This window comes from Zingiber officinale, chromosome 1A (genome assembly GCF_018446385.1).
Source record: "Zingiber officinale cultivar Zhangliang chromosome 1A, Zo_v1.1, whole genome shotgun sequence".
Classification (NCBI taxonomy): Eukaryota; Viridiplantae; Streptophyta; class Magnoliopsida; order Zingiberales; family Zingiberaceae; genus Zingiber; species Zingiber officinale.
In genome coordinates, this window is record NC_055987.1 from 131,205,304 (window position 1) to 131,349,482 (window position 144,179).

Sequence of the window (144,179 nt, forward strand, 5' to 3'; positions counted from 1 at the left end):
CACGGTTTTCTATCCTTTGGTCAATTGCGTGAAGGTCGTTTAGGAGGTCCTGGATGCGCGCGTGAAGCTGACTCACCGTCTCACCTTCCTGCATTTTGATGTTATATAATTTATTTAAAATTAAATCACGCTTACTTACTTTAGCATCGGAGGTGCCCTCGTGCATCTCGATTAGTTTGTTTCATAACTCTTTTGCACTTGAGAATGGTCCAACTCTGTTGAGTTCTTCTTTTGAAAGGCCGCATTGTAGCATACAGGTTGCTTTGGCATCAGCTTCCACCTTCTTCATGATACTGGTGTCCCGGTTGATGCAAGAAACCAGTTTTCCGGTGTTGTCGCGTGGAAGTTCGAGACCGGTCTGGATGATAATCCATATCTCGACTTGCGTCTTGAGGTGGTATTCCATCCGGTTCTTCCAATAAGCAAAATCCTCGCCGGAGAAGAGTGGCGGGTGGACTGTGCTAAAGCCTTCTTGGAGGGTCATTTTAAACCTTGCACACAGAGAATACGAAAACAGAATATCCCAGGACTTGATCCTGGATTAGCAATGCGGTATGGAATTAAAAAAAACGAGCTCGAGTGGTGTTGCATCGACTTCGAGCAAAAATCAATTCGAATGAAAAACTAGATCTCCGATCGACTCTGAAAAATTTGAAAACACCACGAAAAATTTGCTTGACTGGTGGTTGCACCAAATCGAAGCGACTTCGCTCTGATACCAATTGTTGGATTGAGAAGCACTAGAAGGGGGTGAATAGCGCTTGTGGCTTTCACTCGTTTTGGATTCGTAAAACACTCGAGAAGTAGCAGCGGAAATAGATAAAATAACAAACACACAGAAGACTCTAAGATTTATTTGGTTCGGAACCTAGGGCGACTCTTACTCCAAGGCCCACAATCATTGATCGATTTCAGTGGGCAACAACTATAATATCGCAAATCTTTTATAAGCAAATAAGTACAGGTATTAAACTTTAAAAGATTATACCGACAAATACAAAGATGAACGAAGTGGTCGTCGATTGTCGGAGTAGTAGAGTCTGGTTGAAGCTTTCGGAGCAGCGTACAAGATCACAAGTTCTTCTGTTCGAGCTCTGTCCTGAAGCTGCACCCCAAGGCTTCTTTTTATAGCCTCTGCAAGACTGATCCAGATCCTTGAACCTCGGGATCAGATGTGACCCGAAGCGGACCAGTCGACCGATCCCCGGTTCGGTCGACCTATCAGATGACCTCCACCTCATCCGATCCGCTCGCTCCGCTTCGATCTGGTCAACTTCTATCCCATATTCGGTCGACCGATAAACAGGTTCGATCGACCGATCAGCTACTCTGACTCAGTCCAGCCGGCCTGATCCAGTCGACGCCCAACCTTGGTCCGGTCAACCGATCCCTAGGTCCGGTCGATCGATCCCCTGGTCGAGCCCGGTCCAACCTCTGGAAATATGTTCTGCTGGCTTAGGGGTTCAATCTACCGATCCCAAGGTTCGGTCGACCGATCCCGGTCAGTCCTAACCCTGCATAAAAATATTAGTTTCCTGTAACACAGAGTTAGAACACAAACGATAATATATAGAAATAAATTTGACAGTTTCTAGACTGTCCGGTTCTGACTTCAGATTTCCTCCCGGAAACCCTAGGTTGAACCGACGCCTATTATTCCCTCTTTCGGGGAATGCGTCCTTACCTACTCCACTCAGGAGACTTTACCTTTGCTCAGCGTCTGGTCCGATGCTTCCAGTCTTCATGTTGGACGTCCGGTCCACGACCCGTCCAGACTTCTACCCGGTTCGCGTCACCGGGATTTCAACCTAGGGTTACCACCCCCTAGGATTTTTGCCCGAAGCTCCGACCCGCCAAGACTTTCTGCATAGGGTTATCAATCCCTATGACCTAGGGTTACCACCCCCTAGAATTTTTCCCTTGCCTAACCGCAGCTAGGACTTTTCTGAAACACTCAATCATACACATTAGATAACAATTAAGCTTAACTTTGAATCCCTTTGCCATTATCAAAACTAAGGTTCGATCGTCGGATGCTTTCTGCACCAACAGAACTCTATCAATGCTGTCCTCCAGTTGCACGAGTTGATCCTTCTAATCCAGTGCATATAATGTCTTTTTCGGGAGCTAGAGGAAATGCATCTCAGATACATCAATTAGTGGGTATGAGAGGATTAATGTCGGATCCCCAAGGACAAATGATTGATTTACCTATTCAAAGCCCCTTCTCTCCTGTCGATGTGCGCCACCAATGAGATTTGCTCGATCGATTGCTCTATCACGATCGGTGATAATGAATTGGCTAACTTAGCCAATTCATTCATAGCCTGATTTTCTGACTGGGGAATCCTTTGGATCGCCACCTCTTGAAAATTGACTTTTAACTTCTCAAAAGCTTCTACATATAATCTGAGTTGAGAGCTCCTTATTTCGAACGTGTTTAATAGCTACTGAGTGGCCAATTGAGAGTTCGAGTGGATGAGAACTTTTGTAACTCCGACATATCGAGCTGCCTGTAAGTCGACTATCAAGGCTTCATATTCAGCTTCATTATTTATCGCCCGATAATCCAGCCGAACGGACAGTTACATCCTGTCCTCCCGGGTGAAATCATAAGAATGTTGATCTCGTTGCCTTACCGAGTGGATGAGTCGTCCATATATATCTTCCACGTTGCGTCTGGCTCAGTGTTCTGGACCTTGGTAACAAAATCAGCTAAAGTCTGGGCCTTGATCATTGTTTAGGTTGATACTGTATATCAAAGTCGCTTAGCTTGGTTGCCCATTTGATTAGCCACCCAAAAGCTTCTGGGTTGATAAGGACCCTTCCCAAGGCGCTGTTGGTCATCACGATATAGGATGTGAAAGAAAGTAAGGATGGAGTCTCTGAGCATGAGCACTAGTGTGTACGCCAACTTTTCAAGACAGGTATAGCGGGACTTTGCATCTTTTAATATATGGCTTAGAAAACACACAGGCTGTTGCTCATTGCCATTCTGTCTTACTAATGCTGAGCCAACTACATACTCGGTGGATGACAAGTAGATCAAGAGCGGCTTCGGTGGATGACAAGTAGATCCAGAGTGGCTCGCTAGCGCTCGTCTTGGCCGGTACAGGCAAGGAGTTAAGGTACTCCTTGAGCTTATCTAGCGCCTTGCCGCATTTTGCGTCCCATTCAAATTTTATCGCTGGCGTAGCACCTTGAAGAACGGATGACTCTGGTCGGATGACTTGGAGATGAACCTTGACAGCACAGTGATCCGTCCGGTTAGCCGTTGGGCCTCCTTCAAATTATGAGGCCGAGGCATGTCCTGTAGTGCCTTCACCTTACTCGGATTCACCTCGATGCCCCGTTCGGTGATGATATTGTTAGGGTTGTAAGGTTACAAACATAGTTCCACATTGAAAACACATAGGAAAGCTCATGGATTTATAAGAAAAAAATATCTCCATTAACATGAGGTCTTTTGGGTAGAGTCCAAGAGCAAAATCATGAGGGCTTAGACCCAAAGTAGACAATATCATACCATTGTGAAGATATCTAAATTCTTTTTGATCCTTCAATTGGTATTAGAGCAAGGTCGCTCTTCAATGGACTAACGGCTAGAAGAAGCACAAGCCAGAGCCATGATTCAAGATCGAACAATGTGGGTGAAACCTTGAATAAAGTAGGGGAGACCTTGAGCAGGTCAAGAGTGGCCCGATACTTAAGGGGAGGTCCTAAGCAGGTCAAGAGTGACCCCAATACTCGAGAAGAGGCCCTGAGTAGGTCAAGAGTGACCCGATACTTGAGGGGGATCCTGTGGTCCTTTGTTTGAGGGGAGGATTGTTAGGGTTGCAAGGTTGCAAACATAGTCCCACATTGAAAACACATAAAAATATCATGGGTTTATAAGAAAAAGATATCTCCATTGACATGAGGCCTTTTGGGTAAAGTCCAACAATAAAATCATGAGGGCTTAGGCCCAAAGTGGACAATATCTTACCATTGTGGAGATATCTAACTTCTTTTTGATCCTTCAAATGTATCCGAGGAAGCGACCACTCTTTGAGCCGAACAGGCAATTGTTTGGATTCAGCTTTATTCTGTAGGCCCTTAAGGTTTAGCAAGTTTTCTCGATGTCTGCACAAAGGTTAACAGCTCAGAGGAATTTTATTAATATGTCATCAATGTATACATCCATGTTGCAGTCGATCTACCATTGAAACACCTTGTTCATTAGCCTCTGGTAGGTGGCACTGACGTTCTTCAATCAAACGACATGATATTGTAGCAATAGGTTTAGTTGGTCATTATGAAGGTGACCTTCTCTTGATCCTCTTGGGTGAGCGGGACTTGGTGGTATGCTTGGTACCCGTCGAGAATGCAGATTAGCTCGCAACCCACCATAGAATCCATTATCTGATCTATCATGGGCAGCGAATAAAAATCCTTCAGGCAGGCCTTATTCAGATCGTAGAAGTCTATGCATACCCGCCACTTGTTGCATGATTTGGATACTAGCACGACATTGGCCAGCCAACTCGGGAATTAGACTTTATAAATTAATATGGTCAGCCTCTAGTAATTTTTCTATCTCCACCAGGATGATTTGATTTTACTCCGCGCTGAAGTATCTCTTCTTCTGTTTCACAGGCCGAGCGTCTGGTTGGACATGGAGCTCATGCTGAGCCACACTCAACGAGATCCCCGGGAGCTTGTGCGTTGACCAGGCGAACATATCATGGTTTCTCCTAAGGCAGGCGACCAACTTTGCCTTCTTCTCGCTTTGCTGGCCAGCAATGATAATAGTAGTTGCCTCCGACTGGCTAGAGTGGATCTTAACCTTCTCCTTTTCTTCATAGACTAGCGAAGGAGATTCATTCCTGATAGCATTCACCTCCAAGCGCGAGTTCTTCCGAGCGACCCTTGCTTCTGACTTGACCATCTCGACGTAGCATTACTGAGTGACCAACTGGTCGCCTTTGAGTTCGCCCACAACGTTGTCCATCGAAAACTTAATCTTTTGGCAAAAGGTGAACACCACCGCTCGGAACTCATTGAGGGTCGGTCGGCCCAGTATGACGTTGCAGGCGGATGACGCATCCACCATAATGAAGTTTGTGGTCCTAGTGCTTTTGAGCGGCTCCTTTCTGAGCGAAATGGTCAGCTGTGCTTGGCCGATCGGCAACACTTTGTTACCTGTGAAGTCGTAGAGTGGGGTCGTCATTTGCTGCAACTCGCTCTGGTCGATTTGTAGCTGGTCGAACGTTTTCTTAAATATAATATTCACCGAGCTCCCTGTATCAACAAATGTTCAGTGAATAGTATAATTAGCGATTATCACTCAGATGATCAGGATGTCATCGTGAGGGATCTCCACTGCCTCTAAGTCTCCGGGGCTGAAGCTTATTTCATGTCCTTCAACCTTCTCCTTGCTACATCCCACAGCGTGGATCTCCAGTCGCCGAGTGTGCGATTTCCTCGCTCGATTGGAATCACCGTCGATCGGCCCACCGACAATCATTCCAATTTCTCCCTGAGCAGCGTTGCTCCTATTTTCTTTCTCCCGAGCCGAGGGTCTATTCTGCTCAACAAAAGCTCGGGCGAGACTTGTGTTGTTCCTTCGCTGGGGCTGATGATGGCGCCGCTCAGATGCCCCTCTCTCTTCGTCCTTCCGGTCGGTTGATCGGCATCTATGATGTCGATCGGGTGATGGTGATCGATGACAATATCCTCGTGGTGCTGGTCGGCTTGCAATCTGAGTCAGATCATAGCAGTCGTGCGTTTGTGCGTCGCCGACTGATGGAAGAAGCAGAATAATGATGTCCATGCCTTGCCTTTTGTAGCCTTTGGGTGACCGGCTGCTACATGTTGCACGACATGTGTCCTTGGCTCTTGGTGTTGCTGGGCTCCTCTCGATTGAGGCCCCTTTCAGAGTTGATGGCTACTCGATGGTCGTCGCTTAGGCACTACTATGGGCTCGGCAGACGTCTCCTTTCTTCTGGCTGCTTGGGTTTTTTTCACGTTTATGTATTTCGTGACCCTTCTGAGCAAATGGTCGAAATCCCTCGGCGGCTTCCGGATGAGTGACCAGAAGAATTCCCCTTCGCTGAGACCCTGGGCGAAGGCGTTCACCCATACCTTTAAGGAGATCAATGGAATATTCATGACTACCTAGTTGAAGCGCTGTATGTAGGGCCTCAATACTTCCTTGGGCCCTTGCTTCAATGAGAACAAATTGATGCTTGTCTTCTGGTGATGACGACTACTGGTGAAGTAGTGTAGGAATGCTACTCGGAAGTCTTTGAAACTAAGGATTGATCTACTCGGCAATCGCTTGAACCATCATTGCGCGGATTCGGAGAGGATAGTGAGGAAGACCCGACACTTCATCCCGTTAGTGTACTGATGAAGTGTGGCCGCGTTGTCAAACTTGATAAAGTGGTCGTCCGGATCGGTAGTTCCGTTGTATTCGCTGATCGCCAACAGGGTGTAATGCCTGGGCAGAGGGTCATCCAGAATCCCTTGCGAGAATTGTTAATTGATCCGCTCAAGTGAATCATCGCCCCTTGGTACCTTCCCTTTTTGCACCTACCGAATGGGTGCGTCATCCGGGAAGACCCCCGGTCCTTGTCCACTCAACCCCGTTCCTTTGATGGAGTCCGGAACAACGCTCGACGAAAGGGGATCAGCGCATTGGGTGCCTCCCCATATCCCCATACGTGCCAGTCGACTTCTTGTTCTGTCCCTGAACGAATGCATGCTTCGCTCGGTCTCTATATCCTGCTTGATGCCCTGCCGCTGATGTCGCGGGCTCATGCGCTTGGTGCTCGGACAACACTTGTTGTTATTGTTGCTCCACTATCCTTGCCGCTCGGGCTTATATAAGCATATCGAACTCCTCGTTTGTCAGCATCACCGTGGTGAGTCGTCTAGCGTCCTCCATTTTTTTTATTTCGGATGCAGGTTATGATCCCACAGATGGCGCCAAAATGATCCTATCCGAAAATGGCAAGGTGGCTAGCTGGGGATATGGCTGCTACACTGGCTGGCTGTAAATCGTGCTTCTCTCTACAAAACAAGCATCGTCAGTGATGAACTAGGGAAGAGGTCCTCAGCGTTGGCCCTCCGATGCTCAAGTCAGTTACTAGAACTGTAGAGGAAAGTGGAACAACAGTAGCACTAGTGCAAACAATGAATAACGCGAACCTCCGTTGGTGCATAGACTCCCCTTTATATAGAGCCCTAGTGGGCGACGTGCATGCTCCTCGAGGCATGGATACGTTCTCCAATGTATCCTATGAAGGACTTGTCAGGAAAGTGCCTCTGACACCATATCTTAACAGGGCATGCATATCCCTGACAAGATAGTAGAAGCTTCCGTCGTACGATTCGTCTCTTGGCCATGCCTCGTGTCAACGACACTATCTCCCAAAAGGATATCGAGAGATATGACAATGGTTCCACTGTTTAGCCGAGCGGGATAGCTGCTCGGCTAGGACTCCTCGGCTCCATCGACCTCAACTGCTCTTCTTTGCGATGACTGGGTGTAGTAGCTTGTCCCTCCCAATCGGACAAGCTCTTTGGTCTCCTTAGCATCCTGTCGTCTCACATTAAGCGTCTGGCGATCTTACCGTATTATCCGAGCTAGACGGTTGACCTGCTCGGACAAGTCTCTTGCTGATCAGACACTGATTGCTCCGACCGACCGTTGTAGTCAACCTTTGCTCGGACACTATAGGCGAGCCTTTTGACATCCTGGTATTGACTACCTTAATTTTAACCTCCACCTCATTATTTGACCCGTGCCGTGCGAACCTCCGTTTATCAATATATCATATTATTTTTAACTCATAAAATTATACCATATATCTAATATATATATAAAAAAAATCTTTTCTATTTTTCATTCTCTTTTCCATGTGCTAGATTTATTTCATTCTCTTTTAAGCATACGTAATGCCTTTAACGCGTGAACACATTAATATTTGTTTTTCATTTTTTTTTTAAATATGTAGACATTAATATGTTTAAAAGTTTGAACGCGTTAATATCATAGTACAATAAAAAAATATCCATGTCAATATTAACCTTCTAAGTTTAACACGAATGGACATGGGCATGCTCTTATGTAAACAGAATATTAATCGCACTATTTGCAAGCGCATCGTTACATGTATTTATTTCCATATAATAAATTATTTAAATTTCTGTGCACATTGCATGTGTGGAATATTATTGTTTACATATATAATTCTGAGTGACGCAGTGGTGGGAGTCTACAGTGGCTGAATACTTTTACAAGTCCTTATAAAATCATAATTGTACTGATTCTAAACTCCATAAAATGATATATATAATTATTAAAAAAACTCCAAATATGTTTACAAATTAAACTTAAAAAAATAAACAATATTCTAACATAAAATGAGAATCATATATTTTATTTTTCATTAATATATATTATTTTTTATTTATCTGCTTTTAGCTTTTATAAAGAGTGAACAATTAAAAAGAACAAAATGGGTGTCTAAATTGCAGGTTTCCTGTACCAAATCCTCCCTTCTAATCTGCCATCTGCTATAGCTATAATACCAGTAGAGTTTCCCTCTTCTGCTCCTCTCAAACGTCACTTGGAGCCGGAGACGACGAACCACTCCATCGATCGGCCGAAGACATAGACGGCATCCCTCTCCGTCGATCTCATACATCCCTCATAGATAATCACTAGTAGATCTCTCCGGATTCCGGTACTTGTTCCTACTCCGCCTCCATGGGATGGGATGGGGTGGGATTGGGATGGGATGGGAGGAACTGATGACCTCGCGACCATGAGGTGAGTTTCATCTCCAGTCGCAAGATGAAGGACGCCGCGAACGCCGTCGCGACCGAGAACTCGAATCTGTGCGAACGTGAGTACGCTTGCGATCTCAATGGGTGTTTGAATTTGGGGTTTGAGTTGCGGAGCGAGCTCACACTTGCTGGAATGATAATCGGTTGCAGGACAGACACGCGAGATAAATCAGGAGCTTTGGTACGCATGCGCCGGCCCTTTGGTGTGGCTTCCGCCTGTGGGGAGCCTCGCCGTCTACTTCCCCCAAGGCCACAGCGAGCAGGTAACGCAAACAGACGGGCTTGACGCCTAATTTGTTCCTTGTTGCCTCTGCTTTGCCTCTTTTTTTTTTCTATTATATTTTTTTTTTCTCTTTTTGGCTAAAGTTTGTGAGTTGTTCGTTTAAGCCATGGATGGGTTATCGCTCTTGTCGATTACTCGGTGCTGGTGATACAAGGATAACGGGGACTTTCTAGTTTTGTATTAGCTCAGAGCTTTATTTCTAACTCGGTGAAAGCTAGGAAAGATGGGGGAAACGAATTCATTCGTTTCTTATTTTAGCTTTCTTTCCTCTTTGAAACATCACTTTCTGCAGTGTGTTCCGCAACAAGACTCTCTTTCAGCCGAACTTTTACAGAACATCTCTTTCTTTTTTCTTTTGAAAAGATTGTGGATTGCAACATATTAGATACAAACGAAGTATAAGAAGCATGTGTTGCAGCTGCTTGGTGTACGCGTAAACACTATATAATAATACAATGACAAAGTAGTGGTCAATCTTCACTAATTCTTTCCAAGTCCCTTTCACCTGTAGTGCTTTCTCATCACTTTACATAATTTACTTATAATTTCATGTAAAACTTCAATTCATCTTTTGATGCCCATTTTCTTTTCAAACCTACAGTTGTATGCCTTATAAATAATTTATCTAAGACAAGCAGCATATAGCTTGAGTGTTCATAAAATCTATTTGGTGTGCTATAACTTTCTGATAGTCAGAGGTTGATTTCGGTTTCTGTTTCTATTTGATCAGAAAGGAGACACAACACACCTAGGAAATCTGTCCACCAATGGTTTTATTTTCAAAAGAAAATGTGGTTTAAATATTTGTGGGGTAGTTACTCTGGTTTAGAAATTTATTTTTGTTAAGGAGAATCAAGATGATCACTATAGCTGACTTTTGATGTACCTGTTTTAGTGTTTTATGGCCAGATAGTGAAATGCTTCTCGAGGTTCAAATTGTGCCTAGTTGTTTTATGTTGACAACATAATGTTGTGTTTCTCCTAATGCTTCTTGTATTTTTTTTCTATAACATACACCGGTTGGATACTTCTAGCTGCTCGAAATGCCCATTCCATGATTACATTCTCTACACTGTGATATAAAAATAACTTATAAAAAAAAATAGTGCTTATTTCTTCAGTTTCGAAGGATGAAAAATAATTTATCGTAAAAAATTTCTGAGATAAATAACTCATATTATAGTTTACAGAATTTTCCTAGTGATAATTGGATTGGTTTGCCTAGTATTTATAAAATATTTAATATTATTTCTATAAAAACAAAATACAAAAAATACCAACAAGTTTGAATTCACTTATTTCATTTAATTAATTGTAATACAATGAATAGAATAAACCAAGTTAAAACTTAACACAGCTTAATTGCAGTCTTTTTTAGCAATGTAATCTTCTTAACACTGTGATTTATTCTCTATAAAATATTTATCCTGTTAGGGAATGAAAGCATAATTGACTAGGCTAATTTGTACCCATTGTTGGTTTGAGAAATTTTTAGCTTTCTGTATTGGAAATTGGTAAGTCTTCAGAAAATGAAAGATTCCTTGCACTTTTAATTCTTTGAAATAAAGTGTTAAGAAGTTCAAATTCTGATTAGGATTAGAATTTCTGATATTGTTAAAATCCTTGTGAGGATTAGAATTGTAATCTCCCTATGCTTTCATGGGGCCCAAATCTTGAAAATGACACAATGTTGCTTGAGGGACTATCCCACATTAGGAAAAAAAAAATACACTGATGATCATGATTCTCACTGAAATGATGGAGCATACTGAATAATTGGAAATTTATTGTGTTTTTGAGCACACTGATAACTTCATTCTTAAAATTCAGGTTGCAACTTCTATGGCGAAGGATATTGATGCTCACGTTCCAAACTATCCAAATCTTCCATCAAAGTTGATATGTCTTCTTCGCAATGTAACTCTGCATGTATGAGTTCCTCTTCGCTTTTTCTCTGTGGATGCTATCACTGGATCGCATTGTCATGTTGATTTTAACTGAGATCACGATGCTGTAAAATGTTTAGGCAGATTCAGATACGGATGAGGTCTATGCCCAAATGACTCTCCAGCCAGTTAATACAGTGAGTTTAATAATCATTGTCTTATTATAAGGAAACGTTCCAGTTGTGCTCTTAGGAAAAGCTTCAACAAGGTTTTCAGCCTGGTGTTGTTAGCAGGCCCCTTCATCATATGGCATTAGGTGCTTGCCTTAGGCCTTTGATGGTGATGGATATAAACTTAGAAACTAAATTATAATATGTATTCCTGTTTTAGCAATGCATACTAATTACAAGTTAATGGGTGTACTGAGACTGATTATTGTTCTTTCCAGTATGACAAGGAGGCATTGCTGGCTTCAGACCTTTCTTTGAAAAAAACTAGGCCACAAACTGATTTCTTCTGTAAAACACTTACTGCAAGTGATACAAGCACGCATGGAGGATTCTCGGTTCCTCGTCGTGCTGCAGAAAAGATTTTTCCTCCGCTTGTAGATAACCAATAACCATCCCTATTGCATGATTCAAGTTGGTGTTCTTTGCTTTGTGTGACTATAAACAACATCATCTGGATTATACAGGACTTCTCGATGCAGCCACCTGCTCAAGAACTACTGGCTAGAGATCTTCATGGCAATCTGTGGTCCTTTCGCCATATCTACCGAGGCAAGATATTTGAGTCACTAGAAACTGCAGAAAAAATTATTGATAATTTAAAATGACTTTTTGGTCTTTTGGCTTGTCATTCTTGTTATAACTTATAAGTAGAGATGATAATAAACAACTGAGATCGCTTCTATTTTTCTCTCTTTTATAAAATATTTATATCTTATGTTCCAACAGTGAGTTCTGCCAAGAAATATAAACTTGTCTATTTGTTATGGCAGGTCAGCCCAAACGACATTTACTTACTACTGGTTGGAGCTTATTTGTGAGTGGAAAGAGGCTCTTTGCTGGAGATTCTGTCTTATTTATTAGGTATAAGTCCTTTTTATTTCTTCCTTTGGTGAAACTTGAAAGTAAGCCAGAGACATACCCAGATCATTTATCAAGGGAAGTACTGCTTTGTTTGAGAACAAACAAACAACAATATTCTTTTCCCTTAAATGGTGTAATGATTTTATTGAGGTCGAAGATAAGACCTTATTAAGAAGTCTGAACATGTGATATTTGACGTACACTTGTGCACTTCTTTGTCCATGTTACCAGGGATGAGAAACAACAATTACTCGTGGGCATCCGACGTGCTAAGAGGCAACCTAACAACCTATCATCATCAGTACTTTCGAGTGACAGTATGCATATTGGAATTCTTGCAGCAGCAGCTCATGCTGCCACCAACAGTAGTCCCTTCACTATATTTTATAATCCAAGGTATCCTATGCTCAAGGCTAGCTTATCATCGACAAACTTCGCGACTCTTTTGCCCATATCCCTTTCTATTGTACTAATTTTAGTTTACCTATTTCCATCAGAACTAGTCCTTCAGAATTTGTTGTTCCATTCGCAAAGTACCAGAAAGCAATATACAGTATGCGAGTGTCTCTGGGCATGCGTTTCCGAATGATGTTTGAAACTGAGGAATCTGGTTCGAGAAGGTAATGTCTTTCTATCTAATCATGCCATGTCCAACTGGTTTGTTCAGATTTTTTTTTTTCAGTTGAGGCTTTAGAAGGTAGGTAGTTACTTGTTATCATTAAACCTGCAGTTGTATGGGAACAATCACAGAGATAAGCGATCTAGATCCTGTGAGGTGGAAAAACTCACAATGGCGTAACTTGAAGGTTGGTGTTTCAGTGTCAGTATATGGTTTTACATTATGACTCATTTAAGTACCTTTCTTCAATTCTGATCCTTTAATGATGCTTCATTGATACAACAGGTGAGATGGGATGAGCCTGCAGCTGGCGAGAGGCGTAATAGGGTATCAATATGGGAGATTGAGGCAATAACAACACCATTCTTCATCTGCCCTCCGCCATTTTTCAGAAAGCGTCTCAGACAACAAGGGATTCTAGGTAATAAATAGTACAGAGAATAGCTCTTACAAAAAATACTCTGCATGAAAAATAATTATATGTGAATTAAGTAAAACAAAACATGTTTCATATCATTACTTTAGGTTTTAGAATGAATCTCCCTGAATCTTTAAATTTCTTTCATAATTATATTCCTAAATAAGGACTCAAAATATATTGGATCCCCGCCTGCATAAGCAAATTGTTAATTCTGATTTTTTAACTGTTAATTTTGCAGATGGTGAGACATCAGACATGGCAATCCCCTGGCTCAGTGAGCAGATCTGTTTCAGGGATACTCAATATCAGACTACCATGATGCCTGGATTTAGTCTAGCTCAATGGATGAGCATGCAGCAGAATTCTTCGACTTTTAATTCAGCAATGCAGACTGAAGGCCTTCAACCTGTAATACAGAAAATTGGTTCAGGCGAGCAGGCCCAAATTTTGCAACAGAATAAGGGTGTTCTTGGATTGCCTCAACATACCCCCCAAGTTGATCAACTGTCAAAAGTTATCCTCAATCAAACTGTTCTTGACACCATACCTCATCGGCAACTGCAAGATTTACACGTGCAGCAAGAGCAACAAAAAGTTGATCAAGTATCTTCCTTGAGCCAAAGCTTGGAAAGTCTTACTCAACCTCTTCTGCAGCAGCAAAGATCGGTGATTCAAAACCATCAGGTATTACAAACCACTATCCAGCAAAACCAACCACAAGATCTTGACCAGACAGTTCATCTCCAGCCATGTCAAGAGCAACAGCAGCAGCTAAAACAACAACGAAATAGGATCCCTATTGATTACCGCAATCCACAAAATAAACAGTTCCATGTGTCTGATCTTCACCAGCAGCAGCAGCATTCATTATTGCAAAAAACAGCAGTTCAGGCTCCTGAATTACATCCATCGCAAGAGCAAATCAAAACACTTCAAGTGCCACCACAGCAGTTCCTAAATTCGCATGATGCAATAATGTCTCAGCAACCTTTTATTCTTCAACAATGTGCAAAAACCACTTCTGCTACGCAGAGCCTGCCGCAGCAAAAGCTTCAGCAACACCAGCAAGTTGTGCTAGCCGAGCTTCCTGGGGTTTTTGCACCTGCAAATCCGACAACCCATCCAATTGCAGCAGCGCACACCTCTTTATTAGCTTGTGGAGGAGCACAATCTGTGGTGACAGATGAAGCGCCAACTTGCTCCACGTCACCTTCTGCAAACACCAGCATTATCATTCATCAATCGATTCTAAGTAGAACACATCAAGGCAACCCTCTGATGACAGAACAACATCTGGTTACCACGCCCAGTCCAAGCTCCTTCAAAGCTTCAGCTGAAAACCTCAACGTGGTTAACAAGCTGTCAAAAGCCATGCAGAATGCCAAGGCCTCGGTTCCAGTTTCTAGGTCGCAAACTCAAGATTTCATGGATCCTCAAGCTTATATAAATAATGCAATGGACACTACATCATCTATTTCAGTGTCTCTCTCTGAGGCCGAAGAAACTTTGCAACAAAACTTCTTGTTCACCTCTTTCAACCAGCCATTGATGTTTAGAGACAACCCTCAAGATAGTTATGTGCATGGAATAGATCCCAGAAATAATGTTATTTTTGGGGTAAACATTGAGAGTCTATTGGGCATACCTCTGACTGCCGATGCATCATTGGCAACTAATATTGGTTCTGAAAATTACCAAAACCATAACTCTGAAAATATGGTTCAGAATTATGACATCATAAAAGATGGTCGTCAAGAGCTATCCTCTTCTTTAGTTTCACATTCATTTGAGATTGTCCCAGACATGGCATTTAATTCTATTGACTCCAGAATTAATGACGACGGCTTAACAAATACAGCAGGTTCTCAGCCACCTGCACCACTCCTTCAGCGCATGAGAACATACACCAAGGTTTGTACTTTCAACTACACAGAATTGATGTCGTTGCTGTTTTAAGTGTCAAGCTATTATCTTTCCATCGTTGAATGCACAAGATCTGATTAATTCACAAGATTCATGATATATAAAACTAGATTGAACTGTGTTATAAGGTTCACAAACGTGGAGCGGTTGGAAGATCCATCGATATCACTCGCTACTCAGGCTATGATGAACTCGAGCATGATATTTCTCGAATGTTCAGCATAGAAGGACAGCTCGAAGCTCAGCAGAATATTGGCTGGAAACTTGTCTATATAGATCATGAAAATGATGTTCTGCTAGTTGGTGACGACCCCTGGGAGTAAGTCATCTGATATTTCACTTCCTTTTCATTGCCATGACACCTTTGTCAAATTCTAATTGGGTATAAATTTATTCACTTATACTTTTGAGATTCATAAAAAGTGATATGAAGTTACTTGCATATCAAAATGCAGAATGAATGTGAACTTTTGCCATGCAATGACTTCTAAATTGATACATCATTTTGATTTGCAGGGAGTTTGTGAATTGCGTACAATGCATCAAAGTATTATCTCCTCAAGAAGTTCAACAGATGAGCTTGGCCGGAGATCTTACCAACAACGTTCTTCCAAATCAAGTTAGCATCAGTTCAGATGGTGGAAATACCAGGAGGGTCCAATGTTATCATAACTCTGCATAGTATATGATCATCTCGAGTAACTATCCATGTCGATATGTGACTTGGCCAATGGCTGCTGGTCAATAGCACCAGATCTTTGCCACCGAAGACCAAGGTATGCAGATACCTAAGTTATTTCGGTAGTCACGATGAAGAGATGGCTGAATTATTATATAGATTAGAGGCCTGTGATTAATTTGATTATGAGCAGTTTTACAAAAAATTGTAGAGAATTAGTATAAAAAAATAACTAGGAGGATCAGTGGGAAGATGCTAATTACCAAGCACTTGTAATTCATCCTTCAGCTAAGCTTTGAAGAGGGAAGTTAAATTAAAAGAACTAGCTTTGAGGTTCTTGCTTAATCTACCATAGCACCTAGTTAGTAATTTAATTGGATCGAATGAAACAAGAATACGTACGCTTTCATTTAATTTGCTCGTGAATAAAAAAGTTGATTGACTTCCTTTTCAATCTTTTAGTTTTAGGAATGTTTTGCCTGATAATCTTTATATCTCTAGAAGAAATACTTTGCCTAGCTTGCTAGATCCTTCTAGTTGGCTCACCCCATCATCCATGTGACTCACCGAGTGTGCTAGGCCTTCTGGGTTTGACCGGTTTATTCAACTTTGCTCGAGTAGGCCCAACCAAGTGATATTGAGATGGATGTTGGCCCAGTAAGTAAATTGGCTGAAATGTGGCTTTAGTGAAGTCAAATTCGGCTGCATATGTCGGCCCAGCTAAGCCAAATTGGACCGAAATGACAGACCACAAAGCTAGACCAAGGCCGAAGCCGACAAAGTTGATCCAGTCAAGCCAAACTAGGCTGATTAAAGTCAGCTAGCGTCCTGTTTCTCGGCTCAGTAAAACTAGGGTGAAAGTCGAAACCCCAGTTATTCCCAGACTATTAAAGTCGAGCAGGTTGTGTCAGTTGACACTTGAGTAGAAGCTTCGAGCCCATTTAAATCGATGCCCCGGTCAAGTTAACATGGGCCTAAGTAGATTTACGATCAGCAGGCAAAAGACTTAACGTCTGTTTGGATCCATCTGGGCAACTTTAGTCGAGAAATTGACCCATTGTTGTACTAAAGAGACCAGGCATTGTTAGGATGCAAAGCGAAAATTTCTGTTTAATAAAATACTACTTGTTTTATAATAAGAAAACAAATAAATACAAAGTCAACTTACATTATAGTATGGAACTTGATACTCTTGCTTAACAGGTAATGTTAAAGGTGAAACAAAGATCCAATGAACACAGACGGAATGCATCGGCAAATAAATCAAATTTCAAAATTTTCTCAATGATTTTTTCTTCCAATGACTCCCTATTTCACGCTACAACCTACAAGTCTGCAAAGAAATCAGTAACAGAAGAGCTTGATGTTTGTCCCTTGCCGGATTTCTTCCTCGTCGTACCTGCACAAACAATTTGGAGTCACGAATTATAAACTGCCAAACACAGATAACAGTTCAAACCGCATGTCTGCACCTTTAGTAGATTTCAGGGGTTTTACGTCGACATCCATCTCTTCATCATCACTATCAGTTTCAACCATTTGATTTTCTGGTGCACCGTTATGGTTATCCAAAAGCTCTGGCAGATCCCAAAGCTATGAAAGAAAAAACATAGCAGACAGGTTCATAAGTCGCGTAATCTCAAAAAGATGGGACCGTACCACCTAAACGTAACGGGCGCGAGCGTCATGGTATTGTGTAAGAAGTAAAGATGAAAAAGCAGTCCATCACTAAGAGTTGACGTTACAGGTAAATTAATCCGTAAATCAAATAGTGGATTATAATTTCACCTTCAACATTTGATCATGTGAAATGCTGCCAAGAAACTGTTTATCTTTTGAGAATGCTGCACGGCCAACAACATGGGATGTTAAAACAGGCAAAAAACCAAACTTTAAAGTATTAACAACAATAACACACACATACCAAGGCGCTCTATTGGGTATTCTGAATGCTCTGCAAGTGGCTGAATTATCCTATTTGGTAAAATGCCTACCAACCTGCGCAAAAATTTCTGATGATAAAGAATCAAGAAGTTTGGAATTCACAGAGCTGGAGAGGTTAGTCCAAAAACCTGATCACTCCATCTTCTGATCCAGAAATGAGAGTGTCTTCGTCAAGCTACAAAACTATAATAAGTTAATTCATAAATAACTGAAGAGTTGATTTATCTATGTATAACAAAACTACTCGCCTTCAATAGTGTATCAACAGACATAGGATGCCCAAGGAAACGATCACTGATGATACAAAAATATAAGGGTTAGATGTAACCACTAATTTGGAAAAAAAAAACAACCAAAAGATAATGACATCATGAACCATAAACATAATAAACATTATCTACTTTTTGATAAAGATACCTGCAATCCTTGAAATGGCCCCAAGAATATAATAATAATGCTCCTGATTGAGTTCCGCAGATAACTTTTCGACCATTCTAGGTAAAATAACATATTTTTATACTAAAAACCAATACTCCAAGAAATAAAAATAAAGAATAAGCAATATTTTGTAGCCGACACAAATCTTCTTGCAATTTCTGTACTGAATGATATTTTTCTAGTGATATTAAGCATAGTTTAAAGCTCATTTTCCTGAAGTATCATAATACTCTTATGGCGTATGATGTGCAACACATACATAAGACAACAAATAAGATATCATAAGACAAGTAATGCAGCATATTAGGGATCACAACAAATATTGTGTAGGGCGCAAAAAATGATAATAGATTAAAGCAACAAGAAGAGTCTACCACATTATACAGATTATGAAAAACAAATGCACCACCCCTACATGTGAAATAGATGTCCAGTCCCATAAGGTCTTCCAATCCACGACTGTTAGAAATTGTCAGTAATGACGATGAGCACTGAAGCCCCAAAGGAGCATGAATATAACACACAGGGGTGTTACTAATCTCAATCTAACCTTAATCCATCAGGATAAACTTGATATGTCAAAAGAGCTAGGTCCCTCGATCAAATAAAGAAGCTCATAGTCTTCAAGATCGTACCAAATTTTGTGAGAAAATATTCCAATGGATCGAGTTTCCAAGGGCAATTGGCTGGATCTTAACAAGCATTACACTTGAATCCAATCCAAAAATCAAACACAGACAACACAAGAGAAAGGAATAATAAACTTAAGTAAGAAGAAACATTCCCAAATTCTTATTCCTCAAAAGTTCATCTAAGCATCATGATTGCCAACATGACACAATTTAGTAAACCTATTTTCTTTACTGCCACCTTCAAATTTTAACTCAAAACTTTCTCCCTGCTTTTTGAACAAACTAGTGTACACACATGACCATTATCTTGCTAACTTCCATTGAGTAGATCCTAAATATTTCCACATCCATACATTTGTACAATTTGAATGATGAGATCCAATCAATTGATAGGAGTAGCAAGCTTTAGTTGATTCTTATGAAAAAGCACCACTATAATATGAGAATTGAGAACCACTAGCAATGAATACATGGAGACACACAAGATGACACAGACACGTTGAGTTAAACCCACCTCCAATGGATGTGCCAAATATATTGGAAATATGATATGTTAGGGACCTAGATTGATGTCAATGTCAGAAACATGCACTCGACCAAGTAATACTCAATCAAGTAGCTTGGCCAAAAATCTCTGTTAAATTGAATCTTTATTGAATACAAAATCAGTATACCGAACTTCTAAAACATGAATAACTGTGTCAGGAAAATAATGTTTTTCCTTATGCAAGTCTAGAAAGAACATCAAATAATTAGCTGAAAGGCAGTAGTTAAGTACCTTCATTACCACCAAGGACAGTAACTCATCTTCTGAAAATTCAGACTGGGATTGTATCTACAATGATGTTGAAATACTATCAGCCTTCACTTCAAGGCAGAATCCTTGAAAATAGTAAGGACATTCTACATTTGCATAATTCTTGGAGAGCAAAAAAAAAAAATGCTAACAAATACCTTATTTTTTCGAAGATTCAAAACTGATAGAGTGCCATCTCCACTGTGATGAACAAAGCTAAATTATTAAGGAAGCAAATGCAAAACTAGCTTGTCATGAAAAAAATAAAGAAAAAAAAACAAAAGGACAGTTCACACAACCACTACACAATTGAGAAGAAAAAAAGGATAAAATTTCAGTTTCATTTCACTGCTCAAGAACAACACTAACAAGCTTTGCATAGTTATTACTATGGATAATATACTAATTGTAGCCAACTATTGTTATGGCGAAATACTGTGCTGATGCAAGTTAGTTGTGTCAACCTAGTACATGAGAAAAAAGAGGAAGATGCTGATCTGAAGCAGGAAGAGGAAGAGGAAGAAGTGAGGAACAACCAACAGTCATCAGTGTTAATGCAAACAAAGGTGTGTTAAGAAAGATTAATGCTTTTAGTGGGCTGTGAATTTGAATTTGGATTGATTGACTATATATCCTGCATTATGAAACCTTACAGAATGCTTCACCATGAGCATCTCAAGAAAATACCTTGGAAGCGTAGTCTACATCCTACGCAGTCCATCCGAGGCAATCAAGACCGATTTTTTTTAAGTGGCTTATCCACTAAACCACTAACATTAGATGGCGATGAATAAGTTGAAATTGAAATTAAGAAAAAGAAGAAATATAAAAGATGAAATGATGTAAAATTAGAAAGAAATTAAATACTGTATATAACATATACCTTGTTCCCAAAAGTTGCATAGTATCAGAGACAAAAAAGAGATCAGAAACATAATCTTCATGAGCTGAAAATGTATTGCAACAAGTACGTTGTCTCGTGTCCCAAACCTGGAATTTTTCAGAATTATGTGACGTATTACACTTGGGCATCAAATTTTCACCCCAAAAATACAAAAAAAAAATATTTTTCAATGAATTAGCCATACAATTTCTTAAGAAGATTATGTATCATATTCAGTAGCATGAGAAATATCAAATGTGTCAAACCACAAGGAGAATAACTTTTGAACAACATGGTAAAGGTAAGGCAGGAGGAAAAAAAGAACCTTTATGCATCCTTCATCATCACCAGATGCAACTGTTGTCTCTGTTAAGTTGACAAGTCGGTTGATGGCATCCCTTTATTCACGATGTATGAAGAACCACATATAATTGCATAATGTGAAACACTGGGAAAAAAGTCAATTGAATAAAAATAAAAAACCGAGTTAACTATAACTAACCCATGAGCCTCATCTAGACGAGCAATGGCTTTTCCAGTTTCCACATCCGACGCAAGCATAGAGCAATCCGGAGAACCCGTCAGGATTACTGCAAATGCAATAAATGGATGGCATGGGAACTGAAAAAAATAACTGGTGCATGTAAAACATTACACCTATGAGATCAATTGAACAAATACCTCGCCCTGAATCAGCAAATCGTAAAGCTCTGCAAGATTCATTGTGAGCACGAATTTCCAGCAACCTAGAAAACACCAAAATAAGATCAAAACAGGCAATCTATAAAAATTGATTTGAAATCGAGGCCACAATGATAAAACAAACGTCAAAATGAGCTAACAGAGAATGATGTGTTTTTTTTTTTTGGATAAAAAGCAAAAAAAAAAAACTGGGATCTCGTTCTCCAAATCATCCAAAACGAAAGCATCAAATAGGAAGCACAACAAGAACGACTTACTTTTTGGGCTGTGCATCGGAAGCATAGTGGTACCTATTGTGGGCATTGAGTGACAAATAGTCAACAGATTGCTCCTTCTACTTGATAAAGTAAGAAATTGAATGGGATATAGTAACGACTCACAGGTGGAAATCGCCGCTGATAAGGCCCACCGCCACGAGAGGGGAAGTAGGATGGAAATCCAGATCGAAAGGAATCTTCCCGAGATTGATCTCCATCTCCTAGGCGGAAGTCGAGAATACGATCTAGGAAGAGAGCCGTGAGAAATAGGGCGGTCAAACTTCGATGTTGGGTACCGTCGAAGGCCGGCGGCGGGGCGTCGAGACCAACTGATACATTAGGGATTTTGATTATTCAGGTTCATGGTAAAGGAAAGAAATCCTTTCACTAATGAAGGAGTGTAAGATCAAACCACTAAATTGATTATCTAAAACAAACGAAAGAAAGCTAAATTATTTATTATCCAAAATACCTTGTTATAAGGAACACTGAATCTGAATCTGTCTGCAAGAAGATGATGAGGCCGAAAGATGCAGGTCGATGGCTGAAGAGGCTGTCGAATATAGAAAGACGAAGACCTTTCCGGCTGAAATTTAGGGTTTCGGCGCTGAATAGAGGGAGAGGAAGGTTTTCGGCATGAAATGGATTTAGGGGTTTCGGCGTCGCGCTGAGTAGCGCACAGTTGTTAGGGGTTACAAGAAAATAAAATTAAGGAAAATTAAAATGGAGAAAGAAAATGGTATAAAAAATAAAGGAAAAAAAGAAAATAATATAAATAAAAAAACTTTATTATTTGTTTTATCACAGCTTAATCATTATAACTGAAATATTAATTTTTATTTATTATAATTACTGATCGATTATTTGTGTTGATAATTTTGTCAAATCTTATTGTGTTTTTTATTTTTTTAAAAAATGAACATGGAGATAAAATTTACAAAAAAAAAAAAATCGTCAAAATAAATTTAGATGATATTTTTTATTTTTAGAAATAAAAAATAATATAATTATTGGTTATATTTTAGATGAAAAGAAAGAAAAAAAATAAAAGGAAAAATATTAGCAGCAAGCTAAAAAAGAAAAAATCATGACAAATTTATTTAAACTTTTACTAAGTAAAATTTAATTACTAATAAATTATTATTAATAATATTTAATTTTATTTATTAAAATTGTCAATTAAAAATTTTATAATGTCTTTATCAGACTTTATTAATAAAATTTTAACAATAAAAAAGATTCTACAAGACTTTCAAATATAACTTATTTAAAAAATAATATATTTGACTAATAAATATTTTAAATTAAATAAATAAAAATAAATTTGACTACTAAACTGTAAGAAATATTAATTAAATTTGACAATTATAAATTATCATAATACTAGTTAGTATACACATTTAACCGTTATTTTTTAAAAAATTATTGATAAATTTTGATTTTGATAAATTATCAGTTAAGTTATTTGGACAAGAAATATTGAACTAGTAATTAATCCTTTTTTGACATTGATAGTGAATTATAATAAAAGAGAAGATGCTTATAACAAAACTCAACTTTAGCTATAAAAAATTATAAATTAAAATTCAACTTTACCTAATAAAAAATTTAAATTTACCAATAAAAAAGTTAATATTAATAACAAAATTTAAATTCAGCTAATAATAAAAAAATTATATAAAAATTTTTAACTTTGACTAGTAAAACAATTTAATATTAGTAATAAAACTTAACTTTAGTTAGTAAAAAAAATTAATATTATTGGTCAAATTTAATTTTAACCAATAAAAAAATTAAAATTAATTAATTTAGACTTATAATTATAATATTTACTGAATAAAATTCAGTATTAAACATAGTTTTTATGAATTTAAAATTAAATAAATCTTATTGGAGATACTTCAAGCAAGAAGCTATTTTAACGCAAAATCAGTAACAAATAATGTAATTTGAACAGTTTGTAATTAATACGAATATTAATATATGAATTATTACAAAGAATTAATTAATTTAAAAGACACTGTAAAATATTTGTTAATTTAGATAGTGGTAGCATCCAATAACCTAATATATAGTATATATATATATATATATATATAGAGAGAGAGAGAGAGAGAGAATTCCTATCCTATGGTTTTGGCGCGACGAATTGATGTGACAAGTTCCACGTTGTCATCTGTTGCGGTGAGAAGTCGCTAACAACTTTTGACGAGCAGAAGTTTGTTCCTTACGTTTTCCTCTTTGCAGAACTCTAACTGTCGCTCCTCCCTCTCTGAATCACCTCTCTTGCCGAAGCATTCCTCTCCTCGCGAACTATAGCCGAAGCGCCACTTCCTCCTTCCTCTCCTCGCGTTCCCTAGCCAAAGCATGTCCACCTCCCTCTCTCCCGCCTCTACCTCCCTCTCGAGCAACGACGCTTCTGTGCTCTCTCTCGCCGAAGCTAGGACACGAGCTCCACTGCGGTTAGTTTGCTATGGAAACGCCGAAGCTACTCCCCAACCCCCATCCCTTTCTCGTGTCTCGCTGCTTGCGCACAGAAGCTCCGTGGTTCTAGATTAGGGTTTCACCTCACTCTCTACTAGTGACGCGATACGGAATCCAATCTCTTCAATCTCTTACAAAGTCATTCCTGTAAAGGTTCGTGTGATTCTGGATCTTAAGGTTTGTTTTGTTTATGAACGTGATTGAAGCATTCTCTTAATTTCATTCTAGTGATTTTATGATTTGTGTTTATTGTAGTTCATTGTTCATTTCAAATTGGAAAATATGAAGCGAAACAAATTTTGAAGTTGACAATGAATCTAGTCACTCCCAGCCTCTCCTTCATTCTTGTGCTTGAAGAAAAGTTCATTGTTCTAGAACTTGCGGTATGTTTTGTTTATGAACGTGCTTGAAGTATTCTGTTAACTTCATTCCTATGCTTTTATGATAAAAGTGAAACAAAATTTGAAGCTTACAGTGATTTAACATTTCAGAGAAGTTGACAAAAGTTGCATGAGTTGAAACAAAATTCTTGTGCTTTTGTTATTTTCCTTTTAGAAATTGCATGATTTGTGTTGCTTTAGAAATTGCATGATTTGTTTAATTAAGTTTAGAGTTTAGAAATTGCATGTTTAGTTAATTGTAACAGTTGATGTTTATTCTAAAATAAGTTAAAGTTTTTATTTATTTATCTACTTATTTATTGTCAAATATAATGCGAGAGCGTCTAGAAATGAAAGAAAATAGAGTTGATGATCAGAATTTCATTCCCCAAGTTGCAGATGATCGAAAGTTAAGAACTGGAATGGAATTCCCATCACTGGAAGATGCATATTCGTTTTATAACCAATATGCATGAAAAGTCGGATTTAGTTCACGGAATAGCACGAGTAGGAAAAATAAGATGACAAATGAAGTGACATGGAAACAAATTGTATGTTTTAAAGAAGATCATATAGATCGAATGCGGAACAATAAAAATCCAAATCCTAATCAACTAACAAGGGAAAGAACATGTGTCATAATTAGAACGGGTTGTAAGTCAAATATTGCATTTGTCAAGAAGTAGACGGGACCTAATTGAGCTGTTTGTAACTTCATAGAAATCCATAATTATCAACTTGTCAATAAATGTGTTTATTAAAGATAGAGTATAGAGGCACTGAATAGGTAGGTTGCATAGAAATTGATATTAGAAACTTTAAGAGAAATTTAAGGGACGAACAAAAGGGTATTGATGCTGAAATACTAATCGAGTTTTTACATCTGAACAAGAGAAGAATTTAACTTTTTTCTTTGACTACGAGACTGATTCAAATAACAAATTTAGTAGATGATTTGGGTTGATCGTGTATCAAGAAGGGTATACAGTGTAGGAGTTAATCATCATCATCAGACAATTCGTTTTAGTTGTGGGTTTCTTAATGATAAGAAAACTGAGTCTTTTATTTGGTTGCTTACAAAGTTCTTAAAACTCATGCCTAAAGGTGCACCAAACATTATAATTATTGATCAGGATCCGACTATGACAAAAGTTATTACATAGGTTTTTCCTCAAATAATGCATCGATATTGTTTGTGTTACATATTGAACAAATTTCTAGATAAATTAGATCCTTTGACTTTTCAAAACCATAATCACAGCATAAAGAGCATCATTGCAAATTCTATAACACCTGATAATTTTGAGAAGTCATGGGAAGAGACTATCAAATATGCTAACTTAAAGAAAAATGATTGGTTATCTTTAATGTATAAATTACGACATAGATGGGTGCCAGCAAAGTTTAGTCATGTATTTTCTATAGGAATGTCAAGTACCCAAAGATCTAAAGGCATACATGCATTTTTCAAAAAATATATCTCAAATAAAAACTTATTAATAGATTTTTATTACACGTTTTAATAGAGCATTAAGACATCAAAGACACAATGAGTTAGTTATGGACCATATTGATATGAATGAGCATTCCAAGGTTAATATAACCTGGTCAATGAAAACTCAAATGATTAAGCTGTAAATAAAAAAGAAATGATTGGACTTTCAAAGTAAAATGACTGAGAATCATAATTATTATGTGCAACAGACATTTACAGGAGTTGCCTCAGCAGTTTACCATGTGATGAAATTTAAAAGTACTTCTTCTTCAAAATCAAGAGTGCTCACACATGACAAACAAAGGGTCTATATATCATGTAACTACATAAAATTTGAGTTTGAGGGCATTTCATGCAAGCATATGTTAGCTTTTTTCGTATCAACCAAGTGTTTCATTTACCTGATACGTATATACTCAAACGATGGACACGAGATGCAAAAGTTGGAGCAATATGCTTTAGGGGAGCAAAATATCATTGATTATCAAGATTCAGAAAGGTATTTGATGTCGAGACACTCAAGGTTATCTTATAAAGATTCAATATTAGTTGATGATGCATCTTTGAGTAATGAGAGGACAACCTTCTTGGATGAACAATTCAATTGCATCTACAATAAAATTCAAAAGATATTCATTAGTAGACCATGTAGTGATAGAAGTCAAAGAAAAAAAATCCATTGATGAGGCCCTTGATATTATTGATCCTTCTACGGTAATAACTAAGGAATGTGGGAAGAGATTAAAATCATCAAAAGAGAAATCAACCTTAAATTCCAAACTTTGTCATGGATGTGGACATCGAGGAGTGTTACATGACAAACATAACTGTCCCAATTTATAGTAAGGATATATGTCGATTAATTTTATATTTTTGTCATATCTTTTCTTGTAAACACTAATTTATTTTATTATATTTTGTATATGACAGATCAATTGAAGATAATAGTCATATCAATCTTGACAGCACATATGAACATGATTTGGGATCTATAGCTGGTACTATCAAAGATTTAATTTGTTAAATTATAGTGGTTTATTGTTTATTGAGTAAATGATATTAATAAATTATTTTTATTGTTGCAGGTTCTAACAACATGTGCTAGGATGTTGTAATTATCTATGATTGGTATTCATCTATATCCTTTGTTTGTATGTTTGATTGGTTTAGTGTGTTTCTTTTATTGAGATGTTTGCATACAGTATGTTTCTTATTTATTTGAGCGCATGCTATTAAATCATGATTATGACCCAATAGTCCATAAGCATACACTTTCAGAAGATACCAAGAAATAAAATAATATTAGAATAACATAAGATGTATTTTCTGTTGGAATCCTAAGGTTGTTTTGGTGTAATCAACAAGTTAAGTTAGATCCTGTGTTGGTTTAATCTTGTGTCTAAGTGTGCAGGAGCTTAGGAGCACAGGTACTCGAGCGAAAGACGCAGCTAGCGAGAAGGACGGCACGCGGTGCGTCCGAGGGACGAGGCGCTGTGGAAGAGTACACCGGCGGACGAGAAGGAAGCGTGCAGTGGTTCCGAGGGATGAGAAGCCGGAGCCGAAGATTGCTCGGGGAGCACGAAACGCAGCTAGCGAGAAGGTCGGTACGGGGTGCGACCGAGGGATGAAGACTGCGGATGAGTACGCTGGTGGACGAGAATGAAGCACGCGGCGATTCCGAGGGACGAGAAGTCGGAAGGAAGCCTGCTCGAGAAGACCGAAAGTTGGGTTCGGGTGAGCCCTATTCCGGATGGAAGAGATCACCCAAGCGAGCGGATCCGGAGCGGAAGACCCGAACCGAAGCGGGACTGAACCAGAGAAGAGGTCCTGGACAAAAAGTCAACAGCGGTTATCCCAGACCCGACTTTTGATCAGGATCGAGATTTGACCCGATCTGATCGTTGGGGGATAAAGTTTGTCCCCCTAGGGCGCCCGGAACCCTTCGGGGCGCCCCGACCAAGGCTATAAATATAGCCTTGGTCCAGAAGCTTTTCAACGAACTCATTACTTGTAATTCCAACGCTTGTGCACTTCTAGCTGTAGTTGAACTTCTGTTTTCTGTGCTTCAACGCTGTAAGAGGCTTCTCCGCCTGAAGGAGTTTTAGTGCGTAATCTTCCTTGGATTAACAACCTCATCAGTTGTAACCAAGTAAATATCTTGTGCTCGTCTTTTAATGTTTTATTTATTTGCTATGTTCATTATGCAAGTGTTAGCTTAAAGAGTTCGAGAAGGGGTTGTCTTTCTTTTTATTGTTGCAGGATATCCAACCCCCTTCTAAGCCGGTCGCAATGGTCCCACATTTTCTTCTTTACTGAGCATAATCACAATAAAACTATTTTCAATAACTTTATTCTAATCTAAAGTAGTATTGTCTTTAAGGATTTTTCCCTTGATGTATAAGCATTTGTTGCTAAGCTTTGTAAACATCTTTCCCTTAAGATGTCTCAATAAACTATTTTACCTCAGCAACATGAAAGACAACAATAGGACAATAGTGAAAGTGAGTATTCCACTTGATGCTTACTTTTCACATTTTCATAATTTCAGTAAATGATGACTTCAAGTTTTAGTTAACTTTAGAAAGTTGAAAATTGGGGCTTCTATTTAAATGGTTCCAGTTGAAAGTTATTTTAAATTCAGTTGAAAGTTGTTTTAAATAACATATTTTTACTTGAATCTACGTCATACATGTCTCTCCGTCGTGATGAGTCTCACAAATTGAGTTATCTACATTTTTTGAAATCATAGCTGCATGTATGAATGATCTGAGGTGATAAGCACAAGTTTTTGTTTATAGAAATGGAAAGGATCTCCCTCCTTATAAGGCATTTTTTTATTGGAGTTTATGGTTAAACAAAACTACTTTTTGTTTGATTATTTTGTAATCCAAGAATTGTAGTTTGGACTATAAAACCTGTTTGATTTCAGCTTGAAGGCAGATACCAGCAGTACTTTCATAGGATGGAGCAAGTGATATCATGTTTTGAAATGTTTGTAGGTAGTGGAGCTGTTGTATCTTATACTGCTCTCATAATCCAACTATGTCACGACATTTTTCTAACCTCATAGATACGATCATCATTCTCCAGAAAAACTACTTTTTTATTATTATTTTGTAATCCAAGAATTGTGATGGGGACTTATTGTTTGATGTCATAAGAACATTTGGGTCCACTGGTCTATATTGTTGTATGTAAATTAAATGATGCACATTTCAACATAACTGATTTCATGTATTTCATGTGTTAGAGGGTTTACAGTATGGTTTCTTATGTATCATATTTCTTGCTACAAAGTTACTAAAAAGTTTTGGTATGGAAGGAACTGAGTCATGAATATATTCATTGAGTTGTTTATATTCTTTTCTGCAATTGTGTGGACATCAAGTTTTTTTTAATGTTGGTGTTTTTGCTTCAATTTATGATGTTGTCACTTTCTACATTGTACCAATAAATAAAATTTTGAGGCTGGAAAGCAATTATAGTTATTTGGAATGTATATATGCATGTAAGCTTAGATTGACAAAGGCTGACTTTAAATTCTCCAAGGGTGAATCCAACACGAAAGAATGACAGGTGATTATCTCTTTTAGGTTGGAGTGAGGATGGAGTCCTTGGAGAATACTCTCATTCCTTTTAATCTTCTCTGATGGGTCTTCAAGAGTCAATCGAGATTCATGGCGAAACAAGTACTCAGCAGGAGTAAGGAATTATAGCAGTATACAGGTTGAAATTACAACACCAATATTATTCAATAGTGTTTAACGATATAAACTAACAAACCAAGTTTGCATCCAGAATTATAAATATTTAATTAGTTATATTACAACACTAACATTACTTAACACTAACTAACCAGATGCACTAACAACCAAATTAGAATTATCGTTAAGAGAATCAAGTCTACCATCACTAATATCCAAATGAATTTTAGTATTTTGCTTATTCCCGGATTATGTACATGAGAAGTATTGTGTTCACTTTCAATTTTATAGGATGAACTAGTATAGGTAGTTATCCATTTTTGTCATCCATGTTGCCCATATATGTAATACTATCTTCTAGTATTCTTGGTTGATTTAGAAACACCCACAAATGTTCTTTGTCTGCAGTCCCTACATATTATAGGTTGAAATCTCGTATTATAGATGTTCCTATAACTTGATGATGCCATGAAATAACAATCTAATAATCAAATTTTCATTACTTAGATTATTTTTTTTTTACAACATTCATAGATTAAAATTTACAACATTCAAACGAAAAAAGGGAGTTGTGTTCATGTTCAATCTCTCTTAACTATCACATTCATTATTGGTTGAACATACATTTTCAAGTCTAATCAATTCTAAATCAAGGATAGAATCAAGTGAGACATCTAAACTTGCAGCGTCAAAGTTAATTTTAGAATTTCAACATTCATAGAGCTTCAAAGTATTATATCTGATCCGGTGGTAAGAACGGGGGACCCTCGTTGGCGGAAGGTCAACGACACGTGGAGGTCAATGGTCAAGAGGGTCAACCCCAATGTCGTGTCGAGCGGACAGAGGTCATGCCGAGCGGACTGGCGGGCCGACCGAGCATCCGGCCGACCGAACATCCGGCCAGGGGTCTCCCAGGCCGGACGAAAGACAGCCCGACCAGGGGTCGGGTTTCCGATGCTCAAGTTAAAAGAGTCTCTGGCCGAGCGGACAGGCCGCTCGGCCGAGCCACAGGACAATAAGGCGCAATCCCATCCGAGTACATGAGCAGGGCTTCCCCGTCTGGTCCGAGGTATGCACATTCCCGGAGGCCATGAGCGCCGAGCGATCGGTTCGCTCGGCCCGGGAACAGGCAAGAGGCGCAAAGGGACAAAAGGGACAGCTGGTAACATCATCCTCGAGACACCTACCGCCGACAAACAGCATGGTCGGCGGCTGGAGCGGACAGAGTATCGTATGGTGGAAGTTTCCACCGTTACGTCAGGGATATGCTCGGACGATTACAGAATGACGTCAGACATGTTTTTCTGACACAACCCTACTGAGGTATGTTTGGGGAAGTGTGCACACATCGGGAAGCGTGCCCGTGCCTCCTCGAGGTCCTATATAAGGACCCCCATACTTCAACGAAGGTATGCGATTCTCATCACTGTAGCCACAGTAGCGTTACTTTGCTCCTCTTCTTCTTCACTGCCTGACTTGAGCGTCGGAGGGTCGTCGCCGGGAAACCCCTCACGGCTCGGCTTCTTTGCAGGTTCGCCGGAGGTCTACACCATCATCAGAGGATAGCGGAGAGCTCCACGTCCCCAGCGTCCATCGACTCAGCGCTTGGACAGGATCAAATTGGCGCCGTCTGTTGGAACGCACCCGAATCCGAGCAGAGAAGATGGAAGAAGTTGGACACCAACTCATGGTGACACTCCCCCGAAGAGCTTGACGCACTCATCCAAGCGTGAGCAGCGTCTTAAGATTGTGGAGAAACAGCAGAAAGCTCAAGCCGAGCGAATGGCACAGCAGGCGACTTCCGCGTCGGGCGGCAATGCAGCCCTAGAGGACCGACCGGAACAACTCTCGATATGGGGGCAAAACAAAAGTCTGACTGGCACTCAGATGGAAGCACCGCCCGCCCCTATACCTTTCCATAGGGATATGTTCCAAACGCCTTCGGAAGTCGTGCAAGCCAACCTCGACCGGGGCTCTTCGTCCGATGAGGCGCCCCTCTCCGACGCAAGGAAGGGCAAGGTGCCACGGACAGACTCGTCCCCCGAGCGGATCAATAGGTAGTTCTCCGAGGCCATCCTGCGCGACCCACTACCAAGGCATTACGCGCCCCCGCGATCGGGGAATACAACGGGACCATCGACCCGGACGACCATCTGGGTAAGTTCGACAACACAGCCACTTTGCATCAATATACATATGGTGTGAAGTGTCGGGTGTTCCTCACCACCCTTTCTGGATCGGCACAACGATGGTTCCGGAGGCTACCGAACGGATCCATCACGAGCTTCAAAGAGTTCCGCACGGCTTTCCTCCATCACTTCGCAAGCAACAGGCGCAACCAGAAGACCAGCGTCAGTCTGTTCGCCATCAAACAAGGCTCGAAGGAATCACTCCGAGCCTACATCCAGCGTTTCAACCAGGTGGCCATGGATATCCCGACGGTCATTTCAGAAACTATGATGAACGCGTTTACACAGGGGCTTGTGGACGGTGATTTCTTCCGTTCGCTCATCAGAAAGCCGCCTCGCAGCTACGACCACATGTTGAACAAGGCCAACGAGTACATCAACGTGGAGGAAGCTCAGATGGCGAGGAAAAAGGAAGCACCATCCGAGCTACCAGCTCATGCCGAGCGGAAGCCGCCTTCCAATTATCAACCACCGAGAGGACCCCGCACAGAGGTAGCCCGTCCTCATCAGAGGTCGAACGCCGTCCAACAAGTAGCGGCCGATCGGCCTAAGCCCAGGGGGAAGGTATGGACTCCCATGTTTTGTTCACTCCATCAGTCAGCAACCCACAACACGCGCGATTGTCGGAGCCTCCCCCCAATTGCTCATCCTGCTCCAAGGAACTACCGTCGCCGATCGCCTTCGCCGGACTGGCGACATCGACACCAGAGCCCTGGTCGGCGTGTAGAAAGAAGATCCCCTGAGCGACAACATCATCAGCAGCCCATGACTCAACCTCGGGCATCGCACGAGTGTCCAAGGCCGTCAGCTCGGGAGGAAGAGAATAGAAGCAACGTGTCCCGAGGAGAAATTAACATCATCGCTGGTGGACCAACCGGAGGTGACTCCAACAGGGCAAGGAAGGCGCATGCAAGGCAGCTTATGATCCATACGGTGGGCTGCAGTCAAGAGCGGGCGAACAGGCCCGAGATCAGCTTTGGGCCTAGGGACCTCGAGGGAGTCGAAGTCCCGCATGATGACGCCCTCATCATCCGAGCGGTAATAGCTAACTACACTATTCACCACATCTTTATTGATATAGGCAGCTTGGTCAACATAATTTTCCGGAAGGCCTTCGACCAATTGCAAATCGACCGAGCCGAGTTGCTGCCGATGACAACCCCCCTGTTAGAGTGTATACTAAAAGCCTAGCTTTTGGTATAAACATTTATCTAGAAATAAGAATCACATTGGTCAAATGTCTACATTTATGATAAATGTAGTTGCTCAATTAATTTATATTGTAGATAACATGGTGTGTGGTGTCACACACAGAAGATCATGTTATCGGTTCCTTATAAATTATAAACAGTAGCTCACGACCAAGATGGAAAGGAACAAACCATTGGAAGGCCGTAGTGTAATTAGGTATTAGTTTATCTTAACTATATAATTACACTAGTACACTTAGAGTGTATTGAGTAGGACCATTTGAGGTCGTTCCTTTTATACTGACTTTATGAAGGAACAAAGACCTCAGTTATTATGGAAGTGTGTGCTCTTAATCCTAATATAATAACAAGCACATATATTTGATATTTATTTCTTTAATTTATCAATGGGTGAGATTTAGTTCGATAAATCAATAAGCCCGATAAGTTGGGAAATGATATCACTTATAGTGTGTGTTGTTGATTATAGAAGGAAACTGTGTCCTAGTGATCTAGGTTGAGAATGTCCCCAATAGGAGCTCATAAGAATTGTCATGTTAAACCCTGCAGGTGGACTTAGTCCGACATGACGATGAAGTTGAGTGGTACTACTCTTGGAGCTAGATATTAATTAAGTGAGTTGTCAGTAACTTACTTAATTAGTGGACATTTGTTATCTTAAACACAGGGAGACTAACACACTCATAATAAGAAGGAGCCCAAAATGTAATTTGGGATTGGTGCGGTAGTTCAATAATAGTTCTTTAGTGGAATGAATTATTATTGATGAAATTAAGTTGTGTGTTCGGGGCGAACACGGGATGCTTAATTTCATCGGGAGACCAAAACCAATTCCTCCTCTCGGTCCCTATCGTAGCCTTAATATATAGAGATTTATACCCACCTTCTTACCCATCCAATGGGGCCGGCCAAGCTAGCTTGGAACCCAAGCTAGGGCCGGCCAAGATCAAGTGGATGAGTCATGTAGGTGGTCGGCCAAAGCTTGGGTCCCAAGCTTAGGTGGCCGACCACTAGAATATTAAAAGGGATTTTTATTAAAATTATTTCTTATGTGGATATCATGATTTTAAAAGAGAGTTTAAAAATTAAAAATTTCCTTTTATAAATTTCTACAAAAGATTAAGAGAAGAGATTAATCTCTTTCCTTATTTGTAGTTTAAAAGGATAGTTTTAATTTTTGGTAAAAACTTTTCTTATTTGTAAATCATCTACATGTTTAAAAGAGAGTTTAAAATTTAAAATCTTTCCTTATTTGTTGATTAAAGGAGGATTTTAAATTTTAAGAAAACTTTCCTTTTTAACCATGTTCATGATTTAAAAGAGAGTTTAAAATTAAAATATTCTCTTTTATAAGTTTCTACAAAAGATTAAGAAAAGATTTGATATCTTTCCTTATTTGTAGATTAAAAGAGATTTTAATTTTTAGAGATAACTTTCTTTTTATCCACATGTTTAAAAGAAAGATTTTAATTTATTAAATTTCCTTTTTATAAACCAATCATGAAGGGATAAAAATTATTGGAGAAATTTTATAAATTTCTGGAAGCAAATAAGGAAGTTTTAATTTGTGTTTAAAATTTTATTTGCTTGGAAATTTTATGGTGTGGCCGGCCAAATAAATTGGAGAAGAAAAATTATTTTTAATTAAATAATTTTTTTCCTTTTCATGGCAAAAGAATTAAGAAAGTTTTTATTAAATTTTCCTTATTTGCCAAGACCAAGGATTATAAAAGAGGGGGTAGAGGAGGCTTCAAGGCTAAGGACTCTATTCTATTTTTCTCCCTCTTTTCCTTGGTGGTGTGGACGGCCCTTTCTTCTTCTCTTCTTCTTCTCTTTGTGGCCGAACCTCTTCATGCTCATGGAGTTTTAATTTGTGGCCAGATCTAGCTTGAGGAAGAAGGAGAGAAAGCTTACATCCCTTGGAGCTTGGTTGGTGGAAAAGATCTTCATCTTTTGGAAGCTTTGTGCTTGGCCGAAATTTGAAGAAAGGAAAAGAAGGTGCTTTGGTGGTTTCTCATCTTGGAAGATCGTTGCCCACACAACGTCCGAGGTTAGAAGAGGAATACGGTAGAAGATCAAGAGGTCTTTCTAAAAGGTATAACTAGTAATTTTTTCTTTCCGCATCATACTAGTTATTTTTGGAAATAATACCAAATACAAGAGGCATGCGATTCTAGTATTTCGAATATGTTTTTCGATGTTGTGTTCTTTTGTTTTTTTTTTCCTTGTGATTTGATTGTTCTTTTCGGTTAACCTAAAGTTATTTTAGGAAATTAAATATTAGCTTTCCATAAAAGGTTTTGTTTAGTCGGTGGTGGTTGCTCCCATATCCAAGAAGGTCATGTGCCTCACCACGTCAGTACTGGGAACCAATTATGGAAATTAATATTTAATGGAATTAATAACTTAAGGTGATTTGGGTCAAACGTGTTAAGTTCCGCAGTGGACCCAAGTCAAAACCTAAAAGAACGAATAGATTAAGTTTTGGATCAAACGTGTTAAGTTCCGCAGGCGATCCAAAATTTAATTTAAAAGAACACATGGTAGCTAGAAAAAGGTTCAGACCTTTGTACAAAATTTTTGTATAGTGGAACCTCTAGGTTTTCCGAGTAGCAACCAACACCCCCTCTACGGGTTCACCGATAATGAAGTTTTGCCGGTCGGACAGGTCCGGCTGGCTATCTCGCTGGGAGAGGAGCTGCTCAGAAGAATGCGGACCGCTAACTTCATTGTAGTCGACGCTCCCTCCGCGTACAATGTGATCTTGGGGCAACCGGCTCTCAACGAGTTCCGAGCGGTCGTCTCCACCTTTTGCCAAAAGGTAAAATTCCCCGTGGAAGATCAGGTGGGAGAAGTTCGAGGTGATCATCTAGCGGCTTGGCGTTGTTATGTAGAGATGGTCCGATCCGAGGCCAAGGCCGCCCAGAAGGCACCACGTGTCGAGGTAAATGCTATAACCGAAAAGCCACCTTCTTTAGTTTACGAAGAAAAGGAGGAGGTAAAGATCCACCCTGTCCGACCAGATGCCACTACGTTCGTCGCATCCGACCTGGAGCCGAGCCAGAAGGAGAAGCTGATCAGATGTCTCCAACAAAACTGCGACGTCTTCGCCTGGTCGACCCACGAGCTGCCAGGGGTCTCGCCGAGCGTAGTGCAGCATGAACTCAACGTCCGACCGGACGCTCGGCCGGTGAAGAAGAGGAAGAGAGACTTCAACGCCGAACAGAATGTCATCATCTGAGCTGAAGTTGAGAAACCTCTAGAGGTCGGCCACATACGGGAGGTGCAATTCCCAAGCTGGCTCACCAATGTGGTGCTGGTCTCCAAGCTAGGCAACAAATGGAGAGTTTGCATCGATTTCCGGGATCTAATTTAGGCATGCCCGAAGGATTTTTACCCTCTACCCCGGATCGACCAACTGGTAGACTCTACTGCTGGATGCTAGTTGATATGCATGCTGGATGCATATCACGGCTACCACCAAGTGCCACTCGCCCCGGAAGATCAAGACAAAGTGAGCTTCGTTACTGCGGACGACACTTACTGTTACAACGTGATGCTGTTCGGACTAAAAAACGTCGGAGCCACATACCAGCGGCTAATGAACAAAGTGTTCCGGGAGCAGATCGGGCGCAACCTGGAAGTCTACGTGGATGATATACTAATCAAGTCACTCCGAGGGGCGGATCTTTGTACAGACATAGAGGAAACCTTCCGAACACTGAGGAGGTATGGAGTCAAGCTGAACCCCTAAAAATGTTTGTTCGTGACCGAGCGGGGCATAGAGACGAACCCTAGCAAGGTGAAAGCACTGCAAGACATGCCGCCTCCCAGGAATCTGAGGGAAGTGTAACGCCTCACCGGCCGGATAATGACATTGTCGAGATTCATCTCTAAGACAGCCGACCGAAGCTTGCCATTTTTCAAGATCTTGCGCCGAGCAACCAAATTCCAATGGGATCAGGAGTGCGACCGGGCGTTCGAGGAGCTGAAAGCCTATCTGAATTCATTGCCCATACTAGCTAAACTGAATGTAGGCGAGCCGCTCCGTATATACCTGTCATCAACTGAGCATGTTGTCAGCTCGGCGCTGGTGAGGGGAGGCGGAGAAGAGCAGCCTGTGTATTTCTTAAGCCACATCTTAAAAGACGCTGAGTCCCGCTATACCGGTCTCGAGAAGCTCGCGTTCGCCCTAGTCCTGGCCGCACGGAGGCTCCGTCCTTATTTCTTGGCGCATACTATCATCGTTATGACAAACAGCCCGCTGGGAAGAGTACTCCTGAACCCTGAGGCATCCGGGTGGCTCATTAAGTGGACAACGGAGCTTAGTGAATTCGACATCCAGTATCAACCCTGCTCGACGATCAAGGCGCAGTCCTTGGCGGATTTCATAACAGAGGTACAAAATCCTGAACCCGAAGCTTTGTGGAAGGTATTTGTGGACGGGTCGTCCACTCGGCTTGGGAGTGGGATCGACATCTTGCTGCTCTCTCCTCAAGAAGAACGGATGCTTCTGTCCGTCCGGCTGGATTACCAGGCAACAAATAACGAGGCGGAATATGAGGCCCTCATAGACGACCCACAGGTCGCGCGGCATGTGGGAGCCCACCAGGTGATACTGTACTCTGACTCCCAATTGGTCGCTCAGCAACTCTCGGGGTCCTTCGAGATAAACAGCGCAAGGCTCCGGCTCTACGCGGAGGCCTTTGAAAAGCTTAGAACTAACTTCATCGAGGTTGTCATACAGAAGATCCCTCGAGCCTAGAACCAGTCGGCGGATGAGTTAGCCAAACTCGCTAGCTCAATGTCGCCGATCGTCATCCAACAACCAATTGAGCATGTGTCCTTGGTGGCGCACATCGGCCGGATGGAAGGCCTCACATTCCCGAACGATTGGAGAACATCCATAATAGAATTTTTACGTTCGGAGGCCACGCCGTTCAATCGGGAGGAAGCCCAGCTATTGAGGAGAAGAGCCGGCCGGTTCACACTCATTGGGGACCAGCTTTACAAAAACGCGTTCTCCCGCCCGCTGCTGAAGTGTGTCAGCTCGGAAGATGCAGAATATATTCTCTATGAAGTACATCAAGGATCTTGCAGAGGTCATCCGGGCGAGCGATCGTTGGCTAGGAAGATACTGCTGGCCGGATACTTCTGGCCAACTCTACAGGAAGACGTCGCTCCGACCGTCGCTACCTCCCTTTCTTGTCAGAAGTTCCACAGCTTCTCCCATAGGCCAACGGAGAAGATGAAGACGTCTACTGTGTCCCGCCTGTTCGACCAGTGGGGTATGGATATAGTGGGGCCTTTCCCTATGGCGACCGGGCAACAGAAGCTTTTATTGGTGGCGGTCGACTATTTCTTTAAGTGGGTTGAAGCCGAACCACTAGCCAAAATAACCAAGCAGATGGTCAAAAAGTTCATCTGGCAGCATATAATTTGTCGGTTTGGCATTCCTCGTCGACTCATTTCGGATAACGGGCGACAATTCATTGGTCAGGAGCTCGGAGAATGGTACAAGGGATACGACATCGAACAACACTTCACTTCCGTGGCGTATCCTCAGAGCAATGATCAAGCCGAAGTAGCCAATCGGGAGATCCTGCAAATGCTTCGGGTTCGGCTCGATCACATGGGAGGAAGTTGGGTGGACGAGCTGCCCGGCGTGCTATGGGCCATTCGTACAATCCCAAAGGAAGGAACGGGGGTAACACCGTTCCACTTGGTATATGGGGACGAAGCGGTCGTCCCAGTCGAGATCAGAGTCGAGTCCGATCGGATCCAAAACTACGATGGGGACAACGCCGAGTGGAGATAGCTGGAGTTGAACCAAGTTGATGAAGCACGAGCTAAAGCAGTCGTCTGGCTGATGGCGTACCGGCAAAGAATGCAGCAGAATTACAACAGGCGTGTAATTCCCAGAGCATTCCAGGTCGGCGACCTAGTATGGAAGAAGGTGAAGCCGGTCGGCGATGTGAGTAAGATGGCAGCTCCCTGGGTGGGGCCCTTCAGAGTAGTCGAGAAGCTCCGATCGGGTGCATACTATTTGGAAGATGAGGACGGACGACGGCTAGAACAACCATGGACCGCAAACTATCTCTAGCCGTACCGAGCGGGGTAAAAGGTGCGCTAGTGTAATTTATCTCATGTATGCCTTGTTCGTCTGTATCCATTAGCTGTAGGAGTAAAAATTAAAAAAGACAAAGGATATGAGCATTTGTTGCTGAACAACAAAACTCCATGAAGACCGTCGAGCGGCGACGTTAAACTCTAGAGTCGGACCGGCGACTATAAACCCCCCGGCATGAAGACCGTCGAGCGGTGACGTTAAACTCTAGAGTCAGACTGGCGACTATAAACCCCCCGGTCGGAAGACCGTCGAGCGGTGACGTTAAACTCTAGAATCGGATCGGCGACTATAAATCCCCCGGCTCGAAGACCGTCGAGCGGCGACGTTAAACTCTAGAGTCGGATCGACGACTATAAATCCCCCGGCTCGAAGACCGTCGAGCGGCGACGTTAAACTCTAGAGTCGGACCGACGACTATAAACCCCCCCCCCCCCCGACGGTGACGTTAAACTCTAGAGTCGGACTGGCGACTGTAAACCTCCCGGCTCGAAGACCGTCGAGCGGCGACGTTAAACTCTTGAGTCGGACCGGCGACTATAAACCCCCGGCTCGAAGACCGTTGAGCGGCGACGTTAAACTCTAGAGTCGGACCGACAACTATAAACCCCCCGGTCTGAAGACCGTCGAGCGGCGACGTTAAACTCTAGAGTCGAACCGGCGACTATAAACCCCCCGACTCAAAGACCGTCGAGCGGCGACGTTAAACTCTAGAGTCGGACCAGCGACTATAAACCCCCCGGCTCGAAAACTGTCGAGTGGCGACGTTAAACTCTAGAGTCGGACCGACAACTATAAACCTGTTGGTTAATCCTAGGAAAACGTACCGGTTCCACTGTACAAAATTTTTGTATAAGTGTCGAACCTTTCCTTAAATAACCTATTGTGTTCTTTAGAAGTTAAATTAGGAATCGCAGACGGAACTTAACATCATTGATTCCAAATTTAACTTATCTGTTCTTAATGGTTTAGATTTGAATCGCAAGCGGAACTTAACACTATTGATTCAAACCTACCTAGATTATTAATTCTATAAATATTAATTTTCAAAATTGGCTTCCAGGACTGCATGGCGAGGCACATGGCCTTCTTGGATATGGGAGCAACCACCACCGCCTAGGCAAAGCCTTTTAAGGAAAGCTAATATTTATTTCCTTAAATAACTCTAGGTCAACCAAAAGGAACAATCGAAACACAAGTTCGAAAAAGAAGAAAACACAAATTCGAAAAACTATTTCGAAAAACTAGATTTAATTGCCTCTTGTATTTAGAATTCTTACAAAAAGAAAAACTAGCATGATGCGGAAAACAATTGCTAATTATACCTTCTTTTTGTATGCTAATGACCTCAAGATCTTCTGCCGTATTCCTCGCCTCGCCTTGGACGTCGTGTGGGCGACGATCTTCCAAGATGAACACCACCCTAGAGAGTCCTTCTCCTCCTTGCAATATTCGGCCACCACCACCTCTAATAGAAAAGAGAGCAAAGGGAGAAGAGAAGGGAGAGGGCCGGCCACCAAAAGATCACCCAAGCAAAAGAATAAGAGTTGTATCTCATGAAACCCCCTTACCCCTTCGTTTATATTACTTGCCTAAGGCAAATAAGGAAAGATTTTAATAATTTTCCTTTTCCCTTTTTATTTTCCTTTTCCTTCCTATTGATTGAATTAATCATCAATCAATGGTTGAGATCAATCCTATTTGGTTTAGGTTTGGGATTGATTTAATCCTATTGGTCGGCCCTTGCTTGGGCACCAAGCAAGGTGGCCGGCCACATTAAAAGGAAAAGAAAAATTTTTTTATATAAAATTTTACAAGATAAACTCTTACCTAGCCAACGGAGAGGATTCCCCCTTTTATACCACTTCATATAACCTCCGTAGTCATGAAGTGGACCCCGGTTTGTTAGAGTTCGTTATGACATCAGCTGCGTACTTGGGGAAGATGATTTTTAAGGAATCTTTTTTGTACCCCAGATGTACCTTCTTTGTCGTTTAGCGCCTGCAAGACAAGCTGAAAGCATATTTCCCGCCAAAATATATATTCTCTATCATGAATTATTCTATTCGGTATATTCATGTATGATTCTCCTTCATGTGCCTTCTGTTTGTATTTTTGTTATGTTAAAAAATAACATTTTATTCAACATGTTTCTAAGGTATTCATTGAAGGAACTATGCGGGTTCTTTGCTCGAAAGAATCCTCTTGACCGATATTGGTCTATTTTTACTTCAGAGTATGCAGCAGTCGTTATTGGCTTACCTTCATACGGCAAGCATGTGTCGACCGATATTGGCCTACCTTCGTTCGGCAGGCATGTATCGACCGATATTGGCCTACCTTCGTTCGGCAGGCATGTATCGACCAATATTAACCTACCTTTGTTCTGAAAGTATGTTTCGGCCGTTATTAACTTATCTTCATACGGCAAGTATGTATCGACCGATATTGGCCTACCTTCGTTCGGCAAGCAGGTATCGACCGATATTGGCCTACCTTCGTTCGGCAGGCATGTATCGACCGATATTGGTCTATCTTTGCTTTGGAGTGTGCATCGGTCGTTATTAACTTACCTTCATACGGCAAGCATGTATCGACCGATATTGGCCTACCTTCGTTCGGCAAGCATTTATCGACCGATATTGGCCTACCTTCGTTCGACAAGCATGTATCGACCGATATTGGCCTACCTTCGTTCGGCAGGCATGTATCGACCGATATTGGTCTATCTTTGCTTCAGAGTATGTAGCGGTCGTTATTGGCTTACCTTCATACGGCAAGCATGTGTCGACCGATATTGGCCTACCTTCGTTCGGCAGGCATGTATCGACCGATATTGGCTTACCTTTGTTCTGAAAGTATGTTTCAGCCGTTATTGGCTTTCCTCCTTTGACTCTTTTCTTCCTTTTCTTTCCTTATCTGAAGACCCACAAACCCTAACCCATATCATCTATTCTGTGACTTTTGTGGAGAGGTTACTCCACCGAGAAGGAGCAATACTTAGCCGGAATATTGTCCGGGGTGTGATCTACCGAAAGATCAAGGGATCGTCCACCTTACAGACACGCCGAGGAGTAGGGGCAAGTTATCCCCGAACCTCGTATATACTTGTGTAAGCTGTGGGTTGGTTTTCTTTCCTTGCATCATTTTTTGTTTTGTTTACTTCCGCTGTGCTAACAAAGTTTTGTGAGGAAATTGATTGAGTTTTTAGTGGAGGCTATTCACACCCCCCCTCTCTAGCCATCCGAAGGTCCTAACAAGTGGTATCAGAGCAAGGCGCTTTTCATCCGGATTAACACCTTAAAGAGCAAGAAGATGGCTATGAAAGAAGGTTTTAGTACCAATTGCCCACCCTACTTCGATGGAGCGGACTTCCAATATTGGAAGAGCCGTATGGAGTATTATCTCAATACCGACATCTCCATGTGGTTCTCGGTCAAGGAAGGTTTCACACCTCCGAAGGATGAAGAAGGTAAGGAACTAGAGTCGTCAAGGTGGTCTGCCAAGCAAACTCGCAAAGGACAAGCCGATGCCAAGGCAGTGGTCACTCTACAATGTGGGATAGCCAAAGATCAACTTGTCAAGGTAGATCCATTTGTGAGTGCAAAGGATTTGTGGAACAAGCTCATCGAGCTCCAAGAAGGAACTCGAGACTCTCGGATCACCAAGAGAGACTTGTTCCTAAACCAACTATAAAATCTCACCATGAAGGAGAGCGAAACGGTAAGTGAACTACACGGAAGGTTCAAAGAGATCATCAATGGTCTTCATTTCGTAGATGAACGCGTAGAAAATCGCGATCTCGTAAGGTACGCTCTCAAAGCCTTTCCAAGGAATGCCTTGTGGTCATCTATGATAGATGCCTACAAGGTCTCCAAGGACCTTTCAATTGTTAAGTTAGATGAATTATTTTGTGAAATGGAACTTCATGAACTCGCTAACAAGGGTCAAAAAGAGAAAGGTATTGCTTTAGTTGCAGGAGAAAAGAGCAAGGATGGAAGAAGGAAGAAAGAAAAGAAGAAGGAGAAAGAGATTCCTACATCCTCATCCTCTTCCGAGTCCGATGATGAAGGAGGATCATCATCAAGCGAGATGGCCAACTTCGTGAGAAGAATCATGAGAAGGAGCTGGAGATACAAAGGGAAAGGTAAGTCTATTGATCAAAATATTGATAAGACTAACGTTACATGTTATGAGTGTAGCAAGAAAGGACACTATCGGAGCGAGTGTCCAAAACTCAAGAAGAAGGAAGAAAGGACCAAGAAGAAGAAGACTCTCAAAGCTTTTTGGGATGAATCCTCCTCAAGCTCATCGAAGGAAGAGAAGGAGAAAACCACTCGTCAATTAGCACTCATGGCAAGGGAAGAATCGGAGTCCGGAAGTGATACATCAGTCGCGGCTTCATCATCTTCGGATGATGAAGAGGTAACTTCTCCACATTTAGAAAAATGCTATAAAACTATTGCACATTTATCAACTTTGCTTAAGAAATCAAAAACTGAAATCAAATTATTAAAAGAAGAAGTAGAACACTTGAAGACTCTTAGGGAAGATGAGGTTGATGACCTTCATCAAGAGCTTCTTGAGGATGAAAACAAAGCTCTAAAGAGTGAAGTTGAGAAACTCAAGAAAATGCTTGAGAAATTCTCAACTAGCTCTAAGACCTTAGATATGATTCTAAATGCCCAAAGGGCAGTCTACAACAAGGCTGGATTAGGATATCAACCTAAGGAGTCTAGTTTCATTTCCTTAGTGTCTAGAACCCAATTTCATAAATCACATGCTTCTAGGGTTCATGAGACTAGGAAGGGTGTGACCAAGGCATGGGTTCCTAGGTCTTTCATTGTAGATGCATTAGGTCCCAAGATTTGGGTACCTAAAACATCTATCTTTCGTGTCTTGTAGGCATTTGTCAAGGGGGAGCATCTATCAACTTGGTTTGTTGATAGTGGATGCTCTAAGCACATGACCGGGGACAAGTCACTCTTTACTACCCTTCAAAACAAAAATAGAGGTAATGTGTCCTTTGGTAATAATGGTAGCCTTAAGGTTATAGGAGTTGGAGATATTCAAATATCCGAATGTCTCCAAATCAAAAATGTCCTTCTAGTCAAGGGGATGACTTTTAATCTCCTAAGTGTCAGCCAATTGTGTGATACGAGTTACACAATTGAATTTCATTCAAGTCAATGTCTGGTCAAACACATTGACACACTTGACACGGTACTAGTAGGCACAAGGGTAGATAACATTTATCAAGTATCTTTTAAAAGTGCTACTGATGCCTCTGCTAAGTGTTTTATGTCAAAAGAAGAAGAATCATGGCTGTGGCATAGAAGGTTGGCCCACGTAAACATGAAGAACATTCGAAAACTGGCCAACAAAGGATTAGTGCGAGACTTACCAAGCATCAAGTACCAAAAGACAAAATTATGTGATGCATGTCAAAAGGGTAAGCAAACAAAAGCGGCTCATAAAGGTAAAAGCGCTGTAAGTACATCTACCGCTTTAGATTTATTGCATATGGATTTGTTTGATTACAGTAATGTTATTTCATTGAATGGTAGTAGATACTGCTTAGTGATCATTGATGATTTTACTAGATATACATGAACTTTCTTTTTAAAAAATAAGGATCAAACCATAGATGTTTTTGTTTCTTTTTGTAGAAGAACTGAAAATGAAAAATCAACAACAATTAAAACAATTAGAAGTGATCATGGTGGAGAATTTCAAAACCATAGATTTACTGTTCATCTTCTTTCTTCTTCTTTCCTCGGCATCAAGAGAGATCACTAACTTGAGCGTCGGAGGACCTAGCCAGGGATTCCCACCCCGGTCTTAGGTCACTGACGATAGTGTTGGTTGGTCTCTTGTGCGCAGGGAGCCTCGGGAGCTTGAAGGTTCGGCTTTCTCCTATTTGGACGGGGATTTCTTCCTACTTATCAGATTTCCTTCGGTGACTCGGGTTTTCTTCCGATCCGCTTTGTGTTTCTCGGGTCGAGGTTTCACCGGCATTATTCTTCGTCATTGAAGTGGGTCTCCTTCTTCCGGATCTCCTTCACGGTCAGCTTCTCAGACAGGATCAAATTTTGCGCCGTCTGTGGGAAACTTCGCCTGAATCTGAGACTACGTGATGGAAGAGGCTGGGAAGTCGAACCTACTTACTATTAGTCGCGAAGATTTGGATCTCCTCATTAATTCTCATGTTCAGAAAGCCCTACAACAACAGCAACAACAACTGCAAGCTCATACTGGGGTCACTTTGCCGACGGCTCATCATCCGGCGATATCAACTACTGAGCATCGGAAAGGAAAGGAGATGGAAGAAGAAGAACCTTTGTATTTTCCTCCAGCTACTGTTTCTCCAACCAGGCGTCCACGAGCTTTCCTTCGCACTCCCTTGGATCCAGGGGGTAAGAGGCCTATGTTCCAAGAGTCCTCTGGTGAGTAGGAGTTAAAAAAAGGAAAGTTTCTAAAAATTAAAACCATGTTTTAAAATTTAAAAACTCTCTTATAAAATTTCCCTTTTTAACATGATGATAGAAAATTTTAATTTTAAAACTTATCTCCCTTTTTTTCTTAAACCATGAGGATGGTTAAAAAGGAAAGTTTTAAAACTTTTAAAACTCTCTATTAAAACATGTGGCCAAATTCAAATTAGGAAAATTTTAAAAATTAAAATATCTCTTTTAAAACTTATAGTTTTCTACAAAGAGAAGATTTTAAAAATTCAAAACAACCCTCCCTTTTTGAATTATTGTGGCCGGCCCCTACAAGCTTGGTCACCAAGCTATAGGGCCGGCCCCTTGAAGAGGATATGGCCGGTCATTGCTTGGTCACCAAGCAATGGTCCGGCTCCCTTCTTGGACACCAAGAAGAGCCTTTCATTTGGATGGACTTGAGGCTATAATGAGGCTACGACAGGGATCTAGAGGAGAAATTGGTTTTGGCCTTCCGATGAGCTTGAGTATCCCGTGTTCGCCCCGAACACACAACTCAAGTTCATCGATAACAACTCATTCCACTAAAGAGTTATTACCGCACTACCACACCAATCCCAAATTACATTATGGGCTCCTTCATATCATGAGTGTGTTAGTCTCCCTGTGTTTAAGATTATGAATGTCCACTAATTAAGTAAATTACTGACAACTCACTTAATTAATATCTAGCTCCAAGAGTAGTATCACTCAACTTTATTGTCATGTCGGACTAAGTCCACCTGCAGGGTTTAACATGACAATCCTTATGAGCTCCTCTTGGGGACATTCTCAACCTAGATAACTAGGACACAGATTCCTTCTATAATCAACAACACACACTATAAGTAATATCATTTCCCAACTTATCGGGCATATTGATTTATCGAGCTAAACCTCACCCTTTGATAAATCAAAGAAATAAATATTAAATATATGTGATTGTTATTATATTAGGATTAAGAGCACACACTTCCATAATAACTAAGGTTTAGTTCTTTTACTAAGTCAGTACAAAAAGAACTTACCTAAATGATCCTACTCAATACACTTAAAGTGTATCTGTGTAATTTATTAGTTAAGATAAACTAATACTTAATTACACTACGACTATACTGATAGTTTGTTCCTTTCTATCTTAGTCGCGAGCAACTGTTTATAATTTATAAAGAACTGACAACATGATCTTCTAAGTGTGACACCACACTTCATGTTGTCTACTATATAAATTAATTGAACAATTACATTTAATAAATAAATGTAGATATTGACCAATATGATTCTTTTATTTTAGCAAATAAATGTTTACAAAAGCTAGGCTTTTAGTATACACTCTAACAATCTCCCACTTATACTAAAAGACTAAGCTGCCATATTTGTTGCCTTACATCTGATTCTCATCCCCTCCACATGCCGATCAAAAGCTTTTGCCAGAAGGGCCTTTGTGAAAGGATCTGCTAGGTTATCTTCCGATGCAATCTTGGCGACGACAACTTCTCCTCGCTTGACGATGTCTCGTATCAGGTGGTACTTGCGCTTTATGTGTTTACTTGCCTTATGAGCTCGTGGTTCCTTCGAGTTTGCAACTGCACCGCTATTATCACAATAAATTATGATGATCTTGGGCAGACCAGGAATCACATCTAAATCCATTAGAAAGTTCCTGAGCCATACAGCTTCTTTGGCTGCCTCAGAGGCTGCCACATACTCAACTTCCATGGTCGAGTCCGAGACACATTTCTGCTTAACACTCCTCCATGCAATGGCTCCACCTCCTAGAGTAAACACATAGCCTGACGTAGACTTACTATTATCCCTATCTGATTGGAAATCTGAATCCGTGTAACCCACAGGGAGCAAATCGTCTGCTTGGTAAACTAGCATATAATCTCTAGTCATTCTCAGGTACTTTAATATATGCTTTACAGCAGTCCAATGTCCTTGTCCAGGGTTACTCTGATATCTGCTAACCATGCCCACGGCAAAATAGATATCAGGTCTCGTACACAGCATTGCATACATAAGGCTTCCTACGGCCGATGCATATGGAACTGTCTTCATGTCCTCAATCTCCTTTGACGTCTTTGGAGACATCTCTTTAGATAAGGCTACTCCATGCCTGAAAGGTAAGAAACCTTTCTTGGAGTTCTGCATGCTAAAACGAGCAAGGATCGTATCTATATATGAAGCTTGGGATAGACACAACATTCTTTTCTTGCGATCCCTTATTACTTTAATCCCAAGAATGTGTGCACATTCTCCTAAGTCCTTCATATCAAATTGTTTGGACAACCATACCCTTACGTCTGATAATACCTTGACATTGTTGCCAATTAACAAAATATCATCTACGTATAGTACAAGAAATACCACTACGTTTTCGTTACACTTTTTGTATACACAAGACTCATCCGGACACTGTATAAATCCATATGACTGGATTACTTCGTTAAACCGGATGTTCCAAGATCTTGAAGCTTGCTTCAATCCGTAAATGGACCGATTAAGCTTGCATACTAGATGCTCTTTGCCTTTTTCAATGAACCCTTCTGGTTGCTTCATATGGATGTTTTCTTCAAGACTTCCGTTAAGGAAAGCAGTCTTGACATCCATTTGTCAAATCTCATAATCCATATGAGCAGCAATGGATAAGAGTATCCGGATAGACTTAAGCATGGCAATCGGCGAAAAAGTCTCCTCATAGTCGATTCCCTCTTTCTGAGTATACCCTTTCGCAACAAGCCTTGCTTTGAAGGTTTCTACCTTCCCATCTGTCCCTCTTTTCCTTTTGTAGATCCACTTGCATCCAACGGCTTTTACACCATCAGGTGGTTCTACTAGCTCCCAGACCTTATTAGAATACATAGATTCTATTTCAGAATTCATTGCCTTTTGCCAAGATACTGCATCTATATCTTGGAGTGCTTCATCATATGTCTGGGGATCATGTTCATGTTTACCTGGGATGAAGTCTGAAGACTCACCCAAAAACATGAATCTCTCAGGTTGCCTCACAACCCTTTCACTACGACGAGGCACCGTCTGTGGTTGTGTATCATGTGTGACACGTGTTGCAATCTCTTGTGGTACTTCATCTTGAACTGTTGGTACTGAAGTTGACGTGTCCTCTCTAATTTCTTCTAGAACTATTTCACTCATGGGCTTATGGTTCATTACATAATCTTCTTCTAAAAATCGAGCATTGGTGCTAACAATGATCTTCTGATTTTTAGGATTATAAAACAAACCACCTTTCGTTCCCTTTGGATATCCCACAAACAGACAAACTTCTGTACGTGATTCCAACTTGTCAGTATCTCCTTTCAGCACATGTGCTGGACTATCCCATATCCGGATATGATTCAGACTAGGCTTACGCTCATTCCATAATTCCATGGGTGTAGAAGGAACTGTTTTTGAATGTACCATATTCAGAATGTACACAGCTGTTTCTAAAGCATATCCCCAAAACGAATTTGGTAATTCTGAATAACTCATCATCGATCTAACCATTTCCATAAGAGTCATATTCCTTCGTTCTGCCACACCATTCTGCTGGGGTGTACCAGGTGCAGTCAATTGGGATTGAATCCCGACTTCTGATAAGTAATTCCTAAACTCTCCAAAGAGGTATTCGCCACCACGGTCAGACCGTAGTGTCTTGATACTTTTACCAAAACGTTTCTCCACATCAGCCCTATATTCTTTGAACTTGTCAAAGCATTCAGACTTGCGGCGCATCAGGTAAATGTATCCGTATCTTGAATAATCGTCTATAAAAGAGACGAAGTATTCATAACCACCTCTTGCCTGAATAGACATAGGACCACATAAATCAGAATGAACCAGTTCTAACGCATCTTTGGCTCTATACCCCTTGGCCTTAAAAGGTCTCTTGGTCATTTTACCTTCTAAGCAGGATTCGCATGTTGGAAAGTTTTCCAACTCTAATGAACCCAAGAGTCCATCGGCTACAAGCCTTTGAATCCTACTTAAGTTAATATGTCCAAGCCTTAGATGCCAAAGATATGTTTGGTTCATTTCCGAAGGTTCTTTCCTCTTATTAGAGTTAGAAGATGTGTTATTAATTTCCATATTTTGCTTTGTGGGAGAAATTGGATTTAAAGTGTATAAATTGCCAACCAATGCACCAGAACAGATAATCACCTTATTTCTCTTTATAACGACATTGTTACTAAAAGAGACTGAATATCTATCTAAATACAGTTTAGAAACTAAAATTAAATTCTTTCTAAAACTGGGTACATAAAGACAATTTCTTAAAATCAAATTTCTATTCTTATCAAAAGATAAGTAGACGTCTCCCACTGCAACAGCCGCCACCTTAGTAGCATTGCCCATGTAGACGGTAATCTCTCCTTCAGTTAGTCATCGGGTTTCCTGGAACCCCTGCAGAGAATTGCAGACATGATCAGTGGCACCTGTATCTACACACCAGGTGCTGGTAGATAACACCGCTAAACATGTTTCAACTACTAGAGCATGAGATATACCTTTATTGTTTTGATTCCTACGAGGACAGTCCGCCTTCCAATGTCGAGATTGCTTGCAGATGAAGCACTTGCCCTTCGGCTTCTTCATTCCAGCCTTTTGTCCCTGAGGTTTATTCACTCTCTTTGCTGAAAAGACCTGTTTCTTCTTTTTCTTGCCTTTCGACTTAGAAGTAGAACCATTTTCAGCATAGTGAATCTGAGAACTGTGACGAAATATACCTTCTGCTACCTGTAGTTCTGTCAGAAGTTCCGCCAACGTATACTCTCTTTTGTTCATGTTATAGTTCAGGCTGAACTGCTTAAAACTTCTGGGTAGCGTTTGGAGAATTATATCGACCTGGGTTTCCCCATCGATTTCTCCTCCAAGGACTTATATTTCATTCAGATAAGCCATCATTTTGAGGATATGATCCCTTACGGGTGTCCCCTCAGACATGGTGGCTGTCATTAACTTCCTCATTGCCTCTTGCCTAGCAGTCCGACTCTGGTGCCCAAAGAGTTCTTTGAGATTGTTCATTATATCATAAGCTGTTGGTAAATCTTGATGCTGATGTTGCAATACATTTGACATAGATGCCAAAATGTAACACTGCGCCATCTCATCAGCTTTTACCCATTTCTTATGATACTCAATCTCCTCTGGGGTAGAGTCACCGTCAGGTGCTTCAGGGCATGCCTCAGTCAGTACAAACTTATAACTTTCAGCAGTAAGAACAATGTCCAGGTTTCTTTTCCAATCAATATAATTAGGACCAGTAAGTTTGTTCTCTTTCAGTATAATGGCTAGTGAGTTGAAATTCATCCTAAGAATCAAAAAAAAACTTTGGTCAAGACTCTAAATTTAGAATAATATTGATTCCTCAAACAATACTATTTTAAATTAACTAACACCTCAAATCACCGTGAATATTGCATACCACGTTAGTGTGGACGTATACAAATTCAACATTTGTAAGAGGAGGGTGTGACCCATTAATTTTATTATCTTGTCATCCTAACTTTATGACAAATAAAATTAATAGTTGGTTTTACTTTGGTCACACAATACAATAGCAGTGACTCCGTTGGGGAGGATACTATTGAATGTGTCTAAGTGTATACCATTACTTGATACTAAGTCCATTAAATAGGATTATGCCCCTTCAGTTGGAGAAGATCACACGCTCCTAAATAATTTCCTATAACCATCCATAAAAGGAAGTTTGATCTAGTGATCCGCAACAAACCCATCCGTTGTGGAGGGAGGCACTCAGAGCCAACACGCAAGCTTGTTGCATCACTTACAAACCAGTAATGGAGACCATGGGATTTATTAAAATCCCTCTCCCACTTAGTTATTTAAAATTGAGGATTTTAACCTATGCTAGCATACATCACATGCATATTAATATCACAGTAAATAAAAGCAATAAATTTGGAAATTAATTTTCCAACTATTATGGCCTTTTCCTTCACTGTCTTCGGTATGCTCCAACCCTAGCTGCTGCCATCTTTAGCCACCGCCATCGGGTCGAGTTGTCGCATCCATCTTGCTTCTTATTCCGCTGCGCCTCTGGTGCTCCAAATGTACCACGCCTCGCAAGAATCCGATTCGCGACAAGAAAAGAATTTTACATATATCGATCCTATATTCCTCGAGGGAATGTACATGTAATCTAGATCGAAAAATAAAATTCTAAAATATAATACAGCTCCTGCTGTATTTTATACATACAATCATGCACACAAATAATGCCCTTGACATGTCCAAGGGTCCAATCACACATAATAACAATAAGCCATAATAGTTGGAGCCTGCAACCAAAGAGTTAGCACATCCTACTATTTTCCTGCCTAAATTATGCATGACGTGTGCATAACCTATTTGAATTCTAAAAATACACAGAGGCAAACCCTAGCTCTGATACCAATTGTTGGTTAATCCTAGGAAAACGTACCGGTTCCACTGTACAAAATTTTTGTACAAGTGTCGAACCTTTCCTTAAATAACCTATTGTGTTCTTTAGAAGTTAAATTAGGAATCGCAGACGGAACTTAACATCATTGATTCCAAATTTAACTTATCTGTTCTTAATGGTTTAGATTTGAATCGCAAGCGGAACTTAACACTATTGATTCAAACCTACCTAGATTATTAATTCCATAAATATTAATTTCCAAAATTGGCTTCCAGGACTGCATGGCGAGGCACATGGCCTTCTTGGATATGGGAGCAACCACCACCGCCTAGGCAAAGCCTTTTAAGGAAAACTAATATTTATTTCCTTAAATAACTCTAGGTCAACCAAAAGGAACAATCGAAACACAAGTTCGAAAAAGAAGAAAACACAAATTCGAAAAACTATTTCGAAAAACTAGATCTAATTGCCTCTTGTATTTAGAATTCTTACAAAAAGAAAAACTAGCATGATGCGGAAAACAATTGCTAATTATACCTTCTTTTTGTATGCTAATGACCTCAAGATCTTCTACCGTATTCCTCGCCTCGCCTTGGACGTCGTGTGGGCGACGATCTTCCAAGATGAACACCACCCTAGAGAGTCCTTCTCCTCCTTGCAATATTCGGCCACCACCACCTCTAATAGAAAAGAGAGCAAAGGGAGAAGAGAAGGGAGAGGGCCGACCACCAAAAGATCACCCAAGCAAAAGAATAAGAGTTGTATCTCATGAAGCCCCCTTACCCCTTCTTTTATATTACTTGCCTAAGGCAAATAAGGAAAGATTTTAATAATTTTCCTTTTCCCTTTTTATTTTCCTTTTCCTTCCTATTGATTGAATTAATCATCAATCAATGGTTGAGATCAATCCTATTTGGTTTAGGATTGGGATTGATTTAATCCTATTGGCCGGCCCTTGCTTGGGCACCAAGCAAGGTGGCCGGCCATATTAAAAGGAAAAGAAAAATTTTTTTATATAAAATTTTACAAGATAAACTCTTATAAAATTTTACAAGCTCTCTTTCCTTAAGTAGGAGTTAAAAAAAGGAAAGTTTCTAAAAATTAAAACCATGTTTTAAAATTTAAAAACTCTCTTATAAAATTTCCTTTTTTAACATGATGATAGAAAATTTTAATTTTAAAACTTATCTCCCTTTTTTTCTTAAACCATGAGGATGGTTAAAAAGGAAAGTTTTAAAACTTTTAAAACTCTCTATTAAAACATGTGGCCAAATTCAAATTAGGAAAATTTTAAAAATTAAAATATCTCTTTTAAAACTTATAGTTTTCTACAAAGAGAAGATTTTAAAAATTCAAAACAACCCTCCCTTTTTGAATTATTGTGGCCGGCCCCTACAAGCTTGGTCACCAAGCTATAGGGCCGGCCCTTGAAGAGGAGATATGGCCGGCTCTTGCTTGGTCACCAAGCATTGGGTCGACCCCCTTCTTGGACACCAAGATGTGTCTTTCTTTGGATGGACTTGAGGCTATAATGAGGCTACGATAGAGACCTAGAGGAGAAATTGGTTTTAGCCTTCCGATGAGCTTGAGTATCTCGTGTTCGCCCCGAACACACAACTCAAGTTCATCGATAACAACTCATTCCACTAAAGAGTTATTACCGCACTACCGTACCAATCCCAAATTACATTATGGGCTCCTTCATATCATGAGTGTGTTAGTCTCCCTGTGTTTAAGATTATGAATGTCCACTAATTAAGTAAATTACTGACAACTCACTTAATTAATATCTAGCTCTAAGAGTAGTACCACTCAACTTTATTGTCATGTCGGACTAAGTCCACCTGCAGGGTTTAACATGGCAATCCTTATGAGCTCCTCTTGGGGACATTCTCAACTAGATAACTAGGACACAGATTCCTTCTATAATCAACAACACACACTATAAGTAATATCATTTCCCAACTTATCGGGCATATTGATTTATCGAGCTAAACCTCACCCTTTGATAAATCAAAGAAATAAATATTAAATATATGTGCTTGTTATTATATTAGGATTAAGAGCACACACTTCCATAATAACTAAGGTTTAGTTCTTTTACTAAGTCAGTACAAAAAGAACTTACCTAAATGATCCTACTCAATACACTTAAAGTGTATCAGTGTAATTTATTAGTTAAGATAAACTAATACTTAATTACACTATGACTATACTGATAGTTTGTTCCTTTCTATCTTAGTCGCGAGCAACTGTTTATAATTTATAAAGAACTGACAACATGATCTTCTAAGTGTGACACCACACTTCATGTTGTCTACTATATAAATTAATTGAACAATTACATTTAATAAATAAATGCAGATATTGACCAATATGATTCTTTTATTTTATAAAATAAATGTTTACAAAAGCTAGGCTTTTAGTATACACTCTAACAAAACCCCCCGGCTTGAAGACCGTCGAGCGGCGACGTTAAACTCTAGAGTCGGACCGGCGACTATAAACCCCCCGGCTCGAAGACCGTCAAGCGGCGACGTTAAACTCTAGAGTCAGACCGGCGACTATTGTAACACCCACGAATTTCTTAAGCTAAGTAGGTGAAGATTTTCTCTTAGAATAAAAAGATAAGATAGAACCAAAAAAATATATATAAGAAAAATGAATTGGTCAAGGATTGAACCTTGAACCTTCTTAAGCTAAGGATTATGGAATTACCACTAGACCATCATAATTTATTATTAAAGGAGGAATGGAAATTCTAGATAAAGCTAAGAGCATGATAAAAAGAAGGAAGCAAGAAAAAGACAAATTGTCTTCTTCTCCTTCCTTCTCCTTTAATTTTCGTGGGTTGATGAGATGAGGGATTTGGAGAGCAAAGGGGGATGAATGAAGACATTTTCTTCATCATTAAGAGAATAAAGGATGAGTTAAGAAGAAGGGAAGGCAAAGTTTCTTTTTGCTTCTTACTCCCACCTAGCATAAGAGGAAAAACAAAGAAGGGATTTCATTTTTTCTTCCCTTTCCTCACCATTGCCGTGACCTAGAGCATCCCCTCTCCCCTTTTCCGAAAATCCAACTAAGGTTTTCTCCCTAAGAAAACCAAACCACAAGAAGGGATCCTCAAGATCTATCTCTCACAAGCAAGAGAAGCAAAAGGGAGCACTAGAAGGAGAAGCTTTCTTCTTCCTCTTCACAAAGGGTATCTTCTCTTAGGGAAAAGACCAAGCAAGAGGATGTGAGTATCCCCTCACCTGTGGTACAAGTTGTTATATGATTTTGTTCGAGTTTAGATGGATAACAACCTAGGGTTTCTTTTGAACTTTCGGCCATGACACTTGTAAGGCTTATGGAAGCTAAAAACCAAAACTCACATGCTTAAGTTTTCTTTCCTCATGATATGCTGTGAATATGACCTTTATATTTCATGCTTGTATGTGGCTTGGAGTTAAGTAATACCCCACCTTAGGGTTCAGCCATGAAGAGACTTAAAACCCTAGGGAAACTCAATTTAAAGACTAACATGCTTATGATCTCTTCTATGATGTGATATGAATGTTCTCTTGATGTTTTATACTTGTATGTTGCTTAGAACTAGTAGGACCTTACCTTAGGGTTTCGGCCATGAAGGGATTAAATACCTTAGGAAGGCTCAATTTCAAATCTAGCTTGCTTATGTTTTTACCTCATGAAAGGATATGAAGATAACATAATGCACTTGAGATTTCATGTTGCTTAGGGTTAGGTTTTCACATGGTGAACTTTCGGCCAAAATAAAATGTAGGCTTAGGCAAGCTTAAATTCAACCCTAACATGTTTATGTTCTTCTTTATGATATGCTATGAAATTTATAGGGTACTCACATGCTTGTATTTGGTTGAAAAATCCTAGAAGAAGTATCAAGTATGAAGTTTCCCATAATATGTTATGTATGTTCTCTTGATGTTTTATACTTGTATGTTGCTTAGAACTAGTAGGACCTTACTTTAGGGTTTCGGCCATGAAGGGATTAAATACCTTAAGGAGTTTCAACTTCAAATCTAGCTTGCTTATGTTTTACCTTATGAAAGGATATGAAGATAATATAATGCACTTGAGATTTCATGTTGCTTAGGGTTAGGTTTTCACATGGTGAACTTTCGGCCAAAATGAAATGTAGGGCTTAGGCAAGCATAAATTCAACCCTAACATGTTTATGTTCTTCTCTATGATATGCTATGAAATTTATAGGGTACTCACATGCTTAGAACCTATGTTTTGTGGCATTCGGCCACCTATGTTTGAGGACTTAGGAAGCTTGAAACTTTAACCTAATATGCTATGTGGTTGCCTATGATAAATGCATGGAAATTGTTTGGGGTTCACATGTTTACATGCTATTTGTAACCAAGTTTTGGACTTTGTATGTTTCGGCCAATGTGGGTTTCTAAACCTAGGAAGCATAGAACCTAAATCAAATATGCTCATGATGTTCTTTATGATAAATGTTATAGAAATGAATTTGGGTTCATATGCTTGTATGATTTCATGCTACCTAAGTGAGCCTATGCATGTTTCGGCCACCCTTAGTTGGTTGAGGATTTAGACCAAATTATGACTCATTATGTACTTTCCTTTGCCATGATATGAATTTGGAGAAGTTAACTCGTGATCCATGCATGATTATGTTTTCTTTTCCTTCCATGATATATTATATATGCTCGTTTAAGTATGCTTATGAACCATGCATGAGAATGATACCTATATTGGCTATGTGCCCAAATGTGATGGCTACGTGCCCAAATATGATGGCTATGTGCCCAAGTATGCATGGCTATGTGCCCATATATGCATACCTTATGAATGACATGAATAACATGAACATGATATGCTATGAATGACATGAACATGATATGCTATGAATGACATGAATATGATATGCTATGAATGACACGAATAGGTTATGAAATGATAAAGATATGATATGACATGTATTTTACTTTGAATGACTTGTACCAAAAGGGTGGGCTCCTTATGCGCCCCTAGGTCGAATTACGAGCCTAGTAAAGGGTGGGCTCCTTATGTGCCCCTAGGCCGAGCTACGGGTCTAGTTCCTAGTAGGTTCAAGACTAGCTACCTTGGGTCTACTTAGGATGCGCGCATTATATATGTATGTGGTACTAAGTCGGGCCCTTTCATGTTGAGATTATTTTCAAGTACTAAATGATATTGTTTTAAGACATCTCACACATGACATAAATCATGTTTTGAAAGGCATATTGCACATCACATTACCCATGTTTTAAAGGACATCTTGCATCCATGCTTACGATATGATGTGAAATAATGCTTACAGTTATGATATGATATGATGCCTTGATGCTATGAAAAGAAATGTCATGATGCTTTCACTTATGCTACGATGTACACTTATGCTATGATATGATCTATACCATGATATGATGATTTCTTATGCTATGATATGATCTATACCATGTTATGATGATTACTTATGCTATGATATGATTTATGCTATGATATGATGTTACTTATATCATGATAAGATTTATGTCATAATATGTTGTTTACTTTATGTTACGATATTATTGAAATTTATGCCATGATACGATATGTTTTTAATTATATGATGATATGAGCGTGATTTATTCTATGATGTATGATATGATGATTTTACATGATATGTTGGTTTTTGTGAGTAGGAAAGGATCTCACTAAGCCTTGAGTGCTTACAGATACTTTTCCTTGTACCACAGATAAAGGTAAAGGATGGATAAACTAGAGGAGCAGCAGGAAGGGGCAAGAGATGTGTGATGGTGACTTGGCTAAAGAAATAAAATGACCTGCTTAAATGAACTTATCAATAATATGTTATGTTATGTGATGTCTTTCATGATTCCCTATGCATGTGTTAGAAATGAATAATACGACTATTTAAGTTGGACTATGCTATTTCATGCTCATATGCTTAGTATGATTCTAGAAAAAAAAAATATATGCTTCCGCTGTATGTATGATTATGTATGTTAAGTCAAAGAAAGTAACCCCGCCCTCACTAGGCAGGAGTGGGATAAGGGGCGGGCGTTACAACTATAAACCCCCCGGCTTGAAGACTGTCGAGCGGCGACGTTAAACTCTAGAGTCGGACCGACGACTATAAATCCCCCGGTCGGAAGACCGTCGAGCGGCGACGTTAAACTCTAGAGTCGGACCGACGACTATAAACCCTCGGCTCGAAGACCATCGAGCGGCGACGTTAAACTCTAGGGTCGGACTGGCGACTATAAACCCCCCGGACGGGACAGCGTCGTGCAGATAGACTAAGGCCCAGCGTCTAGGGCCGATGATCAGCAAGCCTTGATCCTAAGGACAAGGAGAAAACAATGGTGTGCGCCTACCAGCGCCGACCAGTGAAAAGCTAACGGAATGGAAGGTCGTTCGACCGAGCAGCGCAGTTGAGAAAAACACTTCAACGAAAAACTAACAGAAGTTCCATGCGGAATGAAAGTCGTTCGACCGAGCGGTGCAGTTACAAGAAACACTTCACGGAAGGCTAACAGAGCAAAAATTGGCATTCCAAAGTTACATTTATAAGTTCGCCGATCGGGAGGATTACAGAAAACACTTCATTCAAGATAATTGAAAACATGCTTCGGAATGGTGGTGAGAAGCGTCGTATGCTCCGTAGCAAGGATGACCATGGATTCGGGGAGCTGACCCTTGGACTTCAGATAGTCTTCCGTGGCGGTGATGACCAACTCGAAGGCAATGACCATCCAGTCGTAGACCTTCTCAGCAAATTCCGCCGAGCGGATGTACTTCTGCCTCAAGGTGGCGACACGGCCTGGCTCCGCCTCCTGATACTCCTTGAAGGTGGCACGGGAAGCGTCAAGAGCCTCTTGCAAGGCCTTCAAATCGTCCTTGAGAGTCGTTGTCTCGACCGAACGACCCTTCTTTTTGTGGTCCAGCAGATCCACCAACTCCTTTACCCGCTGTTCCAGGGCGCGGGCCTCCACATTCCTCGCTTCCAGATCGGCGATAGCGGTATTCACGAAGAGTTAAAAAAAAATTGAATTTGTAAGGGAAAATCCCCAAGCTCAATCCCTCGGCTCTATTAAATGTTTGGATCATATGTTTGAAAAGGCACCAAATAAACTTCTTGCACACTTATTAATTGCTTTCTTAGTGATAACCAATACAATTACCTACTACTGAACATGAACAGGGACTATCATTTAGATTGTTCTATCAAACCAATTTGATAGCATGCTCTATGCAATTCAATTCCTTTAAAGCATCCTTTTCTTATACAACTTAAGAAACACACTACTACCAACTTGAATCACAAGGATCACATTTTAGTTTCCATCCACATAATAGATACTTAAACAATAAAGAATTCACATTTTACAACTAAGGAGACAATAAGTTATAATGAAAACTAGTAAAAGTATCATTATTAAAATCTAAATTTGAAAATAGAATTGCTATAAAAAAACTACAATAAACACAAATCATAAAAGCACATGAATGAAGTTAACAGAATGCTTCAACCACGTTTGTAAGCAAAACAAATTGTAAGCTACAAGAATGACTTTGTAAGAGATTGGAGAGGTTGAATTCCGTCGCACGTCACTGACAGAGAGGGAGGCGAAACCCTAGTCCAGAACCACGGAGCTTCTATGCGCAAGCAGCGAGACGTGAGAAAGGGATGGCAGAAGGAGGCAAAAACCTATCAAAGGAGAGGCTGGATTCTGTCGTACGTTGCCGGTAGAGAGGGAGGCGAAAACCCTAGCTCTGTGGTTTTGGAGCTCGCAGCGAGGGAGGCTGGGAACCCTTGCTTATGAGAGAGGGATGAGCGACAGGAGGGGAACCCCTAGATCCGGCTTGAACTGGAGTTCACGGCAGAGAGGCAAAGAAATTGGGGAGGAGTGGTGGAGAAGTCGCGGCGAGAGAGGGAGGCCGAGAGAATGTTCGCTACGAGAGAGAGAGCTCACGTATCTTCGGTAAGGGAGGTCATTCTAGGCAAGAGAGGCGCTTCGACGATTCAGAGAGGAAGGAGCGGCTAAGGTTCATGGAAAGGAATGTGAGGAAGAGGGCTTAACGCATGATAATGTTGGTTGCTACTCGGAAAACCTAGAGGTTCCACTGTACAAAAATTTTGTACAAAGGTCTGAACCTTTTCCTAGCTACCATGTGTTCTTTTAAATTAAATTTTTGGATTGCCTGCGGAACTTAACACGTTTGATCCAAAACTTAATCTATTTGTTCTTTTAGGTTTTGACTTGGATCTCCTGCGGAACTTAACACGTTCGACCTAAGTCTCCTTAAGTTATTAATTCCATTAAATATTAATTTCCATAAAAGGTTCCCAGTACTAACGTGGCGAGGCACATGGCCTTCTTGGATATGGGAGCAACCACCACCGACTAGACAAAACCTTAGAAAGCTAATATTTAATTTCCTAAAATAACTTTAGGTTAACCAAAGAGAACAATCAAATCACAAGGAAAAGAAAGAAAACAAAAGAACACAACATCGAAAAACATATTCGAAATACTAGAACGTAAGTCTCTTGTATTTGGTATTATTTCCATAAACAACTAGCATGATGCGGAAATAAAAATTACTAGTTATACCTTGTAGAAAAACCTCTTGATCTTCTACCGTATTCCTCTTCTAACCTCGGACGTTGTGTGGGCAATGATCTTCTGAGACGAGAAACCACCAATCACCTTCTTCTCCTCCTAGCTAGGTTCGGCCAACAAAGAGGAAGCTTCACCAAGGAAGAAAATCAAAATACTAACCAAGCTCCAAGAGATGCTAGCTTTCTCTCCTTCTTCTTCTTCTTCTCCGAGTAGTATCCGGCCACCACAAGAGCTCCAATGGAAGAGTAGGGTTCGGCCACCACAAGAGGAAGAGAGGGAGAGGTTGGCCGGCCACACTAAGGAACAAAAGAGGGAGAGAAATAATAGATGTTGTATCTCATGAAGGCACCCTCACCCCTTCTTTTATATTCCTTGGCCTAGGCAAATTAGGAAATTTAATTACAATAAAATTTCCTCAATTTCCTTGACATGATTTAATTTAGAAAAATAAAATAAATTTTCCAAATCAATCTTCAATGGCCGGCCACATCATTGGAGAACAAATTGGACAAGTTTTAATCAACAATTAAAACTTCCTAATTTGTTTCCGGAAATTTTAAAAAATAAAATTTCTCTTTAAAATCTCTTCATGGTTGATAAAAGGAAATTTCTATAATTTTAATTTTATCAACATGTGAATAATTTTTAAAGAAAAAATAAAACATCTCTCCAATCTACAAATAAGGAAAGAGATCTAATCTCTTTCTTTAATCTTTTATAGATCTTTTACAAGAGAGATATTTTAATTTTAATTCTCTTTAAATTATATCTTCCACATAATAATAAAAATTAAAATTAAAACCTTTTTAATTTAATTTGGCCGGCCCCACTAGCTTGGGTTCAAGCCACCCAATATACCTAGGCCGGCCCTAGCTTGGTTCCCAAGCTAGCTTGGCCGGCCCCTTATTGGTGGGTATAGAAGGTGGGTATAGGTGGGTATAGAACTCTATAAATAAGAGGCTACGATAGGGACCGAGAGGAGGAGTTGGTTTTGGTCTCCTGATAAAATTAAGCATCCCGTGTTCGCCCCGAACACACAACTTAATTTTATCAATGATAATTCATTCCACTAGAGAACTATCATTGAACTACCGCACCAATCCCAAATTACATTTTGGGCTCCTTCTTATTATGAGTGTGTTAGTCTCCCTGTGTTTAAGATATCGAATGTCCACTAATTAAGTGAGTTCTTGACAACTCATTTAATTAATATCTAAGTCCAAGAGTAGTACCACTCAACCTTATTGTCATGTCGGACTAAGTCCACCTGCAGGGTTTAACATGACAATCTTTATGAGCTCCTCTTGAGGACATTATCAACCTAGTATCTCTAGGACACAGTTTCCTTCTATAATCAACAACACACACTATAAGTGATACTATTTCCCAACTTATCGGGTTTATTGATTCAACGAACTAAATCTCACCCATTGATAAATTAAAGAAATAAATATCAAATATATGTGCTTGTTATTATATTAGGATTAAGAGCACACACTTCCATAATAACTGAGGTCTTTGTTCCTTTATAAAGTCAGTATAAAAGAAACGACCTCAAATGGTCCTACTCAATACACTCTGAGTGTACTAGTGTAATTATATAGTCAAGATAAACTAATACCTAATTACACTACGACCTTCTAATGGTTTGTTCCTTTTCCATTTTGGTCGTGAGCTACTGTTTATAATTTATAAGGTACTGATAACATCATCTTCTGTATGTGACACCACATACTATGTTATCTACAATATAAATTAAACGAACAACTACAAACAAATATAGACAATTAGACCAAATGTGATTCTTTATTCATAATAAATGTTTACAAAGCTTAGGCTTTCAGTATATACTCCAACAGATAAAACTTTTATACGCTCTGCGTTATTTGCCTTCACACGGATGAAGTGGAACACGCCACATCAGCTTGTCACACCAAAATCGCAAGCTAGTTTCTCGGACTCAGTGAAAGTCGTCTAGCAATCATTCACGAATGGTGTCTGCAGGGTATCACCATTGTATATAATAGTCGATTGGCAGTATTCTAGAGCCTACCTAGACAAGAGTCGATGATAGTATTCCAGAGCCGATCCAGTAGTATTTCAGGGTCAACCTCGACGAGAGATGACTAGCAGTATTCCAGAGCCGACCGGTAGTATTCCAAGGCCGACCTAGACTAGAGCCAATCGATAGTATTCTATGGGCGACCCTGACCAAAGCCGACCAGTAGTATTTTAGGGTTGACCTAGACTAGAGCCGATCTACAGTATTCCAGAGCCGACCCAGTAGTATTCCAGGGCCAACCTAGTGTTGGTTGCTACTCGGAATACTGTCCTAGTTCCCATGTACAAAAATTTGTACAAGCATAGAACTATTCTAGCTACCCATGTGCTCTACTAAAGTTAAATTTAGATTGCAAATGATGCTTAACATTATTAATCCAAATTGTCCTTCAAAAGTTAAACTTGGATTGGAAACGATACTTAACATTTTTACTCCAAGTTTAACCGATGTGATCTTCCTAAGTTAAACCATATTACAGAAGTTAATCAAATATTTATTTCAAAAATTGGATTTCAGGTTAAACATGGCGAGGTACTAGGCCTTCTTGGGTATGGGTGTTGGTTGCTACTCGGAAAACCTAGAGGTTCCACTGTACAAAAATTTGTACAAAGGTCTGAACCTTTTCCTAGCTACCATGTGTTCTTTTAAATTAAATTTTGGATCGCCTGCGGAACTTAACACGTTTGATCCAAAACTTAATCTATTAGAGCTCCAAGCAATAGAGAGTTTCGGCCACCACAAAGAGGAAGAGGAGAAGAGATGATGGCCGGCCACAACACCAAGGAAAAGAGGGAGAGAAAATAATAGAGGTTGTGTCTTTTGAAAGCACCCTCACCCCTTCTTTTATATTCTTTGGCCTAGGCAAATTAAGAAATTTAATTACAATAATATTTCCTCAATTTCCTTGACATGATTTAATTGAGAAAAATAAAATAAAATTTCCCCAATTGAAATCTTATGGCCGGCCACATCAATGAAAACAAATTGGACAAGTTTCAATCAACAATTAAAACTTCCTAATTTGTTTCCGGAAATTTTAAAAAATAAAATTTCTCTTCAAAATCTCTTCATGGTTGATAAAAAGGAAATTTCTATAATTTTAATTTTACAACATGTGAATAATTTTTAAAGAGAAAATAAAATATCTCACCAATCTACAAATAAGGAAAGAGATCTAATCTCTTTCTTTAATCTTTTGTAGATCTTTTACAAGAGAGATATTTTAATTTTAATTCTCTTTAATAAATTATATCTTCCACATTATAAAAATTAAAATTAAATTTCTTTTTTAATTTAATTTGGCCGGCCCCCACTAGCTTGGGTTCAAGCTAGGGTCGGCCACCCAATCTTATACCTAGGCTGGCCCTAGCTTGGTTCCCAAGCTAGCTTGGCCGACCCCTTATTGGTGGGTATATAAGGTGGGTATAGGTGGGTATAGTACTCTATAAATAAGATGCTACGATAGGGACCGAGAGGAGGAATTGGTTTTGGTCTCCCGATAAAATTAAGCATCCCGTGTTCGCCCCGAACACACAACTTAATTTTATCAATAATAATTCATTCCACTAGAGAACTATTATTGAACTACCGCACCAATCCCAAATTACATTTTTGGGCTCCTTCTTATTATGAGTGTGTTAGTCTCCCTGTGTTTAAGATATCGAATGCCCACTAATTAAGTGAGTTACTGACAACTCATTTAATTAATATCTTAGTCCAAGAGTAGTATCACTCAACCTTATCGTCATGTCGGACTAAGTCCACCTGTAGGGTTTAACATGACAATCCTTATGAGCTCCTCTTGAGGACATTATCAACCTAGTATCTCTAGGACACAGTTTCCTTCTATAATCAACAACACACACTATAAGTGATACCATTTCCCAACTTATCGGATTTATTGATTCATCGAACTAAATCTCACCCATTGATAAATTAAAGAAATAAATATCAAATATATGTGCTTGTTATTATATTAGGATTAAGAGCACACACTTCCATAATAACTGAGGTCTTTGTTCCTTTATAAAGTCAGTATAAAAGAAACGACCTCAAATGGTCCTACTCAATACACTCTGAGTGTACTAGTGTAATTATATAGTCAAGATAAACTAATACCTAATTACACTACGACCTTCTAATGGTTTGTTCCTTTCCATTTTGGTCGTGAGCTACTGTTTATAATTTATAAGGTACTGATAACATTATCTTCTGCATGTGACACCACATACTATGTTATCTACAATATAAATTAATTGAACAACTACAACTAAATGTAGACAATTTGACCAAATGTGATTCTTTATTCATAATGAATGTTTACAAAGCTTAGGCTTTCAGTATACACTCCAACAATGGGATCATCCACCACTTCCTAGACAAAACCTTTAAAAGAAATCAGATATTTAACTTCTTACAGTAAACTAGATTTAACTACAGAGATCTCAATAGAAAGACAATATCGAAACATGAAATTGAAACACAAAATCGATAACAAAAATGATAACATAAAATCGATAGCCTCTTGTGTTTGGTTTTTCAAGATCTATACAAAGAACATGAACTAGTTATGATGCAGAAATAAATAACTAGTTATACCTTTCTTTGTAACTTATAGACCTCTTGATCTTCTGTTATATTCCTCTCCTCCTCTTGGACGTCGTGTGGGCGACGATCTACCAAGATGAAATCCACCCAAGCTCCTTCTTTTCCTCCAAAACTCTTGAGCCACCAAGGGATGCCAAAATAGGAAACTTTCTTCCTTTCTTCTCCTTCTTCTTCTCCTTCTAGTAACCGACCACCTATGTAGAGTCTTCTCCTTTTTCCTTCAAGTTTCGGCCACCAAGGAATATGGATGCCGACCTTAGAAAGAAGAGAAGAAGGAAGGTGTCACTGGCCTTAAGAAGAGGAAAAGGAGAGGGGAGAGGGCCGACCACACCAAGGAAAAGAGAGAGGGCTCTTGGTTGTCTCTCATGAGGCACCCTCTCCTTCTCTTTTATAATCCTTGGTCAAGGCAAAAAAGGAAATTTTTAAACATAATTAAAACTTCCTTATTTGTGGATTCCCTTTAAAAAAAGGAAATTTTAACAACAATTAAAATCTCTCTTTTCTAAATTTCCTATTGTACATGGCAATAAAGGAAAGTTTTAAAATTAATTTCTCTCTTTTTAAAACATGGTTACAAAAAGGAAAGTTTTATCAAAAATTAAAATATCTCTTTTAAACATTATACATAACTACAAATAAGGAAAGATTTTAACAAAATTAAAATCTCTCTTTAATCTTTTGTAGATAGCTATAAAAGGAAAGATTTTAAAATTTTAAAACTCTCTTTTAAAACCATGAGGATGTCTATAAAAGGAAAGTTTTTAACAAAATTAAAATCTTTCTTTTAACCATTGTAGATAACTACAAAAAAGGAAAAATGTAACAAAATAAAATCTCTCTTTTAACCATTGTATATTACTACAAATAAGGAAAGATTTAACAAAATTTTGTTTACAAAACTTCCTTTACAAAACTTCCTTTTATTTTACTTTGGCCGACCCCATGCTTGGTCACCAAGCATGGCTTGGCCGACCCCTACTTGGGCTCCATGAAGGGCTTGGCCGACCCTAGCTTAGGCTCTAAGCTTGGCTTGGTCGGCCACAACAAGATGGGTAAGAAGGTTGGCTTTAAGTGGATATAAGACTTTATAAATAAGAGGCTACAACAGGGACCGAGAGGAGGAATTGGTTATTGTTGGAACCTCAAGGTGTTTTGATGTGATCAAACAAGCTAAGTTAGGTCCTGTATTTGTTTAACCCTTGTGTCTAAGTGTGCAGTAGCTTAGGAACACAGGAAGACGAGCGGAAGACACGGCTAGCGAGAAGGACGGCACGGAGAGAGAGCCGGGGGCTCGGTGCGTCCGAGGGACGAGGTGACCGCGGAAGAGTACACCGGTGGACGAGAAGAACGTGCGCGGCATTCGAGGGACGAGAAATCGGGAAGGAAGGCTGCTCGAGGAGAAGGCCGGAACTTGAGTTCGGGTGAGTCCTATTCCGGATGGCCGAGATCACCCAAGCTAGTGGAGCCGGAGCGAACAAGACCCGGACCGAGACGAGCTGAACCGGAGGCAAAAAAGTCAACGTTGTTGACTTTGGGCTCCGAGGCGCCCAGAACCCTTCCGGGCGCCCGGACCTGGATTTTGACCAGGATCATGTCAAACACGATCTGATCATTGGGGGATAAAATTTTATCCCCCCCTGGGCACCCGGAACCCATTTGGGGCACCTCGACCAGTGCTATAAATATAGTACTGATCTACACAGTCAGAACAACTTACTTGTAATCAGTTTTCTCTGTGCTTTCAATTCTGTTTCTTTTATTTGTGCTATCAACGCTGTAAAGAGGCTACTCCGCCCGAAGGAGATAAACAGATAGTGTGCTTACTTTCCTTGGATTAGCAATCCCCTGATTGCAAACCAAGTAAATCTCTTGTGTCTGCTCTTTTCTTTTAGTCTCTTAGTTTAATTATTACAAGTGTCTTTTAAATTAGTTGAATATCCGAGAAAGGTTTTGTGTTTATTCTTGTAGGGCAATTCACCCCTCCCCTCTTGCTGACCTCTAAAGGGACCTACAAGTGGTATCAGAGCAAGGCGCTTCAGGAGGACTAACCGTCAATTGAAGCAACGAGATGGCCGGACCAAGCATCGTTCCACCAAAATTCGAGGGGGACTTCGCAGACTGGAAGCGACGTATGGAGGTATTCCTAAGAACTGATTTTGAAATTTGGTTTATTATGAAATATGATTTTGTAGCTCCAATGAATCAAGATGGAGAAGAAAAAGAAGAGAGCCACTGGACAAAGAAGGAGCAGAATGAGTCTGTAGCAAACAGCCATGCGGAATATCACCTGCTGAGCGTGTTGCCGCCTCAAGAGGTCAACACCATCGGAAGCTATTCATCTGCCAAAGAACTCTGGGAGAAGTTCCTGGAACTCCACAAAGGCACGTCCGAAGCGAAGCTCGCTAAAAGAGACATCCTCCGGAACAAGCTAATGAACATCCGACTGGAGAAAGGTGAGAAGGTAGCTAGTCTACACGCAAAGGTAAAAGAACTGATTACTGGTCTCGAGAACCTCGGAGAAACGGTAACAAATCGAGAAACAATACGCTACGCACTCAACGCGCTTCCCAGAACATCAGATTGGACATCAATTGTCGACGCCTACTACATTTCGAAAGACCTGGAGGTAAGTACTCTAGAAGAACTGTTCTCCACTCTTGAATTGCATGAAACCAGGTGTGCAGGAACAAAGGAATCAAGCCAGATGATTGCGCTAAACGCAACCAAAAGGGATGAACCCGAGTCAGACTCAGAGGATGATCAGGAAGCATACATGGTAAGAAACTTTAAAAAGTTTTTTAGAGCTAATAAATTTAAAGAAATGTAGAATAAAAAGAATCCAAGAAATAGAAGAAAAGTGTGCTACTACCAGTGTCAAAAGGAAGGACACTTAAGAGAGGATTGCCCAGAACTAAAGAAGGACAAAATAAAGACACCCAAGAAACACAAGAACCTAAAAGCCACTTGGGACGACACTTCCTCATCTGAGTCCGAGATTCAAGAATATGCGGGGATTGCACTGATAGCAAGCTACGAAAGACAAAGTACATCAGAACCCAGCATCGATGAAGGGGGAGCGACCTCAGATGGAAGTAGCGAAGCAGGGGGAGATTCAGGCTTTAAGTCTGATATGGTAAGTGAGGTATGCCTCTTACCCCCTGATGAACTTTATTTTGGTATTAAGGCAATGGCTAAATCCATGTATAAATTAGAAAATAAAAATACCAAATTAGAAAATGAAATTCTAGAAATAAAAAGAATTTTGGCAAAATCATGTCTTATAGAGGATTTTGAAAAATTAAAAATTGAAAATGAAAAACTAAAAGAAGAAATAAAAATATTGAAAAAAATCTAATGGTTCAAATATTTCTACTTTTAGAAATTATAGAGGTTTAAATTGGTATTATAGATTTCACCAAAGTCAAATTAGAAATATATCAAAAATCTATGTACCTAGGAAATACTTGGTTAATCCTGTAGGTAGGAACCTCTACTGGGTTCCAAAAACCTGTTTAATTTAAAATTAAAATCAGATTTAGCATTTTCAGCAAGGAAATTAAACAACTAATTTCATTATGAGGTTTTCTCTAAGGAAGTGGTCGTTGCTCTAATAACCAAGAAGGCCTAGTGCCTCGCCACGACCTGGAAGCCAAGTATCGAAATGAAAAGTTTAATTGACTAACTGAAAAAGCATTAATTTAAATTACTTAATGCTTTAAAAGAGTTATTCAATTTGTGTTAGAAAATATATTTTTTTTTAACTTGACTTAGAATTTTTTTTAGAAATTGTTTATGAAAGTTAACTTGGAATATTTTTTTTGCCTTAAAATTTTTTAAAATATATATATATATATATATATATATATATATATATATATATATATATATATATATATATATATATATATATATATTGACTAAGAATTTTTTTAATGTTGCCTTATAATTTTTTCTCAATATTAACTTAGAATTTTTTTAAGAAATTTTTTTTTAGGAAATGTTGAAATAAGTTTCAAACTTAAATTTTTTTTTTATGACTGTTTTTATCTGAAAAATATTTTACTTAAACTTTTCTCGTAAGAAAAATTCTGAAGAGTGTCTTTACTTAGACATTTTTAAAATATTTTACACTTAAAGTTTTTCTTAATTTACCTTAGACTTGTTTATAACCCCAATTTTTATGTGATCAAAGGGGGAGGTAATATACTTTTTCAATTGAAAAATATTTGGACTTATTTGAATATAAATTGTTTCTATTGCATATGTTTACCCTAACTTAACTTGGGTTGCTCACATCAAAAAGGGGGAGATTGTTGGAATCCTAAGGTGTTTTGATGTGATCAAACAAGCTAAGTTAGGTCCTGCGTTTGTTTAACCCTTGTGTCTAAGTGTGCAGGAGCTTAGGAACACAGGAAGACGAGCGGAAGACGCGGCTAGTGAGAAGGACGACACGGAGAGAGAGCCGACGGGCTCGGTGCGTCCGAGGGACGAGGTGACCGTGGAAGAGTACACCGGTGGACGAGAAGAACGTGTGCGGCGTTCGAGGGACGAGAAACCGGGAAGGAAGGCTGCTCGAGGAGAAGGCCGGAACTTGGGTTCGGGTGAGCCCTATTCCGGATGGCCGAGATCACCCAAGCTAGCGGAGCCGGAGCGAACAAGACCCGGACTGAGACGAGCTGAACCGGAGGTGAAAAAGTCAACGTTGTTGACTTTGGGCTCCGGGGCGCCCGGAGCCCTCCGGGGTGCCCGGAACCCTTCTGGGTGCCCGGACTTGGATTTTGACCAGGATCACGTCAAACGCGATCTGATTGTTGGGGGATAAAATTTTATCCCCCCTTGGGCGCCCGAACCCATTTGGGGCGCCCCGACCAGTGCTATAAATATAACACTGATCTACACAGTCAGAACAACTCACTTGTAATCAGTTTTCTCTGTGCTTTCAATTCTGTTTCTTTTATTTGTGCTGTCAACGCTGTAAAGAGGCTACTCCGCCCGAAGGAGATAAACAGATAGTGCACTTACTTTCCTTGGATTAGTAATCCCCTGATTGCAAACCAAGTAAATCTCTTGTGTCTGTTCTTTTCTTTTAGTCTCTTAGTTTAATTATTACAAGTATCTTTTAAATTAGTTGAATATTCGAGAAAGGTTTTGTGTTTATTCTTGTAGGGCAATTCACCCCTCCCCTCTTGCCGGCCTCTAAAGGGACCTACAGTTTTGGTCTTCCGATGAGCTTGAGCTTCCCATGTTCGTCCCGAACACCCAACTTAAGTTTATCAATAATAACTCATACTACTAAAGAGTTATTATTGCACTACCGCACTAATCCCATATTACAATATAGGTTCCTTCTTATCATAAGTGTGTTAGTCTTCGTGTGTTTAAGATATCGAATGTCCACTAATTAAATGAGTTACTGACAACTCACTTAATTAATATCTAGTCCCAAGAGTAGTACCACTCAATCTTATTGTCATGTCGGACTAAATCCACCTGTAGGATTTACATGACAATCTTTATGAGCTCCTCAAGGGGACATCATCAACCTAAATTACTAGGACACGGTTTCATTCTATAATCAACAACACATCATATAAATAATGTCATTTCCCAACTTATTGGGCATATTGATTTAACGAACTAAATCATACCCTTTGATAAATTAAAGAAATAAATATTAAGTATACGTACTTGTTATTATATCATGATTAAGAATACACACTTCCATAATAACAGAGATTTTGTTCTTTTATGTAGTCAGTATAAAAAGAAACTACCTCAAATGATCATGCTCAATGCACTCATAGTGTACTAGTGTAATTTTATAGTCAAGATAAACTAACACCAAATTACACTACAACCACTCTAATAGTTTGCCTCATTCCATTTTGGTTGTGAGCTACTATTTATAATTTATAAGAAACTGATAACATGATCTTCTGTGTGTCACCTCACACCATATTATCTACAATATAAATTAAATGGACAACTACACTTAGCATAAATGTAGACTTTTGACCAATGTGATTCTTATAAATGTTTATACAAAAGCTAGGCTTTTAGTATACATCATAACACCTAGACCAGAGTCGACGGGTAGTCTTTTAGGGCTGACCTAGACCAAAGCATCCAACATGCTAGTCTTCTTGGCCTAGTTGAGCTTGTTGATGTAGCTGGACCGAAAAGAGGGAAGTGAATTACTTGTTAAAAGAAAACTTTCTCGTCCTTTCAACCTATATTAGTAGCACAATTAAATTAACAAAATTGAACAACTAAAAAATTTTACGGATGAGTTACTTGGTTACAACTTAGGTGGTTGTTAATCTAAAACAAATGAAAGCACTAAAAATCTCCTTCATTAAAGGCAAAGAAGCCTCTTACACTCTTTGAATGCTCAGAAATAAGTTAAAAAATGAATACCACAGTTGTCGAATATTTTCTAGGTCCATGAGTCTTTTTATAGCCTTTGGAAAATATTATCCGCAGCTTGAAGGTGCCTTCAAAATGGTCCAAGGCACCTTCCATCATATAAATCTTATCCCTGAGGATAAAACATTATCCTCAAGTAAGAGCTAGGTAAGGGGCCTTCCAAGCCATGGAAGGCGCCTTCCATAAGACAGATCAATTCTCAAAGGTTAATTGCGTGGTTGATGCTCCGGCTAATCGAAGTTGAGCTCACCCGAACCCAATTCCGACATTCTCCTCGAGCAGACTTCCTTTCCAGCTTCTCGTCCCTCGAACGTCGCTCACGCCCTTCTCGTCCACCGGTGTACTCTTCTGCAGCATCTCGTCCCTCAGATGCACCAAGCCCGTAGGCTCCTTTTTCGTACCATCCTTCTCACTAGCTACGTCTTCCGCTCGACTTCTTGTGTTCCTAAGCTTCTGCACACTTAGACATAAGGATAAAATATACATGACCTAACTTAACTTGGTTGACCTACTACATGTACTAACAATTTCTCCATTTTTGATGTGCATCAACTCAAGTTAAAGTTAAGATTAAACAAAAAATAATAACATGATGAATGAATTAAGCAAATATCGCAATTAGAATAAAATATTGTAATGAATTAAGCAAGTCAATAAAATTGCAAAATTTGTACACTGATAAAAGTCTTACTACTCTCCCTTAACTTGTACTTATATCTCCCCCTTTGATCACATCAAAAAAAAATTAGGAAAGTTAAAATAAACTGTTAGAAAATTTTGAAATATTTTCTAGAGGTACCTAATAAGAATTATCAGTAAGCTAATATTTTTTAGAAATAAAATTCAAAAATATTCTATTTTTATTAATTAATCGTATATTTTGATAAAAATAATTTAGAAATTAGTTTAACGAACAGAATTAATTTATTTTATCAAAAAATATTACGTTTTATCACAGAAAGATAAAATTTTTCAAAAATAAGTCTACAGAGTATTTTTAATTTTAAACATACCTTTTCATTGAAATATATATATATATAGAAAATATTTTAATGAAAAATAAAATTTTAAAAATTTTCTATTTATAGATTAAATCATCAGATAGCATAGAAAAAAATTCAACTCAAAGTACAAAAAGTAGACATTTAAATGATTTGTTTAAACACTGTGAAAGATAAAATATATTAAAATTTAAAGCATGCATAAAATTAACTTTAAATTATACTAGATATGATTTGGGAATCCAATATAAATTATTTCCTACTAGATTAATCATAAATTTTAGTGGAACATAATTTTTAGGAATTTTTCTAATTTACCCCCTATGGTTCTTGATATACTAGTTTAGCCCTTTGTAATTTCTAGAATTTAAGTTTCGTACATCTTTCGTAGTTGAACATGCATAGTCATTTTTCAAAGATTCTATTTGTTCTTTTAATTTTTAATTTTCTATTTTTACGTTATCAAATATCTCTAAGGGGCATGACTTTGCTAAGTTTAATTTTAACCTAGCATTATATTTTTCTAATTGTACTATGTTCTTTGAAAGTATTTTAATAAATTGAAAGACTGTTTGGGAAAAAGTGCGCGTACCTCACTTACCTCGTGTTCTGATGCTCCCTCTTCATCACAGCTTTCTTCTGAAGATCCTCCCCCTTCGTTGATGCTCATTTCTGAGGAACTTTCGGTGTCCCTCTGATGGTCTGTCATTAGTGTTAGTCTGGTGTAAGCTTCAATTTCGAACTCGGAGGATGAAGATGCATCCCACGTAGCTTTCAAGTTCTTGTGCTTTGACTTTATTGGTCTGTTGTCTTTGTCTTTGTCTTTTTTCTTTAGTTTAGAGCAATCGTTCTTGATGTGCCCTTCTTCTTGGCAGTTGTGGCACTGAACCTTTCTTTTTCTTCGAAAGTATTTTTTCGCCTGTAACTTATTACATTTATTAGATTTAATAAACTTGCTAAACTTTCTCACCAATAATACTGTTTCATCTTCGACGATTGATTCTTCGGAGTTTAGATCTGGTTAGCCTTTTTGGTTAGCTTTTAGTGCTATGTTGTGGGCAATCTTTTCTTCTTTGTTTTGTGAGTTTGAACATCTTAATTCATGAAGTTCAAAAGTAGAAAATAGATTTTCTAATGAACTAACTTCGAGGTCTTTAGATATATAAAATGAGTCGACTATGAAAGTCCACTCGAGTCTCTTAGGAAATGTATTTAAAGCGTACCTTAATGAATCTCGGTTTGTTACATTTTCTTCGAGATTCATGAGTCCGGTGATGAGTTATTTGATCCTCGAGTACAACTGTGCGACTATTTTGTCTTCTTCCATCTAGAGGTTTGTTAGTTGGTTCCGGAGCAGGTCCTGTCTCGTGAACTTTGCTTCGGATGTTCTTTCATGTAGCTCTAGGAATTTTTCCCAAAGTTTCTTTGCTAATTTATAATCTTCGATCTGATTGACTTCTAGGGGTGGAAGTACATTTAGCAGGTGGAACTCGGCTCGTCCATTCGCTATAAAGTCAGCTTGATCCTTTTTGGTCCATTGGTACTCTTCTTTTTCGACTCCTTGTTGATCTTTAGGGGCTACAAAACTATATTTAAGAATTAAGAGTAATTCAAAGTCTATTTTAAAAAATACCTTCATCTGTTTTTTCTATGTCACGAAATCCCATCGAACTTCGGCAGGTAGATTGTCGGTCCGACCATTGTCTCGGTGTTTCAGCCGGCGGTTAGTCCTTCTAAGGTGTTCTAGCTCTGATACCACTTGTTGGTACAACGGGACCGACAAGAGAAGGTGAATTACCTGTTAAAAAAAAACTTCCTCATCCTTTCAACCCAAATTAGTAGCACAATTAAATTAACGAAATTGAACAACTAAAAAAAATTAAAAGATGCGAAAGAGTTACTTGGTTACAACCTAGGTAATTATTAATCCAAGACAAATGAAAGCACTAAAAATATCTTTTGTTGAAGGAGGAGAAGCCTCTAACACTCTTTGAATGCTCAGAAATAAGCTAGGAAATGAATACTACAGTTGTTAAATATTTCCTAGGTCTAGGGGTCTTTTTATAGCCCTTGAAAAATGTTATCCGTGGCTCGAAGGCACCTTCAACATGGTCCAAAGCGCCTTCCATCGGATAAATCTTATCCCCGAGGATAAAACATTATTCTTGGGTAACGGCTAGGGAAGGCACCTTCCATAGGCTGGAAGGCTTCTTCGTACTATTCATCGAAGGCGCCTTCTAACCTATAGAAGACTCCTTCCATAAGGTAGATCAACTCCCAAAGGTTGATTTCTTCGCGTGGGTGATGCTCTGGCTAATCGGAGTTGAGCTCACCTAAACCCAACTCCATTCTTCTCCTCGAGCAAGCTTCCTCCCTAACTTCTCGTCACTTAAATGTCGCGCATGTCCTTCTCATCCACCAGTGTATTCTTCTGCAATATCTTATCCATCAGATACACGAAGCCAGTCGGCTCCTTTTTCCGTGTCATCCTTCTCACTAGCTATATCTTCCGCTCGACTTCTTGTATTCCTAAGCTCCTGCACACTTAGACACAAGGATCAAATACACATGACCTAACTTGGTGATCACATCAAAATTACTACGGGGTACTAACATGGCTGACTAGCCTTCCTAGTAGAGCAGAACATTCAACTGGCTAGTCTTCCTATCCTGGTCGAGCCGACTAGTCTTCCTGGTAGATCAGAGCATATGACCTATCTGTCTTCCTAACTTGGTCGAACCGACCAGTTTTCCTAGCAGAGCAGAGTATCCAACCCGCCAGTCTTCCGACCTGGTCGAGCTGACCAGTCTTCCTGGCAAAGTTGGTCAAGCCGACCAATCTTCTTGGCCGATGCGACTAGTCTTCCTAGCCGAGTATAGCAAAGCAGACCACTAGGCCCATTAACCCTTTTGTCTCATTTACTAACATCTAGACAAGGGTCACATGACACTCTGATATTTTTATTTGGACATGACCCTCTGACACCTAGACAAGGGTATTATGACCTTCTGACACCTTTTGTCTTGACATGACCTCCTATAAAAAGCCCTACTCCCATAAGCCAAAGGGAGGAGGGAGGGGACTCCTTGCTACATACACTTATCTTTGTTATGCTCTGCACTGTTCATCTTCTTATTCTTGGCATCATCGGAAATTGACTTGAGCGTCGGAGTGGACGACCGGGGTAGCTCGGTTTCCATTCTAACCACTCCTTTGCTCTTTCACTCTCCTCAAGCTCTTCCGGCGACGGGGGACAACTCACCTGCCTCCTCCTGACTCCTAGCTAGAAGTCCTTCCGCCGTCAACATCCCTATCCTCTCATCGTCCATCGACTCACCTGTCTACTTGGTTCCCCTGGCTCCACGCTGTCCTCCGGCCCTGTGCCGTCCTCCAGCTCTGTACCACCCTTCAACTTTATATCATTGCCTCCAGCTCCGTACCACCCTCCGACTCTACGCCATTGCCTCTAGCTCTGTGTCGTCCTTTGGCTTTGTGCTACCCTCCGACTCCATGTCATCGCCTCCTGCTCCGTGTCACTTCCGATCCGTTCTTACAGACTTGGTATACTTTACATTCAGTCGTTTCATTATAGTATTATTTATTTTCTTTATTTCTATCACCGGAGACTGACTTGAACGTCGGAGGAGTAGATTGGGATAGCCCCCAGTCTAATTTTTTAACAACCTTATAGGCACCATTGACCGAAGACTTTCGAACACCTTTGGTCCTTCTCGTGTTTAGGGGTCTAACAACTTAATCAATATAGAAGATAGCTCATCATCCATTTTCCCTCAAGATCATGATGACTCGGTCAATATTCTAGTTATATTATTAACTTTCTATCTGACTCAGTTTTCGGACGAGATAAATATACGTTATTTATGATCTTATTTTAATGAATTGAAGCAGTGTTTTTTTTTCTGTTCTTTGTTTTATGGATCCTCTAAGTATAATTTTACCTGCCTGTTATGATGGGCATGATGTTTTCTTCTTGTGTATTATTTCATGAGATGAGATCATCCTGATCACTATGCTATGATTGACTAAATTAGTGAAATAAGAAAATAAGTAAAATGATTCATTTTACTCTTGACATAATTGATAGGTTTCATCTGAGATCCGCTTCTTTGACTTGGTCGTCAATGCACCTAGCTTTGTAGACATAGTTTAGTTCATTGGACGTGCTTGTTGAATCGGAGCTACTCATGTAGATTGAGTCAGTTGACTCGACACATATTTTTACATTCAATATCAGCCCAGTTAATTCATCCAATTTGCCTTCAAATTCAGCTGATGGATCAGGACAGTCTACCACTTACTTGGCCTGTACATCCACTTCAACTAGTCTGGTTTAACAATCAAACTCATCCAGTCTACTTGGTCCTTTCAATCCAAAAAGTTAGCTCTATTACCACTTTACCTTATCTAAGTCAACCGTCTCAGATGGTCCATTTAGCTTAGTGATCTAATTAGCCCTTCCAAGTCAGTCAACATTCCAACTTAGTTGGTTTGATTAGCCCATCAAACCCAGCTTCAGTGGATCTCTAAAGCACTTTACCAATAGTTGAATATATCTGATCCTCTAGACTATCCAGTCTATCTCCACAAAAGAAGACATCTATAGGAGCAAAAATGATATCGCTCCCGCAGCAAGACATCGATCCTTAGGACCAGTCTTATCCACCCCATCTCGCAATTCATTTGATTTAACTTCGACTATTATCTGGGCTAGCGGGATCCATGGGATTCTGGTTCATTTAAGTTACCTCCAACTATACTCCAGGCTAGCGAGATCAATCGAATTTTGAGTCATTTGAGTGCAATTCAAATTCAAGTGTTGACAAGAGAATGAAGTGTCAGATTCATTGGATCTTTTGACTCATTAGCGTGCACTCCAAATATGCGTTGCCAAGAGTGTGTAGTGAGAAAAAGATATTCATTTGGCAATTCACATTTTCAAAAGGAAGATTCTTAAAATTTCACCACTTGATTCAAGCTCTCCAGATCAAGAATATTAAAATATGTTGAACTTTAACAATGAGCACATGTTCCTCATAAATAGATATACCAGCACCAAAATAATCACAACAATCACATTAATCACAACAATCACATTTCTAGCACGCTTATAGCATGGTTTCATTTGGTTTAAACAAATTATCTTGACACAATAAATTTTGCCTTTACAATCTCAAATTCACTCCTACTACAGGAACTCATTGACACAAACATGTTATTTCAGGTTAAACTTGAAGTTTAAACCAATTATCATTGCAAGGAAGCCTTAATTACAACAAAAGCCAATCCTATAAGTAGAAAAAACATCTACAAACCTTCAAAGTTAACATGCCCATTTTCTAAGATTGAGCAGCTTGCATATATATGGAACTCCAGCACTGTCAAACTTGATCTGATGCATTCTCAAACTTCAGCTCAGGATACAAGCATTAGGGAAAGATTTTATTAACCACTGAGAGTGCTTTCACTTGAAGCATACAAGTTTCCTACCGCATAAAACGTTCCTGCTGTGGCAATAGTAAGTTTATTCTTCAATGCAAAGGCATAAAGTTATGAGGATGATAACTTATGAGAAAAATATGAATTCGCATAATCCTTGCAAAGCCATGGAACCACATGATGCGTGCCAAATGAATTTAAACTTATCGTGTGACGAAATTTATGAGGATGATAACTTATGAGAAAAATATGAATCCGCATAATCCTTGCAGAACCATGGAACCATATGATGCGTGCCAAGTGAAGTTAAACTTATCGTGTAACAAAAAATAACGATTGATTTCTTTCCTAACCAACTTGAGCTTTTGGAATAAGTGTTAATCAATCAACTTTAGTATGGTATCATACAACTTTGTATTAAAGCAAGAGGTATTGGATTCAAGTGTTGCTTGTGAGATGATCACTTTCATATGTCAGATTTGAAACAGTCAAAATGAAGCATACCCAGCCACAGTGAAGGGAAGTTGTTAATCATATAAATATAAAGATTGATGTTTTTGTTGACCACTTTAGCTTTTATATGTGATTACTCAATCAAATATAACAAAATTAAACTTATTACTTATGCAAATACATGTTATACTGGCATGTTTGATTGAAAGGAAAATGCTTACATTAGTAAACACCTATGCCGTGGTTTTTTCTTCTTTTTGTCTTTCTTTCTGGTGGGAGGTTGAATAACTACTTTGATGGCAGCATCAAAAACTGCCTTGACATTCTGCACAAAGGGGAAAAGAAAAGTTAAGGCAATAATGAATGTGAAAACAAACTAAGAACAAAAATGAAAAATCAATAAATCAGAAACTGAAGAAAAGGTGAAAATCAAGGGTATAATTTTTCATCTTTCACAGTGTATTCTGCGGTTAGCAAGTTTTATAGGTTTTATAGATGCATGCAATGATACAAGTAAAATACCTGCTGAGTTTTTGAACTGCATTCTATGTAATATGCAGCCCCAATCTGCTTACGGAGTTCCTCTCCCTAGCATCAAGAATCATTGCAAAGAATATACATATATTGACAAATAGAGAATAGCACAAAGGCTGGTCCAGCACAGCACAAGTGGAAAAGTACCTGTGCAGTAGTAACAGGCACCATACCAGGATGATCTGTCAAATAGTACTTATCTTCACGAAGATCTATAGATAGAGAAATGAATAGCATTAGTGTTGATGGTGAAACAAGCCAACAAAGTTGAAAATTGACTCTATGATGAAGAAAATAACAACTTTATTTCAGTAAAACTATTATTGGCATTACGGAGTGTCTTTTCTTTTTTTGGTCAAAGTTTCATTGTTTATTGATTATTTACTTCAAGACAGCCAAAAACGTCAAATTGTAATGCTCGTCACTTTTATTACTTATTGAGCATTTTTTTTGTTAGGTCCCCCAGACCTGCTACAGCCAGCACTTCCAGGACTAGAAAAGTAGTGCCAAAATTTAGAGCATCAACATTGGGACCAATTTGTTTATAGGAGTTGAAGTCCTTTGTCTCCATCTATTTATTCTTAGCCTTTGTTGTCCATACTTCATTTACCTAATGGACAGACTCCGAGCACTAATCTTTAATTAACCATTACTCTTATACCTGTTTTCAGTATCTGCTCACAGCAGACAGCAATAACTCCAATTTTCTCGGTGTGGATTGTTCAGACAGATAAAAGATACGAATCCTCAGATTTAACTACAGTTTGGCATCTTTTGATTCTACAAGGTGCTAAGATAATCAAGGCAACTTTATGCCTTTCTTCATTCATGGGAAAATGGTTTTTTAAATCTTTCAATTTGGTACTATGGTTAGTTTTGTCAAAGATTTTAGGATAGTTTGCATCAGCATTCTCCAGAACCCCAAAGGATCTGCTCACCACTGATCCATCCCTAATTTTACCCTACTTAGATGCAAACCATGCAATAATGTTTTCGTTAGAGATTTTAAGCATTGTTTATAAAACAAAACTATGATTTAGAATTCCTTGCAGAGAAGCAGCGGCAAAAGATATCACAATCTGGTGTGTTCTTCCTTTTCAGCCAAAAGAGAGAGAAAGAGATGGAAGGATTTCAGTAATATTCAGTTCATTTACTAATAGAAGAGAAGCTCCACAAATGATGGCAGATCTATAGTTCATATAAAGCGAGGTTCAATGGCATTTCATAATCCATATCTGAAGATTGAAGGGGCAGAAAATCGTATTTTACAGGTAGCAAGAATTAAGACAATTGTACTAAACTGATCATTGTTCTTGTGGTTAACTTACCCAACTTAGTGCCTACCAAGACCACAGGGACTCCAGGCGCATAATGATTAAGTTCAGGTATCCACTGAAACCGTTAGCAAGAAGAATATTAGATCAAGATAAAGAACACTGAGACTGATTGCAAGTGCTTAGCCCTCATCACCTTCTTCATAACATTTTCATAGCTCGCCCGACTCACCAAGGAGAAAGCGAGCACAAAGACATCCGCCCCTCGATAGCTCAACGGCCTCAATCTGTTGTAATCCTCTTGGCCTGTTAAAAAATTCACTCAAATACTCAGGACTTCCACATCCCAAAATCAAAAGAGAGGACGAGATAGAAAAATCTCACCAGCAGTATCCCAAAGCCCTAAATTGACAGTAATTCCTTCCACGACCACGTTCGCGCTGAAGTTATCGAACACCGTCGGTATATAATCCTTCACCAAAAAAAGTAAGATCAAGAAAAAAAAAACTCGATAAAAAAGTAGAAAAAGGAAGAAGGAAAAAAAAAAGGCAAACCCTAAAAATTGCAACGAAGAAGAAGGGAGACTAACAGTTGGGAACTTGTTGCTGGTGTAGCAGATGAGCATGCAGGTCTTCCCAACAGCTCCATCCCCGACCGTCACACACTTGATGAATCTCGAAGCTGTCGACGCCATGAGCCTGGCAGGAAACCGAGCAAGAGGGGAAGAGAGAGAGAGAGAGAGAAGGGGAGAAAAGAGAGGAAAGCTGGTTGCTTTTGGGAGCAGAGCAGATGCAGATGCAGATCACATGAGGCTAATTGGCCAAAAATACCGCAGCTTTTGGTGGTTTGCGGGCAATTGGGGCTGTTCCTATGGCAGGATGCGGTGCCCCTGCGAAACTGATAGAGATGGTGAAGAGCGTGTTGGTTGCTTGCGGGAGGTGCTATAAAATAAATCCAAAGCGGTGGTTGTTAACTTAAATATGATGAGGTAGGGTTTTATTTATTTATTTTTTTAAAAAAAAATCTTCGGGCTGCAAATAAATTCACGCATGTAAATATATAATATTTTTAATATATTCATTAATTTAAACTTTTTTAGATTAATAGTAAATCTTTAAAATTAATATTAATTGCCCTCTAAGGCGAGTCTTGATGTATTCATTTGTTTTTACTTCCTCTCCAAATGACTTTAGGGCATTCACAATGGTTACAACTCTCGAAAAGTTATTTCGTTGTCATATTTATACCACGTACAAAATCCTACATATCTTTCTATTATTGAAAAAAAAAAATTCAACAACTCTTTTTAGACATCATACATTTTTCATTATATATGTTTCTTATCTCTTTTTCATATTTATATTCTATATCATTAAATTTTTATAAAATTTAAATGCATAAATTATTAATATGAAATAACATTAATAATAATAAATACATAAATATTATAGTACATCAAATAAAAGACATAATTTTAATAATATATAAAAATAAATTTTAACACATCTAATTCAATTATTTTTTTTATGTAAATGAAGTTGTTCTGGTGTCATCTAACTAATATCCTTTGTAAATTTCATAATCTTTACAAAAGATCTCGACTTAGTCAATAAATTTTGAGAACTTTAAAAATTTTAAAAATTAGAAGGATATTATGGAACATATGAATTTTTAAAAATTTAGAGGATATTATATATAAGAGAAAAAATAAGGATATTGGACATTTGGAAGAATATGAGTATTTTGAGAAGATGTATTTTCTTTCATATTTAAAAAATTCAAAAGATTTATAAATAAAGTATTAAAATTTTATCCATCTCAAATATAAATAAGGAATAAAAAGAAAAATTAAAAGTAGAGAGTGAAGATAATAATAAAATGAATGGAAAAAAAATAAAATCCAACATATATTTATAGATTTAAAAAAAAATAAAAAAAAATTAATCGTGGTTCAACATCAGTCAACGATAAATTTTTATTAGTAGTTGTCTGTATTTTTTAATAAATATAGAAGCGACTCTGTATTCAATTAAATCCAGAGCTTTTTACTCACAATGGGAGCGGTGAACATTGTGAATGCCCTTATCATTTCTAGAGAAATCTGCACACTTACTCCAGCAGTATGAGTTGATAGGTAAGGAGTAAGGACTATATTTCTATTCTAACAATCTTAGTTCTTAAATCTTAATATTAAGGAAATGTGAGAGAGTGTAATTCTTTTGACTTGGAAATTGTTAGTTATAATAATAATAATAATAATAATAATAATAATAATAATAATGTAAGAACTTGAACTTTCATGTCTTTTTCATCTTCTATTCCAATAAAATCCCATTCTTCTTCTCTCTGCTTTTTTCTTGATCGCTTCTCCTCCTCCATTTTCAAATCGGAATCAGTTAAAACAGCTGGTTTAATTTTATTTTCATTCAGCTTATTATTAATATTTTTTTTAATACAAATAGAAAGAATAATTTTTAAAAAATCTTCAAAAAATCAAATTAAGTTTTATACTGAATAAAACAATTTTCTAAAAAATTCCCTTGGAGTCGATCAATTTTTCTTTTTCTTTTAAATAAAAATCAAGAATTAAATAGAGATTAATTATTTACTCTTCCATGTGAAATTAAAGTAAATGATGTTAGGAGCACAGACCATTAGGAGATTCATCAACACTACAACATGTGGCAGAGTTAAAGAAGCTTTGTGTGCTGCTTAATTAGGTTACTTTAGTGACTAATTTATAGCTTTGTGTGCTCAATTTTGGGAAACATCAAGCCGTTAAGGTTTTTTTTTCTCCTTTTTTCCTCTCTGTCAAAAAACTAGGCAAGTAAACAAGGGAGAACTCTTTGATTTTTGGCACTCTCCTCTCTTACCCTCTCCTCCCCGTAAAGAAATCCTTAGAATTTGGGAGAGAATTTGGTTCATGAACATAACACTTGAGTTTGAAGGCAGAGTTACTAAATTTCTTTATACTTAACAGCAATCATCAACTTTAGCATAAAAGACCAACTTTTAAGCATTAATGGCTTGGAAGATAAGATAACTAATTCGAAAAAAAAGATTAAGGAATCATTGAAGACTTGGAGAAAGCTTAAAGAGCAAGGAAAATGAACTGGAAAAGTTTAAAGTTGGAGATATAAAATGGAAAAGGAGTGTATTAAAGAGACTGAAATGACAAGAACAGAGAATTAATAACAATTTGAATCTTACCCTGAAACCACCTGTCAAATCTGAAGCAGCAACAGCCAACAGGTTTTAATTCTCACATCCTGATGGTCCTTTAGTGGTAAAGTGCACAACATTTGAGAGACCAAACTATGTTTCAAGAACTGGACTCAAATTGCGTGATACCAGCTTAGGTATGTGAACCACCAGTTTAACTGAGCCTTACTCAGAATAAGCTTACCAATATGTTGAGACGAATATAGGAGCAAAAGCACAGTCATCAAGTGGTTAAGTTAACACCATAGTTGCAACAAAGAACTTGCGTCAGACACCACTTGCTAGATTCCACCATTTCAAAATCATGCTTGTAGTTTCAAATCTAATGCCTAAGATGCAAAATAGGATCCATGAAAAGCCTATCTGATAAAGTTTTGTCTCCTTTGATAGAATAGCATGAAAATAAAAAAGTAAACAGATTCAGCGTAGGCCATGTATATAAAGAGTTATATAATATGAGAGCAGAAGTATACTAAAGACAAACCTCTCTTTCCAACACCAGATGAAAAACCTCTCGCCTACTGCTCTCAAACACCAAAATCTTCTTGAGAAGAAAACTTTTCTCTATAAGCCTCTTAGAGACTCTAAATGCACCCCCACAATGAAATCCAAGGATCATTGATATGAAATTCACAACCATCATAAGACTTCAACTGCCAGAATGTTAATCATGAACAACTAGTGATAAAAACACAAGTTAAGATTTATTTGATCAACAGGGCAAGACTGGGTCGATTAAGCCTTAAAGCATCTTTATCAGAGTATATAAGTTCTATAGCATAGATTTTCTTTTGAACTTTAATCCCTACTTTATTTCGTAATTCCATATGCTAAAATGTTATCAAGGAGTTGCTAACCCAAAAAAAGTTATTTCCCAATTAATAGATTAGGCCACAGGGTTCAATGAGGTGCATTTGAGGTTGGAAATGGATTTGATGCGACATATGTTGCCTTCATCTTAAATGAGATCGAGTCCCACAACATAGTAACAGAAAAATAAAATCTATGTTGGGTGGCCTCCATTAAATCTCAACTAAATTGTCAGTGTCAGTGAATGACAATGCTCAAAGCGCAAAACCATCAATTAATTCTCTGCTACAAGCAATACCTTGAAGTTTCCACTACAAGAAAAGACTGAAGGATATCTATCTGTTCATTATGACTTCTTGGTTTTTATTTAGTTTCATGGTTTAGTACTATATCTGCTAAATAGAATTATCTACGTCCGTCCTTAAACTCAAAGTCGCCTGATAGAAGTAGGGCATATGTTGCAATTTAATGAATGTGTTGCTAGCATGAAATTCAATAAAGATATATCTCAATTGTTAGTTTCAAAGAACATATTTTAACTGAAGTGCTTCTTGAAGTACATGATGCAAAATAAAGTGACAATGTATTTCAATATGTTTGGTGTTTGTTGAAAATATTATTATGAACGATTTATATGGCATTTTGTTGTCATTATATTTGGTGTAGGTTGTGACACGTCGAGATTAGCAAGCAATCATCGAATTCATAGAAGTTTTGTAGTATTTTCAGGAATACGATCCTGTACTTTTATACTGGGAGAAAGTGAAGGGATCCTTAACTTTTATACTGGGAGAAAGTGAAGGGATCCTTAACTTTTATACTGGGAGAAAGTGAAGGTAACACGCTTAAGATCATGTAAGGGCAACCATGACCAACAGACACCAAACACTGGATGGCAGCGACAAAGGTGATTGCTTGTTGATGGAGAGAGTTCTCGGGAACAATGTACAACATCTCTGGTGATCAAAATCCAATGAGGCACAAACAGCATCTTCAATTGGTCTGGTGCTTTGGATGAGAGGCAACAAACACCAAGTTTGTCAGGACACTACCAACAAACAGAGGATCTAGAACAGCTCAGAACAGGTCAACAAGAAGAGGGAGTTTACGTACAAGTTGATGTTGTTGATTAGTCTCGTGGTAGGAGAAGGCATCACTTGATTTGGTCCTCGTGTGTACATGGAAGTGGGAGCAGAATGCAGTGTTGCCCTACCCACTTAAATGGAAGAAGAAAACAGAGTTCGTGATTCCCATGTCATCAGTAACAAACGGAGAGGACTGAGGAAAGAGAGACAGTGGTGCTATCTCTGCAGAAATAGGAGTTGGTGTATTTGAACCCTGGGGCTATGAGGGTCTGCTTTGAATGGTGATCAAAGTGCTTATAGACCTAGTTTTGATGAGACTATCATGATAGATGAACATGACTAGCATCCGAATGTTATATTTGTTGGTGCAGTTAGAGCTAACGGTCTAACTCAGGTTTTGATGAATGACAAAGTAGGTTAAGTTAAGTTTGTTATGATCTAACACTTTGATTGAGTGTGCAGGAGAAGTCCAGATAGGTCGACGGGCCGATCGAATATCTGACATGAAGTCCAGCTAGGTCGACGGGCCAACCGAATAGTTGGCACGAAGCCCAGCTAGGTCGACGGGCCGACCGGATAGCTGGCACGAAGCCCAGCTAGGTCGACAGGCCGATTGGATAGCTGACACGAAGCCTAGATAGGTTGACGGGCTGACCGGATAGCTGGCACGAAGTCCAGATAGGTCGACGGGCTGACCGTATGTCTGTCAGGTAAGTTAAGGTAAGTCACTAGAGGAGAGTAACTTAGTGAGGGCGCATTCCCCGTTCGAGGGAACAGTAGACGTCGATCCAACTTAGAACAATTTCGGGAATCTAAGTTGAGATCGTGACTAGATTCTGGTCTCGGGGAGACAGAATCTATTTACTATCATTTTTAATATAATTGTACTAACACTTTGTTTTACAGGGTAGTATAACTTTTATTTGCCTCGGACTAACATTTTCTTGCAGGAAAATGGGTTTATGAAAAATGGTGGTCAGGGCGCTTGGAAGGCAAAAGTTCATCACGTCGTAAACGTGGAGTGCGCTGATTGGCCGGGCCGACGTTACGGTCCGGGCGCCGAGAGTACTCCTATAAAATGAGCCTTCCTCCAGAGCTACGAACAACAACTTCTACTACGATTGCTCTGATGCACGCTACTTCCAAGACGCTCTTGCTACGCTGCGAAGCTTCTCCGACAACCAACAATTTAGTCTTTACTCTCTTGTTATCGGTAATTTCATTTTGCAAATTCCTGTACTCATTTTTGTAAACATCTTTTTGAATTATTAGTGATTGTCCAACGAAAGCACCCAACAAGTGCGGGCCTTGGAGTAGGAGTCAACGAAGGCTCCGAACCAAGTAAAATTGGTCTGTGTTAGCATTGTATCTTTCGTATTTCCGCTGCGTACTCCACTCGATTTAATTATGAATTTTTCGAACGCTATTCACCCCCCTAGTGTTTTCACGATCCAACAATATTTACATTATGTCTATACCAATTGTATTTATGAATTTCCCGTTACAAGAATACTACATGCATTCCAATTAAAACAATCTTTATTGGCAATATTTATTCAAGTTAAGCTAGTGAAACCATGCTTTTGCTCATCAAAAAGATAGAAATAGGATTTAGAACTAAACTAAACATAAAGAACCAAACTAAACATGCCCATAAAATAATTGTTCTTTGTTGTGTATGCATGCACTACATAGGATTTAGAACTAAACTAAACATTCTCATCAAATGATTGTTCTTTGTTGTTTATGCATGCACTACATAGGATTTAGAACTAAACTAAACATGAAGAACCAAACTAAACATTCTCATCTAATGATTGTTCTTTGGTGTGCATGCATGCACTACTAGCTTGGATGCCAACTACAATACTTTGGTTCATCCGGACTGTAGTGGATTTTTTTAAAAAAAAAAACTGAATCCTCACATGTCTCACGAAGCTTAAGAAATTTCCTGTAATAAAGTACTTCTGGCAAATATTGCTGCAGTGTTCAATAGGTTTTCTGCTACCGTATAGGAATTTTGTAAATAGAAGACAAAATCTGTGGAACGCCAAAGCCCCAACCCCCAAGAACCTACTATATATATTTGGGACAAACAAAAAAGGCTGATGATGAATACAACGTTGATGCAGAAATCTTGTATACAAAAAATAACTGAAGTGTAATAGTAGTGTCATGCTCGATGACGATACTGTAGATATAATGTGACCTTTTTCTGCACCACGGAGCTAAGTGCACATACTGTTGCTTTTAATGACTTGATGGGACCTTCAGGGTTAATGGAGACTACACCAGCCAAAACAAATAACCACGAAATAAAGTGTTTCAGTGGCAATACCTATCTGATGAGGTGCCGTCATTCACAGAATCCACTGAAATGGATTCCTCATCATCCTATGCACGAATTGCGACAACAGAGGAAATATGGAGGTGGCTTAGTGGTTTTTTTTATCAAAGAACTACTAGATCTCTCTATCTATCAAAGATCTTTGTAATATCCAAGCAGTTAGAAGCTAAAAGGTTGACAAAAGATGACATGAACTCACAAAATGAACTTGGAAGAACTAGAAGCTCAAGACAAGTAGGCAATTGATGTCGGTTTTTCGCCATTCAAGGAAAGTTCAAGTGTTAAGCTTAAATGAATCAGATGGGCATTCCAAATAACAAATTAAAGAAGAAACCGTCACTAAAGGATGAGATTAATCGCATTATAGACTTACAGCGAAATTTTCATACAACTTCCACTGTTGATTCAGTCCATGGCAAAAAAACCCTCTAAAGATGCAGCATCTGACCAAACTGGTAACTTGCCCTTCTTATCGGACCACTGCCAAATCTTTGACACAGAAAAGCTCTCATCCTTGCTTCCCAATCCCAACCTCCTCCCCTCATTAGTAGCAAGAACCACTTGGAGATTGGAATCAGCAAGCACATACTGGTAGTAGCCCATGGAGAAGCACCTCCTTGCATCCAAATTGCTACTACTAGTTTCCCCTATATGTCTTCTAGGGTTACTGCCAACTTCAATATCACTACCATCGCTGAGATTGCTAACATTGTCATCGTTGCTTAAGTTCTTGAACTTCCCAAGCCTCACAGGGAGCATTCTCTTCTCTGAGCCAATCTCCTCTTCCGACTCTCTAGAGTCGTCAAGATCAAACATTGGGTTCGCGACGCTGAGCCCTTGGGAGAATATTGCCCCCCGGCAGAGCGGGCAAGTGGAGTTGGAGAGCAGCCATGTGTCAATGCAGGTGAGGTGGAAGGCGTGGCCGCAGATCGGCAAAAGCCGGAGCTTGTGGTCGGCTTCGAACTCGCAGAGGCAGACGGCGCAGTCGAAGGGCTCCTTGGAGCCGAGGATCTCCCGGTAGAGGAAGAGAGGCAGCGTGTCGATGAAGGTCTGGTCGAGGCCGGAGTCATGGAGGCGGAAAAGCTGGCGCAGCTGTCTCTGGAGCGAGCCGGAGCCGACCGGGTGGAGGTGGGGGGAGGCGGACGCGGTGGTGACGGAAGCAGAAGAGGAGAAAAGGGGCTTTTTGATGAAGCACCTGAGGAGGACATGGACGACGCCCGATACCAGCAAGATAAGAGCGACGACGATGACGGTGAAGAGGACGGCGGGGCTTATCCGGCCGCCAGTGGAGGATGCTGTTGCAGTGAATGGCGGCTGGGGCTGAAATGGGAGTGAGTCCTTGCTCGAGATGCTAAGATGAAGAGTAGACTGAGATGATCGGCCATCGCCGGCCATGATCTGGGACAGGAAGGCGCAAATTTGGGGCAACCATCTCTCTCCTTGAGCGCAACTCATTGATGAGAAAACAAAAGACGATCGATAGTGGAAGATGAAATCCCAAGGCAGTTAGGAATTGGATGGATCTCTGTGTTCTAACGCGATCGGAGATTGTCGCAAGTGAAGTGGATCAATTTGAGTGTGGATTGGATGTTACCGGCTTCCGCGTTGCGGTCTGCCTTTTTATTGGGGTTGGAACGATCGATACAAAAAGGACGGGGATGAGTTAATAAGATTCGATATTGATTACAAATATCTAACAAGGGTTCAAATTGATCAGTAATTGTTCATCTTTTATGTTGAGCATGGCTCCAGGGCGCAGAATGTCAGGCACAGGACGAGCCCAAGTATAATTAAGGGTAAAAAAAATTCAGTAAAATCAAATTAATCGAATCAAATTAATTAAAATTTAAAATTTAATTCGATTAATTAAATTTTTAGTTTTTTTATAAAATTTAGTTCAATTTTCAGTTTGATTTTAATTTTAAAATTTATAATTTGATTAAATTGAATAAATCAAATAAAGATATTAATTTAATTATTTTTTAATTGAAAATATAAGAAATTAAATAAAATATGTAATTAATTAGATAAAATCTAAATTTAATTAATTTAGATTTAAAATTTTAATTAATTCGGTTAAAAATTAAATTAATTGATATTTAATCAGTTTGATTTATTTAATTTTTATTGAAAAATTTAATCGATTCGTTTGATTTAAAAAAAAAAGAATAATTTGTTCGATTTTTAATTTATTCAATTCAATGGATTCGATTTTAATCAAATGTTTAACCCTACGAGTCGAGTATGGTTTGACTGGCTATTCATGCCTTTTCGTTTAATAATCATAACACATTTAATATAATAAACATACTAATGTTATACCGTTCGTAATCTAATCTTTATCTACTCCTACCTTCGAGAAGGGGAAGCTGCGGTTGGCATACCCTCCTTCGTTTCCATGTTATCATGACTTCCTCTACATCTTAGGAAAAAATTTAAAAGTGTTTCTTTTTTAACGAATTGGCATCCTTCTTGATTTATTAAAGAAAAGGCACTCATCTTGTAAAATATAAAATAACAATTTATTCTCATTATTCTTGATCTTTCTGTTTTTTTTTTTTAACTAAAATCGATGCCTTATAACAACTATGAACTCATAGTAGTTACGATATCATAATTACTATAATATAAAATATTTTTGTAAGATAAATTATTCAGAGACTATCAAAAAAATTTAAACGATAATTTTTTAATCTGAAATCAACCGTTACGAGTTCCACACTATTAATATCTGAACGAATTTTGATTTGATATATGATACATAACTTTTATACAATATTAATGTTAAACTTTAAATTTTGAGAGGATATAACTTTTTACTCGAATTAAAAAACAGGACGCATAATATAGCAAATTGAATATTTCTAAACGAACTTCAATTTTAATATATTATGTGTTTCATAGTTCAGTTTGAATAAAAATTTATAGTTTTTCAAAATTTAAAATTAACATTCACATTTTAGTAACTATGAAATCATAACTGTTATAATACGAATGTTAAACTGTAAATTTTGAGATATCGTAACTTTTAACTTGAATTGAATCACAGGATATACAATATCAAATCAAATCTCGTTTAGATATGTATAACTTTTTATGAGGTGGAACATTAAATGACAAGGTTTTGGGGTTCAAAAATATAATTTAAATTCTTTTGGAGACTCCGAACAATTTTAATTTTTTTTTCCCATATTATGTCAAATATGAAACTGCATAACTGTTGTAACTCAGTTATAGTAGTTATGAGCAAGTTCCTAGTTGTTACAGCACGTCATTTTAGATAAAAAAATAATAGAGAGATAATAATGAGAATAAATTATTATTTTATAGTAAAAGACAATTATGTTGGTAAAAGATATTTGCTCGCACCGGCGACTTTACTAATTCGTCCCCATGGCAACACAATAGTGATGGATAATTATGATGGTAAAACATGATTCACTCGTGTAGTATTTTTATCGATATATTTCTAGATCAATACGATAGAAGAAAAATATGGATGACTAATAACTTTGTAATTAAATAACGTAGAGAGCGGATAATTACTCAGGATTTGACCCAGACCCACTAATGAAAGGTAATTATGAGGTGGAGTAGTCTTGTGATAATAAACGAGAGAATGGTGCCCTTTGATAATTCTCAAAAAAAAAAAAACATACGCTTTAGATTTTGCCTATTTCGTGGGATATTTGTTTATTTTTATCCAACATCGATTTTACATTTTCTGATCCAATGTCACAGTGAGTTACAAAATTATCTATATATTTTATCCATTTATATTCATTATCACTACTAATATATTACTATTTTTTATTTTTTTTCTTTTAAAATTCAGATATTTAAGTGTTGGTTTTATTACATTACAAATTTAATTATATTACCTTTAACTAAACATAGTCTAAATGTCACCGACTTAGTACTATATATAAAAATTTCCTGACTATCTAAATAAATTCAATAAAAAATTTATTAACCATCCGGATAAATCCGATAAACATCCCAATAGAAGATCAATATTATTACGTGATTTAAATAATACAGGCATATTCAGCCAGAGATTAGAGCCTTTATTAGAGTTCGTCTCATTTATTTTTACCGTCGCATTGTACTTCTATGGCACAATTATTACTATACTATTATATGTAATAAATTGTTTCTCCACAACCTATTTTCCGTACTGCAGCATTTATTTTCCTCAATCATTTTTTTTATTAATTCAGAGATTAATATCGAGGACAGTGGTCTTTTTCCTAGTTTGTCCATCGGTAGCTGAAAATTTATGGTAAAATCTGCTTTTGCCCCAATTGTATTTAAATCGTCATATTTTACAAAATCACCAAATGTCTTACACACTAAAGAGTAATTAAGACCAATTCAATCACGTTCCAATTGAACACTTTCCATTTACGATTAAAAGAAAAGAGAAAATTATTTCTTTTACCAAACATATGCGGATCAAATCACGATCTTATAATTTTATAATAAAATAAGAATAAAAAATCTTTCTTGATCAATCCTTTTGCCCCTTATTTTTTGAAAATCAGAAAGATTCTTTTCAAATTTGAATTTGTTCATTTGGAATTTGAGCTCTTCTACTTATTTATTTATTTATTTTTTGATAAGCATGCCCTAATACTGGGACGAACGAATCATCTTGTATCACATTATTCAACAATAATTAAATCATATTCCCGGATTGATATAGTTTATAAGTATGCAAGTTATTTCAATAGGTCAATAAATTTTATGGTGTACAAACTATGTTGTTGGATTTTAATCAGGAAACAAAGCTACTCCTCATTTTTTTTATTTTCCATTTAATGATGTCATAAAAAATACTTATTATATATATATTTATAAAAATTCATAGAGTCTATTAAAGTATAAATTGTTTTTATTCTTCCTTTGTAATGTTATTTTTAAAAATTTAATCAACGGCAGTTTAGTGGCCGATAATGATAATGCAATCATAACTTAATTCTAATCAAAGGCGTTTTTCTTTTTCTTTTTAATCTCAGTAATTTCATATTATATTTGACGTAAAATAAATCTCTTTAAGAATGTATTATTGTCATGGAAATTAATTTAAAACTATATAAAATCTAACTTAGTTATAATTAAATCCATTAACTATATCATATACTTTCTCCTCAAAAGTACAGGGGGTGCTTTTGAAATAAGCTAAGGCTTAAGAGCTAAATTGAAAAATTCCCTTTTTATACCCGAGACAGTGGTGGCGGGTAGGAGCCTCCATTAGTCCATTGGCGGGCATGGAGGTAGCCGACGTCACGGCGGAGGAGATCGAAGCCACTGGGGTTCCTCCGGTTGTGGCGCAGAGGCTCCATGCTGCCCTACGGCGGATTCTCTCGGAGCGAGGGAGCTCCGGTCCGGAGGCTTGGGACGCCATCTCGAAGCAACTGTTAAGCCCTAGACTCCCTTTTCCCCTTCATCAGTTGTTGTACTACGGGTGCTACAGGGGATTTCGTCCCGACCCCCCTCCAGCTTGGCTTCCCGACAAGTAATTTTTTCATCTTTTTGGAGTTGGATTGGATCGCGCGATTTTGTTTGGGGTTGTTTGTGTTTGATAATTCGTGTTTTTTGATCAATTAGAGTTTGTTAGTTTTCCGACAAGTTTGTTAGTTTCCATGGATAATTCGTATTTGGAAGTTCGATTTCTGAACCTTCATTAAAATAGAAATTAGTGAGCACGATAGTCTCGCTAGTGACAAAAGATGACGTCTTCCGAAATATAGAATTGATCTTTTCGTTGTACCATCGTTGTCCCGTGGATGAATTTGAAACGACCCTAAACCAGAGAGAACGCTGCCGCCACAAATATAGGCAGGGTTTTGCAGAAGCGTGGGAAAGAGTTACTTGGAGACAAATACAAAGATCCAGCATCAAGCTTTCCTGATTTGCAGACATTTTCAGTGGCTAACCCAGAGGTATACCTGGACAAAATTTGGAAATCGTACTATGCGTTGTTAGCTTATTAATGGATTTTAAATTTGACTTGAATTGGCTTCTTTGATATGTTGTTCGGATTAGTAGGCTTACTGGAAGATGGTTTTTGAAGAGATGGATATTTCATTTCCGGTGCCTCCATCTTGCATTCTACGCTGTAATAATTTATATCCTGGAGGGCAATGGTTGCCAGGGGCTTATTTAAACTCTGCCAGTTTATGCTTGAGTTTGAATGGTAATAGAAACCTTGATGATGTTGCAATTATATGGAGAGATGAAGGATATGATGCTTTACCTGTAAATACCATGACATTCAAGGAACTACGGACTAAAGTCTGGTATAATTTATTTTATATTTTTTCTTGTATTTAGTTAATCTTAGATGAACAGCCAGTTACAATTGTTGTAATTTCATTTGTTTCTTTGATTTTTCAGGTTGGTTTCTAATGCACTTGATACACTGGGTTTACCCAAAGGATCTGCTGTTGCAATAGACATGCCAATGACTGTGACTTCTGTTGTCATCTACCTAGCTATTGTATTAGCAGGTTATGTGGTGGTGTCTATAGCGGATAGCTTTGTCCCCAAGGAAATAGAGACGAGGCTCAACATAGCAAATGCAATAGCAATTTTCACCCAGGTTATTTTTCCTGTTAGCAAGCTTTTCTCGAGCAGAGACACTAATATCATGTTTGGTTTTTCTGCACTCGTTGATAAAGGTTGAATGTTGATTGAAACATGAAGTATTTATTGCTAAAGAGATACTAAGAGACAAAGATGCATAAATAGGGTGTAAACGAGATGAACTGAGCTTAGCTGTCTTTAAGATTGCTTATTTACTTGTCGAGCTTGGTTATTAAAAATCTTATCAAGCTTGAGCCGAGCTTGAGCTTTTTATCGAGTTCAACTAAGAGTGTCATTGTCCTCTTACAAATTAGGTTAAACCTTTATCCAATACAAGAAACTTATATTAATTTCTTATTTTTAGTATATTATGAATAATTTAACATTATAAAAATTTATAAATTACTATATTTTTATGTACTTGAATAAAAAAGAAATAAATTTATAATTAAATTTTAAATAAATTAGTCAATAAGTTTTATTAATAAATTGTTCAAGCTCGATTATTTTATATGTTCCATTACTATTGAATGAACATAAATGAGCTTTATCTAGCCGAACACTAATCTTACAGCCCTATGCATAATATCAAACTTTCATCATAATCAGGAAAACTTCATACTAACATTCAAATTTTTGTCCTATTCAAATGGTTAACTTTGATTGCAGGATTATATCCTTCGAGGTGAAAAGAAACTACCTCTGTACAGGTGATGTACATAATATCCCTTGGAGTGTTATTGTAAGCATTTGATAGATTCTAGTTTCTAATTGCATAACTTTTGGTTTTTATAGTAAAGTTGTGGAAGCTCATGCTCCTTTAGCAATCGTCGTTTCAGCAAGAGTTTCTACCACAATAACAGGATTACGCGCAGATGATATTTCTTGGCATAATTTTTTGGAAAGAGTAAAACATACCAAGTATGCACCTGTATTCATGCTTCTTTTCTTTTAAAAAAAACTTTGTTTAAATGATTAAACTGTGCTTTCGACGAGAACATTGATCTTACCATACCCATATAGGTAGGAGAGTCATGCATTAAGCTTACCTTTGCTTTAACCTGTGAACTGTTAGGATGATGCACCCAGCAAGATTGGTCTTCATTATTGATGGATAAATAAGTGAGCAAGTTGATGATTGCTGCTTTATATATATTTCTAAGGGTGATTAACGAATTTTAAATAATAAAAATAGATTATAAGTTAAGCTACATAATAATGAAACACACTAGTGTTTATTGAGTGTTATTCCTTACATCGTTGACTAGTGAATTTGGTACCATAAAGTTTTTGTATACCAAAAATAGTTAGTGAAATTCTATTTTCTTTTATAGATATGTGCTTAAATTGACATTTGAATCAATGAATTATTGAGTTTTTAATTTCTCTAAATTATCATCTGTATCTATGTTTTTCTTTCTTCTGCAAATGCAGAGACATTCCTTATGAACCAGTGGATAAACCTATTGAGGCCTTTATGAACGTCCTCTTCTCTTCTGGAACTACAGGTAATAGTCTTGATTGTATAGATCTTAACCCTCAACTGCATTTGTCTTAAAATTTCCCGCCGTCCGAGTCACAACTCACAGAACCCTGTTAGATCACTGCTCTAGGAAACATGCACATCATATTTGAACTTGATAATTTCTTTTTCATAGGCATACGTATCGCTAAACAGGTATCTGATTCTGGAGTTTTGAGTATTGTTTGCTTTACTCCTTTTGCAAGGGGAGCCAAAGGCAATTCCATGGACACATGCAACCCCTCTAAAGGCTGCTTCTGATGCATGGTCAATTTTGGACATACGTAAAGGTGATGTTGTTGCATGGCCTACTAATCTTGGTTGGATGATGGGTCCATGGCTTGTTTATGCCTCTTTAATAAATGGAGCTTCTATGGCTTTATACCATGGCATTCCTCTTGGATCTGGATTCACAAAATTTGTACAGGTTATATAGCTTCACTTTATTTATTTATTTATTTTGCGCTAGCAGATTTTAAAAGGATGGATCTTTTTCTTTTTTTTAGTTGTATGTATGCTATGTTAATACAGTAAGAGTTGATACACCTATTTGAAACTATATTGGGGCAAAATGGTGATGTTACTTTTCTGAAACATGCATCTTTTATTGTCACATGCATAGTCATGTGCCTGCATTTGAAATGCAACAGCAAAAGATCTTTGAGAACTAAGAAGTGACTCAGAAAACGACTCTTGTGTTAGACATGCTTGTCTTTCTAGAGCTCTAACAATGGTTGCCTTTTTTAACATAGAAATTGGATTATAGAACAATTTATTCCACTTTTTCTACTTGTTTACCCTGCAGCAACTCACTTCAGGATAACATCTATGGTGATTTTCTCAACACCTTTTGAAGAATCATGAGAATTAATTCTTTGAGTTGTTTATGGTTTAGATTTGAAATAAGGATTTATTTCATGGTCCATCACGTGGGAAAGAGAAAATTGATTCATGGCTCCTTGATTATAGGGCAAGACACCAAAACCACCCCCACCCCCTAGTTTTGACGTTTTACTTCTTTTTTTTTAAAAAAAAATCAAAGCACGCTTAAAAAACTTTTCGAAGCACCCTCATGTCAGTCTCTCCTCCTAAGCCACAGTGTGTTGGATATTTCTTTACTCTCTTACCTTCTCAGTTTGTTCTACTTAATTATAACTTCATTCCCACTCAAGTAAAATAAACATGAAATATATTAATTAATTTATAAAATAAAAAAAAATTGTAAAAGACAACAAATAAACTATGTCGGGAAGATTAAGATTTTCTTACCAAAAAATATTGATAGGAGTCTCATGTCTACATGTCATTGAAACGTTGCATTTATTTATTTTTGTTGTTTATTTTATGAATGGATCAAAATGTGGCTTAGAAGATTATTTGGTATCATCTAAACCACTAATAAAAATGCTCCAGACACCATGAAAATAGATACGGTTTGTTATACAAATTTAATAACAGCTGTAGGCTGGTTTTGAGAAGCATGCTTCTGGAGTTTCATATTGGTAATTCATGACGTTGGTGTTGCTCATTACTAGGAAAATACTTAAAACATGAAATAATTTCAGTGAATGGCTATGTTTGTAGTCTTCAATTTATTTTGTTGTCTCTCAGTGGCTTACTCCAAGGTCTGTGGAGCTTCAAGCAATTTATTCCAGAACAAAAATCGTCAATTAACAGTTTTTGAATCAATGCAGGATGCCAAGGTAACAATGCTTGGTGTTGTTCCAAGTATTGTGCGCGCATGGAAAGATAAAAATTGCACCACCGGCCTTGACTGGTCAAGCATTCGGTAGATTAACTTTGGAAGCTTGATATTCTGGCATGTTTTTGACCCTGAAACTAATGAAGTATATATTTCCCATGCATAGTTGCTTTAGCTCGACTGGTGAGGCATCTAGTGTGGATGACTACCTTTGGCTTATGGGCAGAGCTCACTACAAGCCAGTTATTGAATGTTGTGGTGGCACAGAGATCGGAAGTGCATTTGTTTCAGGGACCCTATTGCAGCCGCAAGCATTAGCTGCATTTAGTACATCGGCTCCAGGATGCAAAATCTATATCCTTGATGGCGACGGGAATCCACTTGTCAGTATTTCTTTTTTGAACTTGGCTAATTTTGTTTGGCTGTGCTTAGAAGTTAGAATTGTCAGTAAAGAAACCCATGTAATCAGTGGAAAAGATCAGTTAACAATAAGGAATTTAGACCATACTTTTATTTAGTAGTGCATAGCTTCTCATTGGTCATAGCAACCACATTTTGTTTATGGTTGGTGCATAATAAAGCTTCATATTATCAGGGATATTATTCTTATTTTTTGGCAATTCACTTCAGAAGATATATATTCATCTACCTGGTGAAAGCTAGTTTTTTTGCCATCTATCACAGCCGGACAATGTAGCTGGGATAGGCGAGGTCGCCCTTGATCCAACAATGTTTGGGGCATCAACTACTTTACTGAATGCTGATCATTATGATGTCTACTTTAAGGGCATGCCAATTTACAATGGAAAAGTAAGTCATTTTGATTTCACTACACTTTCTAGTCTTTGTGAAGCAAGTAGGCTTGATCAGGAACCACTTTTCTACATATGATATCATTTCCTCGAGTTAACAAGCTTAATCAAGCTGGAACATGCAGCAACTTCGAAGACATGGGGATATATTTATGCGTACTCCAGGAGGATACTATCGGCCATATGGTCGTGCAGATGACGTGATGAACCTAGGCGGTATCAAGGTGCGCATTGAGAGCAAAATAATTTCATCCTTCTGAGCAAATATGTTCTAATCAATTGTCAAATCTGCTATTTACTCAGGTGAGTTCTGTCGAGATTGAACAGGTATGTAACAGTGTCAATGACACCATCCTCGAGACTGCTGCAATCGGTGTTCCACCGTCTTCTGGTGGGCCTGAGCAATTATTCATGGCTGTTGTCTTTAAAGATCAATATCGGTTGGAAGAAGAAGATCTGGACAAGTTGAAGCTGGCCTTCAACTCCGCACTGCAAAAGAAACTGAATCCTTTATTTAAGGTTCTTGTTTGTTCATCTTCTGTCACATTCCTAAAGATACCATCATACTATTGTGATGCCTTCTTGCTTGTTGCTCCTGTAAAAGGTTTCATTCATCGTGCCGATGGCTTCTCTGCCACGAACTGCTTCGAACAAGGTTATGCGAAGAATTCTGCGAGAGCAGTTGTCGCAACAATCCAAGATCTGATGTGCTTTGGTGGTCTCTTATAAAGATGTAATTTCATCCTCATAAATTCCTTGGTTCGTGTTAGACTTGAGAACTTTTTTCTTTTTGAAGGATTTATCACATAATCCTTATAAATAAATGTCTTCCTTCAGGATCACCTGAACTTTACTTTTGACAAACAATGGAAAGTCTTGTGGATGGTTGTTTACGTCTCACATAGTTGATAGTTCATATCATCTTCATAAGAAATATATGCATATATAGGATATTTGTTTCCTCTTTCAGCAAAGGTTCTAGTATGATGGTAGCCTTCCCTTGGGGCAAGACCAAAGTTCATTGGAAAGCTATCATGACAAAGATAAAATATTAATCAATAGGTCTTTACATATAAAATTCATATTCATCAATTAAGTCCACTATTAAATATAAATTAGATCATTTTATTAAACATAGAGAAAAGTTCAAGACACACAAATTAATGACTCATTATTTTTATTTCTGTGAGTCCATCACTTTATATGTCTATCCCTAAGATTTTTCTCTCAACATATTATTTTTCAATCTTTAAATATAATACTTAACATCTTAACTTGTAAGTGCACCTAATAGAATAGAGAAACAAATCTTAACTCGATATCAAATGGGTGAGAAATTCTACTGATCGATTGGATAAAATACAACAGAAGGATTGGTTTAATACAACGAAGGAAGAGAAACCAATCGATGTCTGGTGCTCGGTTGTGATTTGGGATTTGGAGTTGCGGGCTTTTATATTTGAAATGGACAGCTTAAATGGCTTAGTATTTTCATAGCCAATTAAGAAGCCCAATGAAATCATATTGCAGCTCAACACCATGGGCAAACCAACTGTTACCAGCCAGTGGGACAATCATATATATTCCATACTAGTCTACATGTTGGAGAAGGAGAGGCAATCCAATGTAGAGAAGGGCCTATGGACTTTGTCTAAGATTAGTTCCAATTGGATCTTGCAACTTGAAGAAAAGTGTTAGGGACATTGTCCTTTTTTTAAAAATAAAAATAAAAGATGCACGACTTCTTCAGAATTGACTGCATACCTATCTGTATCATGAACTTTAAGATTTATTCTACAATCTACGAAGTACAATCCAGCTACTTACTGCATGCTTCTTATTCTCATCTCCCCTGAATGTTGTTATGTTCCATCAGCACCATCTTCTTTATTCAGTAATCCATAATTTCCATTCTTTCTCTCTCCTACTTTCCTTCTCTTTTCCTTCCCCTTCAGCTGCTTTCCATGCAAGTAAAACATTTTCCAGCAAGAGCTCTCGTCCGCAAGTTAGTATAAATAGAACACAATAATTAATTAAGAAATAAAAGCATTTTTCTGTCTGCATATCATCAACATCTCAAATTCCATGATAATTAATAAGATATGTCACCAAAGTTTCACCAAATAGAACACTAATGCTTATATCAGTTCATTTAATAATAATTAATCATAATCATCAAAACCAACCAAATTAAATGCGTTGCACTGCGTGGCCTTGGCATTGCATGTGTACCTAATCGACACAGCTCATTGCCTCAAGTACAAAAGGCATGCTGAATTATTAGATTAATAATACCTAAAGCTTCTCCTTTTTGGCAGTACGATTGGAAGCACCATAGGACAACGTAAAAAACCACCACCAACATGCAACAGCAACAGAAGAAAAAAATATTTTCTTTTGAAGCACCCAAAAAACAAAAAACTTACTCACATTAATCACCCTTGCACCAGTACTGTATGCACAATATTGTACATTATAAAACTATCAAAGGCTCTGACAAAATTATGTACAATATAAAGGAAAGAAATCAATACTTTTTTCTTCCCTTTCTTTGCTAAACTGATAATGATATGGAGCATATACTCTTGCTACATTATTCACAGTGTGTTCATCATTTTTCTATATAATTTGATGATTTACTATGAACAATATGATAATTATAGGTAACTATGAATCTGAACCTCGGCCGGAGCTCCTCAGAAAGGAGCTCGATGCGGCACGCCCTTCCGCGGGGAGGTGCGGTAGCTGACGACGATAGGAGGCGTCCCCGGTGAAATGCTGCTGCTTTCGTTGCCGGAGTGGGTGGCGGCGGAGGCCGGGATTTGGATGAAGCTCCGGCCGAACGGCGGCGCCGTCTTCCGCAACTTGCGAGGCGTCAATGGCTCGTCGGAATATTCTGAATCGAGCATCAGCGACGAGTCGCGTCCTGATTTGGGGCGGAGTACGAAGGTGAGCTCCGGGTCCGTTCGCATCCCTTCCAGCTGATAGGAATTAATCACAGAGAAGGTATTAGATAATTTAATTAATCGTAGATGGAGCCGAAGAAAACCGATCGATTATTCCGACGGAAAATTTGATGGAAAGGTGAAACCTTGCAGCCGATGGAGCAGAATCTGAAGGAATCCAAAAGGCTCCGGCAGCAGATTTCGCAGGTGTTGGTGACGCCCTTCCCCTGCCTCAGCTGCGGCCTCTCGTTGAGGAACACGATCTTGGCGCTGTTGATGATGTAAGTCTGGATGCAGGAGATGTCGATGAACTTGGACACCTCCGACACTCGGATCACATTGTGGTACGACGACCTCCGAATCTAAACAAATTCGCAACACAAATCGAATTGTTCAATCAGACTCAGTTGATCGATGAAAAAGAGAGCGTTTGTTTGTGATTGAGAAGAATAATTAACAACCTGAACGACGTGGTGATCCTTGTGTTCGGGGAGGCAATAGGAGCAGAGAGCCTGGCCGGTGCACTCCAGGCAGTACAAGTTGCACTCGTTCTTATTGGATTCGCCATGGACGGCGCAGGGAACGAAGAAGCTGGTCTTCAGCAGCGGCCTCAGCCATAGCGGCGGACCCATCTCCCTGTTCCCTCCGGCTGCTGAAAACATCGGGCTCACCTGGAGGAATCGCAATCCATCAATCAAATCCCTAAATCGCATAGGAAAGGATGTATTCGCGGCCTTTACCATCACTTCCAGATCCTCGCTCGCTCGCTCGCCGCTTAAAAATACGATCTTTGGAGTCGCTGAAACAGGGGATCGAGTTCCAACACGACGGCGACTTAATTTATCGCCGACCGAAAAGTCGAATCCTGGCGCCGTGAATCGGGACTCGGATGTCGTCGAAAGATCCTACTTTGCATCAAAATAGCAACGGGAATCGCCGCGCAAGCGAGGGGAAAAGGGGGTTGACGAAGGAAGAAAGGAGACGAAGTGGGAAGTTCTAGAGAAGAGAAAGGAACAGAATACTTATCTCTATATGGCGGTTTTGCCGAAATGTGACGACCAAATTTCTCAAAATAAAAACAAAAAACAAATGGACGATATTTAATCATACAGACTATTTCTTTGTGGATCGTTAGATTAAATGGAATTGCTCATTTGTGCATATTTATTTATCTTTTCACATGAGAAGAGAGAGACAGAATGCACTGCACCACTTGCCGTGAATTAATCAATGTCCAGAGATAAGATGAAAGCGAAGCATATGCAATGACAGTTGACTGAGACTGCCATTTTGGCTGAAGAAAGATTTGTTTTTTATTCATTTTTCAGGAGAAAATGATCGATTAAGAATGCTCTGTTTAATTTTATTGCTTCATGAATACAAATAGCTAAATGATTACTATTCAATGGCGTAGTTGATCGACTAGGAACGAAACAGTTCGTCTCATATATTATTAAAATACGATTAAACTATCATGATTCTTTTCTTTTTTTTTAAAAAAAAAAAATTAATACAGAGTTTGGGTGGAGGAAGGAAAGGAGAGCAATCGATAATTGACGGTGATTCTAATTTTAGTTTTGTTAAGGTGTGGATTTCATGGTTGAGCATTCGGTCGTTGTACTTGGAGATGTAGCTATCAGCTGGAGGATAGGAAGAATTGACACATCGAAAGTTTGGGTCTTATAGTTTATGAAGGTCCCAATTGTTGAATTTTAATATACAAACAAAAAATATACGCACAAATAGAACATGCAATTGTTTTGATTTCATGGAAACGAAAGAAAGCTGGATTCATTATTGGAAGAGAATGCTGGAGCAATTAAGGAGACGAAAGAGTAATAACTATATATATATATATATACCCTCTTCAGGATGTCTCCAAGAGTGGAACATTAATTAGACATCCAGCGGAGTTTGTTTGTCGTAGTAAAAGAAGCTCCGTTATTAGAATCAGAGGATTCTTTCTCCAGTATTTGAATGAATTTCAGCAAGTCTCTGGAACAGTGTTTATCGCTAATTCATGTGTTGTAATGATCCAAGAAGTGAATTGACACAGCCAATAAAATAGACTCTGAAATTAAGGTTGAAGTCTGGTGCAATATCTCTAGGTCATGATTGATCTAATTGATTAAGCTTGGGTTGACTCCTTGAGTCTTGATGTTTGAGTTTTGATATTTGACAATACATGGAGAATACAGATGCAATCGTCCGTTTGGAGAAATTGTTGATACAATTCTCTTCTAATCAAGGTTGACCAGTTAGATGTGAAGAAGAATCAAGTAAGTCAAAGGGTTGACTGGATACTTGACTGGAAAAGTCCTAACTGGAGGTTGGACAATGGAAAAATCCTAATGAGTGAAGATAGGTGAAAGTCTCGGTGAGTGAAATCGGCCAATGGAAAATCCTGGTAAATGAAGCCAGGTGAAAATCCTAGTGAGTGAAGGTAGGTGAAAGTCTTGGTGACTGAAACCAGGCAGATGGGAAGTCCTAGTGAGTGAAGCTAGGCAGATGGAAAATCCTGGTGAGTGAAGCCAGGTGAAAACCGTAGTGAGTGAAGCTAGGTGAAAGTCTTGGTGAGTGAAGCCAAGCAGATGGGAAGTCCTAGTGAGTGAGCTAGGCAGATGGAAAGACCTGGTGAGTGAAGCCAGACAGATGGGAAGTCCTAGTGAGTGAAGTTAGGCAGATGGAAAGACCTGGTGAGTGAAGCCAGACATGTGGAAATCCAGGTGGGTCAACGTTGACCGGACACCTGATATTTGGAAGTTCAAGTAGGCCAAAGGATTGAGGGGATACTTGGCAAAAGGAAATCCAGATGGGTCAAGGATGACCAGACATCTGGTGGAAGGGAGTTCAAGTGGGTCATGGAGGACCTGACACTTGCCACAAGGAGAAAAGTCCAAGTGGGTCAAAGGGATTAACCGAACACTTGGTGAAGGAGTCCTAGCAGGTCAAGGTTGACCGGATGCTAGGTATGATGTTCCAACAAGTCATGGTTGACCGGATGTTGGAATTGGAGACCTTGGACTTGGTTTAGGCAAGTCAAAGGGAGATCAATCGATCAACTAATCGATTGAACCCCTGTTTAATCGATCAGCCGATCGATTGGGGCTATGCTGTGACAAGCAGTGTCCCAATTGATCGACCGATCGATTGAGAGCTTATATTGCGCGCACAGAGCGTTCCCAATCGATCAACCGATCGATTGGGCACCTCCAATCGATTGGCCGATCGATTGGGGAACTCGAAATCACGCACAGAAGCTGAATCGATCAGGCAATCGATTCAGGCGATTTCCAGAGAGCACAGAGACATTCTGAATCGATCGATCGATCGATTCAAAGTCTCCCCAATTGATTGAGAGACATTCAATCGATTAGGATCCGACCGTTGGGCAGGTGATAGCCGTTAGCGAGTGTTTTCCTCCGCAAACCTTCGACTCCACTTTCAGCGATTCTCTCCGAGCTCTCACCGCCAGTTCTTAAAGGTTCTTGGAGGCAAGTGCTAGTGCACTTTCAAGGTTTAAGAGGCAACAACAAGCAACAAGTAAGCAAGAAGAATGAGCTTTTTCTTTGTATCTTTGTATTTTCTTCTTGCGTGTGTTGTATTATTGTTGTGTGGGGTTTGTACGAGGCTTCTCCGCCTCCAGCTGCGACCGAGGAGTATTTCATTAGCGGAGAGTGAGTCGTGTGTGGATCCTTAGATTAGTCACCTCTTTTTGATGTGGATACCAAGTAAATCCTTGTGTTAACATTGTAGAGTGCTTCGTAGTCTTATTCTGCTGCTTATCAACAACAACGAAGCAAACAATCAAGTGCGATAAGCTATTCACCCCCTCCCCTCTAGCACATTCCGACGATGTGGCAGTCAAAATTAAGAAAGGTCAACCTCGGGGTCGGCATGGTTGTACGGTTGCACCGAGTTGTCCAACCGATCGGATATTTGGTTTGGTCAGATACTGAATCCCCTCGGCCCGATGAAATCCCAGGTCGGTTCGACTGGCCCCCATGTCCGAGCGGACTGATCTAGTTGGCCAAACTCCTTGTTCGGTCTAAGCGGATACTGAGTTTTCAAGAGGCCAAAGTCCTCGAGAGGTTTGACGCTCTTTAGCCGACCAAACTCCCTGTCCGAGCAAACCTTAGGCTGATCAAACTCCCTGTCTGAGCAGATTTTTGGTCTTTAAGAGGTCGAGTCCTCAAACGGGTCAGTGCTCTATAGCCGATCGGACTCCTCATCCATGCGGATTAGGCCTGATCAGACATTATAAAACATTCGACCAACCCATCACCAAAAGCGTATTAATGACACATCAGTCCAACATCTCAACAATCCTTTTGACATTTTATGTAAGCGTTATTAGAAAATAAAGGAATATCCCCTATACACACTATACGGAAGAAGCTTCTACTCTACAATACACAAAAACGATGGGTTTATTTTAGGGAAGGCGTCAGAATGTCAGAATAGTCAGTTTTTTTTGATAATGCATTGATATTTGTGTACAGGGAAAAATTAGCACTATATAAGAAATCTCCTCCTAAAGGTGCAGGTACGCGTACACACACACATGCATCCATATTTTATTGTTATACTGTTCATCTTCTTCTCTATTTCACTCGGCGATTGTTCTAATTTGAGCGTCGGAGTGCTTGTGCTAGGGATCCCTCCCTAGTTCAGTGACTAACGCTTTCTTCTCTCAGTTCTTATTTTTGCTGCATAGGTTCATCCACATCATAAAAGTTTTCATCACCTCGCAGTCAACATCACAGCCACATAACATGTGCGTCATTTTTTTCACTTTCAGACATGATTATGAATGTTGAACACTTTCAGTAAGTATCCTAATTGTTTTCGTCAATAAAGGAAAATATGAATTCGTTGATTCCTATTGGTTTTAATATCCTCTCTATATATAGCTTCCTCCATCCTTATTTCATTCTTTGTCCGAGTACTTTCTAGCAGAGTCTTGCTGATTTGTATACCATTCTAAATGTTTAATGATCGACAACTCAGGTATGGTAGATATTCCATCGGAGAAGTAAACGATGACTCTTTTTCCTTGCAAGAATCATAACTTTATTAATACTATGGGTAACTCCCACGTAGAATCATGTAGAACCAAAAGGTCAAGCTTGACATGAAAGTCAAGATCTAAAAATTGATCAACCCAAATGAAGTGTTGATGTGATCAGATGACCATGATTTTAAAGGCTAGTATAAATAGACATGTAATGTAAAGTTATAAGATAAATCATTTTTAATACAAGTATTAATATTACAACTCCTCTTCTTTTCTTAGAAAGTTATTTGAGAGTCCACCACCTTCCAACAGATCTAATCCAGGCCGCTAATTGTGGTGTGAGCAGCTGAGATTGAATCTCATTTGATAGAATTATTACCTTATGCAAAGAAAAATTATGACAAATAGAGTTTATGTGCCTCACAATCATGCATGCTTTAATCCCTGTCGATAGCCTCTAGGGCTACAGTGAGTGGAAAAGCGTCCAGTTATAATCTAGATATCTGTGATTCGATTTCTAACTATGACACATTTATAAGGATTTGTCCTCCAAATTAGAAGAAGGGGAGGGGACAAAACTATAGATGCTGGACTTTTAAACTACCTACCATGAGTCTTTTCTAATTTACTATAGTAACCGATAGAAAATTTTTATGAGATCAAACTGATAACCCGTTCGATATTACTTAGTTGATTATTTTTTTAATCCTGTCAATATTGACATATGCAGCCAAGGCCATCTCTCACCATTGGTCCTATTCATAGAATTTCAAAATGTAGCATGCTCTCTTAGAAACTAGCATCCAAGTTGAGAGAGAGAGAATTGCCACGACGGCTGAGGCTCTAAATTTTGGCAAGGAAGGACATGGAATTGGATGTTTCAAGTAGAGGTTCAATAGAGAGAGAATAGACATAGTGGCAGAGCGTCTAAATTCTGGGACAGTGATTTGGATGTTTCAAATAGAGGATCAATAGAGAGAGAATTGCCATGGCTATTGCGGCACTAAATTCTTGCGAGGAATGACATGGAATTGAATTGGTTGTTTTAAGCAGAGGTTCAATAGCCTAGTAGCACTGAGGGTGGAGCAAGCTTTAGAGTGGCAACCAAAATTGAAAGATATTGGTAGATCCATGTTTTTTTTCCCATTTTTGAATGATGGATGATCTCGTTTGCAATATGTGAAAGCTAAACTATCAGTGAGTTAACTTCAAAGTTGATCGGAAGAAGACCTTAAAGGGGGATCACCTGCAAGATCATAAGGTGGAGGAGGAAAAAGAGTTAGTAAGTAGGTGAGGGGTTCCCTAGCGCAGTCATTCCAACATTCAAATTAGTGAAATAGAGAAAAATGTGGAAGATCGACAATAGACGAATATGAGATGCGTGAGAAGCAAAAGACACATCTACACTTGTGGGGGCGGGAACCTTTATAATACCGTTGTAATCCTCACATTAATGAAATGTCATATTAGGTTAAGGAAAATGTCTCATCATTGTATTTTTGTTGTATTGCATAGTCCCATCGTACAAACACTACTCATATCCCGTATATGTATAAAGATAATGTTCCATGTGCTTTTGACAACTCCACGTGCAACATTAATGATGGAATGAGCTCATAAGTCGACTGACTCATTGGGCTTGTTGGGCCTGACCCAAATAGTGGGATAATAGGTTGGTAAAAGGGGGCCCAATATTTGATCATGGGTTGTTGGGTTTGCTTATATACATGTCTATCTTATAGGGAGTTGAAGAGTGCTAAGTCTCTAGGGTCAAGAGGATCCGATCTGAAGGACGTTGGGGAGCAGAGCCCCGTGAGTCAGAGATCTGATCGACACAATGTAGGAGAGCAAAGGCAATGAGTTGAATCATGATGAAATAACCAATAAATTTTCAATGACTTCTTATACATTAAACTAAGATAGTAAGCAAGTTTTATGTAGTGGTTGAAAAAAAATCAAATTCCCATATGAGTATGCCTTAAATATGGCTTGATGCGTGGATATGAATAGGTTAAAGATATTTGGAATGAAAATTCATGATTATCATGTATTCATGCAAAGACTTATTCTAATATCATTCCATGACTTCTTTTCTTAAAATGTTTGGTAAGTACTTACAGAATTGAATCTATTTTTCAGAGATTGGACAATGAGGTGTATTATGATGGATTCAGCTAGAAATAAACATTCCTCTCATACTATGTAAGCTTGAGCATATTTTTCCACCCAATTGTTTTATTCAATGAAATATCTACCAGTTTACTTACCTTACGAGGTAGTATGGATAAATGTATCTATCTGAATAATTTTTGAGGAAAATAAAAATAATGCTGGTAATAAAACAAGAGTTGAAAGGTCAATATGTAATGCTTGTTTGGTTGAAGAAGTATCATCTTTCTGCTCATATTATTTTGTTGATAATGTGAAAACCAAACATTGCAAGTGTCATCGAAATTCTGATGATACTGAGCCAATAGATGCAAAGATTCGTTCTATTTTCAAGTTTCCTAGTAAGTTAATGGGTGCATATATTTCTAGATGTTTAACTCAACAAGAATACCATATTGTAAGAACATACATACTCCTAAACTGTAATGAGGTCAAAACTTACATAAAATGAGTTGACTTCTCTAATCAAACATTTATCCCATTATGTTTGTTTGTTATCCCAATTATTTTAAAATTATATTCCATGTCAGCTTGTATGAATAACAACTACAACTATAAAATTCATCAATGGGTGCAGGTGAGATAGTTGAAAAGTTAGAGACAAAATTTATATTATGGTTTTAATCTATGTAAGTTAGAGAATAATTTAAATTTTATACATCTGTATCAAATTTCCATTTAATTTATATCATTACTTTTATAGGTGAACGATCGTATAATATCAAATGTGTAAGATTCCGAGATAATCAATCTTGCATTTGGACCTTTCCGTAAGATAATAATGTACTCTAGTTACTATGTTAATGACTTCAAATTTCACGCGGCATAACAAGATTCATGCAAACTAACCTTTCATGCTAGTGTTTGAGTAAAAGGATCTATCAATAACAATAATTCTGAATGATTCTACTTGAGAACATCGATGGTCAACTCGTCGGTGATTGTATGCTAAGGTTGGCTATCATGTTGATCACCTAACCACGTGGCCTTACTAAACTTCTATGAGAGACCTGTGAAGGAAACATGCCGAGAAGATGAAGTTAGAATGGAGACCAAGGGGTCCTTTAGCGCAGTCACTCTAATGCTCAAGTAAGTCTTCAAAGAAGAGATGGAAGATGCATTAAGCAATTAAGGTTTGATGCGTTTGTACATGCACCTTTTCTCATGAGTCGACTACCTTTTATAGGGCTATAAATATCCACTACATTCTCCTCGTGTCTTTTGTTTCCTGTGATCATTGTTGGTGCAATATCCCCTGGGTTAAGGTTGACCAGGTTGACTAGACTTGAGTTGACTCAAGCCTGAGTTTTGATGTTTGAGTTTCGATGTTTGACAATACATGAAAATTGTGGATGCAATCGTTCGATTGGGGAGATTGTTGATATAATTCCCCTCTGGTCAAAATTGATCATTTAGATGTAGAGAAGAGTCAAGTAGGTCAAAGGGTTGATCAGATACTTGACTGGAAAAGTCCTAACTAGAAGTTAGACAGTTGAAAGTCCTGGTTAGTGAAGCCAGGCAGTTGAAAAATCTTGGTAAGTGAAGCAAGGTGAAAATCCTAGTGAGTGAAGCTAGGTGAAAGTCCCGGTGAGTGAAGCCGGATAGTGGGAAAGTCCTGGTGAGTGAAGCCAGGCATGAGGAGAAAAGTCCAAGTAGGTTAAAGGATTGACATGATACTTGGCATAAGGAAATCCAGATGGGTCAAGGTTGACCGGACGTCTGGTGGAATTCCAAGTAGGTCAAAGGATTGATCGAATACTTGACACGAGGAAATCCAGATGAGTCAAGGTTAACCGGACATCTAGTGGAAGTCCAAGTAGGTCAAAGGATTGACCGGATACTTGGCACGAGAAAATCCAGATAGGTCAAGGGTGATCGGACATCTGGTGGAAGTCCAAGTGGGTCAAGGTTGACCGGACACTTGGCACGAAGAAAAATGTCCAAGTGGATTAAAGAGATTGACCGGACACTTGGAGAAGGAGTCTTAGCAGGTCAAGGTTGATTGGATGCAAGGCATGAGGTTCCAACAGGTCACAGTTGACCTGATGTTGGATTTGGGGACCCTAGACTTGGTTTAAGCAAGTCAAGGGGAGGCCAATCGATCAACCGATCGATTGAACAGTGGTTCAATCGATCAGCCGATTGATGGCACTGTGCTGCGACAAGCAGCGGCCCAATCGATCGGTCGATCGATTGGGAGCCTTTGTCACAGGCATAGAACACTTCCCAATCGATTAGCCGATCGATTGGCGATCGATCGGGCACCTTCAATCGATCGATCGATCGATCGATTGTGGATTAGGTTTTCTCGCACGATCACGAGGAAGCCTGAATAGATCGGTCGATCGATGCAGGCGCTTTCTAGAAAGCACAGAAGAAGGCTGTATCGATTAGTCGATCGATTCAGCCTTCCCAATCGATCAACCGATCGATTGGGAGGCGACCGTTGCGCAGAATAAAGTCGTTGGCGAGCGTCCTTCTCCACACATATCTTCCTCTCCACTTCTCACGATCACTCTCAGGTGTCCATGCCAGTTCTTGAAGCTTTCTTGGAGCAAAGTGTTACTGCACTTCCAAGGTCAAGAGGCGTTCCACAAGGAGAAGAAGCAAGCTAGGGTTTTGTAAATCTTATAAGATTTGTATTATATAAGCTTGTTTTTATTTTCTTGTTGTATTGAGAGTTTGTGTAAGGCTTCTCCGCCTTCGATAGTTACCATAAAGGAGTGTTTTCATAATTGATGAGTGAGTGAGGGACAGATCCTTGGATTATTCACCTCTTCTTGAGGTGGATACCAAGTAAATCCCTTGTGTTAGCGTTGTAAGTTTGTTTCTTATTTATTCCGCTGCACATCATCACCAAGAAGCAAGCAACGAGACGCGTGATGAGCTATTCACCCCCCTCTAGCACCAAAACGACCCTAACAAGTGGTATCAGAGCGAGGTCGCTCTTTACCGGAATCATCACCGAAAGGGGCAAAAAGGCTAGAGGGTGAAGAAGTTGGAGCAAAATTTATCAAGTCAAAGAATTCAAAAAGCTCAACTTCAAGATGGAATTTCAAGATGAACTCGGATTCGACACAAGAGTGTTGGTGCAATATTCCTCAGTTCAAGGTTGACCAAGTTGACTGAGCTTGGACTAAGTCAAGCTCGAGTCTTGATGTTTGGGTTTCAATGTTTGACAATACATGAAGACAAGACATGGAGATTGCAGGTGCAATTGTTCATGTGGTGAGATTGTGAAGGAGAGTCAAGTAGGTCAAGGGTGACTGGATACTTGACTGAAAAATCCTGATGAGTGAAGCCAGGTGAAAGTCCTAACTGGGAGGTTAGACAGAAGGAAAATCCTAGTGAGTGAAGCTAGGTGAAAGTCCTAGTGAGTGAAGCCAGACAGAAGGAAAGTCCTAGTGAGTGAAGCTACGCAGAAGGAAAATCCTGGTGAGTGAAGCCAGGTGAAAGACCTAGTGAGTGAAGCTAGGCAGTATGGAAAGTCCTGGTGAGTGAAGCCAGGCAAATGAGAAGTCCTAGTGAGTGAAGCTAGGTGAAAGTCCTGGTGAGTGAAGCTAGGCAAATAAGAAGTCCTAGTGAGTGAAGCTAGGCAGAAGGAAAATCCTAGTGAGTGAAGCTAGGTGAAAGTCCTGGTGAGTGAAGCCAGGCACAGGAAATCCAGATGGATCAAGTTTGATCAGACATCTGGTGTTGGGAAGTCCAAGTAGGTCAAAGGGATTGACCGGATACTTGGCACGGGAAATCCAGGTGGATCAAGGTTGATCGGACACCTGGTGGAGATGAGTCCAAGTGGGTCAAAGATGACCGGACACTTGGCACGGGGAGAAAAGTCCAAATGAGTCAAAGGAATTGACCGAACACTTGGTAAGGGAGTCTTAGCAGGTCAAGGGTGACCGGATGCTAGGCATGATGGACCAACAAGTCATGGATGACCGAATGTTGGTCTAGGGGGCTTTGGACTTGATTTTAGGCGAAATCATGAGCTGGATCGATCAGCAGATCGATTGGCTCATGCCCAATCGATTAGCCGATTGATTGGGCGAGTCCCCGCGACAAGCCTCCTCCTAATCGATCAGTGGATCGATTGGGGAGAAGTGTCGCGCGAATAGAAAGCCTCCCAATCGATCAGCCGATCGATTGGGAGCCTCCAATCGATCGGGCGATCGATTGGGAGGTGCGATTTCGCACGATAAGCCCTGGATCGATCGGCTGATCGATCCAGGCAATTCCCGAGAGCACAGAGACGCTCTGGATCGATCGGTGGATCAATCCAAAGCCTCTCTGATCGATTGGGAGCAATCCAATCGATCGGGATTCGACCATTGGCGCTGGATAAAGCCATTGGCGTGCGATTCCTTCGGCAGAACTTGCATTATTCATCTCCAATCTTCATAGCAGCTTCTCCACAGTGTTTTCCACTCTCACCGCCAGTTCTTAAAGGATCTTGGAGAGACATCCAAGTCAAGAGACGTGACTACAACAAGAGGAAGAAGCTAGGGTTAGGGTTTTCACTGAATATCTTGTAAGATATTTCTTGTATTTGTCTTCCCTTGCTTCCTTGTTATATTGAGAGTATTGTAGGGCTTCTCCGCCTTCGGTAGTTACCGTCAAGCGGTGTTTTATTAGTGGAGGGTGTGTGAGTGTGTGGATCCTTAGATTAGTCACCTCTTCTTGAGGTGGATACCAAGTAAATCCTTCGCGTTAGCGTTGTATGTTTTGTTTCTTGTATTTCTGCTGCATATCATTGAAGAAACAATCAACGAAGAGCACTAGGAGTGCGCCGAGCTATTCACCCCCCCTCTAGCTATATATTTGGTCCCAACAAATAGTGCCTCCACTATTCAAAATGACGAGCTTCGACTATTGGAAATCAAGAATCAAAAATTTCTTTATGATGGAGATAGAACAATGGTTTACTCTAATGGAAGGCTTTGAAGCTCCAACAAACTCAAATGGAAAAATTCTCAAGAAGAGCAAATAGAGCCAAGAGCAAATTCAAAGGAGCGAAGCAAATGACAAGGTGACCAAGCAATTGGTCAATTTATTGCCAAGCAATATTTTGGCTCAAATTGGAGAATTTAAAGATACCAAAGAGCTATGGAGTAAATTGGCCAAGCTTCATGAAGAACCCTCCACTGTACCAATTCAAGACAAATCCAAAGAGGGTAACTCATTGGAACAAAACAAAGAAAAAGATGTCTCCGACGTTGAGAGGTGCTCAACATCGGAAGAAGAAGAGGAAAGTCCATCCTCAAGTGGACACAAAGATAAAGGCAAAAGAGTGTACTCCTTATTTTATGTGCATGAGGATTCGGAAGTTGAGAGATCCTCAACATCTGAGGATGAAGAGGAAGAAGCCTCCACCTCTAGATTGAGGGGGAGCATGGACCATCATTGCTGGATCAAGAAGAAGCCTCTACACCCAGATCAAAAGAATCAAGTGCCTCCCCTACATGTGAAGGTATAAAAGTTTCAATTATTAATAATAAATATCATATTATATATTTTGAGTGTAGGGAAAAAGGGTACTATAAGAGAAAATGCCCAAAGTTGACCAAGAAAAAGAGTCAACCGACACTAAAGGGCAAGAAGAAGCCCAAGGCGACCACCCCCACAACAAAGAAGAGCAAGGAGCACATTGTGTGCTTCTTGTGTAATCAAAAAGGATATTATCGGAGCCAATGTCCAAAGGGGAAGAAGTCAGTCAAGCCTAAGGGAGAAAACACAAGTCACAGGGGAGCTTCCAAGGCAAAACCCAAGGTATCATTTATTGAGCCTACCCCATTAAATCATGGTAAAAGGCATGCTAGTTCTAACCTATATCATTTTTTAATGCTATTTACCATAAACATAGGAGGCATGATAGAATTAATGAAAATCATGTGGCTCTTCATGTCAAGATTACCACACATAGGGTTAGGAAGGTAGATAAAAATTTAGATAATAACTCTAAGGATTTTAGTTATAGGCCTAAAAATAAAAATGCTCAAGGACAAAATGAAAAATCAAAATCTAGGGATTTATGGAAAGAAAATCAAGTCTTGAGGTCAATGCTTGATAAAATGGAAAATACCCTAAAAATGATGGAAAATATCTTAAAAGGGTAAAATGAACATAACCTAGGTCTAGGAGTGCAAAAGTCATCCAATGGCCATAGAGGTTTGGGATACAAACCTAAGGCTAAGAAGGATGCAACTTCTTACCATAGGATTCTATATAGCTATGGAACCAACTCTAAGTCTAGGTGTCAAGTCAAGGATACAAGGGAAGTTATCCCTAGGAGTATCTTTGCAACTACAAATGTGACTAAGACTTCTAAGAAGTCTAAGAAAGTCACTAAGAAGGTCATAAGGGAAGCAATCCCTAGAGTTGACCTAGAGGAGATGACCAAGGCTTCTAAGAAACCTAGGAAGGTCATTAGGAAGGTAACTAGGGAGGTTATCCCTAGTGAGTACCTAGAGCATCCAAGGAGTACTAATAGATTTTGGATTCCTAGGAGCATTTTCTCTACCCCTTAGATGGGTTAGAGATGTCAAATCTAATTGGAAAGGTAGTTAACCCAACCTTGATGAAGTTGACACTCGGAGAGCACTTTCAAAGTTATTGTTAACCTTTGAAAATGAAGTGGATTATCATTTACTCTTTGGAAGAGTAAAATGTGTCAAAACTTGAGGAATTGAAATTCAATTTAAATTGGCACAATTGGGAAAAGCATAAGAAATACCAAGTTGGGACTTGAGTATTTTTCTTAGGAAGTTAAGGGTCAATCTAAGCCTTAATTTAAAATAAGTACTCTTTGGAAGAGTAAAATGTGCCAAAAGAATTTGAGAAATATGCTTAACTTTAAATTGGCACAATTAATCAAGAGGTAAAGAAATGCCAAGTTAGGTTTTGGCATTTTCTTGAAGAAAAAGGTGAGCAATCTAGGATTTCAATTTTGAGTTAGCTAAGAATTAAGAATACTTAGATAGATAATCTAGGTACTTTATTTAAGCTAAATTACTATGATTTGTTTGCCCATCATATGCCATGCCATCATATTTTGCATTCATGCTTTATTATGAAAAATATAAAAATATCATGTCATGTCATACATACATCATGTATTTATAGCAAATTTTCTTTTAAAAATTATTCATTTTGATGTATGTCATAACTCATCATGCATTATTTTTAATTCCTTACAATTAAGGACAAATGACATTTACTAACAAGTGACATCCTAGGTGGATGTTCATAAATTAAAATGCCTCATTAGATATGCATGATCCTTAATTTAGGTCAATACCAAACTTACATCTTACAAAGAACTATAAGGTGACTTGTATGTGTTTTAGTACATATTAGATACAAGTGAGATGCTAGGATGATGAACAAAACTCAAGATGTTGGTTTAGTGTATTCTTTGTGAGTTTTAGGTACATCAAAATACATAGTTATGTATTTTCCAATCATTGGGAAAGCTAATGTACAAGTCATATGCATTGAGCCCAAAGAACATGGTTGGATATTGGTTTTGAAAATGATTTTAAATACACTTTGGAAAACCTTGGTAAAAGCTATCTTTTGATAGTAATTATCACTGAAAAGTTAGATACAAACTTGAAAGAAACATTGAAGTTTTTATAAGTTTTCAAGTTTGTGTCAATCCTTGAAAATAGGAAGTATTTTCATAGAAAACTATTTTTTCATGATAGTATATACCCTAAGTAATGTCTACACGAGTTTTCATGAATTTTAGAAATTTTTAGAATTTTTAGGGCATTTTTGAAATTCAGCTGAAATTGGATTTCAAAATTTCAGAAACTCAATCGATCAACAAATTGATTGGGAAGCCTCAATCGATCAGCCGATCGATTGAGCTGCGTTTCTTCGAGAGTAGAGCCTCGCTGGATCGATCAATCGATCGATTTAATCTTCTTGGATCGATCAGTGGATCGATTCAGAGGCAATTTCTGCGAACAGAAGCTCGAGGAATCGATCAGGTGATCGATTGAAATGGTTTCAATTGATTGAGACCCAACTTTAATCGATTGGGAATGCTTATTTTGGATGAGAAAGCCTGATTTCAATATTTTAAACCATTTTTTAGTCTAGGTAACCATTCCTAACCCCTTGACACTCATTTGTATACATTTAGGGGGAGTTTTCATGATGAAAATGCAAATGGATAGGTTAAGGGAGACTAAGTAGAAGTTTAGGTTGAGGTTTGGTTTCAATATTAAATTTTTGAACTTCAAAACTTCTAAATTTGGGTTTCCTAAATGTTAAAAAAGGGGGAGATTGTTGGTGTAATATCCCCTGGGTCAAGGTTGACCAGGTTGACTAGACTTGAGTTGGCTCAAGCCTGAGTCTTGATGTTTGGGTTTCGATGTTTGACAATACATGGAGATTGTAGATGCAATCGTCCGATTGGGGAGATTGTTGATACAATTCTCCTCTGGTCAATGTTGATTAGTTAGATGTGGAGAAGAGTCAAGTAGGTCAAAGGGTTGACTGGATACTTGACTGGGAAAGTCCTAACTAGAGGTTAAACAGTTGAAAGTCCCGGTGAGTGAAGCCAGGTAGTTGGGAAATCCTGGTGAGTGAAGCCAGGTGAAAATCCTAGTGAGTGAAGCTAGGTGAAAGTCTCGGTGAGTGAAGCCGGGCAGTGGAAAAATCCTGGTGAATGAAGCCAGGTGAAAGTCCTGGTGAGTGAAGCCAAGCACGAGGAGAAAGGTCCAAGTAGGTCAAAGAATTGACCGGATACTTGGCACGAGGAAATCCAGATGGGTCAAGGTTGACCGGACATGTGGTGGAAGTCCAAGTAGGTCAAAGAATTGACCGAATACTTGGCACGATGAAATCTAGATGGATCAAGGTTGACGGGACATCTGGTGGAAGTCCAAGTAGGTCAAAACATTGACCGGATACTTGGCACGAGAAAATCCAGATGGGTTAAGGGTGATCGGACATCTGGTGGAAGTCCAAGTGGGTCAAGGTTGACCGGACACTTGGCACGAGGAGAAAAGTCCAAGTGGATCAAAGAGATTGACCGGACATTTGGAGAAGGAGTCCTAGCAAGTCAATGTTGATTGGATGCAAGGCATGAGGTTCCAACAGGTCACGATTGACCAGATGTTGGATTTGGGGACCCTAGACTTGGTTTAAGCAAGTCAAAGGGAGGCCAATCGATCAACCGATCGATTGAACAGTGGTTCAATCGATCAGCCGATCGATTGGCACTGTGTTGCAACAAGCAGTGACCCAATCGATCGGTCGATCAATTGGGAGCCTTTGTCACAGGCACAGAACGCTTCCCAATCGATCAGCCGATCGATTGGGCACCTTCAATCGATTGGCCGATTGATTGGGGGCTAGTTTTCTTTCGCGATGGTGAGGAAGCCTGAATCGATCGATTCAGGCACTTTCTAGAAAGTACAGAAGAAGGTCGAATCGATCAGCCAGTTAATTCAGCCTTCCCAATCGATCAGCTGATCGATTGGGAGGCGACCTTTGCGCAGAATAAAGCCGTTGGCGAGTGCCCTTCTCCGCACATATCTTCCTCTCCACTTCTCACGATCACTCTTAGGTATCCATGCCAATTCTTGAAGTTTTCTTGGAGCAAAGTGTTGCTGCACTTCCAAGGTCAAGAGGCGTTCCATAGGAGAAGAAGCAAGCTAAGGTTTTGTAAATCTTATAAGATTTGTATTGTATAAGCTTATTTTTCTTTTCTTGTTGTATTGAGAGTTTGTGTAAGGCTTCTCCACCTTCAGTAGTTATCGTAAAGGAGTATTTTCATAGTGAATGAGTGAGTGAGGGTCAGATCCTTGGATTAGTCACCTCTTCTTGAGGTGGATACCAAGTAAATCCCTTGTGTTAGCGTTGTAAGTTTGTTTCTTATTCATTCCGCTGTACATCATCACCAAGAAGCAAGTAACGAGACGCGCAACGAGCTATTCCCCCCCCCCCCCCCCCCCCCCTCAAACACCAAAACGACCGTAACAATCATTACCACATTTTTGAAAATAAATTATCATGACTACCCATTTATTTCAGAGTGAAAAACTATGTTTTCCACCTTCCTCGCGATAATGGCTGTATTATCCACGTCTTCTAAATAACAATTTGTCACTTTAATTCTTGATAGCTAGGGATGTTTCGATTTGGGCGGGGGTGTTCAAAACCCAAGTCGGGAGTCAGGAGTGTTTGGGACTAGAGTACTCTTGTTGTTCACTTTTGATTGACACATTGCCAATATTATTGGCTTCTTTAGCCACGTGGCCTCCCCTGATTATCCCTATATCATTGAGTTTGATTATTATGGGAGATTTGAAGAAATTATAGAGATTGAATATCCTGTCTTACCCATAAGAAAGTGTGTTCAAATGTTCTTGGTATGATTTAACTCCAAGAATAAGCTATGTACCAGAATACGTTTAAACTACAATTTAGTTGAGGTTAATATAAACAAAAGTTTTAACAAGTATGAACCTTTCATTTTCACAGTATAAGCGAGTCAGATTTTCTATCTTGAATATGCGATGAAGAGAAGAAGAGTCAGTGAATGGTTAATAGTTTGTCAAACGAAATCTCGCTCGATCATAGAAATATTGAACTCCATCACAATCCAAAACCATGATGCATTTCAAAATGAAGAAGTGGAGATACATTCAGTAGATTCCTAGATTCAATTAACATCTTAATTATTTGAAGATATTAATATACTATATGAGGAGATAGATGATTGAAAGATGTTCAGCAGTAAGGAACTTACTGAACTAACAGATTCTAGTGAGGATGACCTACAAAGTATTAGTATTAATGTTTCAAATTCATAAATCTCACTAGTTATACTTTATAAGTAATGTTAAAGTAAATTTTTGTTTAGATCTAAATCTTACTAGTTTTAACATATAAGTCATTATTGTTCTGATTTGATTATTATTATTATGAATGTGTATATGTTATAATATAATCGTGCAAATATAGACATGCCATATATGGTAGCTACATCCGGTGGGCAGACTATGCTGCAGACTGTTGGGGGTTGGAAAGTATCGACATTAATAGAAATTTTCATTGAATCTATTTTTTTTTGTAATATATTCTTAATATTTCAATTTTTATGGAGTTTTACCCTAGATGGTCATCAGGTAGTGACATACATAACGTCGAAATTTAAAAAATGATTGGACTCTGCTGGTACTACATGAAGATGTGTAGACCAGGAGATGAGACAATTTTATTATGGTGAATTTTTTGTAAGTAATTTTAATTATCAAGAATTTTATTTTTTATACTAATTTGTGAATTTATTGTGGTAGAAAAGATATACCTAAAAGCCAGGCATGAGGCAACATTTTATGTAACATGGAACACAGCTTGTGCCAAATTATATATAAATATACTATACAAAGTAAGACAAAAGGGAATAAAGTCATCCTATGCACTAGAGCATATTTGGGATGCATGATGAGCCATTCGGGTTGTAGACAAATGATGGAAAAATTCAACGACAGCTCGAGCCAACAGAAACACAAAGTTGGCTCGTCCTAGTACCAGATCCACAAAGTATATTGTGTAAGTACCCCAGGTAGTTTTGATGTGGTCAACCAAGTTCAGTTAGGTCTTGTTGTATTTAATCCTTGTGTCTAAGTATGTAGGAGCTTAGGAACACAAGAAGTCAAGCGGAAGATGCAGCTAGTGAGAACGATGACACGGGAAAGGAGCCGCCGGTCTCGGTGCATCCGAGGGACGATGTGCTGTGGAAGAGTACACCGGTGGACAAGAAGGACGTGTGCGACATTCGAGGGACAAGAAGCCGGGGAGGAAGCCTGCTCGAGGAGAAGGTCAGAAAATGAGTTCGGGTGAGCCTTATTCTGGATGGCCAAAATCACCCAAGCGAGCGGAGCAGCGAAAGAGCCAAAGGAGAAGTTTGGAGCTCGGTAGCAGCTGCTAAAGGCGCCTTTCAGGAGGAAGGTGCCTTTAACCCTATATGGAAGGCACCTTCAACCCCTTGAAGGCGCCTTCAAACAATGATCATTTGCGAAGATAAACTTTATCTTTGCACGGATAGGATTTGCCACGTTGGAGGCGCCTTCCAACCTCAAATAAGTTTTTTTAGGGGCTATAAAAAGACTATTGGATCTAGGAAAAATACAACAACTAAACTACAAGTCTTGTATTCACTTCCTAGTCATTCTGTGAGCTATAAACGTCTGTAAGAGGCTACTCAGCCTTCAACAAAGGAGTTTTTCTAGTGGAGCTTTCTTCAACGCCTTAGATTAACAACCATCTAGGTTGTAACCAAGTAAATAAATTGTCCTTTTACTTTTTGTTCAATTTAATTATTCTATTTAGTATACTTGTGTTACTAACTAGAGTTGAAAGAACGAGAAAGATTTGCTTTATTTTTAACAGGAAATTCACCCCCCTCTTGCCGACCCAACTTGATCCATCATATTGTTGGATTGATTGTCGAGCATGCCTTAGACTTGGTGAGTTTACAATTAATAAATTTATATAAGAATTAAGTGATTATCAATGAATTCTAATATTTTAATTTAATTATATTTTTTAATATTTAAGAAAATGAGCTACAAGGACCTCCTACTTGTTCGAAGATATTTACCTAGACACACAAGTCAAAAGATGACACATTTATCGATAATTGATCATCGATTATCGATCATCGACATTAGATGTAAGACTATAAATTTGAATATAGAGATGACAATGGGGCGGGGCGGGGACGGATTTGCTATCCCCATCCCCATGCCCAAATTTTATCCTCATCCCAATCCTCGCCCCCATCTAATTTGGGAATCCCCATTCTAGAACCCACAGGGATTAAATCCTTGCTGCCATCACCACATTGAATTGACTTGGCAAAATAAAATTTTAATTTTCAACATATTTTATAAAAATATTAATACACAACTCTAATGCACATATAATAACATTAATAGTCTATGGTTTAATAAATAGAAAAGATGAAACTCCATCATTATCATCACCACCATCGAATTACTTTCTTCTCCATTATGTCGCCTCATCCCATCCATCACTCTATGGATATATCATAATATCAAAAAACCATATACTCCATACCTTGACCACTTGCACTAATAGTTAGTAGTCATCCATGATTTACCCTCCATGTTGGCCTACGGATGAGTTGGTAGGGGCACTAGGAGAGAGCGAATCACCTTTGCCACATAATATATATAAAAAAAAATTATATTCTACTTATCCAAATAATCCCCACATTAACAAGAACATGTAAAGTAAAAAATTGATTTATTTTAAGATAATCCTATGTTATGAGATATTAATATTGTGTGAAAGCAAAATACACAAACTCTATTGCCTAAATAAATAAATGAAAACACAAGACCTATTGTTATTTGCCCAATTGAGTCGATTTCATATTGCTTTACCAAGTGCATTTGTTTTTGGTCATGCTCCTCTTTTTCTTTTCAATTTTTTTCATATCTAATTTACCCACTTCAATATGTCTAAATCCTAACCATTTCTAGGATATGACATCTAAGTAATTTTAAGGGAATGAACTAGGTCAGATAGAACTAGAAATATTAATTTAAGAAATAATTTGAGAAATTATCACAAACAAAAATTTGAAATATGGCTCACCAGTCACTCATCGATGGGAGCAATCATTAAAATATTAAATTGCGGTGGAAGTTGAGTGTAGATGCGACTGATGGTGGCGGATACCAACAAGCAAGAGACGTTGGGAGATGCATATTACCGATAGGGACATGAGATGACAAACAAGAGATGTAGAGTCCCAAGATTGATGGCATATGAGGATGTGTAAACCTACTATGGACTAGATAGGCGCAGGCAAAGATTGAAGGGAGCGACACTGACCGAAATTGATGCAAGGGAAGGCTGAAGATTGAATGGAGTAGTGTTGGGCCGGTACCGACGGAAATCGATGCGAGCGAAGGCTAAAAATCGAAGGGAGTGCCGCCGTCGGAGATTTATGCGATCATGCGATGTGATCAAGGATGTATAGGGTCTGGATTTATTATTATTATTATTATTATTATTATTATTACTATTATCAGGACGGGTTCAGGGATGGGGATGCTATTCCCATACTTGCCCCGATTTAAATGTGGGGATTTAAAAAATCCCTGAACCTGAATCTATACCCGAAATAGCTCCCTAAACTCACCCCCATTTGGGATTTTTCCCACGGGGCCTCGAACCCATGGAAAAAATTTCCATCCCTACTTGAATATGTTTAAGTATTAACAATGATTAGTTTTTTTTAATAAATATCTATATGAATAATTTTTTTAAAATAAAAATAGGAAGAAATGACTGCTAGGGTTGCATAGGTGTCTCATCCAAGTATAGAGGGGGGAGGGCGAATTGTAGACTTTATCCATCGACTAGATAAATGAGATTTATTATGATGTAATGGTGGAAGAAAAAAGACCTCCACCCTCTCCGATCATAGGCGAGAGTTGTAAATGATCTAGTCACAGCGCATTATCTAGCAGATCCGAATCATCTACTAGAGTAGATAAAAAACTAAGATTTGAAAAATCGACTCTAGACATTGGAGAGAGAATTTCAAGAGAGGCAATCCCGAATAAGATATGAGGAAATTGGATAGGAAATGCAGGAATTCATGACTCGGATGAGTCAAACGTCACATTATTTTGACTCTAAGGCCCTGAGGATCGTATTGATCAGTAACTGACTCAGATGTGTGTTGAACTTTTATTTTTTTTATTTATCACTTATGAAACATGCAAAATATATCTATTAATTTCCATATTAGATGCATCTCTAATTGTATTATATCTTTTCAGGAATATTGTAAATCTATTCTATACACTACCATCAACCGATATCGAAACTAGCATTTAGGTGTATAAAATAATTTTCTATCCAAACTATTCATATTATTAAATTCAACATGTTAGTCATAATTCTAATGATGTATCATTAGTTTTTTCCCTTGTTTTATTAATAACCTTTCGTATTATATTTTCTACAGGATTGAATATTACTAGTTAGTTTTGGAGTGGATTGTCTTCGTTAGGAGGTGCTGTATTTCAGATTATTAAATTTAAATGTATTATATTTTATTTGAGATGTCAGGATATTCATTTTTGTTTTATTGTTGGATTAATTTGATACTTGCTTCGATTGAGTTTGATGCTTTCTATTTTTGTGAATGTATTATTTTGTTGAATTCTAGTTTTCTGAATGTTATAATGTGTTTGTTTGTGAATGCCAATGTTATGTTTGTGAAAGTGTTATGTTGATTGTGAAAATTTGTAATGTGTTAAAATACAAAAATAGCTAGCAGCTGTTGGAAAATTTTGATAATTAGCAATGGAATATTAAAATTCGGTCACTATTTTGCAACAGAAATTTAAGATTTTGTCACTATGTTTATATATGAAATTTAAAAAATTATGATAATTAGCGACGAATATTTGATATTCCATCTCTAAATAGTGACTGAATATAAAAATTACATTGCTAAATAGCAACGAAATTTTAAATTGCGTTGCTACATAGTGATGAAATTTTAAATTCTATCACTATTTTTGTGTATGAAATTTAAATATGTTATGATAATTAGCGATGGATATTTATTTATTCGGCTATCTCTAATTAGCCACGGTATTTAATTATTCCATCTCTAATTAGCGATAACATTTTATTACTCCGTCGCTAAGTTTGCTATGTTATAATGACACTGATATGGGTTATGATGGAGCGGCCTAGTAAATGAAGTAGAGGTCATAGTCAAGAAAGATAGGAGGGGTACATAGCTGTGTGAATGTATGAGTAATACTATGATGAATGACCAAATAAAATGCTTTCTACACGTGCTCGGTCAGGCAAGGCCTGACCGAGCGTAAAAGTATTTAGCCTTATAGAAACTTTTAGTATATTACCGACCGATTGAACGTCGAGCGGATACCGGTATGCATATATGCGCCCGACCGAGCATAGCCCGACCGAGCATAGCCCGACTGAGTGTAAAGGTACTTAACCTTATATATAACTTTTAGTATATTACCGGTCGATTGAAGGTCGAGCAGACACCCGTATGCGTATATGAGCTCGGCCGGGCATAGCCCGACCGAGCGTAAAGGTATTTAGCCTTATGGGATTTTTTATTATATTACTGGCCGAGTGAAGGCCGAGCAAGCACCCATGTGCTTACACGTGCTCGGTCAGGCAAAGCCTGACCAAGCGTATAGGCACTTAGCCTTATATATAGTTTTTAATATATTACCGGCTGACTAAAGGTCGGGCGAGTACTATTGTACGTATATGCACTCGACCGGGCAAAGGCCGATCGAGTGTAAAGATACTTAACCTTATATATAATTTTAGTATATTACTGGTCGATTGAAGGCTGAGCGGACACCCGTATGCGCATATGCGCCCAGCTAAGCATAGCCCAACTTAGCGTAATGGTATTTAGCCTTATAGAAACTTTTAGTATATTACCGATCGATTGAAGGCCGAGCGAACAACCGTATTCGTATATGCGCCGGGCCGAGCATAGCTCGATCGAACGTAAAGGTATTTAATCTTATGAGAGTTTTTGGTATGTTACCTGTTGGACCCCGTGGGTGTTTTGATGTGATCGACCAAGTTGGTTAGGTCCTGTTTTATTTTTAATCCCTGTGTCTGAGTGTGCAGGAGCTTAGGAGCATAGGAAGTCAAGCGGAAGACGCAGCTAGCGAGAAGGACGACACGGGAAGGGAGCCGACGGGTTCGGTGCGTCCGAAGGACGAGAGAGCTGCGGAAGAGTACACCGGTGGGCGAGAAGAACGTGCGTGGCATTCGAGGGATGTTAAGCCGGGAGGAAGACTGCTCGAAGAGAAGGCCAGAAATTGGGTTCGGGTGAGCCCTATTTTGGTTGACCGGAATCACCCAAAAGAACGGGACTTCGGAAGACGAAGCAAAGAAGCAAGCAAGCTTAAAAAAGCTGCCAGCCAGCTTGGAGGCGCCTCCATCAGGCTTGGAGGCGCCTCCAGCTTGAAGGCGCCTTCAATGCCTGTTGGAGGTGCCTCAGACTTGGCAGAAGTGAACGTTGATTTTTCGGATAAAGTTTTATCCACTCTCTCGATGGAGGCACCTCGGACATCCGAGATAGAATTTCCAGAGGCTATATAAAGGCCTCTGGAACTAGGAATTAGAAATCAACTATTCCATCAACTCTGTAATCAATTCCTAGCAATAGTTCTGAGTTGTAAGAGTGTAAAAGGCTTCTCCGCCTTCAGAGAAGGAGACTTTTCTACTGCGTGCTTTTCATCGCCCTGGATTAACAACCTTCTTGGTTGTAACCAGGTTAACTCTCGAGTCTCTAGCTTTATTGTTTTAATTTTATTATTATTGCTATTGCACTATCAAGTTGAAAAATCTGAGGAGGGTAGTTTTAATTTGTGCAGGCAATTCACACCCCTCTTGTCGGCCTCCGCTGCACCAACAAGTGGTATCAGAGCCAGACTGCCTCAGAAGGACTAACCGTCGACTGAAGCACAATGATCAAGACGATGGCTGGAGCGAATATTCATCCCCCGAAGTTCGACGGAGACTTCGCGACGTGGAAACGCCAGATGGAGGTATTTTTCAAGACCGAATTTGACATTTGCTTAATTATGAAATATGAATATGCAGTTCCAAAAGATAAAGAAGAGAACACGTGGAGCAAGAAGGAGCAAGCCGACTTCGTTGCCAACGGAAAGGCTGAGTTTCACCTGCTCAGCGTGCTGCCACCACAAGAGGTAAGTCGAATCGGAAGCTACGACTCCGCGAAAGACCTCTGGGAAAAATTCCTGGAGCTTCACGAAGGTACCTCGGAAGCTAAGCTAGTGAGGCACAATATCCTCCGGACCCAATTAACGAACCTCCGGATGAACCAAGGCGAGAAGGTAGCGCAACTCCAAGCAGGATCAAAGAGCTAATCACGCAACTAACCAATCTTGGAGAAGAAGTAACGAACCGGGACTCAATCCGGTACGCGCTCAATGCCTTCCCCAGAACTCCAGAGTGGGCCTCCTTAGTAGATGCGTACTACATCTCTAAGGATTTCAAGGTAAGTACCTTAGAAAATTTATTTTCTACATTTGAACTTCACGAATCTCGAGTTGCAGAGCCCAATGGAATAGAGAAGACTAGTCAGAACATTGTCTTAAAGGCAAAAATAAACGCTTCTGACTCTGATGCATCGATTGATGAAAACGAAGCTGCATTAATGGTAAGACATTTTAATAAGTTTTTCAAATTTAACAAATTTAGATCGCAATCGAGGAAACGTCATCAAAAGACAAGGACAGTGCGTTGCTACAATTGCAATGAAGAAGGGCACATCAAAGATGCACTGCCCAAAGTTAAAGAAAAAGGAGAAAGAGAAGGTAAAGACAAAGTACAAGAAACCAGACTCATCCAAGCACAAGAACCTGAAGGCCACTTGGTTAGATTCGTCATCCTCCGAGTCAGGCCTCGAAGAATTCTCAGGATTAGCGCTAATGGCAAGCCATCAGCTGGAAGAAGAGTCAACCTCAGAAATGAGCATAGATGAAGAGGGAGGAACATCAGAAGAGGAAAGCTGCAGTGAAGGGGGAGCATCACCAAGTCAGGTAAGTAAGGTACGTGCTCTAACCCCTACTCAGTCATTTAAATTTATCAAATTTCTTTCTAAAGATTTGTTTAAATTAGAAAAAGAAAATACTGAATTGAAAATAGAATTAGCAAAAGCATGTCCACTTGAGATGTACGATAATCTAAAATTAGAAAATAAAAAATTAAAAATTGAAGTTGAAAAATAAAAAAATAATGCATGTTTAAATAAAATTCCAAAATAAAAAATTAGAATTTATGGAAAATTGAATTGGTATATTAGAAATCATCAGGGTCAACTTAGAAGAGTGCCCAAGAACTATGTACCCCCTAAATTCTTGAATAATCCTGTAGGAAGGAACCTCTATTGGGTTCCGAAATCTGTGCTAAATTAAATTTTTTTTTAAGGCTTTCAAGAGAGAAAATTAAACAAAGAATTTCTTTATGAAGCTTTGTCTAAGGAAGTGGTTGTTGCTCCAATAACCAAGAAGGCCTAGTGCCTCAACACGACGTGGAAGCTGAAATATTGAAATAAAATATTTAATTAACTTTCTGAAAAAGCATTAAACTAGAATTAAATAATACTTTGAAAGTTTTTTTTTGAAAAATTCTAAAAATTCAGTTTACTTAGAATTTTTTTTTCTAAAACTTAATTTTGACTTAGAAATTTTGAAAATTTTGGAAAATTCATCTTACTCAAAATTTTTCTAACTTAAAAATCTGCTAAATATTTTTAAATATCATACTCTTACCCCGTTTTGCTGTGATCAAAGGGGGAGAGATTAGTACAAGTCTAGGGGGAGATAATTTTTTCTCTCTTAAACTTTTATTTAGTTGCAATTTTACTTATTGCAAATCTATGCTTAAAATGTTAGTTTAGTAATTCTCTTTAAAATTACCATTTGTCTATTTTTTTACCCTAACTTGAACTTGGGTTGATGCACATCAAAAAGGGGAAGATTTTTGGACCCCGCTGGTGTTTTGATGTGATCAACCAAGTTGGTTAGGTCCTGCTTTGTGTTTAACCCCTGTGTCTGAGTGTGCAGGAGCTTAGGAGCGCAAGAAGTCAAGCGGAAGACGCAGCTAGCGAGAAGGACGACACGGGAAGGGAGCCGACGGGCTTGGTGCGTCGGAAGGACGAGAGAGCTGCAGAAGAGTACACCGGTGGGTGAGAAGAACGTGCGCGGTGTTCGAGGGACGTTAAGCCGGGAGGAAGACTGCTTGAAGAGAAGGCCGAAAATTGGGTTCGGGTGAGCCCTATTTCGGTTGGCCAGAATCACCCAAAAGAACGGGACTTCGAAAGACGAAGAAAAGAAGCAAGCAAGCTGGAAAAAGCTACCAGCCAGCTTGGAGGTACCTCCAGCTTGAAGGCGCCTTCAATGTCTGTTGGAGGCGCCTCAGACCTGGCAGAAGTGAACGTTGAGTTTTCAGATAAAATTTTATCCACTCTCTCGATGGATGCGCCTTGGACCTCTATTGGAGGCGCCTCGGACATCCGAGATAGAATTTCCAGAGGCTATATAAAGGCCTCTGGAACTAGGAATTAGAAATCAACTGTTCCATCGACTCTGTAATCAATTCCTAGCAATAGTTCTGAGCTGTAAGAGTGTAAAAGGCTTCTCCGCCTTCAGAGAAGGAGACTTTTCTACTGCGCGCTTTTTATCGCCCTGGATTAACAACCTTCTTGGTTGTAACCAGGTTAACTCTCGAGTCTCTAGCTTTATTGTTTTAATTTTATTATTATTGCTATTGCACTGTCAAGTTGAAAAATCTGAGGAGGGTAGTTTTAATTTGTGCAGGCAATTCACCCTCCCTCTTGCCGGCCTCCGTTGCACCAACATTACCGGTCGAGTGAAGGCCGAGCACGCATCCATGTACTTACACGCGCTCGGTCAGGCAAAGCCTGACTGACCGTTTAGGTACTTAGCCTTATATATAGTTTTTAATATATTACCGGCCGACTAAAAGCTGAGCGAGTACTATTGTACGTATATGCGCTCGGCCGGGCAAAGCCCGATTGAGTGTAAAAGTACTTAACCTTATATATAACTTTTAGTATATTATCGACCGATTGAAGGCCGAGCGGACACCCACATGCATATATACGCCCGACCGAGCATAGCCCGATCGAGCGTAAAAGGTACTTAACTTTATATATATATATATATATATATATATATATATATATATAGCTTTTTAGTATATTACCGATCAACTAAAGGCCGAGAGAGCAGTAGTGTGAGTATATGCGCTTGACCGGGCAAAGTTCGACTGAACGTATAGGCACTTGGCCTTATATATAGTTTTTAGTATATCACTGGTCGAATGAGGGCCAAGTGAGCACCAGTGTATGTATAGGCGTTCGGCCGGGCAAAACTTGACTGAGCATAAGGGCGCTCAGCCTTATAAAGATCATAGACATTCTCGGTCGAAACATTCTCAAGAGAAGGTATTCTCAGAGTATTCTCGATATATATATTACCGGCTTAAATTAGCAGTCGAGACATGCCTAACAGAAGTATATAAATATGACAGCCTGGTAAATTTAGTGAAGAATATCTTCTAGAAACTTCTTCAGTTATAGTGACATGTTCCTTTGCATATTTCATAAATATGAGTCATAAACAATAAAAGAGGTACATTTGGGGTACAAAAAAGATTCCTTAAAGAATTATTGCACGAAGCTTAGAAGGTGACTTTATCTCCTAACAAACTCTAACAAACTGGGGACCACTTCATGACTATGGAGGTTTCATGAGGTAGTATAAAAAGGGGGATTCTCTCCATTGGCAAGGTAAGCAAGTCCTAGCATCCAAACTCTGTTTCAAAGTACTTCAGTTATTGTACTTCTTCTTCTTCTTCTTCTTCCACCTTTGAGAGAGGGACTGACTTGAGTGTCGGAGGGCTTAGCCAGGGATTCCCACCCCAGTCTTAAGTCACTAACATTTTGTTGGCTCATCTTATTGTGTGTAGGATCGTTGAGGAGCTCTTCCGGATCTTCAAGAGTTCATTTTCATCAGAAATTGCCATTCGCCGGAGCCAAACACCACCTCGCAGATTTCAAACAGGATCAAATTTGGCGCCATCTGTGAGAACTATTCACATGAATCTAAAGCTACGAAGATGGAGGAAGCTGGAAAACTCAACACTATTACTATATCATAGGAGGATTTGGATCTGCTCATCCAGGCCAAAGCACAAAAGCTTTTTCAACAACATCAAGCCAATATTGGAGATATGATGCCCATAGCTCCAAATCCTGCTATATCAACAATCGCTCATCCAAGGGAAAGAGGAGCGGAAGAAGCTGATCTGGTTCATTTATTCCCTGCTCCTCTCTCCCCAACTCGACGCCCTAGAGCATTCTTCCGTACCCCTTTGGAACAAGGAGGTCGAAAGGAATTTTCCCAGGAATCCTCTGGAGAGACGTCGGTGCGTGATAAATGCAAAGGGAAGACAGTGGCTAGTGACAGTTCTCCGGAATGGATCGTCACTCCATTTTCTCAGCAAATGTTGAATGATCCGCTTTCAAAGCATTACCAAAATCTAAATATTGGAGAATATTCGGAAACAACTGATCCGAAGAACCATCTGTTAAAATTTGAAAACGCTGCTCTGATCAACAATTCTCTGATGGCGTTAAGTGCCGAATGTTTCTTATTACATTTGGAGGAGTGACTCAAAGATGGTTCAAGCGATTACCGGATAATTCTATTTGGCGCTTTAAGGACTTTCGTAAGGTATTTCTACATCATTTTTCTAGCAATCGGAGGTATCATAAAATCCCTTGGAGTCTCTTTTCAATCAAATAGGGGCCTAAAGAATCTATCAGAGCCTATATTAAAAGGTTCAACCAAGTGGCCATCGATGTCCCTATGGCCACCAGGAGATCTTGGTAAGCGCCTTTTCTTAGGGGCTTAACGATAACGATTTCTTTAAAGATTTAGTCAGGAACCCTCCTACCAATTTTGATATATTGATTGAGCGAGCTTCGGAGTTCATTAATATGGAGGAGGCTCAAGTTGCTTGGAGGAAGGATACTACCACTTCTACGTCGGTTCCTGTTGTAGTACATCCGGTGGGACCTACCCAACCTCCTAAAGGACCTCGGGCAGATCCGCATTATCGTCACTCAGAGCCTTGGCCTTAAGCAGTACAGCATGTGGAGGTTCCTCAACATTTCTCTCAAAGGTGGTGCATGTATCATCTAACAAATATTCACCACACGGAAAATTATTTTACTTTGAAGAATCAGCAGGCAGGTAACACTCGTTATCGTCGGCATTCCCTAGTTCCAAATCACTGACGATATCCACGATAGAATAGTCCTCTCAAAATTGAATATTAGTCGAGTGTATCATAGGCGAGAATTTTACCCCTCCCGGTAGGACAAACTCAAGTGATGGATCAAGTACAACGAGAACAACCATTTACTCGGCAAGAAGAAAATCGCAATAATGCTGCTTTGGGTAGTATAAATATGATAGCTGGAGGATCCATTGATGGTGATTCCAACCGGGTGAAAAAGTAGCACGCTCGACCATTAGTAATTCATGTTGTCGGATGCAGTGCCGAGAAGGCGGCGGGGTCGAAAACCAGTTTTGGGCCCAGAGATTTAAAAGGGGTAGAAGTGCCCCATGATGATGCATTAATAATTAAGGTTGTTATAGTCAATTACAACATTTCTCGTACTTTTATTGACACCGGAAGCTCTGTTAATATTATATTTAAACAAGCTTTTGATCAGTTGCAGATAGATCCAAGTGAGCTTCAACCTATGGTTATTCTATTATATGGATTTATAGGCAATGAAGTATAACCACTGGGTCAAATCAAATTGGCCATATCTTTAGGGGAGGAGCCCCTTATGCGGACACGTCGATCGTCCTTCATGGTGGTTGATGCCCCATCTGTTAGAATTTTTCGGGCCACGAAAACCGCTTTTCGCGTCGCGGAAACCCCGAAACACCCTAGCCAAGGATCTCGTGCAAAGAAAAATCCGATTCGAAAAATTCCACGTATTTATATCATGCTTAATACCCGAATATGTTAGATCTACTCCTAGATCTATAGTTTAAAGAAAAACTACCTTTGATGCGTGCCCTTCGCTTATCCCGCTCGACTAAGGTTGAAGTTGGATCTAGAGGGCACAAAGTAGAGCCCCTCTATATGTGTCCACACAAGCAATTAGGTGGAGAAGATGACCGAAACAAGGTGTGCTAGCACCTATGTGGTTTTCGGCCAAGAAGAGGAGGAAGAGAGGGAGAAGTTGCCGAGAGCACCAAGGAAGAAGAAGAATAAAAAAATTGAATTCAAAAATTCAATCAATCCACCATATCATGTGGCCGGCCACATAAATGTCATTAAGTGGGCAATTAATGCTCTTAATTGCCCCCTTAATGTGGCCGGCCACTCATGGGTAACCTCCCATGAGGTGGCAAGCATGAGGTGGCATGGTGATGTGTAGCATCCCCATTGGTTCTTCCATGCCACCTCATCAAATGTGGTGGCATCCAAGTCAAGTCAATATTAACTTTCAACCTTCCTAATTTGGCCAAAGTCAAACATGACCAAATTAACTCCCTTAATTGATTTATCCAACATTTGGATCATACTTGAGTATAACTCATAGTCAAGTCAAACTTGTGGATTTAGGTCAAGTCAAACTTGCCTTTTATAGACTTTCCATATTTAGCCAAGTCAAACTTGACTTCATCTTTCCTCTTGGTTCATCATATGAACTAGTCTCCATCTATTGCTCTATGTGTGTGACCCTATAGGTTCTTGTCAACGTTGGCAATGTCCCTAAATCCAATTAGGGACATAAGCAATGAGAGGTATCTAGCAACACATCATTGCTACACAAGTTACAAGAATGTTGAGATCCAACATCACCAATATGACTAATAATTGTGACTCTCACAATATGTGACATTGTCCTTCTATCCTTGATATCTAGATTGATCTTATATGAGGCATAGACCGTGTCATCCTCCAATCAATCTAAGTGTCTTGAACTCCAAGTAGACTCACTATAATCAAATAAGCACAATATCACATATTGCCTTATTTGGGCATGGCCATGCACTTAGTGATCTCACTCTATCAAGACTATGATATCACTCCTGTAATATAGGAGGGATAGATCCCATCTACATCACTCACATCCCTCCGCATAATTTGTTACATACCCGATAATCGCCTTTATAGTCCACGGTGACGTTTGATGAAACCAAAGTACATAACTCCTTATGTAGGGAACCATGGTGACTTCAGGTCTAAGGACTAAAGTCATACTAATAGTCACTTGAGAAAGTATATGACACTCATATAACGATCCATGATACTTTCTCATGGCGGGTCATTCAGTATACATTCTCCAATGTATACCCATGTGTCAACTTGATATCTCATATCCATGACTTGTGAGATCAAGTCATCATGTTGACCTACATGCTAGTCTCAATGCATTAACATTGTCCTTCTATGTTAATACTTGACTAGGAATAATTAAGTGTAGTGTTCTCTATATCATCTCACTATCGATTTAACTAATCGATTGATATAGATATGAACCTACTACCCTAGGACATTATTATACTTATTTATATAGCACAAATACACACAAGTATAATAATCACAATGCCTTTATTTATATATCGAAATATATGTACAAGAATATGATACAAAGAGTCCAAAAAGTAACCATCACATGATTGGCTCTAGGGCTCTCACTAACAATCTCCCACTAGCACTAGTGCCAATCGCTGTAGTATCTAATACCCAATGACCTAGTGTGACCATCATGCTTAATCTGTGCCAAAGCCTTGGTCAAGGGATCTGCGACGTTAGCCTCTGTGGGTACTCTGCAAATCTTCACATCTCCTCGATCGATGATCTCTCGAATGAGATGGAAGCGCCGTAGTATATGCTTTGTCCGCTGGTGTGAGCGAGGTTCCTTAGCCTGCTCAATAGCTCCATTGTTGTCGCAGTAGAGCTCTACGGGATCAGATATGCTAGGAACCACCCCAAGCTCAGAAATGAACTTGCGGATCCAAACTGCCTCCTTTGCTGCCTCTGATGCAACAATATACTCAGCCTCCGTTGTAGAATCTGCAACTGTGTCCTGCTTCGAACTCTTCCAGCTCACAGCTCCACCATTCAAGCAGAACACGAACCCTGACTGCGATCTGTAATCATCCTGGTCAGTTTGGAAGCTAGCATCAGTGTAACCCTTTACAACTAGATGCTCATCACCTCCAAATATCAAGAAATAATCCTTAGTCCTTCTCAAGTACTTAAGGATATTCTTGACCGCAATCCAGTGATGCTCACCGATCTGATATCTGCTCGTCATGCTCAAAGCATACGAGACATCGAGACGAGTACATAACATGGCGTACATGATAGATCCTATGGCCGAGGCATAGGGATCTTATCCATGCGGTCCCTCTCCTCTCTAGAAGAGGGACTTTGAGTCTTCGAAGACTCACACCATGTGACATCCAGATTTCCCTTCTTGGAATTCTCGCATGGCAAACCAAGTAATACCGTGTCGATGTATGTATTCGACTTAGGCCAAGCAATCTCTTAGATCTATCTCTATAGATCTTAATGCCTAGAATGCGTCGCTTCACCTAAGTCCTTCATTGAGAAACAATTCCCTAGCCAAGTCTTCACAGATAGCGAGGAAATGTCGTTCCCAATGAGAAGTATGTCATCCACATACAATACGAGGAAGACAACTGTGCTCCCACTAACCCTCTTGTAGACACAGGTTCATCTTCGTTCTTGATGAAACCAAACTGCTTGATTGCATCATCGAATCGAAGATTCCAGCCTCGAGAGGCTTGCCTGCACTACAAATGGCCTATGACTGCGTACCTGCTAGTATCTGTGGATCTACAAAACCCTCAGCCGTGTCATGTACACATCCTCGAGGAGGTTTCCATTCGAACGCCTGCCTTGACATCCATCCGCCGGATCTCATAATCATGGTAGGCTGCAATAGCAAGCATAATCGAATGGACTTAAACATCGCTATCGGAGAGAAGGTTTCATCATAGTCAATACCATGAATCGCTTGAAACCTTTAGCTACCATCTACCTTTATAGGTATGAGTAAGTCCGTCCATGTTAGTCTTTCTCTTAAAGACCCACTTACACCCAATAGGTTTGACCCCTTCAGGTGGATCAACCAAGGTCCAAACTTGGTTGGTGTACATGGAATCCATTTCAGATCTCATGGCTTCTAGCCATGACTCAGAATCTGGGCTCATCACAGCTTCCTGATAGGTGGTAGGCTCATTCTCAATGAGCATAACGTCATCCTGGTCAGGCAAGAGAAATGAGTATCTCAGGCTGACGACGTACCCTATCAGACCTGCGAAGAGGTAGGTCTACATGAACAGGTTGTTGTTCCACAACTTCTTGTGCAACAATCTCATCATCCACAACTCTTTGTGGTTCCTGTTCAGTATCCATCAATGGCTCAGTGTTTTGGTCGTTGTCTTGAACTTCTTCAAGATCAAACGAACTTCCACTAGCCTTTCTAGAAACAAAGTCCCTTTCTAGAAAGACCCCAGTCTTAGCAACAAACACTTTGTGCTGACTAGGAATGTAGAAGTAATATCCCTTAGTTTCCTTGGGATATCCTATAAAATAACACTTATCAGATTTGGGTCCCAGTTTGTCTGAGACTTGACGTCTAACGTAAGCCTCACAACCCCAAACCCTCATGAAAGACATCTTGGGACTCCTCCCAGTCCATATCGTATATGGTGTCTTCATGACCGCCTTTGATGGAACACGGTTAAGTGTGAACGCTGCCGTGTCCAGAGCATATCCCCAAAAGGATATAGGAAGATCTGCGTGACTCATCATAGATCGTACCATATCTAATAAGGTACGATTCCTCCTTTCAGATACACCATTCCACTGTGGTGTTCCAGGAGGAGTGAGTTGGGATAGAATCCCACACTCTGCTAGATAGTCACTAAACTCATGGCTTAAGTATTCTCCACCTCGATCTGATCGAAGTATCTTAATACTTTTGCCGAGCTGGTTTTGTACTTCATTTCTGAATTCCTTGAACTTTTCAAAGGATTCAGACTTATGTGTCATCAAGTACACATAACCATATCTACTGAAGTCGTCAGTAAATGTGATAAAGTACCTATAACCACCCCGAGCAGCGATATTGAAAGGGCCACATACATCACTATGTATGAGTCCTAGCAAGTCTGTCGCTCTCTCGCTATGTCCACTAAAGGGAGTCTTGGTCATCTTGCCTAGAAGGCATGACTCACATGTCTCATATGATTCAAAATCAAATGAGTCCAGAAAAACCATCCTTATGGAGCTGGGACAAGCGACTCTCGTTTATGTGGCCTAGGCGGCAATGCCAGAGATAGGTTGGGTTCAACTCATTTGATCTCAACCTCTTGGTACTCACGTTATAGATAGGGCTCTCTAAATCTAGAATATAGAGGCCATTCATCAGATGTGCACTACAATAGAACATATCTTTCAAATAAACAGAACAACATTTGTCCTTTATTATGAATGAAAAACCTTTATTATCTAAACAGGAAACTGAAATAATATTCTTTGTTAGTGCAGGGACATAACAACAATTATCTAGTTCCAATACAAGCCCAGCGGGCAGAGATAGAAAATATGTTCCTACAGCAATAGCAGCAACCCTTGCTCCATTGCCTACTCGTAGGTCCACCTCGCCCTTTGCCAATGCCCTGCTACTTCTCAGCGCCTGCACATTAGTACAAATGTGAGATGCACATCCAGTATCTAATACCCATGATGTAGAAATAGAAAGGTTGACTTCTATAACATTTATACCTGAAGTAGAAGCCTCGCTTCTTTTCTTCTTAAGATCGTCCAGGTAGATCTTGCAGTTCCTCTTCCAGTGCCCTGTCTGACCACAGTGGAAGCAGGTAGCATCCTTTTGCACCCCGCCCTTGGGTTTGAGTGCTGAAGAGGTGGCTTTGCCCTTGGTCTGGGTCTTACCCTTACCCTTGGGCTTCCACTTGCCCTTACCCTTGCCCTTTTGTACCATCAGGACGGTACTGGTCTTGGTAGTGGTGAGATTGGGCTCAGCAGTTCTCAACATGTTGAGCATCTCGGGCAGTGGTTTGTCTAATTCGTTCATGTTATAGTTCATGACGAATTGACGGTAACTTGCCGGCAACGATTGCAGGATCAAGTCAGTGGCCAGCTCTTGGCCCAATGGGAACCCCAACCTCTCTAGGTTCTCGACGTACCCAATCATCTTGAGTACGTGAGTTCCTACAGGGGTTCCCTCTTTCATCTTACATGAAAAGAGGGCCTGAGTCACTTCAAACCTCTCATGCCTGGCTTGCCCTTGATATAATTGCTTAAGATGGCCAATCATATCAAAGGCATTCATGTTCTCGTGTTGCTTCTGAAGCTCAGAGGACATGCAGCATAGCATTAGGCACGACACGTCTAACGCATCGTCTTGATGCTTCTGATGAGCATCCTTAATGCTACGAGCGGCAGAGGCTGGTGGTGCTTCAGGAACTGCTTGCTCCAGAACGTACAGCTTACGTTCCTGCATGAGGACTATCCTCAGGTTCCTGTACCAGTCCAGGAAGTTAGCTCCTGTGAGCTTGTCCTTCTCAAGGACAGATCGTAGGGAGAGAGTGTTCGCGTTTGGTGACATGGCAATCTACAACATATTAAACATGCAGAGAATCAATATCATATTCTATCATCTAATTAGGCCTTTAATTAAATGATGCTCCCACTGAATTTTGTGGGACAAGATCCACATCATACTACATCTTGAGTCAGCTTTGGCTGAATCGCCCAAGACCAGTATGATCGGTAGGTAGCTAATTACCAATTACATCTCCATGCAACTCTTGTTTATAGGATCAAGATTTAACTTTTACAAATAATCTTGAGTTAGCTTTGGCTAAATCGCCCAAGATTATTTATAAACGTGATCTTGTCCTACCTTTCCAACTATTGGAATACGCCTATAGCTTCACTCGATCCAATTGAGCTTTGCTAGCTACTCAATCTAATTGAGCTCAATCTAACCCGAGCGTGATAGGCGGGACCAAGGTTGTCCCTCCGCATCCTACCAAGATTAAATGCGTTGCTCTGCTTTGGCAGATACGACAATCGCATATGATCGAGGTAGTGATGGGTATCATGGCCCGGTAGGCGTTTACGAGTTGATTTCGATTTAGATCTAATCTAATCGACGATGTGCATCATATTTAGGCGTAAATTAAATCTAATTTAAATCCTAAATGTGTATTGTGCACATCAAGATGTGGTTCCCACATCACATGTGCATCACATACACTCATGCATATTCTATTCTACACAAACATGCATCACATACACATAAGCAAAAATAAAATATATACATTTAAATTATGTGATTGGTCATGGCCCTACTAGGATCCTCTCTAGCCAAAGAGAAGATCCAATGGTCATCCTAGGGTCTAGGTGGCAGCTTCTCCAAGCTCCTCCTTCCGATCCCCATGTGTTGCCGGCATGCTCCCGCGAGTCCGTCTTCTCCGGAATTTCGTCATCTTCAAATTTTGTACATTACAAAATTTATACTCGAGTTACATTCGAGTCTTAAAACTAATTTTTACAGAAATAAAATAATGGAAAAAGGCAACACACAGGTCGCATCCACAATACAGCACACACAACACATGACGGCACGCAGGCCGTATTATGAATTACACGCATAATTTTTCATAAAAATTCTGGGACTTGGGCCATGACCAACACATACTGTACATAATTCAGAATTGTGTATTTTTTTTTTAAAATTTTTCTACTGATTTTTCTGAATTTTTGAGTCCCTTCTCCACGGCGGTCCCGCTAAGCGGGTTTCGGGCGTAATCGCGGGACAAGGCCCCTTGCGGGGTTAGGGGCAGCGCCCCTATTCGCGAAATAACCTTCGCGAGTGTCCTCTTGCGATTATACAGCGCCCTTACCTGCTGTCCCAAAATCTATTTGGGTGAAACTTGCCGTTTCGGAGAAATTTTTCTCGGTGACAAAAGTGTACAAGTGCTTCGCACTCGTTCTTTCGCCTCTACGAGAATAATACCCAAAAATTCCTAAAATTTAGAAAAATCACAGAAACTTAAAAGCATCTAAATTTTGTATCTAATACAGAAAAAAATAAATACGTGCTTCGCACGATGGCTTTGATACCACTGTTAGAATTTTTCGGCGTCGCGGAAACCCCGAAACACCCTAGCCAAGGATCTCGTGCAAAGAAAAATCCGATTCGAAAAATTCCACGTATTTATATCATGCTTAATACCCGAATATGTTAGATCTACTCCTAGATCTATAGTTTAAAGAAAAACTACCTTTGATGCGTGCCCTTCGCTTATCCCGCTCGACTAAGGTTGAAGTTGGATCTAGAGGGCACAAAGTAGAACCCCTCTATATGTGTCCACACAAGCAATTAGGTGGAGAAGATGGCCGAAACAAGGTGTGCTAGCACCTATGTGGTTTTCGGCCAAGAAGAGGAGGAAGAGAGGGAGAAGTTGCCGAGAGCACCAAGGAAGAAGAAGAATCAAAAAATTGAATTCAAAAATTCAATCAATCCACCATATCATGTGGCCGGTCACATAAATGTCATTAAGTGGGCAATTAATGCTCTTAATTGCCCCCTTAATGTGGCCGGCCACTCATGGGTAACCTCCCATGAGGTGGCAAGCATGAGGTGGCATGGTGATGTGTAGCATCCCCATTGGTTCTCCCATGCCACCTCATCAAATGTGGTGGCATCCAAGTCAAGTCAATATTGACTTTCAACCTTCCTAATTTGGCCAAAGTCAAACATGACCAAATTAACTCCCTTAATTGATTTATCCAACATTTGGATCATACTTGAGTCTAACTCATAGTCAAGTCAAACTTGTGGATTTAGGTCAAGTCAAACTTGCCTTTTATAGACTTTCCATATTTAGCCAAGTCAAACTTGACTTCATCTTTCCTCTTGGTTCATCATATGAACTAGTCTCCATCTATTGCTCTATGTGTGTGACCCTATATGTTCTTGTCAACGTTGGCAATGTCCCTAAATCCAATTAGGGACATAAGCAATGAGAGGTATCTAGCAACACATCATTGCTACACAAGTTACAAGAATGTTGAGATCCAACATCACCAATATGACTAATAATTGTGACTCTCACAATATGTGACATTGTCCTTCTATCCTTGATATCTAGATTGATCTTATATGAGGCATAGACCGTGTCATCCTCCAATCAATCTGAGTGTCTTGAACTCCAAGTAGACTCACTATAATCAAATAAGCACAATATCACATATTGCCTTATTTGGGCATGGCCATGCACTTAGTGATCTCACTCTATCAAGACTATGATATCACTCCTGTAATATAGGAGGGATAGATCCCATCTACATCACTCACATCCCTCCGCATAATTTGTTACATACCCAGTAATCGCCTTTATAGTCCACCCAGTTACGGGTGACGTTTGACGAAACCAAAGTACATAACTCCTTATGTAAGGAACCATGGTGACTTCAGGTCTAAGGACTAAAGTCATACTAATAGTCACTTGAGAAAGTATATGACACTCATATAACGATCCATGATACTTTCTCATGGCGGGTCATTCAGTATACATTCTCCAATGTATACCCATGTGTCAACTTGATATCTCATATCCATGACTTGTGAGATCAAGTCATCATGTTGACCTACATGCTAGTCTCAATGCATTAACATTGTCCTTCTATGTTAATACTTGACTAGGAATAATTAAGTGTAGTGTTCTCTATATCATCTCACTATCGATTTAACTAATCGATTGATATAGATATGAACCTACTACCCTAGGACATTATTATACTTATTTATATAGCACAAATACACACAAGTATAATAATCACAATGCCTTTATTTATATATCAGAAATATATGTACAAGAATATGATACAAAGAGTCCAAAAAGTAACCATCACATGATTGGCTCTAGGGCTCTCACTAACACCATCAGCATATAATGAATGTTATCTTCAGTCAACCGACCTTAAATGAATTTAGAGTGGTAGTTTCTACTTTCTGTCAGAAGATTAAATTCCCTGTTAATGACTAAGTGGGCGAAGTCAAGGGAGATCAAATAGTGGCATGCAAATGCTATGTGGAGGTTGTTAGGGTGGAGACTAATGCTGCCCGGAAGGTACAAAGGATGGAGATTAATGCCATCCATGAAAAGCCGCCCGTCCTTGTATATGAGGGAAAAGAGAAGGTGCAAATACAAATTGGTCGATCGAAATCTGCTACTCACATTGTGTCCAATCTCGCTCCTGAACTCAAAGAGGACCTGGTAAATGCCTAATGAAGAATAGAGATATGTTCACATGGACACCCAAGGAGGTAAAAGGAGTAGCACCAATAGTTATGGAATACGCTCTTCATGTGCATTCAAACGCTCGACCAATCAAGAAAAAGAAAAGAGACTTTGGAGCTGATCAGAATAAAATTATCAAAGAAGAAGTGGACAAGCTATTGGATGCTGGATATATTCGGGAAGTGCAATTCCCGAGCTGGCTGGCTAATGTCGTCCTGGTTTCCAAGCTAGGGAACAAGTGGAGAGTGCATTGATTTTCGAGATCTCAACAAAGTTTGCCTGAAAGATTATTATCCTTTGCCTTGTATAGATCAATTAGTGGATTCCACTGCTGGGTATGAATTTATCAGTATGTTGGACGCTTATCAGGGATATCATCAGGTCCCGCTAGCCAAAGAGGACTAGGAAAAGGTTATCTTTATAACTGCTAAAGGCACTTATTGTTATAATGTTATGCCTTTTGGTCTAAAGAATGCAGGAGCTACTTATCAGTGACTTATGAACAAGGTTTTTCAGAAATAGATTGGAAGAAATATGAAAGTTTATATGGATAATATCCTTATTAAATCTATACGAGCTTCTAGCTTATGTGCTGATATCGAAGAAACTTGTAGGACCTTGAGGAGGTATAGACTCAAGCTCAATCCCAACAAATGTTTATTTAGGGCCAAGAGTGGAAAGTTCCTGGGATACATGGTGACCGAGCGAGGAATAGAAGTTAATCCCAACAAAATAAAAGCATAGCCCGACCAAGCGTAAATGTATTTAGCCTTATGGGAGTTTTAAGTATATTACCGACTGAGTGGAAGCCGAGCAAGCACCCATGTGCTTACATACGCTCGGTCAGGCAAAGCCCGGCTGAGCGTATATGTACTTAGCCTTATATATAGTGTTTAATATATTACCGGCTGACTAAAGGCCGAGCGAGTACTATTGTACGTATATGCACTCAGCGGGGCAAAGCCTGATCGAGTGTAAAGGTACTTGACCTTATATATAACTTTTAGTATATTACCGGTCAATTAAAGGTTGAGCAGACACCCGTATGCGTATATGCGCTCGGCTGAGCATAGCCCTACTGAGCATTGCCTGACCGAGCATAAATGTATTTAGCCTTATAGAAACTTTTAGTATATTACCGATCGATTGAAGGCCGAGCGGACCGGGCATAAAGGTATTTAGCCTTAAGGGAGTTTTTAGTATATTACTGGCCAAGTGAAGGTCGAGAAAGCACCCATGTGCTTACACATGCTTGGTCAGGCAAAGCCCGACCGAGTGTATAAGCACTTAGCCTTATATATAGTTTTTAATATATTACCGGCTGACTAAAGGCCGAGCGAGTACTATTGTACGTATATGCACTCGGCCGGGTAAAGTCCGATCGAGTGTAAAGGTACTTAACATTATATATAACTTTTAGTATATTACCGGGCGATTAAAAGCTGAACAGATACCCGTATGCGTATTGTGCCCGACCGGCCATACCCCGACCGAGCGTAAAGGTACTTAACACACACACACACACACACACACACACACACACACACACACACACACACACACACACACACACATATATATATATAGTAGTGTGAGTATACACGCTTGGCCAGGCAAAGCCCAACTGAACGTATAGACACTTAGCCTTATATATAGTTTTTAGTATATCACCGGCCGAATGAGGGCCGAGTGAGCACCAGTGTATGTATAGGTGCTCGGCTGGGCAAAACTTGATCGAACGTAAGGGCACTCATCCTTATAAAGATCATAGGCATTCTCGGTCGAAACATGCTCAACAGAAGGTATTCTCAATATATATATGATCGGCTTAAATGACCAATCGAGATATGCCTAACAGAAGTATATAAATATGACAGTTTGATAAATTTGACGGGAAATATCTTCTAGAAATATCTTCAGTTATAGTGACGTGTTCCTATGCATATCTCATAAATATGAGTCACAAATGATAAAAGAGGTACATCTGGGGTACAAAAAAGATTCCTTAAAGGATTATTGCATGAAGTTTAATAGGTGACTTCATCTCCTAACAAACTCTATGTTTGTGCAGGGAGCACCAGACGATCGAACTTGAGTTTTGATTATGTCAAAGGGTCCAAAGTTAAGTTGTCTTATGATCCAACATGTTTGAATGAGTTTGCATAAAAGTCCTAAGTGTACTTAGGCAAAAGTCCTAGCTGCAGTTAGGCAGGTGGAAAGCCCTAGGGGGTGGTGACCCTAGGTGAGGAAAAATCCTAGCTGCGGTTAGGCAAAGGGAAAACCCTAGGGGGTGGTAACCCTAGGCGGAAAGTCTTGACAGGTCGAGTGCTTCAGGCAAAAACCCTAGAGTCGGGGGCTCTAAGTGGAAAGTCCTGGTGGCCCGCAGACTAGGTGAAAAGACTGGATGGGTCATGGAGCGAACATCCAGCAGAAAGTCTTGGAGACTTGGACACTGAGCAAAAGTCCAGTCGGTCTGGAGGACCGGTCTGGCAACATATAAACTCTCCTGAGTGGAGTAGGTGAAGACGCGCTCCCCGATGAGGGAATAGTAGGCGTTGGTTTGACTTAGGGTTTCCGGAGATGGAAATCTGAAGTCAGAAC

General features: G+C 39.3%; 6 protein-coding genes across 9 annotated transcripts; 2 read left to right on the forward strand and 4 right to left on the reverse strand.

Moving 5' to 3' along the window:
- The first annotated feature begins 8,525 nt into the window (after window positions 1-8,525).
- On the forward strand, window positions 8,526-16,064 carry LOC122033596 (auxin response factor 19-like). 3 transcript variants are annotated; one of them, XM_042592660.1, is made up of 14 exons: window positions 8,526-8,894; window positions 8,986-9,098; window positions 10,949-11,047; window positions 11,145-11,201; window positions 11,453-11,608; window positions 11,699-11,783; window positions 12,005-12,095; window positions 12,327-12,491; window positions 12,593-12,715; window positions 12,826-12,901; window positions 13,000-13,135; window positions 13,374-15,046; window positions 15,187-15,377; window positions 15,575-16,064. In XM_042592660.1, exons 1-14 carry the CDS (start codon window positions 8,843-8,845, stop codon window positions 15,738-15,740), a joined length of 3,183 nt encoding a protein of 1,060 aa, XP_042448594.1. In that variant the 5' UTR covers window positions 8,526-8,842; the 3' UTR covers window positions 15,741-16,064. The 3 variants fall into 3 exon arrangements, with proteins under 3 accessions (XP_042448594.1, XP_042448599.1, XP_042448607.1); XM_042592665.1 differs by having other exon boundaries at window positions 8,527-8,894; window positions 8,991-9,098; window positions 11,149-11,201; XM_042592673.1 differs by lacking the exons at window positions 8,526-8,894; window positions 8,986-9,098 and having other exon boundaries at window positions 10,981-11,047; window positions 11,149-11,343.
- A 776-nt stretch (window positions 16,065-16,840) lies between these two features.
- LOC122033616 (WD repeat-containing protein 55-like) lies at window positions 16,841-22,092 on the reverse strand. The gene is made up of 16 exons (XM_042592681.1): window positions 21,862-22,092; window positions 21,513-21,718; window positions 21,390-21,422; window positions 21,112-21,176; window positions 20,933-21,020; window positions 20,756-20,828; window positions 20,431-20,537; window positions 19,706-19,748; window positions 19,530-19,586; window positions 18,099-18,175; window positions 17,930-17,975; window positions 17,810-17,856; window positions 17,662-17,735; window positions 17,526-17,581; window positions 17,210-17,330; window positions 16,841-17,136 (listed from the first exon to the last, which is right to left on the reverse strand). The coding sequence occupies exons 2-16, from the start codon at window positions 21,605-21,607 to the stop codon at window positions 17,063-17,065; spliced, it is 1,056 nt and encodes a 351-aa protein (XP_042448615.1). The 5' UTR covers window positions 21,608-21,718; window positions 21,862-22,092; the 3' UTR covers window positions 16,841-17,062.
- Window positions 22,093-77,694: 55,602 nt separating this feature from the next.
- LOC122033626 (rac-like GTP-binding protein 3) lies at window positions 77,695-81,273 on the reverse strand. 2 transcript variants are annotated; one of them, XM_042592701.1, is made up of 8 exons: window positions 80,923-81,273; window positions 80,718-80,805; window positions 80,530-80,639; window positions 80,388-80,451; window positions 79,207-79,271; window positions 79,048-79,113; window positions 78,747-78,850; window positions 77,695-78,137 (listed from the first exon to the last, which is right to left on the reverse strand). In XM_042592701.1, the coding sequence occupies exons 1-8, from the start codon at window positions 81,025-81,027 to the stop codon at window positions 78,098-78,100; spliced, it is 642 nt and encodes a 213-aa protein (XP_042448635.1). In that variant the 5' UTR covers window positions 81,028-81,273; the 3' UTR covers window positions 77,695-78,097. The 2 variants fall into 2 exon arrangements, with proteins under 2 accessions (XP_042448635.1, XP_042448627.1); XM_042592693.1 differs by having other exon boundaries at window positions 77,695-78,140.
- Window positions 81,274-83,261: 1,988 nt separating this feature from the next.
- LOC122033644 (RING-H2 finger protein ATL46-like) lies at window positions 83,262-89,468 on the reverse strand. Its single transcript, XM_042592725.1, has 2 exons — window positions 88,171-89,468; window positions 83,262-83,884 (listed from the first exon to the last, which is right to left on the reverse strand). Exon 1 carries the CDS (start codon window positions 89,250-89,252, stop codon window positions 88,203-88,205), a length of 1,050 nt encoding a protein of 349 aa, XP_042448659.1. The 5' UTR covers window positions 89,253-89,468; the 3' UTR covers window positions 83,262-83,884; window positions 88,171-88,202.
- A 3,559-nt stretch (window positions 89,469-93,027) lies between these two features.
- On the forward strand, window positions 93,028-99,321 carry LOC122033642 (probable acyl-activating enzyme 17, peroxisomal). The gene is made up of 14 exons (XM_042592713.1): window positions 93,028-93,315; window positions 93,613-93,742; window positions 93,849-94,099; window positions 94,197-94,401; window positions 95,055-95,095; window positions 95,181-95,306; window positions 95,820-95,893; window positions 96,114-96,334; window positions 97,602-97,696; window positions 97,776-97,992; window positions 98,294-98,419; window positions 98,547-98,645; window positions 98,725-98,940; window positions 99,026-99,321. The coding sequence occupies exons 1-14, from the start codon at window positions 93,068-93,070 to the stop codon at window positions 99,125-99,127; spliced, it is 2,151 nt and encodes a 716-aa protein (XP_042448647.1). The 5' UTR covers window positions 93,028-93,067; the 3' UTR covers window positions 99,128-99,321.
- Window positions 99,322-100,832: 1,511 nt separating this feature from the next.
- On the reverse strand, window positions 100,833-102,377 carry LOC122009951 (protein RGF1 INDUCIBLE TRANSCRIPTION FACTOR 1-like). The gene is made up of 4 exons (XM_042566277.1): window positions 102,107-102,377; window positions 101,828-102,037; window positions 101,513-101,728; window positions 100,833-101,402 (listed from the first exon to the last, which is right to left on the reverse strand). The coding sequence occupies exons 1-4, from the start codon at window positions 102,107-102,109 to the stop codon at window positions 101,118-101,120; spliced, it is 714 nt and encodes a 237-aa protein (XP_042422211.1). The 5' UTR covers window positions 102,110-102,377; the 3' UTR covers window positions 100,833-101,117.
- Between the last annotated feature and the right edge of the window lie 41,802 nt (window positions 102,378-144,179).

Bases quoted from the DNA above. Each gene is read 5' to 3' on its own strand.
- LOC122033596 (XM_042592660.1), top strand. From the start codon at position 8,843: ATGAAGGACGCCGCGAACGCCGTCGCGACCGAGAACTCGAATCTGTGC. The intron at 9,099-10,948 runs GTAACGCAAACA...CTTAAAATTCAG, and splicing joins CCCAAGGCCACAGCGAGCAG to GTTGCAACTTCTATGGCGAA. The intron at 12,096-12,326 runs GTATAAGTCCTT...CCATGTTACCAG, and splicing joins GATTCTGTCTTATTTATTAG to GGATGAGAAACAACAATTAC.
- LOC122033616 (XM_042592681.1), bottom strand. From the start codon at position 21,607: ATGGAGATCAATCTCGGGAAGATTCCTTTCGATCTGGATTTCCATCCT. The intron at 19,749-20,430 runs GTATATGTTATA...TGTTCATCACAG, and splicing joins ATGCAACTTTTGGGAACAAG to TGGAGATGGCACTCTATCAG. The intron at 17,736-17,809 runs GTTTTTGGACTA...ATTTTTGCGCAG, and splicing joins TCAGAAGATGGAGTGATCAG to GTTGGTAGGCATTTTACCAA.
- LOC122033626 (XM_042592693.1), bottom strand. From the start codon at position 81,027: ATGGCGTCGACAGCTTCGAGATTCATCAAGTGTGTGACGGTCGGGGAT. The intron at 80,640-80,717 runs GTGAGATTTTTC...ATTTTTTAACAG, and splicing joins AGGGCTTTGGGATACTGCTG to GCCAAGAGGATTACAACAGA. The intron at 80,452-80,529 runs GTGATGAGGGCT...TAACGGTTTCAG, and splicing joins ATGAAAATGTTATGAAGAAG to TGGATACCTGAACTTAATCA.
- LOC122033644 (XM_042592725.1), bottom strand. From the start codon at position 89,252: ATGAGTTGCGCTCAAGGAGAGAGATGGTTGCCCCAAATTTGCGCCTTC.
- LOC122033642 (XM_042592713.1), top strand. From the start codon at position 93,068: ATGGAGGTAGCCGACGTCACGGCGGAGGAGATCGAAGCCACTGGGGTT. The intron at 95,307-95,819 runs GTATGCACCTGT...CTGCAAATGCAG, and splicing joins GAAAGAGTAAAACATACCAA to AGACATTCCTTATGAACCAG. The intron at 98,420-98,546 runs GTAAGTCATTTT...TGGAACATGCAG, and splicing joins TGCCAATTTACAATGGAAAA to CAACTTCGAAGACATGGGGA.
- LOC122009951 (XM_042566277.1), bottom strand. The intron at 101,729-101,827 runs GTTGTTAATTAT...GAATTTGTTTAG, and splicing joins AGGATCACCACGTCGTTCAG to ATTCGGAGGTCGTCGTACCA. The intron at 101,403-101,512 runs GTTTCACCTTTC...AATTCCTATCAG, and splicing joins TCTGCTCCATCGGCTGCAAG to CTGGAAGGGATGCGAACGGA.